Here is a 144,179-nt window from a genome sequence, read left to right on the forward strand (position 1 = left end):
AGTCCTCCTTTCATGCAGAATCCTAAGGTCCTAGCTCATGTCCAAGGCACCAAAGCCAGCAAAAAAGTCAATAATCGATACCTAAAACTTGAATTGTACTACTTCTTACTGGCTATTACAACAACTTCGAAGCTTCATCTGTATTCAACTATGGTGCTATTAGTATCGCCACATACCGCAGCACGGGACATAGCTTTGCAGACGATAAGTACAACCGTTTCAGAGAGAAAAGCGGCCAATGTGACGACCTAGCTTTAAGTCGATTCGATAAAAAATGACGAAGACGGACGGATTTCTCAGGTTTTTACTACATATGAACACATTTCACATTCTCCCATGCAACTCGGCTGCTAGTCCTCCTTTCATGCAAAATCTTAAGTTCCTAGCTCATATGCAAGCCACCAAAGAAGGGTATAAAATCAATAATCTATAACTAAAACTTGAATTGTACTACTTCTTACTGACTATTACATCAACTTAGAAGCTTCATCTGTGTTCTACTATGGTGCTTTTAGTGTCTCCACATACCGCAGCAAGCGACATAGCTTTGCAGACGATAAGAACAACCGGTTCAGAGAGAAGAGCGGCCAATGTGACGATCTGGCTTTAAGTCGATTCGATAACAAATGACGAAAACGGACGGAATTCTCAGGATTTTACTAATTATGAACACTTTTCACATTCTCCCTTGCAACTCGGCTGCAAGTCCTCCTTTCAGGCAGAATCTTAAGGTCCTAGCTCATGTCCAAGGCACCAAAGCCAGCTAAAAAGTCAATAATCGATACCTAAAACTTGAATTGTACTACTTCTTACTGGCTATTACATCAACTTAGAAGCTTCATCTGTGTTCTACTATGGTGCTTTTAGCGTCTCCGCATACCGCAGCACGCGTCATAGCTTTGCAGACGATATGTACAACCGTTTCAGAGAGAAGAGCGGCCAATGTGACGATCTGGCTTTAAGTCGATTCGATAACAAATGACGAATACGGACGGATTTCTCAGGTTTTTACTACATATGAACACTTTTCACTTTTCCCAAGCATCTCGGCTGCTAGTCCTCAATTCATGCAGAATCTTAAGGTCCTAGCTTATGTCCAAAGTACCAAAGGCAGCTAAAAAGTCATAAAACGATACCTAAAACTTGAACTGTACTACTTCTTACTGGCTATTACATCAACTTAGAAGCTTCATCTGTGTTCTACTATGGTGCTTTTAGTGTCTCCGCATACCGCAGCACGCGACATAGCTTTGCAGTCGATAAGTACAACCATTTCAGAGAGAAGTGCGGCCAATGTGACGATCTCGCTTTAAGTCGATTCAATAACAAATGATGAAAACGAACGGATTTCTCAGGTTTTCACGACATATGAACACTTTTCACATTCTCCCGTGCAACTCGGCTGCTACTCCTCTTTCATGCTGAATCTAAATGTCCTAGCTTATGTCAAAGGCACAAAAGCCAGATAAAAAGTCAATAATCGATACCTAAAACTTGAATTGTACTACTTCTTACTGGCTATTACATCAACTTAGAAGCTTCGTCTGTGTTCTACTATGGTGCTTTTAGTGTCTCCGCATACCGCAGCACGCGACATAGCTTTGCAGACGATAAGTACAACCGTTTCAGAGGGAAGAGCGGCCAATGTGGCGATCAGGCTTTAAGTCGATTCGATAACAAATGACGAAAACGGACGGATTTCTCAGGTTTTTACTACATATGAACACTTTTCACATTCTCCCGAGCAACTCGGCTGTTAGTCCTCCTTTCATGCAAAATCTTAAGGTCCTAGCTCATGTCCAAGGCACCAAAGCCAGCTAAAAAGTCAATAATCGATACCTAAAACTTGAATTGTACGACTTCTTACTGGCTATTACATCAACTTAGAAGCATCATCTGTGTTCTACTATGGTGCTTTTAGTGTCTTTGCAAACCGCAGCACGCGACATAGCTTTGCAGACGATAAGTACAACAGTTTCAGAGAGAAGAGCGGCCAATGTGACGATCTGGCTTTAAGTCGATTCGATAACAAATGACGAAAACGGACGGATTTCTCAGGTTTTTACTACATATGAACACTTTTCACATTCTCCCGTGCAACTCGGCTGCTAGTCCTCCCTTCATGCAAAATCTTAAGGCCCTAGCTCATGTCCAAGGCACCAAAGCCAGCAAAAAAGTCAATAATCGATACCTAAAACTTGAATTGTACTACTTCTTACTGGCAATTACATCAACTTAGAAGCTTCATCTGTGTTCTACTATGGTGCTATTAGTGTCGCCACATACCGCAGCACGCGACATAGCTTTGCAGACGATAAGTACAACCGTTTCAGAGAGAAGAGCGGCCAATGTGACGATCTGGCTTTAAGTCGATTCGATAACAAATGACGGAAACGGACGGATTTCTCAGGTTTTTACTACATATGAACACTTTTCACATTCTCCCGAGCAACGCGGCTGTTAGTCCTCCTTTCATGCAGAATCTTAAGTTCCTAGCTCATGTCCAAGGCACCAAAGCCAGCTAAAAAGTCAATAATCGATACCTGCATACCACAGCACGCGACATAGCTTTGCAGACGATAAATACAAACTTTTCAGAGAGAAGAGCGGCCAATGTGACGATCTGGTTTTTAGTCGATTCGATAACACGTGACGAAAACGGACGGATTTCTCAGGTTTTTACTACTTATGAACAATTTTCACATTCTACCATGCAACTCGGCTGCTAGTCCTAGTTTCATGCAAAATCTTAAGTTCCTAGCACATATGCAAGGCACCAAAGAAGGGTATAAAATCAATAATCTATAACTAAAACTTGAATTGTACTACTTCTTACTGGCTATTACATCAACTTAGAAGCTTCATCTGTGTTCTACTATGGTGCTTTTAGTGTCTCCGCACACCGCAGCACGCGACATAGCTTTGCAGACGATAAGTACAACCGTTTCAGAGAGAAGAGCGGCCAATGTGACGATCTGGCTTTAAGTCGATTCGATATCAAATGACGAATACGGACGGATTTCTCAGGTTTTTACTACATATGAACACTTTTCTTATTCTCCCATGCAGCTCGGCTGCTAGTCCTCCTTTCATGCAGAATCCTAAGGTCCTAGCTCATGTCCAAGGCACCAAAGCCAGCAAAAAAGTCAATAATCGATACCTAAAACTTGAATTGTACTACTTCTTAGTGGCTATTACATCAACAGAGAAGCTTCATCTGTGTTCTACTATGGTGCCTTTAGTGTCTCCGCATACCGCAGCACGCGATATAGCTTTGCAGACGATAAGTACAACCGTTTCAGAGAGAAGAGCGGCCAATGTGACGATCTGGGTTTAAGTCGATTCGATAACAAATGACGAAAACGAACGGATTTCTCAGGTTTTTACTACATATGAACACTTTTCACATTCTCCCGTGCAACTCGGCTGCTAGTCCTCCTTTCATGCAGAATCTCAAGGTCCTAGCTCATGTCCAATGCACCAAAGCCAGCAAAAAAGTCAATAATCGATACCTAAAACTTGAATTGTACTACTTCTTACTGGCTATTACATCAACTTCGAAGCTTCATCTGTGTTCTACTATGGTGCTTTTAGTGTCTCCACATACCGCAGTAAGCGACATAGCTTTGCAGACGATAAGTACAACCGTTTCAGAGAGAAGAGCGGCCAATGTGACGACCTAGCTTTAAGTCGATTCGATAACAAATGACGAAAACGAACGGATTTCTCAAGTTTTTACTACATATGAACACTTTTCACATTCTCCCGTGCAACTCGGCTGCTAGTACTCCTTTCATGCAGAATCTTAAGGCCCTAGCTCATGTCCAAGGCACCAAAGCCAGCAGAAAAGTCAGTAATCGATACCTAAAACTTGAATTGTACTACATCTTACTGGCAATTACATCAACTTAGAAGCTTCATCTGTGTTCTACTATGGTGCTTTTAGTGTCTCCACATACCGCAGCACGCGTCATAGCTTTGCAGACGATAAGTGCAACCGTTTCAGAGAGAAGAGCGGCCAATGTGACGATCTGGCTTTAAGTCGATTCGATAACAAATGACGGAAACGGACGGATTTCACAGGTTTTTACTACATATGAACACTTTTCACATTCTACCATGCAACTCGGCTGCTAGTCCTCCTTTCATGCAAAATCTTAAGTTCCTAGCTCATATGCAAGGCACCAAAGAAGGGTATAAAATCAATAATCTATAACAAAAACTTGAATTGTACTACTTCTTACTGGCTATTACATCAACTTAGAAGCTTCGTCTGTGTTCTACTATGGTGCTTTTAGTGTCTCCGCACACCGCAGCACGCGACATAGCTTTGCAGACGATACGTACAACCGTTTCAGAGAGAAGAGCGGCCAATGTGACGATCTGGCTTTAATTCGATTCGATAACAAATGACGAAAACGGACGGATTTCTCAGGTTTTTACTACATATGAACTCTTTTCACATTCTTCCGTGCAACTCGGCTGCTAGTCCTCCTTTCATGCAGAATCTTAAGGTCCCAGCTCATGTCCAAGGCACCAAAGCCAGCTAAAAAGTCAATAATCGATAACTAAAAAATGAATTGTACTACTTCTTACTGGCTATTACATCAACTTAGAAGCTTCATCTGTGTTCTACTATGGTGCTTTTAGCGTCTCCGCATACCGCAGCACGCGTCATAGCTTTGCAGACGATATGTACAACCGTTTCAGAGAGAAGAGCGGCCAATGTGACGATCTGGCTTTAAGTCGATTCGATAACAAATGACGAATACGGACGGATTTCTCAGGTTTTTACTACATATGAACACTTTTCACTTTTTCCAAGCATCTCAGCTGCTAGTCCTCAATTCATGCAGAATCTTAAGGTCCTAGCTTATGTCCAAAGTACCAAAGGCAGCTAAAAAGTCATAAAACGATACCTAACACTTGAACTCTACTACTTCTTACTGGCTATTACATCAACTTAGAAGCTTCATCTGTGTTCTACTATGGTGCTTTTAGTGTCTCCGCATACCGCAGCACGCGACATAGCTTTGCAGTCGATAAGTACAACCATTTCAGAGAGAAGTGCGGCCAATGTGACGATCTCGCTTTAAGTCGATTCAATAACAAATGATGAAAACGAACGGATTTCTCAGGTTTTCACTACATATGAACACTTTTCACATTCTCCCGTGCAACTCGGCTGCTACTCCTCTTTCATGCTGAATCTAAATGTCCTAGCTTATGTCCAAGGCACAAAAGCCAGATAAAAAGTCAATAATCGATACCTAAAACTTGAATTGTACTACTTCTTACTGGCTATTACATCAACTTAGAAGCTTCATCTGTGTTCTACTATGGTGCATTTAGTGTCTCCGCATACCGCAGCACGCGACATAGCTTTGCAGACGATAAGTACAACCGTTTCAGAGAGAAGAGCGGCCAATGTGGCGATCAGGCTTTAAGTCGATTCGATAACAAATGACGAAAACGGACGGATTTCTCAGGTTTTTACTACATATGAACACTTTTCACATTCTCCCGAGCAACTCGGCTGTTAGTCCTCCTTTCATGCAGAATCTTAAGTTCCTAGCTCATGTCCAAGGCACCAAAGCCAGCTAAAAAGTCAATAATCGATACCTGCATACCACAGCACGCGACATAGCTTTGCAGACGATAAATACAAACTTTTCAGGGAGAAGAGCGGCCAATGTGACGAACTGGTTTTTAGTCGATTCGATAACACGTGACGAAAACGGACGGATTTCTCAGGTTTTTACTACATATGAACACTTTTCACATTCTCCTGTGCAACGCGGCAGCTACTCCTCCTTTCATGCAAAATCTTAAGGTCCTAGCTCATGTCCAAGGCACGAAAGCCAGCTAAAAAGTCAATAATCGATACCTAAAACTTGAATTGTACTACTTCTTACTGGCTATTACATCAACTTAGAGGCATCATCTGTGTTCTACTATGGTGCTTTTAGTGTCTTTGCAAACCGCAGCACGCGACATAGCTTTGCAGACGATAAGTACAACAGTTTCAGAGAGAAGAGCGGCCAATGTGACGATCTGGCTTTAAGTCGATCCGATAACAAATGACGAAAACGAACGGATTTCTCAGGTTTTTACTACATATGAACACTTTTCACATTCTCCCGTGCAACTCGGCTGCTAGTCCTCCCTTCATGCAAAATCTTAAGTTCCTAGCTCATATGCAACGCACCAAAGAAGTGTATAAAATCAATAATCTATAACTAATACTTGAATTGTACTACTTCTTACTGGCTATTATATCAACTTAGAAGCTTCATCTGTGTTCTACTATGGTGCTTTTAGTGTCTCCGCATACCGCAGCACGCGACATAGCTTTGCAGACGATAAGTACAACCGTTTCAGAGAGAAGAGCGGCCAATGTGACGATCTGGCTTTAAGTCGATTCGATAACAAATGACGAAAACGGACGGATTTCTCAGGTTTTTACTACATATGAACACTTTTCACATTCTCCCATGCAACTCGGCTGCTAGTCCTCCTTTCATGCAGAATCTCAAGGTCCTAGTTCATGTCCAAGGCACCAAAGCAAGCAAAAAATTCAATAATCGATACCTAAAACTTGAATTGTACTACTTCTTACTGGCTATTACAACAACTTAGAAGCTTCATCTGTATTCTACTATGCTGCTATTAGTGTCGCCACATACCGCAGCACGCGACATAGATTTGCAGACGATAAGTACAACCGTTTCAGAGAGAAGAGCGGCCAATGTGACGACCTAGCTTTAAGTCGATTCGATAACAAATGACGAAAACGGACGGATTTCTCAGGTTTTTACTACATATGAACACTTTTCACATTCTCCCATGCAACTCGGCTGCTAGTCCTCCTTTCGTGCAGAATCTTAAGGTCCTAGCTCATGTCTAAGGCACTAAAGACAACTAAAAAGTCAATAATCGATACCTAAAACTTGAATTGTACTACATCTTACTGGCTATTACATCAACTTCGAAGCTTCATCTGTGTTCTACGATGGTTCTTTTAGTGTCTTCGCAAACCGCAGCACGCGACATAGCTTTGCAGACGATAAGTACAACCGTTTCAGAGAGAAGAGCGGCCAATGTGACGATCTGGCTTTAAGTCGATTCGAAAAACAAATGACGGAAACGGACGGATTTCTCAGGTTTTTACTACATATGAACACTTTTCACATTCTACCATGCAACGCGCCTGCTAGTCCTCCCTTCATGCAAAATCTTAAGTTCCTAGCACATATGCAAGGCACCAAAGAAATGTATAAAATCAATAATCTATATCTAAAACTTGAATTGTACTACTTCTTACTGGCTATTACATCAACTTAGAAGCTTCATCTGTGTTCTACTATGGTGCTTTTAGTGTCTCCGCACACCGCAGCACGCGACATAGCTTTGCAGACGATAAGTACAACCGTTTCAGAGAGAAGAGCGGCCAATGTGACGATCTGGCTTTAAGTCGATTCGATAACAAATGACGAAAACGGACGGATTTCTCAGGTTTTTACTACATATGAACACTTTTCACATTCTCCCATGCAACTCGGCTGCTAGTCCTGCTCTCATGCAGAATCTCAAGGTCCTAGCTCATGTCCAAGGCACCAAAGCCAGCAAAAAAGTCAATAATCGATACCTAAAACTTGAATTGTACTACTTCTTACTGGCTATTACCACAACTTAGAAGCTTCATCAGTATTCTACTATGGTTCTATTAGTGTCGCCACATACTGCAGCACGCGACATAGCTTTGCAGACGATAAGTACAACCGTTTCAGAGAGAAGAGCGGCCAATGTGACGACCTAGCTTTAAGTCGATTCGATAACAAATGACGAAAACGGACGGATTTCTCAGGTTTTTACTACATAAGAACACTTTTCACATTCTCCCATGCAACTCGGCTGCTAGTCCTCCTTTCATGCAGAATCTTAAGGTCCTAGCTCATGTCCAAGGCACCAAAGCCAGCTAAACAGTCAATTATCGATACCTAAAACTTGATTTGTACTACATCTTACTGGCAATTACATCAACTTAGAAGCTTCATCTGTGTTCTACTATGGTGCTTTTAGTGTGGCCACATACCGCAGCACGCGTCATAGCTTTGCGGACGATAAGTACAACCGTTTCAGAGAGAAGAGCGGCCAATGTGACGATCTGGCTTTAAGTCGATTCGATAACAAATGACGGAAACGGACGGATTTCTCAGGTTTTTACTACATATGAACACTATTCACATTCTACCATGCAACTCGGCTGGTAGTCCACCTTTCATGCAGAATCCTAAGGTCCTAGCTCATGTCCAAGGCACCCAAGCCAGCAAAAAAGTCAATAATCGATACCTAAAACTTGAATTGTACTACTTCTTACTGGCTATTACATCAACTCAGAAGCTTCATCTGTGTTCTACTATGGTGCTTTTAGTGTCTCCGCATACCGCAGCACGCGACATAGCTTTGCAGACGATAAGTACCACCGTTTCAGAGAGAAGAGCGGCCAATGTGACGATCTGGGTTTAAGTCGATTCGATAACAAATGACGAAAACGAACGGATTTCTCAGGTTTTTACTACATATGAACACTTTTCACATTCTCCCGTGCAACTCGGCTGCTAGTCCTCCTTTCATGCAGAATCTCAAGGTCCTAGCTCATGTCCAAGGCACCAAAGCCAGCAAATAAGGCAATAATCGATACCTAAAACTTGAATTGTACTACTTCTTACTGGCTATTACAACAACTTAGAAGCTTCATCTGTATTCTACTATGGTGTTATTAGTGTCGCCACATACCGCAGCACGCGACATAGCTTTGCAGACGATAAGTACAACCGTTTCTGAGGTAAATGCGGCCAATGTGACGACCTAACTTTAAGTCGATTCGATAACAAATGACGAAAACGGACGGATTTCTCAGGTTTTTACTACATATGAACACTTTTCACATTCTCCCATGCAACTCGGCTGCTAGTCCTCCCTTCATGCAGAATCTTAAGGTCCTAGCTCATGTCTAAGGCACTAAAGACAACTAAAAAGTCAATAACCGATACCTAAAACTTGAATTGTACTACTTCTTACTGGCTATTACAACAACTTAAAAGCTTCATCTGTGTTCTACTATGGTGCTTTTAGTGTCTCCACATGCTGCAGCATGCGACATAGCTTTGCAGACGATAAGTACAACCGTTTCAGAGAGAAGAGCGGCCAATGTGACGACCTGGCTTTAAGTCGATTCGATAACAAATGACGAAAACGGACGGATTTCACAGGTTTTTACTACATATGAACACTTTTCACATTCTCCCATGCAACTTGGCTGCTAGTCCTCCATTCATGCAAAATCTTAAGTTCCTAGCTCATATACAAGGCACCAAAGAAGGGTATAAAATCAATAATCTATAACTAAAACTTGAATTGTACTACTTCTTACTGGCTATTACATCAACTTAGAAGCTTCATCTGTGTTCTACTATGGTGCTTTTAGTGTCTCCGCATACGGCAGCACGCGACATAGCTTTGCAGACGATAAGTGCAACCGTTTCAGAGAGAAGAGCGGCCAATGTGACGATCTGGGTTTAAGTCGATTCGATAACAAATGACGAGAACGAACGGATTTCTCAGGTTTTTACTACATATGAACACTTTTCACATTCTCCCGTGCAACTCGGCTGCTAGTCCACCTTTCATGCAGAATCTCAAGGTCCTAGCTCATGTCCAAGGCACCAAAGCCAGCAAAAAAGTCAATAATCGATACCTAAAACTTGAATTGTACTACTTCTTACTGGCTATTACAACAACTTAGAAGCTTCATCTGTATTCTACTATGGTGCTATTAGTGTCGCCACATACCGCAGCTCGCGACATAGCTTTGCAGACGATAAGGACAACCGTTTCAGAGAGAAAAGCGGCCAATGTGACGACCTAGCTTTAAGTCGATTCGATAAAAAATGACGAAAACGGACGGATTTCTCAGGTTTTTACTACATATGAACACTTTTCACATTCTCCCATGCAACTCGGCTGCTATTCCTCCTTTCATGCAGAATCTTAAGGTCCTAGCTCATGTCTAAGGCACTAAAGACAACTAAAAAGTCAATAATCGATACCTAAAACTTGAATTGTACTACTTCTTACTGGCAATTACATCAACTTAGAAGCTTCATCTGTGTTCTACTATGGTGCTTTTAGTGTCTTCACATACCGCAGCAGGCGACATCGCTTTGCAGACGATAAGAACAACCGGTTCAGAGAGAAGAGCGGCCAATGTGACGATCTGGCTTTAAGTCGATTCGATAACAAATGACGAAAACGGACGGAATTCTCAGGATTTTATTAATTATGAACACTTTTCACATTCTCCCTTGCAATTCGGCTGCAAGTCCTCCTCTCAGGCGGAATCTTAAGGTCCTAGCTCATGTCCAAGGCACCGACGTCAGCTAAAAAGTCAATAATCGATACCTAAAACTTGAATTGTACTACTTCTTACTGGCTATTACCTCAACTTAGAAGCTTCATCTGTGTTCTACTGTGGTGCTTTTGTGTCTCCGCATAACGCAGCACGCGACATAGCTTTGCAGACGATAAGTACAACCGTTTCATAGAGAAGAGCGGCCAATGTGACGATCAGGCTTTAAGTCGATTCGATAACAAATGACGGAAACGGACGGATTTCTCAGGTTTTTACTACATATGAACACTTTTCACATTCTACCATGCAACTCGGCTGCTAGTCCTCCTTCCATGCAAAATCTTAAGTTCCTAGCTCATATGCAAGGCACCAAAGAAGGGTATAAAATCAATAATCTATAACTAAAACTTGAATTTTACTACTTCTTACTGGCTATTACATAAACTCAGAAGCTTCATCTAAGTTCTACTATGGTGCTTTTAGAGTCTCCGCACACCGCAGCACGCGACATAGCTTTGCAGACGATAAGTACAACCGTTTCAGAGAGAAGGGCGGCCAATGTGACGATCTGGCTTTAAGTCGATTCGATAACAAATGACGAAAACGGACGGATTTCTCAGGTTTTTACTACATATGAACACTTTTCACATTCTCCCATGCAACTCGGCTGCTAGTCCTGCTCTCATGCAGAATCTCAAGGTCCTAGCTCATGTCCAAGGCACCAAAGCCAGCAAAAAAGTCAGTAATCGATACCTAAAACTTGAATTGTACTACTTCTTACTGGCTATTACCACAACTTAGAAGCTTCATCAGTATTCTACTATGGTGCTATTAGTGTCGCCACATACCGCAGCACGTGACATAGCTTTGCAGACGATAAGTACAACCGTTTCAGAGAGAAGAGCGGCCAATGTGACGACCTAGATTTAAGTCGATTCGATAACAAATGACGAAAACGGACGGATTTCTCAGGTTTTTACTACATAAGAACACTTTTCACATCCTCCCATGCAACTCGGCTGCTAGTCCTCCTTTCATGCAGAATCTTAAGGTCCTAGCTCATGTCTAAGGCACTAAAGACAACTAAAAAGTCAATAATCGATACCTAAAACTTGAATTGTACTACTTCTTACTGGCTATTACATCAACTTCGAAGCTTCATCTGTGTTCTACTATGGTGCTTTTAGTGTCTCCACATTCCGCAGCAAGCGACATAGCTTTGCAGACGATAAGTACAACTGTTTCAGAGAGAAGAGCAAACAGTGTGACGATCTGGCTTTAAGTCGATTCGATAACAAATGACGAAAACGAACGGATTTCTCAGGTTTTTACTACATATGAACACTTTTCACATTCTCCCGTGCAACTCGGCTGCTAGTCCTCCTTTCATGCAGAATCTTGAGGCCCTAGCTCATTTCCAAGGCACCAAAGCCAGCAAAAAAGTCAATAATCGATACCTAAAACTTGAATTGTACTACTTCTTACTGGCTATTACAACAACTTAGAAGCTTTATCTGTGTTCTACTATGGTGCTTTTAGTGTCCCCACATACCGCAGCACGCGACATAGCTTTGCAGACGATAAGTAGAACCGTTTCAGAGAGAAGAGCGGCCAATGTGACGATCTGGGTTTAAGTCGATTCGATAACAAATGACGAAAACGAACGGATTTCTCAGGTTTTTACTACATATGAACGCTTTTCACATTCTCCCGTGCAACTCGGCTGCTAGTCTTCCTTTCATGCAGAATCTTAAGGTCCTAGCTCATGTCCAAGGCACCAAAGCCAGCTAAAAAGTAAATAATGGATATACCTAAAACTTGAATAATACTACTTCTTACTGGCTATTACAACAACTTAGAAGCTTCATCTGTGTTCTACTATGGTGCTTTTAGTTTCCCCACATACCGCAGCACGCGACATAGCTTTGCAGACGATAAGTACCACCGTTTCAGAGAGAAGAGCGGCCAATGTGACGATCTGGGTTTAAGTCGATTCGATAACAAATGACGAAAACGAACGGATTTCTCAGGTTTTTACTACATATGAACACTTTTCAGATTCTCCCGTGCAACTCGGCTGCTAGTCCTCATTTCATGCAGAATCTCAAGGTCCTAGCTCATGTCCAAGGCACCAAAGCTAGCAAAAAAGGCAATAATCGATACCTAAAACTTGAATTGTACTACTTCTTACTGGCTATTACAACAACTTAGAAGCTTCATCTGTATTCTACTATGGTGTTATTAGTGTCGCCACATACCGCAGCACGCGACATAGCTTTGCAGACGATAAGTACAACCGTTTCTGAGATAAATGCGGCCAATGTGACGACCTAACTTTAAGTCGATTCGATAACAAATGACGAAAACGGACGGATTTCTCATTTTTTTACTACATATGAACACTTTTCACATTCTCCCATGCAACTCGGCTGCTAGTCCTCCTTTCATGCAGAATCCTAAGGTCCTAGCTCATATGCAAAGCACCAAAGAAGGGTATAAAATCAATAATCTATAACTAAAACTTGAATTGTACTACTTCTTACTGGCTATTACCTCAACTTAGAAGCTTCATCTGTGTTCTACTGTGGTGCTTTTGTGTCTCCGCATAACGCAGCACGCGACATAGCTTTGCAGACGATAAGTACAACCGTTTCATAGAGAAGAGCGGCCAATGTGACGATCAGGCTTTAAGTCGATTCGATAACAAATGACGGAAACGGACGGATTTCTCAGGTTTTTACTACATATGAACACTTTTCACATTCTACCATGCAACTCGGCTGCTAGTCCTCCTTCCATGCAAAATCTTAAGTTCCTAGCTCATATGCAAGGCACCAAAGAAGGGTATAAAATCAATAATCTATAACTAAAACTTGAATTTTACTACTTCTTACTGGCTATTACATAAACTCAGAAGCTTCATCTAAGTTCTACTATGGTGCTTTTAGAGTCTCCGCACACCGCAGCACGCGACATAGCTTTGCAGACGATAAGTACAACCGTTTCAGAGAGAAGGGCGGCCAATGTGACGATCTGGCTTTAAGTCGATTCGATAACAAATGACGAAAACGGACGGATTTCTCAGGTTTTTACTACATATGAACACTTTTCACATTCTCCCATGCAACTCGGCTGCTAGTCCTGCTCTCATGCAGAATCTCAAGGTCCTAGCTCATGTCCAAGGCACCAAAGCCAGCAAAAAAGTCAGTAATCGATACCTAAAACTTGAATTGTACTACTTCTTACTGGCTATTACCACAACTTAGAAGCTTCATCAGTATTCTACTATGGTGCTATTAGTGTCGCCACATACCGCAGCACGTGACATAGCTTTGCAGACGATAAGTACAACCGTTTCAGAGAGAAGAGCGGCCAATGTGACGACCTAGATTTAAGTCGATTCGATAACAAATGACGAAAACGGACGGATTTCTCAGGTTTTTACTACATAAGAACACTTTTCACATCCTCCCATGCAACTCGGCTGCTAGTCCTCCTTTCATGCAGAATCTTAAGGTCCTAGCTCATGTCTAAGGCACTAAAGACAACTAAAAAGTCAATAATCGATACCTAAAACTTGAATTGTACTACTTCTTACTGGCTATTACATCAACTTCGAAGCTTCATCTGTGTTCTACTATGGTGCTTTTAGTGTCTCCACATTCCGCAGCAAGCGACATAGCTTTGCAGACGATAAGTACAACTGTTTCAGAGAGAAGAGCAAACAGTGTGACGATCTGGCTTTAAGTCGATTCGATAACAAATGACGAAAACGAACGGATTTCTCAGGTTTTTACTACATATGAACACTTTTCACATTCTCCCGTGCAACTCGGCTGCTAGTCCTCCTTTCATGCAGAATCTTGAGGCCCTAGCTCATTTCCAAGGCACCAAAGCCAGCAAAAAAGTCAATAATCGATACCTAAAACTTGAATTGTACTACTTCTTACTGGCTATTACAACAACTTAGAAGCTTTATCTGTGTTCTACTATGGTGCTTTTAGTGTCCCCACATACCGCAGCACGCGACATAGCTTTGCAGACGATAAGTAGAACCGTTTCAGAGAGAAGAGCGGCCAATGTGACGATCTGGGTTTAAGTCGATTCGATAACAAATGACGAAAACGAACGGATTTCTCAGGTTTTTACTACATATGAACGCTTTTCACATTCTCCCGTGCAACTCGGCTGCTAGTCTTCCTTTCATGCAGAATCTTAAGGTCCTAGCTCATGTCCAAGGCACCAAAGCCAGCTAAAAAGTAAATAATGGATATACCTAAAACTTGAATAATACTACTTCTTACTGGCTATTACAACAACTTAGAAGCTTCATCTGTGTTCTACTATGGTGCTTTTAGTTTCCCCACATACCGCAGCACGCGACATAGCTTTGCAGACGATAAGTACCACCGTTTCAGAGAGAAGAGCGGCCAATGTGACGATCTGGGTTTAAGTCGATTCGATAACAAATGACGAAAACGAACGGATTTCTCAGGTTTTTACTACATATGAACACTTTTCAGATTCTCCCGTGCAACTCGGCTGCTAGTCCTCATTTCATGCAGAATCTCAAGGTCCTAGCTCATGTCCAAGGCACCAAAGCTAGCAAAAAAGGCAATAATCGATACCTAAAACTTGAATTGTACTACTTCTTACTGGCTATTACAACAACTTAGAAGCTTCATCTGTATTCTACTATGGTGTTATTAGTGTCGCCACATACCGCAGCACGCGACATAGCTTTGCAGACGATAAGTACAACCGTTTCTGAGATAAATGCGGCCAATGTGACGACCTAACTTTAAGTCGATTCGATAACAAATGACGAAAACGGACGGATTTCTCATTTTTTTACTACATATGAACACTTTTCACATTCTCCCATGCAACTCGGCTGCTAGTCCTCCTTTCATGCAGAATCCTAAGGTCCTAGCTCATATGCAAAGCACCAAAGAAGGGTATAAAATCAATAATCTATAACTAAAACTTGAATTGTACTACTTCTTACTGGCTATTACATCAACTTAGAAGCTTCATCTGTGTTCTACTATGGTGCTTTTTGTGTCTCCGCACACCGCAGCACGCGACATAGCTTTGCAGACGATAAGTACAATCGTTTCAGAGAGAAGAGCGGCCAATGTGACGACCTGGCTTTAAGTCGATTCGATAACAAATGACGAAAACGTACGGATTTCTCAGGTTTTTACTACATATGAACACTTTTCACATTCTCCCATGCAACTCGGCTGCTAGTCCTCCTTTCATGCAGAATCCTAAGGTCCTAGCTCATGTCCAAGGCACCAAAGCCAGCAAAAAAGTCAATAATCGATACCTAAAACTTGAATTGTACTACTTCTTACTGGCTATTACATAAACTCAGAAGCTTCATCTGTGTTCTACTATGGTGCTTTTAGTGTCTCCGCATACGGCAGCACGCGACATAGCTTTGCAGACGATAAGTGCAACCGTTTCAGAGAGAAGAGCGGCCAATGTGACGATCTGGGTTTAAGTCGATTCGATAACAAATGACGAGAACGAACGGATTTCTCAGGTTTTTACTACATATGAACACTTTTCACATTCTCCCGTGCAACTCGGCTGCTTGTCCTCCTTTCATGCAGAATCTCAAGGTCCTAGCTCATGTCCAAGGCACCAAAGCCAGCAAAAAAGTCAATAATCGATACCTAAAACTTGAATTGTACTACTTCTTACTGGCTATTACATCAACTTCGAAGCTACATCTGTGTTCTACTATGGTGCTTTTAGTGTCTTCACATACCGCAGCAGGCGACATCGCTTTGCAGACGATAAGAACAACCGGTTCAGAGAGAAGAGCGGCCAATGTGACGATCTGGCTTTAAGTCGAATCGATAACAAATGACGAAAACGGACGGAATTCTCAGGATTTTATTAATTATGAACACTTTTCACATTCTACCTTGCAACTCGGCTGCAAGTCCTCCTCTCAGGCGGAATCTTAAGGTCCTAGCTCATGTCTAAGGCACCGAAGCCAGCTAAAAAGTCAATAATCGATACCTAAAACTTGAATTGTACTACTTCTTACTGGCTATTACCTCAACTTAGAAGCTTCATCTGTGTTCTACTGTGGCGCTTTTGTGTCTCCGCATAACGCAGCACGCGACATAGCTTTGCAGACGATAAGTACAACCGTTTCATAGAGAAGAGCGGCCAATGTGACGATCAGGCTTTAAGTCGATTCGATAACAAATGACGAAAACGGACGGATTTCTCAGGTTTTTACTACATATGAACACTTTTCACATTCTCCCGAGCAACGCGGCTGTTAGTCCTCCTTTCATGCAGAATCTTAAGTTCCTAGCTCATGTCCAAGGCACCAAAGGCAATTAAAAAGTCAATAATCGATACGTGCATACCACAGCACGCGACATAGCTTTGCAGACGATAAATACAAACTTTTTAGAGAGAAGAGCGGCCAATGTGACGAACTGGTTTTTAGTCGATTCGATAACACGTGACGAAAACGGACGGATTTCTCAGGTTTTTACTACATATGAACACTTTTCACATTATCCTGTGCAACTCGGCAGCTACTCCTCCTTTCATGCAAAATCTTAAGGTCCTAGCTCATGTCCAAGGCACAAAAGCCAGCTAAAAAGTCAATAATCGATACCTAAAACTTGAATTGTACTACTTCTTACTGGCTATTACATCACCTTAGAAGCATCATCTGTGTTCTACTATGGTGCTTTTAGTGTCTTTGCAAACCGCAGCACGCGACATTGCTTTACAGACGATAAGTACAACCGTTTCAGAGAGAAGAGCGGCCAATGTGACGATCTGGCTTTAAGTCGATTCGATAACAAATGACGGAAACGGACGGATTTCTCAGGTTTTTACTACATATGAACACTTTTCACATTCTACCATGCAACTCGGCTGCTAGTCCTCCTTCCATGCAAAATCTTAAGTTCCTAGCTCATATGCAAGGCACCAAAGAAGGGTATAAAATCAATAATCTATAACTAAAACTTGAATTTTACTACTTCTTACTGGCTATTACATAAACTCAGAAGCTTCATCTATGTTCTACTATGGTGCTTTTAGAGTCTCCGCACACCGCAGCACGCGACATAGCTTTGCAGACGATAAGTACAACCGTTTCAGAGAGAAGAGCGGCCAATGTGACGATCTGGCTTTAAGTCGATTCGATAACAAATGACGAAAACGGACGGATTTCTTAGGTTTTTACTAAATATGAACACTTTTCACATTCTCCCATGCAACTCGGCTGCTAGTCCTCCTTTCATGCAGAATCTCAAGGTCCTAGCTCATGTCCAAGACACCAAAGCCAGCAAAAAAGTCAATAATCGATACCTAAAACTTGAATTGTACTACTTCTTACTGGCTATTACAACAACTTAGAAGCTTCATCTGTGTTCTACTATGGTGCTATTAGTGTCGCCACATACCGCAGCACGCGACATAGCTTTGCAGACGATAAGTACAACCGGTTCAGAGAGAAGAGCGGCCAATGTGACGACCTAGCTTTAAGTCGATTCGATAACAAATGACGAAAACGGACGGATTTCCCAGGTTTTTACTACATATGAACACTTTTCACATTCTCCCATGCAACTCGGCTGCTAGCCCTCCTTTCATGCAGAATCTTAAGGTCCTAGCTCATGTCCATGGCACCAAAGCCAGCAAAAAAGTCAATAATCGATACCTAAAACTTGAATTGTACTACTTCTTACTGGCTATTACATCAACTTAGAAGCTTCATCTGTGTTCTACTATGGTGCTTTTAGTGTCTCCACATACCGCAGCACGCGTCATAGCTTTGCAGACGATAAGTACAACCGTTTCAGAGAGAAGAGCGGCCAATGTGACGATCTGGCTTTAAGTCGATTCGATAACAAATGACGAAAACGGACGGATTTCTCAGGTTTTTACTACATATGAACTCTTTTCACATTCTTCCGTGCAACTCGGCTGCTAGTCCTCCTTTCATGCAGAATCTTAAGGTCCTAGCTCATGTCTAAGGCACTAAAGACAACTAAAAAGTCAATAATCGATACCTAAAACTTGAATTGTACTACTTCTTACTGGCTATTACATCAACTTAGAAGCTTCATCTGTGTTCTACTATGGTGCTTTTAGTGTCTCCACATACCGCAGCACGCGTCATAGCTTTGCAGACGATAAGTACAACCGTTTCAGAGAGAAGAGCGGCCAATGTGACGATCTGGCTTTAAGTCGATTCGATAACAAATGACGGAAACGGACGGATTTCTCAGGTTTTTACTACATATGAACACTTTTCACATTCTACCATGAAACTCGGCTGCTAGTCCTCCATTCATGCAAAATCTTAAGTTCCTAGCTCATATGCAAGGCACCAAAGAAGGGTATAAAATCAATTATCTATAACTAAAACTTGAATTGTACTACTTCTTACTGGCTATTACATCAACTTAAAAGCTTTATCTGTGTTCTTCTATGGTGCTATTAGTGTCTCCGCACACCGCAGCACGCGACATAGCTTTGCAGACGATAAGTACAACCGTTTCAGAGAGAAGAGCGGCCAATGTGACGATCTGGCTTTAAGTCGATTCGATAACAAATGACGAAAACGTACGGATTTCTCAGGTTTTTACTACATATGAACACTTTTCACATTCTCCCGTGCAACTCGGCTGCTAGTCCTCCTTTCATGCAGAATCCTAAGGTCCTAGCTCATGTCCAAGGCACCAAAGCCAGCAAAAAAGTCAATAATCGATACCTAAAACTTGAATTGTACTACTTCTTACTGGCTATTACAACAACTTCGAAGCATCATCTGTATTCAACTATGGTGCTATTAGTGTCGCCACATACCGCAGCACGGGACATAGCTTTGCAGACGATAAGTACAACCGTTTCAGAGAGAAAAGCGGCCAATGTGACGACCTAGCTTTAAGTCGATTCGATAAAAAATGACGAAGACGGACGGATTTCTCAGGTTTTTACTACATATGAACACTTTTCACATTCTCCCATGCAACTCGGCTGCTAGTCCTCCTTTCATGCAAAATCTTAAGTTCCTAGCTCATATGCAAGCCACCAAAGAAGGGTATAAAATCAATAATCTATAACTAAAACTTGAATTGTACTACTTCTTACTGACTATTACATCAACTTAGAAGCTTCATCTGTGTTCTACTATGGTGCTTTTAGTGTCTCCACATACCGCAGCAAGCGACATAGCTTTGCAGACGATAAGAACAACCGGTTCAGAGAGAAGAGCGGCCAATGTGACGATCTGGCTTTAAGTCGATTCGATAACAAATGACGAAAACGGACGGAATTCTCAGGATTTTACTAATTATGAACACTTTTCACATTCTCCCTTGCAACTCGGCTGCAAGTCCTCCTTTCAGGCAGAATCTTAAGGTCCTAGCTCATGTCCAAGGCACCAAAGCCAGCTAAAAAGTCAATAATCGATACCTAAAACTTGAATTGTACTACTTCTTACTGGCTATTACCTCAGCTTAGAAGCTTCATCTGTGTTCTACTGTGGTGCCTTTGTGTCTCCGCATAACGCAGCACGCGACATAGCTTTGCAGACGATAAGTACAACCGTTTCATAGAGAAGAGCGGCCAATGTGACGATCAGGCTTTAAGTCGATTCGATAACAAATGACGAAAACGGACGGATTTCTCAGGTTTTTACTACATATGAACACTTTTCACAATCTCCCGAGCAACGCGGCTGTTAGTCCTCCTTTCATGCAGAATCTTAATTTCCTAGCTCATGTCCAAGGCACCAAAGCCAGCTAAAAAGTTAATAATCGATACCTGCATACCACAGCACGCGACATAGCTTTGCAGACGATAAATACAAACTTTTCAGAGAGAAGAGCGGCCAATGTGACGAACTGGTTTTTAGTCGATTCGATAACACGTGACGATAACGGACGGATTTCTCAGGTTTTTACTACATATGAACACTTTTCACATTCTCCTGTGCAACTCGGCAGCTACTCCTCCTTTCATGCAAAATCTTAAGGTCCTAGCTCATGTCCAAGGCACCAATGCCAGCTAAAAAGTCAATAATCGATACCTAAAACTTGAATTGTACTACTTCTTACTGGCTATTACATCAACTTAGAAGCATCATCTGTGTTCTACTATGGTGCTTTTAGTGTCTTTGCAAACCGCAGCACGCGACATAGCTTTGCAGACGATAAGTACAACCGTTTCAGAGAGAAGAGCGGCCAATGTGACGATCGGGCTTTAAGTCGATTCGATAACAAATGACGGAAACGGACGGATTTCTCAGGTTTTTACTACATATGAACACTTTTCACATTCTACCATGCAACTCGGCTGCTAGTCCTCCTTTCATGCAAAATCTTAAGTTCCTAGCTCATATGCAAGGCACCAAAGAAGGGTATAAAATCAATAATCTATAACTAAAACTTGAATTGTACTACTTCTTACTGACTATTACATCAACTTAGAAGCTTCATCTGTGTTCTACTATGGTGCTTTTAGTGTCTCCGCACACCGCAGCACGCGACATAGCTTTGCAGACGATAAGTACAACCGTTTCAGAGAGAAGAGCGGCCAATGTGACGACCTGGCTTTAAGTCGATTCGATAACAAATGACGAAAACGGACGGATTTCTTAGGTTTTTACTACATATGAACACTTTTCACATTCTCCCATGCAACTCGGCTGCTAGTCCTCCTTTCATGCAGAATCTCAAGGTCCTAGCTCATGTCTAAGGCACTAAAGACAACTAAAAAGTTAATAATCGATACCTAAAACTTGAATTGTACTACTTCTTACTGGCTATTACATCAACTTCGAAGCTTCATCTGTGTTCTACTATAGTACTTTTAGTGTCTCCACATACTGCAGCAAGCGACATAGCTTTGCAGACGATAAGTACAACCGTTTCAGAGAGAAGAGCGGCCAGTGTGACGATCTGGCTTTAAGTCGATTCGATAACAAATGACGAAAACGAACGGATTACTCAGGTTTTTACTACATATGAACACTTTTCACATTCTCCCGTGCAACTCGGCTGCTAGTACTCCTTTCATGCAGAATCTTAAGGTCCTAGCTCATGTCTAAGGCACTAAAGACAACTAGAAAGTCAATAATCGTACCTAAAACTTGAATTGTACTACTTCTTACTGGCTATTACATCAACTTCGAAGCTTCATCTGTGTTCTACTATGGTGCTTTTAGTGTCTCCACATACCGCAGCAAGCGACATAGCTTTGCAGACGATAAGAACAACCGGTTCAGAGAGAAGAGCGGCCAATGTGACGATCTGGCTTTAAGTCGATTCGATAACAGATGACGAAAACGGACGGAATTCTCAGGATTTTACTAATTATGAACACTTTTCACATTCTCCCTTGCAACTCGGCTGCAAGTGCTCCTTTCAGGCAGAATCTTAAGGTCCTAGCTCATGTCCAAGGCACCAAAGCCAGCTAAAAAGTCAATAATCGATACCTAAATCTTGAATTGTACTACTTCTTACTGGCTATTACCTCAACTTAGAAGCTTCATCTGTGTTCTACTGTGGTGCTTTTGTGTCTCCGCATAACGCAGCACGCGACATAGCTTTGCAGACGATAAGTACAACCGTTTCATAGAGAAGAGCGGCCAATGTGACGATCAGGCTTTAAGTCGATTCGATAACAAATGACGAAAACGGACGGATTTCTCAGGTTTTTACTACATATGAACACTTTTCACATTCTCCCGAGCAACGCGGCTGTTAGTCCTCCTTTCATGCAGAATCTTAAGTTCCTAGCTCATGTCCAAGGCACCAAAGCCAGCTAAAAAGTTAATAATCGATACCTGCATACCACAGCACGCGACATAGCTTTGCAGACGATAAATACAAACTTTTCAGAGAGAAGAGCGGCCAATGTGACGAACTGGGTTTTAGTCGATTCGATAACACGTGACGAAGACGGACGGATTTCTCAGGTTTTTACTACATATGAACACTTTTCACATTCTCCTGTGCAACTCGGCAGCTACTCCTCCTTTCATGCAAAATCTTAAGGTACTAGCTCATGTCCAAGGCAGCAATGCCAGCTAAAAAGTCAATAATCGATACCTAAAACTTGAATTGTACTACTTCTTACTGGCTATTACATCAACTTAGAAGCTTCATCTGTGTTCTACTATAGTACTTTTAGTGTCTCCACATACTGCAGCAAGCGACATAGCTTTGCAGACGATAAGTACAACCATTTCAGAGAGAAGAGCGGCCAGTGTGACGATCTGGCTTTAAGTCGATTCGATAACAAATGACGAAAACGTACGGATTTCTCAGGTTTTTACTACATATGAACACTTTTCACATTCTCCCGTGCAACTCGGCTGCTAGTACTCCTGTCATGCAGAATCTCAAGGTCCTAGCTCATGTCCAAGGCACTAAAGACAACTAAAAAGTTAATAATCGATACCTAAAACTTGAATTGTACTACTTCTTACTGGCTATTACATCAACTTCGAAGCTTCATCTGTGTTCTACTATAGTACTTTTAGTGTCTCCACATACTGCAGCAAGCGACATAGCTTTGCAGACGATAAGTACAACCATTTCAGAGAGAAGAGCGGCCAGTGTGACGATCTGGCTTTAAGTCGATTCGATAACAAATGACGAAAACGTACGGATTTCTCAGGTTTTTACTACATATGAACACTTTTCACATTCTCCCGTGCAACTCGGCTGCTAGTACTCCTTTCATGCAGAATCTTAAGGCCCTAGCTCATGTCCAAGGCACCAAAGCCAGCAAAAAAGTCAATAATCGATACCTAAAACTTGAATTGTACTACTTCTTACTGGCTATTACATCAACTTAGAAGCTTCATCTGTGTTCTACTATGGTGCTTTTAGTGTCTCCACATACCGCAGCACGCGTCATAGCTTTGCAGACGATAAGTACAACCGTTCAGAGAGAAGAGCGGCCAATGTGACGATCTGGCTTTAAGTCGATTCGATAACAAATGACGAAAACGGACGGATTTCTCAGGTTTTTACTACATATGAACACTTTTCACATTCTCCCATGCAACTCGGCTGCTAGCCCTCCTTTCATGCAGAATCTTAAGGTCCTAGCTCATGTCTAAGGCACTAAAGACAACTAAAAAGTCAATAATCGATACCTAAAACTTGAATTGTACTACTTCTTACTGGCTATTACATCAACTTCGAAGCTTCATCTGTGTTCTACTATGGTACTTTTAGTGTCTCCACATACCGCAGCAAGCGACATAGCTTTGCAGACGATAAGTACAACCGTTTCAGAGAGAAGAGCGGCCAGTGTGACGATCTGGCTTTAAGTCGATTCGATAACAAATGACGAAAACGAACGGATTTCTCATGTTTTTACTACATATGAACACTTTTCACATTCTCCCGTGCATCTCGGCTGCTAGTACTCTTTTCATGCAGAATCTTAAGGCCCTAGCTCATGTCCAAGGCACCAAAGCCAGCAAAAAAGTCTATAATCGATACCTAAAACTTGAATTGTACTACTTCTTACTGGCTATTACATCAACTTAGAAGCTTCATCTGTGTTCTACTATGGTGCTTTTAGTGTCTCCACATACCGCAGCACGCGTCATAGCTTTGCAGACGATAAGTACAACCGTTTCAGAGAGAAGAGCGGCCAATGTGACGATCTGGCTTTAAGTCGATTCGATAACAAATGACGGAAACGGACGGATTTCTCAGGTTTTTACTACATATGAACACTTTTCACATTCTCCCATGCAACTCGGCTGCTAGTCCTCCATTCATGCAAAATCTTAAGTTCCTAGCTCATATGCAAGGCACCAAAGAAGGGTATAAAATCAATAATCTATAACTAAAACTTGAATTGTACTACTTCTTACTGGCTATTACATCAACTTAGAAGCTTCATCTGTGTTCTACTATGGTGCTTTTAGTGTCTCCGCGTACCGCAGCGCGCGACATAGCTTTGCGGACGATAAGTACAACCGTTTCAGATAGGAAAAAAGCGGCGAATGTGACGACCTAGCTTTAAGTCGATTCGATAACAAATGACGAAAACGGACGGATTTCTCAGGTTTTTACTACATATGAACACTTTTCACATTCTCCCGAGCAACGCGGCTGTTAGTCCTCCTTTCATGCAGAATCTTAAGATCCTAGCTCATGTCCAAGGCACCAAAGCCAGCTAAAAAGTCAATAATCGATACCTGCATACCACAGCACGCGACATAGCTTTGCAGACGATAAATACAAACTTTTCAGAGAGAAGAGCGGCCAATGTGACGAACTGGTTTTTAGTCGATTCGATAACACGTGACGAAAACGGACGGATTTCTCAGGTTTTTACTACATATGAACACTTTTCACATTCTCCTGCGCAATTCGGCAGCTACTCATCCTTTCATGCAAAATCTTAAGGTCGTAGCTCATGTCCAAGGCACCAAAGCCATCTAAAAAGCCAATAATCGATACCTAATACTTCAATTGTACTACTTCTTACTGGCTATTACATCAACTTAGAAGCATCATCTGTGTTCTACTATGGTGCTTTTAGTGTCTTTGCAAACCGCAGCACGCGACATAGCTTTGCAGACGATAAGTAGAACCGTTTCAGAGAGAAGAGCGGCCAATGTGACGATCTGGCTTTAAGTCGATTCGATAACAAATGACGGAAACGGACGGATTTCTCAGGTTTTTACTACATATGAACACTTTTCACATTCTACCATGCAACTCGGCTGCTAGTCCTCCTTTCATGCAAAATCTTATGTTCCTAGCTCATATGCAAGGCACCAAAGAAGGGTATATAATCAATAATCTATAACTAAAACTTGAATTGTACTACTTCTTACTGGCTATTACATCAACTTAGAAGCTTCATCTGTGTTCTACTATGGTGCTTTTAGTGTCTCCGCACACCGCAGCACGCGACATAGCTTTGCAGACGATAAGTACAACCGTTTCAGAGAGAAGAGCGGCCAATGTGACGATCTGGCTTTAAGTCGATTCGATAACAAATGTCGAAAACGGACGGATTTCTTAGGTTTTTACTACATATGAACACTTTTCACATTTTCCCATGCAACTCGGCTGCTAGTCCTCTTTCATGCAGAATCTTAAGTTCCTAGCTCATATGCAAGGCACCAAAGAAGGGTATAAAATCAATAATGTATAACTAAAAATTGAATTGTACTACTTCTTACTGGCTATTACATCAACTTAGAAGCTTCATCTGTTTTCTGCTATGGTGCTTTTAGTGTCTCCGCACACCGCAGCACGCTACATAGCTTTGCAGACGATACTTACAACCGTTTCAGAGAGAAGAGCGGCTAGTGTGACGATCTGGCTTTAAGTCGATTCGATAACAAATGACGAAAACGAACGGATTTCTCAGGTTTTTACTACATATGAACACTTTTCACATTCTCCCGTGCAACTCGGCTGCTAGTACTCCTTTCATGCAGAATCTTAAGGCCCTAGCTCATGTCCAAGGCACGAAAGCCAGCAAAAAAGTCAATAATCGATACCTAAAACTTGAATTGTACTACTTCTTACTGGCTATTACATCAACTTAGAAGCTTCATCTGTGTTCTACTATGGTGCTTTTAGTGTCTCCACATACCGCAGCACGCGTCATAGCTTTGCAGACGATAAGTACAACCGTTTCAGAGAGAAGAGCGGCCAATGTGACGATCTGGTTTTAAGTCGATTCGATAACAAATGACGGAAACGGACGGATTTCTCAGGTTTTTACTACATATGAACACCTTTCACATTCTACCATGCAACTCGGCTGCTAGTCCTCCATTCATGCAAAATCTTAAGTACCTAGCTCATATGCAGGGCACCAAAGAAGGGTATAAAATCAATAATCTATAACTAAAACTTGAATTGTACTACTTCTTACTGGCTATTACATCAACTTAGAAGCTTCATCTGTGTTCTACTATGGTGCTTTTAGTGTCTCCGCACACCGCAGCACGCGACATAGCTTTGCAGACGAATAGTACAACCGTTTCAGAGAGAAGAGCGGCCAATGTGACGATCTGGCTTTAAGTCGATTCGATAACAAATGACGAAAACGTACGGATTTCTCAGGTTTTTACTACATATGAACACTTTTCACATTCTCCCATGCAACTCGGCTGCTAGTCCTCCTTTCATGCAGAATCCTAAGGTCCTAGCTCATGTCCAAGGCACCAAAGCCAGCAAAAAAGTCAATAATCGATACATAATACTTGAATTGTACTACTTCTTACTGGCTATTACATCAACTCAGAAGCTTCATCTGTGTTCTACTATGGTGCTTATAGTGTCTCCGCATACCGCAGCACGCGACATAGCTTTGCAGACGATAAGTACAACCGTTTCAGAGAGAAGAGCGGCCAATGTGACGATCTGGCTTTAAGTCGATTCGATAACAAATGACGAAAACGGACGGATTTCTCAGGTTTTTACTACATATGAACACTTTTCACATTCTCCCGAGCAACGCGGCTGTTAGTCCTCCTTTCATGCAGAATCTTAAGTTCCTAGCTCATGTCCAAGGCACCAAAGCCAGCTAAAAAGTCAATAATCGATACCTGCATACCACAGCACGCGACATAGCTTTGCAGACGATAAATACAAACTTTTCAGAGAGAAGAGCGGCCAATGTGACGAACTGGTTTTTAGTCGATTCGATAACACGTGACGAAAACGGACGGATTTCTCAGGTTTTTACTACATATGAACACTTTTCACATTCTCCTGCGCAATTCGGCAGCTACTCCTCCTTTCATGCAAAATCTTAAGGTCGTAGCTCATGTCCAAGGCACCAAAGCCATCTAAAAAGCCAATAATCGATACCTAATACTTGAATTGTACTACTTCTTACTGGCTATTACATCAACTTAGAAGCATCATCTGTGTTCTACTATGGTGCTTTTAGTGTCTTTGCAAACCGCAGCACGCGACATAGCTTTGCAGACGATAAGTAGAACCGTTTCAGAGAGAAGAGCGGCCAATGTGACGATCTGGCTTTAAGTCGATTCGATAACAAATGACGGAAACGGACGGATTTCTCAGGTTTTTACTACATATGAACACTTTTCACATTCTACCATGCAACTCGGCTGCTAGTCCTCCTTTCATGCAAAATCTTATGTTCCTAGCTCATATGCAAGGCACCAAAGAAGGGTATATAATCAATAATCTATAACTAAAACTTGAATTGTACTACTTCTTACTGGCTATTACATCAACTTAGAAGCTTCATCTGTGTTCTACTATGGTGCTTTTAGTGTCTCCGCACACCGCAGCACGCGACATAGCTTTGCAGACGATAAGTACAACCGTTTCAGAGAGAAGAGCGGCCAATGTGACGATCTGGCTTTAAGTCGATTCGATAACAAATGTCGAAAACGGACGGATTTCTTAGGTTTTTACTACATATGAACACTTTTCACATTCTCCCATGCAACTCGGCTGCTAGTCCTCTTTCATGCAGAATCTTAAGTTCCTAGCTCATATGCAAGGCACCAAAGAAGGGTATAAAATCAATAATCTATAACTAAAAATTGAATTGTACTACTTCTTACTGGCTATTACATCAACTTAGAAGCTTCATCTGTTTTCTGCTATGGTGCTTTTAGTGTCTCCGCACACCGCAGCACGCTACATAGCTTTGCAGACGATACGTACAACCGTTTCAGAGAGAAGAGCGGCTAGTGTGACGATCTGGCTTTAAGTCGATTCGATAACAAATGACGAAAACGAACGGATTTCTCAGGTTTTTACTACATATGAACACTTTTCACATTCTCCCGTGCAACTCGGCTGCTAGTACTCCTTTCATGCAGAATCTTAAGGCCCTAGCTCATGTCCAAGGCACGAAAGCCAGCAAGAAAGTCAATAATCGATACCTAAAACTTGAAATGTACTACTTCTTACTGGCTATTACATCAACTTAGAAGCTTCATCTGTGTTCTACTATGGTGCTTTTAGTGTCTCCACATACCGCAGCACGCGTCATAGCTTTGCAGACGATAAGTACAACCGTTTCAGAGAGAAGAGCGGCCAATGTGACGATCTGGCTTTAAGTCGATTCGATAACAAATGACGGAAACGGACGGATTTCTCAGGTTTTTACTACATATGAACACTTTTCACATTCTACCATGCAACTCGGCTGCTAGTCCTCCATTCATGCAAAATCTTAAGTACCTAGCTCATATGCAGGGCACCAAAGAAGGGTATAAAATCAATAATCTATAACTAAAACTTGAATTGTACTACTTCTTACTGGCTATTACATCAACTTAGAAGCTTCATCTGTGTTCTACTATGGTGCTTTTAGTGTCTCCGCACACCGCAGCACGCGACATAGCTTTGCAGACGAATAGTACAACCGTTTCAGAGAGAAGAGCGGCCAATGTGACGATCTGCCTTTAAGTCGATTCGATAACAAATGACGAAAACGTACGGATTTCTCAGGTTTTTACTACATATGAACACTTTTAACATTCTCCCATGCAACTCGGCTGCTAGTCCTCCTTTCATGCAGAATCCAAAGGTCCTAGCTCATGTCCAAGGCACCAAAGCCAGCAAAAAAGTCAATAATCGATACATAATACTTGAATTGTACTACTTCTTACTGGCTATTACATCAACTCAGAAGCTTCATCTGTGTTCTACTATGGTGCTTATAGTGTCTCCGCATACCGCAGCACGCGACATAGCTTTGCAGACGATAAGTACAACCGTTTCAGAGAGAAGAGCGGCCAATGTGACGATCTGGGTTTAAGTCGATTCGATAACAAATGACGAAAACGAACGGATTTCTCAGGTTTTTACTACATATGAACACTTTTCACATTCTCCCGTGCAACTCGGCTGCTAGTCCTCCTTTCATGCAGAATCTCAGGGTCCTAGCTCATGTCCAAGGCACCAAAGCCAGCAAAAAAGTCAATAATCGATACCTAAAACTTGAATTGTACTACTTCTTACTGGCTATTACAACAACTTAGAAGCTTCATCTGTATTCTACTATGGTGCTATTAGTGTCGCCACATACCGCAGCACGCGACATAGCTTTGCAGACGATAAGTACAACCGTTTCAGAGAGAAAAGCGGTCAATGTGACGACCTAGCTTTAAGTCGATTCGATAAAAAATGACGAAAACGGACGGATTTCTCAGGTTTTTACTACATATGAACACTTTTCACATTCTCCCATGCAACTCGGCTGCTAGTCCTCCTTTCATGCAGAATCTTAAGGTCCTAGCTCATGTCTAAGGCACTAAAGACAACTAAAAAGTCAATAACCGATACCTAAAACTTGAATTGTACTACTTCTTACTGGCTATTACATCAACTTCGAAACTTCATCTGTGTTCTACTATGGTGCTTTTAGTGTCTCCACATACCGCAGCAAGCGACATAGCTTTGCAGACGATAAGAACAACCGGTTCAGAGAGAAGAGCGGCCAATGTGACGATCTGGCTTTAAGTCGATTCGATAACAAATGACGAAAACTGACGGAATTCTCAGGATTTTACTAATTATGAACACTTTTCACATTCACCCTTGCAACTCGGCTGCAAGTCCTCCTTTCAGGCAGAATCTTAAGGTCCTACCTCATGTCCAAGGCACCAAAGCCAGCTAAAAAGTCAATAATCCATACCTAAAACTTGAATTGTACTACTTCTTACTGGCTATTACCTCAACTTAGAAGCTTCATCTGTGTTCTACTGTGGTGCTTTTGTGTCTCCGCATAACGCAGCACGCGACATAGCTTTGCAGACGATAAGTACAACCGTTTCATAGAGAACAGCGGCCAATGTGAGGATCAGTCTTTAAGTCGATTCGATAACAAATGACGAAAACGGACGGATTTCTCAGGTTTTTACTACATATGAACACTTTTCACATTCTCCCGAGCAACGCGGCTGTTAGTCCTCCTTTCATGCAGAATCTTAAGTTCCTAGCTCACGTCCAAGGCACCAAAGCCAGCTAAAAAGTCAATAATCGATACCTGCATACCACAGCACGCGACATAGCTTTGCAGACGATAAATACAAACTTTTCAGAGAGAAGAGCAGCCAATGTGACGAAGTGGTTTTTAGTCGATTCGATAACACGTGACGAAAACGGACGGATTTCTCAGGTTTTTACTACATATGAACACTTTTCACATTCTCCTGTGCAACTCGGCAGCTACTCCTCCTTTCATGCAAAATCTTAAGGTCCTAGCTCATGTCCAAAGCTCCAAAGCCAGCTAAAAAGTCAATAATCGATACTTAAAACTTGAATTGTACTACTTCTTACTGGCTATTACATCAACTTAGAAGCATCATCTGTGTTCTACTATGGTGCTTTTAGTGTCTTTGCAAACCGCAGCACGCGACATAGCTTTGCAGACGATAAGTACAACCGTTTCAGAGAGAAGAGCGGCCAATGTGACGATCTGGCTTTAAGTCGATTCGATAACAAATGACGGAAACGGACGGATTTCTCAAGTTTTTACTACATATGAACACTTTTCACATTCTACCATGCAACTCGGCTGCTAGTCCTCCTTTCATGCAAAATCTTAAGTTCCTAGCTCATATGCAAGGCACCAAAGAAGGATATAAAATCAATAATCGATACCTAAAACTTGAATTGTAATACTTCTTACTGGCTATTACAACAACTTAGAAGCTTCATCTGTATTCTACTATAGTGCTAATAGTGTCGCCACATACCGCAGCAAGCGACATAGCTTTGCAGACGAAAAGTACAACCGGTTCAGAGAGAAGAGCGGCCAATCTGACGACCTAGCTTTAAGTCGATTCGATAACAAATGACGAAAACGGACGGATTTCTCAGGTTTTTACTACATATGAACACTTTTCACATTCTCCCATGCAACTCGGCTGCTAGCCCTCCTTTCATGCAGAATCTTAAGGTCCTAGCTCATGTCTAAGGCACCAAAGCCAGCTAAAAAGTCAATAATCGATACTTAAAACTTGAATTGTACTACTTCTTACTGGCTATTACATCAACTTAGAAGCATCATCTGTGTTCTACTATGGTGCTTTTAGTGTCTTTGCAAACCGCAGCACGCGACATAGCTTTGCAGACGATAAGTACAACCGTTTCAGAGAGAAGAGCGGCCAATGTGACGATCTGGCTTTAAGTCGATTCGATAACAAATGACGAAAACGAACGGATTTCTCAGGTCTTTACTACATATGAACACTTTTCACATTCTCCCGTGCAACTCGGCTGCTAGTACTCCTTTCATGCAGAATCTTAAGGTCCTAGCTTATGTCCAAGTTACCAAAGGCAGCTAAAAAGTCATAAAACGATACCTAAAACTTGAACTGTACTACTTCTTACTGGCTATTACATCAACTTAGAAGCTTCATCTGTGTTCTACTATGGTGCTTTTAGTGTCTCCGCATACCGCAGCAAGCGACATAGCTTTGCAGTCGATAAGTACAACCATTTCAGAGAGAAGAGCGGCCAATGTGACGATCTGGCTTTAAGTCGATTCAATAACAAATGATGAAAACGAACGGATTTCTCAGGTTTTTACTACATATGAACACTTTTCACATTCTCCCATGCAACTCGGCTGCTACTCCTCCTTTCATGCTGAATCTAAATGTCCTAGCTTATGTCCAAGTCAGAAAAGCCAGATAAAAAGTCAATAATCGATACCTAAAACTTGAATTGTACTACTTCTTACTGGCTATTACATCAACTTAGAAGCCTCATCTGTGTTCTACTGTGGTGCTTTTAGTGTCTCCGCATAACGCAGCACGCGACATAGCTTTGCAGACGATAAGTACAACCGTTTCAGAGAGAAGAGCGTCCAATGTGGCGATCAGGCTTTAAGTCGATTCGATAACAAATGACGAAAACGGACGGATTTCTCAGGTTTTTCCTACATATGAACACTTTTCACATTCTCCCGAGCAACGCGGCTGTTAGTCCTCCTTTCATGCAGAATCTTAAGTTCCTAGCTCATGTCCAAGGCACCAAAGCCAGCTAAAAAGTCAATAATCGATACCTGCATACCACAGCACGCGACATAGCTTTGCAGACGATAAATACAAACTTTTCAGAAAGAAGAGCGGCCAATGTGGCGATCTGGCTCTAAGTCGATTCGATAACACGTGACGAAAACGGACGGATTTCTCATGTTTTTACTACATATGAACACTTTTCACATTCTCCTGTGCAACTCGGCAGCTACTCCTCCTTTCATGCAAAATCTTAGGGTCCTAGCTCATGTCCAAGGCACCAAAGCCAGCTAAAAAGTCAATAATCGATATACCTTAAACTTGAATTGAACTACTTCTTACTGGCTATTACAACAACTTAGAAGCTTCATCTGTGTTCTACTATGGTGCTTTTAGTGTCCCCACATAAAGCAGCACGCGAAATAGCTTTGCAGACGATAAGTACAACCGTTTCAGAGAGAAGGGCGGCCAATGTGACGATCTGGCTTTAAGTCGATTCGATAACAAATGACGAAAACGAACGGATTTCTCAGGTTTTTACTACATATGAACATTTTTCACATTCTCCCGTGCAACTCGGCTGCTAGTCCTCCTTTCATGCAGAATCTGATGGTCCTAGCTCATGTCCAAGGCACCAAAGCAAGCTAAAAAGTCAATAATCGTTATACCTAAAACTTGAATTGTACTACTTCTTACTGGCTATTACAACAACTTAGAAGCTTCATCTGTGTTCTACTATGGTGCTTTTAGTGTCTCCGCACACCGCAGCACGCGACATAGCTTTGCAGACGATAAGTACAACCGTTTCAGAGAGAAGAGCGGCCAATGTGACGATCTGGCTTTAAGTCGATTCGATAACAAATGACGAAAACGGACGGATTTCTCAGGTTTTTACTACATATGAACTCTTTTCACATTCTTCCGAGCAACTCGGCTGCTAGCACTCCTTTCATGCAGAATCTTAAGGTCCTAGCTCATGTCCAAGGCACCAAAGCCAGCTAAAAAGTCAATAATCTATAACTAAACCATGAATTGTACTACTTCTTACTGGCTATTACATCAACTTAGAAGCTTCATCTGTGTTCTACTATGGTGCTTTTAGTGTCTCCGCATACCGCAGCACGCGTCATAGCTTTGCAGACGATATGTACAATCGTTTCAGAGAGAAGAGCGGCCAATGTGACGGTCTGGCTTTAAGTCGATTCGATAACAAATGACGAATACGGACGGATTTCTCAGGTTTTTACTACATATGAACACTTTTCACATTTCCCAAGCATCTCGGCTGCTAGTCCTCAATTCATGCAGAATCTTAAGGTCCTAGCTTATGTCCAAGGTACCAAAGGCAGCTAAAAAGTCATAAAACGATACCTAAAACTTGAACTGTACTACTTCTTACTGGGTATTACATCAACTTAGAAGCTTCATCTGTGTTCTACTATGGTGCTTTTAGTGTCTCCGCATACCGCAGCACGCGACATAGCTTTGCAGACGATAAGTACAACCGTTTCAGAGAGAAGAGCGGCCTATGTGACGATCTAGCTTTAAGTCGATTCGATAACAAATGACGAAAACGGTCGGAATTCTCAGGATTTTACTAATTATGAACACTTTTCACATTCGCCCTTGCAACTCGGTTGCAAGTCCTCCTTTCAGGCAGAATCTTAAGGTCCTAGCTCATGTCCAAGGCACCAAAGCCAGCTAAAAAGTCGATAATCGATACCTAAAACTTGAATTGTACTACTTCTTACTGGCCATTACATCAACTTAGAAGCCTCATCTGTGTTCTACTGTGGTGCTTTTAGTGTCTCCGCATAACGCAGCACGCGACATAGCTTTGCAGACGATAAGTACAACCGTTTCAGAGAGAAGAGCGGCCAATGTGGCGATCAGGCTTTAAGTCGATTCGATAACAAATGACGAAAACGGACGGATTTCTCAGGTTTTTACTACATATGAACACTTTTCACATTCTCCCGAGCAACGCGGCTGTTAGTCCTCCTTTTATGCAGAATCTTAAGTTCCTAGCTCATGTCCAAGGCACCAAAGCCAGCTAAAAAGTCAATAATCGATACCTGCATACCACATTACGCGACATAGCTTTGCAGACGATAAATACAAACTTTTCAGAGAGAAGAGCGGCCAATGTGACGAACTGGTTTTTAGTCGATTCGATAACACGTGACGTAAACGGACGGATTTCTCATGTATTTACTACATATGAACACTTTTCACATTCTCCTGTGCAACTCGGCCGCTACTCCTCCTTTCATGCAAAATCTTAAGGTCCTAGCTCATGTCCAAGGCACCAAAGCCAGCTAAAAAGTCAATAATCGATACCTAAAACTTGAATTGTACTACTTCTTACTGGCTATTACAACAACTTATAAGCTTCATCTGTGTTCTACTATGGTGCTTTTAGTGTCCCCACATACCGCAGCACGCGACATAGCTTTGCAGACGATAAGTACAACCGTTTCACAGAGAAGAGCGGCCAATGTGACGATCTGGCTTTAAGTCGATTCGATAACAAATAACGGAAACGGACGGATTTCTCAGGTTTTTACTACATATGAAAACTTATCACATTCTACCATGCAACTCGGCTGCTAGTCCTCCTTTCATGCAAAATCTTAAGTTCCTAGCTCATATGCAAGGCACCAAAGAAGGGTATAAAATCAATAATCTATAACTAAAACTTGAATTGTACTACTTCTTAATGGCTATTACATCAACTTAGAAGCTTCATCTATGTTCTACTATGGTGCTTTTAGTGTCTCCGCACACCGCAGCACGCGACATAGTTTTGCAGACGATAAGTACAACCGTTTCAGAGAGAAGAGCGGCCAATGTGACGATCTGGCTTTAAGTCGATTCGATAACAAATGACGAAAACGAACGGATTTCTCAGGTTTTTACTACATATGAACTCTTTTCACATTCTTCCGAGCAACTCGGCTGCTAGTCCTCCTTTCATGCAGAATCCTAAGGTCCTAGCTCATGTCCAAGGCACCAAAGCCAGCTAAAAAGTCAATAATCGATAACTAAACCATGAATTGTACTACTTCTTACTGGCTATTACATCAACTTAGAAGCTTCATCTGTGTTCTACTATGGTGCTTTTAGTGTCTCCGCATACCGCAGCGCGCGTCATAGCTTTGCAGACGATAAGTACAACCGTTTCAGAGAGAAGAGCGGCCAATGTGACGGTCTGGCTTTAAGTCGATTCGATAACAAATGACGAATACGGACGGATTTCTCAGGTTTTTACTACATATGAACACTTTTCACATTTCCCAAGCATCTCGGATGCTAGTCCTCAATTCATGCAGAATCTTAAGGTCCTAGCTTATGTCCAAGGTACCAAAGGCAGCTAAAAAGTCATAAAACGATACCTAAAACTTGAACTGTACTACTTCTTACTGGCTATTACATCAACTTAGAAGCTTCATCTGTGTTCTACTATGGTGCTTTTAGTGTCTTTGCAAACCGCAGCACGCGACATAGCTTTGCAGACGATAAGTGCAACCGTTTCAGAGAGAAGAGCGGCCAATGTGACGATCTGGCTTTAAGTCGATTCGATAACAAATGACGAAAACGAACGGATTTCTCAGGTTTTTACTACATATGTACACTTTTCACATTCTCCCGTGCAACTCGGCTGCTAGTCCTCCTTTCATGCAGAATCTGAAGGTCCTAGCTCATGTCCAAGGCACCAAAGCAAGCTAAAAAGTCAATAATTGATACCTAAAACTTGAATTGTACTACTTCTTACTGGCTATTACAACAACTTAGAAGCTTCATCTGTGTTCTACTATGGTGCTTTTAGTGTCCCCACATACCGCAGCACGCGACATAGCTTTGCAGACGATAAGTACAACCGTTTCAGAGAGAAGAGCGGCCAATGTGACGATCTGGCTTTAAGTCGATTCGATAACAAATGACGGAAACGGACGGATTTCTCAGGTTTTTACTGCATATGAACACTTTTCACATTCTACCATGCAACTCGGCTGTTAGTCCTCCTTTCATGCAAAACTTAAGTTCCTAGCTCATATGCAAGGCACCAAAGAAGGTTATAAAATCAATAATCTATAACTAAAACTTGAATTGTACTACTTCTTACTGGCTATTACATCAACTTAGAAGCTTCATCTGTGTTCTACTATGGTGCTTTTAGTGTCTCCGCACACCGCAGCACGCGACATAGCTTTGCAGACGATAAGTACAACCGTTTCAGAGAGAAGAGCGGCCAATGTGACGATCTGGCTTTAAGTCGATTCGATAACAAATGACGAAAACGGACGGATTTCTCAGGTTTTTACTACATATGAACAATTTTCACATTCTCCCATGCAACTCGGCTGCTAGTCCTCCTTTCATGCAGAATCCTCAGGTCCTAGCTCATGTCCAAGGCACCAAAGCCAGCAAAAAATTCAATAATCGATACCTAAAACTTGAATTGTACTACTTCTTACTGGCTATTACATCAACTCAGAAGCTTCATCTGTGTTCTACTATGGTGCTTTTAGTGTCTTTGCAAACCGCAGCACGCGACATAGCTTTGCAGACGATAAGTACAACCGTTTCAGAGAGAAGAGCGGCCAATGTGACGATCTGGCTTTAAGTCGATTCGATAACAAATGACGAATACGGACGGATTTCTCAGGTTTTTACTACATATGAACACTTTTCACATTCTACCATGCAACTCGGCTGTTAGTCCTCCTTTCATGCAAAATCTTAAGTTCCTAGCTCATATGCAAGGCACCAAAGAAGGGTATAAAATCAATAATCTATAACTAAAACTTGAATTGTACTACTTCTTACTGGCTATTACATCAACTTAGAAGCTTCATCTGTGTTCTACTATGGTGCTTTGTCTCCGCACACCGCAGCACGCGACATAGCTTTGCAGACGATAAGTACAACCGTTTCAGAGAGAAGAGCGGCCAATGTGACGATCTGGCTTTAAGTTGATTCGATAACAAATGACGAAAACGGACGGATTTCTCAGGTTTTTACTACATATGAACTCTTTTCACATTCTTCCGAGCAACTCGGCTGCTAGTCCTCCTTTCATGCAGAATCTTAAGGTCCTAGCTCATGTCCAAAGCACCAAAGCCAGCTAAAAAGTCAATAATCGATAACTAAACCATGAATTGTACTACTTCTTACTGGCTATTACATCAACTGTGAAGCTTCATCTGTGTTCTACTATGGTGCTTTTAGTGTCTCCGCATACCGCAGCACGCGTCATAGCTTTGCAGACGATATGTACAACCGTTTCAGAAAGAAGAGCGGCCAATGTGACGGTCTGGCTTTAAGTCGATTCGATAACAAATGACGAATACGGACGGATTTCTCAGGTTTTTACTACATATGAACACTTTTCACATTTCCCAAGCATCTCGGATGCTAGTCCTCAAATCATGCAGAATCTTAAGGTCCTAGCTTATGTCCAAGGTACCAAAGGCAGCTAAAAAGTCATAAAACGATACCTAAAACTTGAACTGTACTACTTCTTACTGGCTATTACATCAACTTAGAAGCTTCATCTGTGTTCTACTATGGTGCTTTTTGTGTCTTTGCAAACCGCAGCACGCGACATATCTTTGCAGACGATAAGTGCAACCGTTTCAGAGAGAAGAGCGGCCAATGTGACGATCTGACTTTAAGTCGATTCGATAACAAATGACGAAAACGAACGGATTTCTCAGGTTTTTACTACATATGAACACTTTTCAAAATTCTCCCGTGCAACTCGGCTGCTAGTCCTCCTTTCATGCAGAATCTGAAGGTCCTAGCTCATGTCCAAGGCACCAAAGCAAGCTAAAAAGTCAATAATCGTTATACCTAATTCTTGAATTGTACTACTTCTTACTGGCTATTACAACAACTTAGAAGCTTCATCTGTGTTCTACTATTGTGCTTTTAGTGTCCCCAAATACCGCAGCACGCGACATAGCTTTGCAGACGATAAGTACAACCGTTTCAGAGAGAAGAGCGGCCAATGTGACGATCTGGCTTTAAGTCGATTCGGTAACAAATGACGGAAACGGACGGATTTCTCAGGTTTTTACTACATATGAACACTTTTCACATTCTACCATGCAACTCGGCTGCTAGTCCTCCTTTCATGCAAAATCTTAAGTTCCTAGCTCATATGCAAGGCACCAAAGAAGGGTATAAAATCAATAATCTATAACTAAAACTTGAATTGTACTACTTCTTACTGGCTATTACATCAACTTAGAAGCTTCATCTGTGTTCTACTATGGTGCTTTTAGTGTCTCCGCACACCGCAGCACGCGACATAGCTTTGCAGACGATAAGTACAACCGTTTCAGAGAGAAGAGCGGCCAATGTGACGATCTGGCTTTAAGTCGATTCGATAACAAATGACGAAAACGGACGGAATTCTCAGGATTTTACTAATTATGAACACTTTTCACATTCGCCCTTGCAACTCGGTTGCAAGTCCTCCTTTCAGGCAGAACCTTAAGGTCCTAGCTCATGTCCAAGGCACCAAAGCCAGCTAAAAAGTCAATAATCGATACCTAAAACTTGAATTGTACTGCTTCTTACTGGCCATTACATCAACTTACAAGCCTCATCTGTGTTCTACTGTGGTGCTTTTAGTGTCTCCGCATAACGCAGCACGCGACATAGCTTTGCAGACGATAAGTACAACCGTTTCAGAGAGAAGAGCGGCCAATGTGGCGATCAGGCTTTAAGTCGATTCGATAACAAATGACGAAAACGGACGGATTTCTCGGGTTTTTACTACATATGAACATATTTCACATTCTCCCGAGCAACGCGGCTGTTAGTCCTCCTTTCATGCAGAATCTTAAGTTCCTAGCTCATGTCCAAGGCACCAAAGCCAGCTAAAAAGTCAATAATCGATACCTGCATACCACAGCACGCGACATAGCTTTGCAGACGATAAATACAAACCTTTCAGAGAGAAGAGCGGCCAATGTGACGAACTGGTTTTTAGTCGATTCGATAACACGTGACGAAAACGGACGGATTTCTCATGTTTTTACTACATATGAACACTTTTCACATTCTCCTGTGCAACTCGGCTGCTACTCCTCCTTTCATGCAAAATCTTAAGGTCCTAGCTCATGTCCAAGGCACCAAAGCCAGCTAAAAAGTCAATAATCGATACCTAAAACTTGAATTGTACTACTTCTGACTGGCTATTACATCAACTTAGAAGCATCATCTGTGTTCTACTATGGTGCTTTTAGTGTCCCCACATACCGCAGCACGCGACATAAGACGATAAGTACAACCGTTTCAGAGAGAAGAGCGGCCAATGTGACGATCTGGCTTTAAGTCGAGTCAAAACAAATGACGGAAACGGCCGGATTTCTCAAGTTTTTACTACATATGAACACTTTTCACATTCTACCATGCAACTCGGCTGCTAGTCCTCCTTTCATGCAAAATCTTAAGTTCCTAGCTCATATGCAAGGCACCAAAGAAGGGTATATAATCAATAATCTATAACTAACACTTGAATTGTACTACTTCTTACTGGCTATTACATCAACTCAGAAGCTTCATCTGTGTTCTACTATGGTGCTTTTAGTGTCTTTGCAAACCGCAGCACGCGACATAGCTTTGCAGACGATAAGTACAACCGTTTCAGAGAGAAGAGCGGCCAATGTGACGATCTGGCTTTAAGTCGATTCGATAACAAATGACGGAAACGGACGGATTTCTCAGGTTTTTACTACATATGAACACTTTTCACATTCTACCATGCAACTCGGCTGCTAGTCCTCCCTTCATGCAAAATCTTAAGTTCCTAGCTCATATGCAAGGCACCAAAGAAGGGTATAAAATCAATAATCTATAACTAAAACTTGAATTGTACTACTTCTTACTGGCAATTACAACAACTTAGAAGCTTTATCTGTGTTCTACTATGGTGCTTTTAGTGTCCCCACATACCGCAGCACGCGACATAGCTTCGCGGACGATAAGTACAACCGTTTCAGAGAGAAGAGCAGCCAATGTGACGACCTGGCTTTAAGTCGATTCGATAACAAATGATGAAAACGGACGGATTTCTCCGGTTTTTACTACATATGAACACTTTTCACATTCTCCTGTGCAACTCGGCTGCTAGTCCTCTTTTCATGCAGAATCTTAAGGTCCTAGCTCATGTCCAAGTCACCAAAGCCAGCTAAAAAGTCAATAATCGATACCTAAAACTTGAATTGTACTACTTCTTACTGGCAATTACATCAAGTTAGAAGCTTCATCTGTGTTCTGCTATGGTGCTTTTAGTGTCTCCACATACCGCAGCACGCGTCATAGCTTTGCAGACGATATGTACAACCGTTTCAGAGAGAAGAGCGGCCAATGTGGCGGTCTGGCTTTAAGTCGATTCGATAACAAATGACGAATACGGACGGATTTCTCAGGTTTTTACTACATATGAACACTTTTCACATTTCCCAAGCATCTCGGCTGCTAGTCCTCAATTCATGCAGAAACTTAAGGTCCTAGCTTATGTCCAAGGTACCAAAGGCAGCTAAAAAGTCATAAAACGATACCTAAAACTTGAACTGTACTACTTCTTACTGGCTATTACATCAACTTAGAAGCTTCATCTGTGTTCTACTATGGTGCTTTTAGTGTCTTTGCAAACCGCAGCACGCGACATAGGTTTGCAGACGATAAGTGCAACCGTTTCAGAGAGAAGAGCGGCCAATGTGACGATCTGGCTTTAAGTCGATTCGATAACAAATGACGAAAACGAACGGATTTCTCAGGTTTTTACTACATATGAACACTTTTCACATTCTCCCGTGCAACTCGGCTGCTAGTCCTCCTTTCATGCAGAATCTGAAGGTCCTAGCTCATGTCCAAGGCACCAAAGCAAGCTAAAAAGTCAATAATCGTTATACCTAAAACTTGAATTGTACTACTTCTTACTGGCTATTACAACAACTTAGAAGCTTCATCTGTGTTCTACTATTGTGCTTTTAGTGTCCCCACATACCGCAGCACGCGACATAGCTTTGCAGACGATAAGTACAACCGTTTCAGAGAGAAGAGCGGCCAATGTGACGATCTGGCTTTAAGTCGATTCGATAACAAATGACGGAAACGGACGGATTTCTCAGGTTTTTACTACATATGAACACTTTTCACATTCTACCATGCAACTCGGCTGCTAGTCCTCCTTTCATGCAAAATCTTAAGTTCCTAGCTCATATGCAAGGCACCAAAGAAGGGTATAAAATCAATAATCTATAACTAAAACTTGAATTGTACTACTTCTTAATGGCTATTACATCAACTTAGAAGCTTCATCTGTGTTCTACTATGGTGCTTTTAGTGTCTCCGCAAACACCAGCACGCGACATAGCTTTGCAGACGATAAGTACAACCGTTTCAGAGAGAAGAGCGGCCAATGTGACGATCTGGCTTTAAGTCGATTCGATAACAAATGACGAAAACGGACGGAATTCTCAGGATTTTACTAATTATGAACACTTTTCACATTCGCCCTTGCAACTCGGTTGCAAGTCTTCCTTTCAGGCAGAACCTTAAGGTCCTAGCTCATGTCCAAGGCACCAAAGCCAGTTAAAAAGTCAATAATCGATACCTAAAACTTGAATTGTACTACTTCTTACTGGCCATTACATCAACTTAGAAGCCTCATCTGTGTTCTACTGTGGTGCTTTTAGTGTCTCCGCATAACGCAGCACGCGACATAGCTTTGCAGACGATAAGTACAACCGTTTCAGAGAGACGAGCGGCCAATGTGGCGATCAGGCTTTAAGTCGATTCGATAAAAAATTACGAAAACGGACGGATTTCTCAGGTTTTTACTACATATGAACACTTTTCACATTCTCCCGAACAACGCGGCTGTTAGTCCTCCTTTCATGCAGAATCTTAAGTTCCTAGCTCATGTCCAAGGCACCAAAGCCAGCTAAAAAGTCAATAATCGATACCTGCATACCACAGCACGCGACATAGCTTTGCAAACGATAAATACAAACTTTTCAGAGAGAAGAGCGGCCAATGTGACGAACTGGTTTTTAGTCGATTCGATAACACGTGACGAAAACGGACGGATTTCTCATGTTTTTACTACATATGAACACTTTTCACATTCTCCTGTGCAACTCGGCCGCTACTCCTCCTTTCATGCAAAATCTTAAGGTCCTAGCTCATGTCCAAGGCACCAAAGCCAGCTAAAAAGGCAATAATCGATACCTAAAACTTGAATTGTACTACTTCTGACTGGCTATTACATCAACTTAGAAGCATCATCTGTGTTCTACTATGGTGCTTTTAGTGTCCCCACATACCTCAGCACGCGACATAGCTTTGCAGACGATAAGTTCAACCGTTTCAGAGAGAAGAGCGGCCAATCTGACGATCTGGCTTTAAGTCGATTCAAAACAAATGACGGAAACGGACGGATTTCTCAAGTTTTTACTACATATGAACACTTTTCACATTCTACCATGCAACTCGGCTGCTAGTCCTCCTTTCATGCAAAATCTTAAGTTCCTAGCTCATATGCAAGGCACCAAAGAAGGGTATAAAATCAATAATCTATAACTAACACTTGAATTGTACTACTTCTTACTGGCTATTACATCAACTTAGAAGCTTCATCTGTGTTCTACTATGGTGCTTTTAGTGTCCCCACATACCGCAGCACGCGACATAAGACGATAAGTACAACCGTTTCAGAGAGAAGAGCGGCCAATGTGACGATCTGGCTTTAAGTCGAGTCAAAACAAATGACGGAAACGGCCGGATTTCTCAAGTTTTTACTACATATGAACACTTTTCACATTCTACCATGCAACTCGGCTGCTAGTCCTCCTTTCATGCAAAATCTTAAGTTCCTAGCTCATATGCAAGGCACCAAAGAAGGGTATATAATCAATAATCTATAACTAACACTTGAATTGTACTACTTCTTACTGGCTATTACATCAACTTAGAAGCTTCATCTGTGTTCTACTATGGTGCTTTTAGTGTCTCCGCACACCGCAGCACGCGACATAGCTTTGCAGACGATAAGTACAACCGTTTCAGAGAGAAGAGCGGCCAATGTGACGATCTGGCTTTAAGTCGATTCGATAACAAATGACGAAAACGGACGGATTTCTCAGGTTTTTACTACATATGAACAATTTTCACATTCTCCCATGCAACTCGGCTGCTAGTCCTCCTTTCATGCAGAATCCTAAGGTCCTAGCTCATGTCCAAGGCACCAAAGCCAGCAAAAAATTCAATAATCGATACCTAAAACTTGAATTGTACTACTTCTTACTGGCTATTACATCAACTCAGAAGCTTCATCTGTGTTCTACTATGGTGCTTTTAGTGTCTTTGCAAACCGCAGCACGCGACATAGCTTTGCAGACGATAAGTACAACCGTTTCAGAGAGAAGAGCGGCCAATGTGACGATCTGGCTTTAAGTCGATTCGATAACAAATGACGGAAACGGACGGATTTCTCAGGTTTTTACTACATATGAACACTTTTCACATTCTACCATGCAACTCGGCTGCTAGTCCTCCCTTCATGAAAAATCTTAAGATCCTAGCTCATATGCAAGGCACCAAAGAAGGGTATAAAATCAATAATCTATAACTAAAACTTGAATTGTACTACTTCTTACTGGCAATTACAACAACTTAGAAGCTTTATCTGTGTTCTACTATGGTGCTTTTAGTGTCCCCACATACCGCAGCACGCGACATAGCTTCGCGGACGATAAGTACAACCGTTTCAGAGAGAAGAGCAGCCAATGTGACGACCTGGCTTTAAGTCGATTCGATAACAAATGATGAAAACGGACGGATTTCTCCGGTTTTTACTACATATGAACACTTTTCACATTCTCCTGTGCAACTCGGCTGCTAGTCCTCTTTTCATGCAGAATCTTAAGGTCCTAGCTCATGTCCAAGTCACCAAAGCCAGCTAAAAAGTCAATAATCGATACCTAAAACTTGAATTGTACTACTTCTTACTGGCAATTACATCAAGTTAGAAGCTTCATCTGTGTTCTACTATGGTGCTTTTAGTGTCTCCACATACCGCAGCACGCGTCTTAGCTTTGCAGACGATATGTACAACCGTTTCAGAGAGAAGAGCGGCCAATGTGGCGGTCTGGCTTTAAGTCGATTCGATAACAAATGACGAATACGGACGGATTTCTCAGGTTTTTACTACATATGAACACTTTTCACATTTCCCAAGCATCTCGGCTGCTAGTCCTCAATTCATGCAGAAACTTAAGGTCCTAGCTTATGTCCAAGGTACCAAAGGCAGCTAAAAAGTCATAAAACGATACCTAAAACTTGAACTGTACTACTTCTTACTGGCTATTACATCAACTTAGAAGCTTCATCTGTGTTCTACTATGGTGCTTTTAGTGTCTTTGCAAACCGCAGCACGCGACATAGGTTTGCAGACGATAAGTGCAACCGTTTCAGAGAGAAGAGCGGCCAATGTGACGATCTGGCTTTAAGTCGATTCGATAAGAAATGACGAAAACGAACGGATTTCTCAGGTTTTTACTACATATGAACACTTTTCACATTCTCCCGTGCAACTCGGCTGCTAGTCCTCCTTTCATGCAGAATCTGAAGGTCCTAGCTCATGTCCAAGGCACCAAAGCAAGCTAAAAAGTCAATAATCGTTATACCTAAAACTTGAATTGTACTACTTCTTACTGGCTATTACAACAACTTAGAAGCTTCATCTGTGTTCTACTATTGTGCTTTTAGTGTCCCCACATACCGCAGCACGCGACATAGCTTTGCAGACGATAAGTACAACCGTTTCAGAGAGAAGAGCGGCCAATGTGACGATCTGGCTTTAAGTCGATTCGATAACAAATGACGGAAACGGACGGATTTCTCAGGTTTTTACTACATATGAACACTTTTCACATTCTACCATGCAACTCGGCTGCTAGTCCTCCTTTCATGCAAAATCTTAAGTTCCTAGCTCATATGCAAGGCACCAAAGAAGGGTATAAAATCAATAATCTATAACTAAAACTTGAATTGTATTACTTCTTAATGGCTATTACATCAACTTAGAAGCTTCATCTGTGTTCTACTATGGTGCTTTTAGTGTCTCCGCAAACACCAGCACGCGACATAGCTTTGCAGACGATAAGTACAACCGTTTCAGAGAGAAGAGCGGCCAATGTGACGATCTGGCTTTAAGTCGATTCGATAACAAATGACGAAAACGGACGGAATTCTCAGGATTTTACTAATTATGAACACTTTTCACATTCGCCCTTGCAACTCGGTTGCAAGTCTTCCTTTCAGGCAGAACCTTAAGGTCCTAGCTCATGTCCAAGGCACCAAAGCCAGTTAAAAAGTCAATAATCGATACCTAAAACTTGAATTGTACTACTTCTTACTGGCCATTACATCAACTTAGAAGCCTCATCTGTGTTCTACTGTGGTGCTTTTAGTGTCTCCGCATAACGCAGCACGCGACATAGCTTTGCAGACGATAAGTACAACCGTTTCAGAGAGACGAGCGGCCAATGTGGCGATCAGGCTTTAAGTCGATTCGATAAAAAATGACGAAAACGGACGGATTTCTCAGGTTTTTACTACATATGAACACTTTTCACATTCTCCCGAACAACGCGGCTGTTAGTCCTCCTTTCATGCAGAATATTAAGTTCCTAGCTCATGTCCAAGGCACTAAAGCTAGCTAAAAAGACGATAATCGATATCTGCATAACACAGCACGCGACATAGCTTTGCAGACGATAAATACAAACTTTTCAGAGAGAAGAGCGGCCAATGTGACGAACTGGTTTTTAGTCGATTCGATAACACGTGACGAAAACGGACGGATTTCTCAGGTTTTTACTACATATGAACACTTTTCACATTCTCCTGTGCAACTCGGCAGCTACTCCTCCTTTCATGCAAAATCTTAAGGTCCTAGCTCATGTCCAAGGCACCAAAGCCAGCTAAAAAGTCAATAATCGATACCTAAAACTTGAATTGTACTACTTCTTACTGGCTATTACATCAACTTAGAAGCATCATCTGTGTTCTACTATGGTGCTTTTAGTGTCTTTGCAAACCGCAGCACGCGACATAGCTTTGCAGACGATAAGTACAACCGTTTCAGAGAGAAGAGCGGCCAATGTGACGACCTGGCTTTAAGTCGATTCGATAACAAATTACGAAAACGGACGGATTTCTCAGGTTTTCACTACATATGAACGCTGTTCACATTCTCCTGTGCAACTCATCTGCTAGTCCTCTTTTCATGCAGATTCTTAAGGTCCTAGCTCATGTCCAAGGCACCAAAGCCAGCTAAAAACTCAATAATCGATACCTAAAACTTAAATTGTACTACTTCTTACTGGCAATTACATCAACTTAGAAGCTTCATCTGTGTTCTACTATGGTGCTTTTAGTGTCTCCACATACCGCAGCACGCGACATAGCTTTGCAGACGATAAGTGCAACCGTTTCAGAGAGAAGAGCGGCCAATGTGACGATCTGGCTTTAAGTCGATTCGATAACAAATGACGGGAACGGACGGATTTCTCAGGTTTTTACTACATATGAACACTTTTCACATTCTACCATGCAACTCGGCTGCTAGTCCTCCTTTCATGCAAAATCTTAAGTTCCTAGCTCATATGCAAGGCACCAAAGATGGGTATAAAATCAATAATCTATAACTAAAACTTGAATTGTACTACTTCTTACTGGCTATTACATCAACTTAGAAGCTTCATCTGTGTTCTACTATGGTGCTTTTAGTGTCTCCGCACACCGCAGCACGCGACATAGCTTTGCAGACGATAAGTACAACCGTTTCAGAGAGAAGAGCGGCCAATGTGACGATCTGGCTTTAAGTCGATTCGATAACAAATGACGAAAACGGACGGATTTCTCAGGTTTTTACTACATATGAACACTTTTTACATTCTCCCATGCAACTTGGCTGCTAGTCCTCCTTTCATGCAGAATCCTAAGGTCGTAGCTCATGTCCAAGGCACCAAAGCCATCAAAAATGTCAATAATCGATACCTAAAACTTGAATTTTACTACTTCTTACTGGCTATTACATCAACTGAGAAGCTTCATCTGTGTTCTACTATGGTGCTTTTAGTGTCTCCGCATAGCGCAGCACGCGACATAGCTTTGCAGACGATAAGTACAACCGTTTCAGAGAGAAGAGCGGCCAATGTGACGATCTGGCTTTAAGTCGATTCGATAACAAATGACGAAAACGGACGGAATTCTCAGGATTTTACTAATTATGAACACCTTTCACATTCTCCCTTGCAACTCGGCTGCAAGTCCTCCTTTCAGGCAGAATCTTAAGGTCCTAGCTCATGTCCAAGGCACCAAAGCCAGCTAAAAAGTCAATAATCGATACCTAAAACTTGAATTGTACTACTTCTTACTGGCTATTACATCAACTTAGAAGCTTCATCTGTGTTCTACTGTGGTGCTTTTGTGTCTCCGCATAACGCAGCACGCGACATAGCTTTGCAGACGATAAGTACAACCGTTTCAGAGAGAAGAGCGGCCAATGTGACGATCTGGCTTTAAGTCGATTCGATAACAAATGACGAAAACGGACGTATTTCTCAGGTTTTTGCTACATATGAAAACCTTTCACATTCTACCATGCAACTCGGCTGCTAGTCCTCCTTTCATGCAAAATCTTAAGATCCTAGCTCATATGTAAGGCACCAAAGAAGGGTATAAAATCAATAGTCTATAACTAAAACTTGAATTGTACTACTTCTTACTGGCTATTACATCAACTTAGAAGTTTCATCTGTGTTCTACTATGGTGCTTTTAGTGTCTCCGCACACCGCAGCACGCGACATAGCTTTGCACACGATAAGTACAACCGTTTCAGAGAGAAGAGCGGCCAATGTGACGATCTGGCTTGAAGTCGATTCGATAACAAATGACGAAAACGGACGGATTTCTCAGGTTTTTACTACATATGAACACTTTTCACATTCTCCCATGCAACTCGGCTGCTAGTCCTCCTTTCATGCAGAATCTCAAGGTCCTAGCTCATGTCCAAGGCACCAAAGGCAGCAAAAAAGTCAATAATCGATACCTAAAACTTCAATTGTACTACTTCTTACTGGCTATTACATCAACTCATAAGCTTCATCTTTGTTCTACTATGGTGCTTATAGTGTCTCCGCATACCGCAGCACGTGACATAGCTTTGCAGACGATAAGTACAACCGTTTCAGAGAGAAGAACGGCCAATGTGACGATCTGGGTTTAAGTCGATTCGATAACAAATGACGAAAACGAACGGATTTCTCAGGTTTTTACTACATATGAACACTTTTCACATTCTCCCGTGCAACTCGGCTGCTACTCCTCCTTTCATGCTGAATCTCAAGGCCTTGCTCATGTCCAAGGCACCAAAGCCACAAAAAAGTCAATAATCGATACCTAAAACTTGAATTGTACTACTTCTTACTGGCTATTACAACAACTTAGAAGCTTCATCTGTATTCTACTATGGTGCTATTAGTGTCGCCAATACCGCAGCACGTGACATAGCTTTGCAGACGATAAGTACAACCGTTTCAGAGAGAAGAGCGGCCAATGTGACGACCTAGCTTTAAGTCGATTCGATAACAAATGACGAAAACGGACGGATTTCTCAGGTTTTTACTACATATGAACACTTTTCACATTCTCCCATGGAACTCGGCTGCTAGTCCTCCTTTCATGCAGAATCTTAAGGTCCTAGCTCATGTCTAAGGCACCAAAGACAACTAAAAAGTCAATAATCGATACCTAAAACTTGAACTGTACTACTTCTTACTGGCTATTACATCAACTTAGAAGCTTCATCTGTGTTCTACTATGGTGCTTTTAGTGTCTCCGCATACCGCAGCATGCGACATAGCTTCGCAGACGGTAAGTACAACCGTTACAGAGAGAAGAGCGGCCAATGTGACGATCTGGCTTTGAGTCGATTCGATAACAAACGACGAAAACGGACGGATTTCTCAGGTTTTTACTACATATGAACACTTTTCACATTCTACCATGCAACTCGGCTGCTAGTCCTCCTTTCATGGAGAATCCTAAGGTATTAGCTATTATCCAAGGCACCAAAGCCAGCTAAAAAGTCAATAATCGATACCTAAAACTTGAATTGTACTACTTCTTACTGGCTATTACATCAACTTAGAAGCTTCATCTGTGTTCTACTATGGTGCTTTTAGTGTCTCCACATACCGCAGCACACGTCATAGCTTTGCAGACGATAAGTACAGCCGTTTCAGAGAGAAGAGCGGCTAAAGTGACGATCTGGCTTTAAGTCGATTCGATTACAAATGACGAAAACGGACGGATTTCTCAGGTTTTTACTACATATGAACACTTTTTACATTCTACCATGCAACTCGGCTGCTAGTCCTCCTTTCATGCAGAATCTTAAGGTCCTAGCTCATGTCCAAGTCACCAAAGCCAGCTAAAAAGTCAATAATCGATACCTAAAACTTGAATTCTACTATTTCTTACTGGCTATTACATCAACTTAGAAGCATCATCTGTGTTCTACTATGGCGCTTTTAGTGTCTTTGCAAACCGCAGCACGCGACATAGCTTTGCAGACGATAAGTACAACCGTTTCAGAGAGAAGAGCGGCCAATGTGACGACCTGGCTTTAAGTCGACTCGATAACAAATTACGAAAACGGACGGATTTCTCAGGTTTTTACTACATATGAACGCTGTTCACATTCTCCTGTGCAACTCATCTGCTAGTCCTCTTTTCATGCAGATTCTTAAGGTCCTAGCGCATGTCCAAGGCACCAAAGCTAGCTAAAAAGTCAATAATCGATACCTAAAACTTGAATTCTACTATTCCTTACTGGCTATTACATCAACTTAGAAGCTTCATCTGTGTTCTACTATGGTGCTTTTAGTGTCTCCACATACCGCAGCACGCGTCATAGCTTTCCAGACGATAAGTGCAACCGTTTCAGAGAGAAGAGCGGCCAATGTGACGATCGGGCTTTAAGTCGATTCGATAACAAATGACGGGAACGGACGGATTTCTCACGTTTTTACTACATATGAACACTTTTCACATTCTACCATGCAACTCGGCTGCTAGTCCTCCTTTCATGCAAAATCTTAAGTTCCTAGCTCATATGCAAGGCACCAAAGATGGGTATAAAATCAATAATCTATAACTAATACTTGAATTGTGCTACTTCTTACTGGCTATTACATCAACTTAGAAGCTTCATCTGTGTTCTACTATGGTGCTTTTAGTGTCTCCGCACACCGCAGCACGCGACATAGCTTTGCAGACGATAAGTACAACCGTTTCAGAGAGAAGAGCGGCCAATGTGACGATCTGGCTTTAAGTCGATTCGATAACAAATGACGAAAACGGACGGATTTCTCAGGTTTTTACTACATATGAACACTTTTTACATTCTCCCATGCAACTTGGCTGCTAGTCCTCCTTTCATGCAGAATTCTAAGGACGTAGCTCATGTCCAAGGCACCAAAGCCATCAAAAATGTCAATAATCGATACCTAAAACTTGAATTTTACTACTTCTTACTGGCTATTACATCAACTGAGAAGCTTCATCTGTGTTCTACTATGGTGCTTTTAGTGTCTCCGCATAGCGCAGCACGCGACATAGCTTTGCAGACGATAAGTACAACCGTTTCAGAGAGAAGAGCGGCCAATGTGACGATCTGGCTTTAAGTCGATTCGATAACAAATGACGAAAACGGACGGAATTCTCAGGATTTTACTAATTATGAACACCTTTCTCATTCTCCCTTGCAACTCGGCTGCAAGTCCTCCTTTCAGGCACAATCTTAAGGTCCTAGCTCATGTCCAAGGCACCAAAGCCAGCTAAAAAGTCAATAATCGATGCCTAAAACTTGAATTGTACTACTTCTTACTGGCTATTACATCAACTTAGAAGCTTCGTCTGTGTTCTACTGTGGTGCTTTTGTGTCTCCGCATAAGGCAGCACGCGACATAGCTTCGCAGACGATAAGTACAACCGTTTCAGAGAGAAGAGCGGCCAATGTGACGATCTGGCTTTAAGTCGATTCGATAACAAATGACGAAAACGGACGGATTTCTCAGGTTTTTACTACATATGAACAATTTTCACATTCTCCCATGCAACTCGGCTGCTAGTGCTCCTTTCATGCAGAATCCTAAGGTCCTAGCTCATGTCCAAGGCACCAAAGCCAGCAAAAAAGTCAATAATCGATACCTAAAACTTGAATTGTACTACTTCTTACTGGCTATTACATAAACTCAGAAGCTTCATCTGTGTTCTACTATGGTGCTTTTAGTGTCCCCACATACCGCAGCACGCGACATAGCTTCGCAGACGATAAGTACAACCGTTTCAGAGAGAAGAGCAGCCAATGTGACGACCTGGCTTTAAGTCGATTCGATAACAAATGATGAAAACGGACGGATTTCTCAGGTTTTTACTACATATGAACACTTTTCACATACTCCTGTGCAACTCGGCTGCTAGTCCTCTTTTCATGCAGAATGTTAAGGTCCTAGCTCATGTCCAAGGCATCAAAGCCAGCTAAGAAGTCAATAATCGATACCTAAAACTTGAATTGTACTACTTCTTACTGGCAATTACATCAAGTTAGAAGCTTCATCTGTGTTCTACTATGGTGCTTTTAGTGTCTCCACATACCGCAGCACGCGTCATAGCTTTGCAGACGATAAGTACAACCGTTTCAGAGAGAAGAGCGACCAATGTGACGATCTGGCTTTAAGTCGATTCGATAACAAATGACGGAAACGGACGGATATCTCAGGTTTTTACTACATATGAACACTTTTCACATTCTACCATGCAAATCGGCTGCTAGTCCTCCTTTCATGCAAAATCTTAAGTTCCTAGCTCATATGCAAGGCACCAAAGAAGGGTATAAAATCAATTATCTATAACTAAAACTTGAATTGTACTACTTCTTACTGGCTATTACATCAACTTAGAAGCTTCATCTGTGTTCTACTATGGTGCTTTTAGTGTCCCCACATACCGCAGCACGCGACATAGCTTCGCAGACGATAAGTACAACCGTTTCAGAGAGAAGAGCGGCCAATGTGACGATCTGGCTTTAAGTCGATTCGATAAGAAATGACGAAGACGGACATAATTCTCAGGATTTTACTAATTATGAACACTTTTCACATTCGCCCTTGCAACTCGGTCCCAAGTCCTCCTTTGAGGCAGAATCTTATGGCCCTAGCTCATGTCCAATGCACCAAAGCCAGCTAAAAAGTCAATAATCGATACCTAAAACTTGAATTGTACTACTTCTTACTGGCTATTACATCAACTTAGAAGCCTCATCTGTGTTCTACTGTGGTGCTTTTAGTGTCTCCGCATAACGCAGCACGCGACATAGCTTTGCAGACGATAAGTACAACCGTTTCAGAGAGAAGAGCGGCCAATGTGGCGATCAGGCTTTAAGTCGATTCGATAACAAATGACGAAAACGGACGGATTTCTCAGGTTTTTACTACATATGAACACTTTTCACATTCCCCCTAGCAACGCGGCTGTTAGTCCTCCTTTCATGCAGAATATTAAGTTCCTAGCTCATGTCCAAGGCACTAAAGCTAGCTAAAAAGACGATAATCGATATCTGCATAACACAGCACGCGACATAGCTTTGCAGACGATAAATACAAACTTTTCAGAGAGAAGAGCGGCCAATGTGACGAACTGGTTTTTAGTCGATTCGATAACACGTGACGAAAACGGACGGATTTCTCAGGTTTTTACTACATATGAACACTTTTCACATTCTCCTGTGCAACTCGGCAGCTACTCCTCCTTTCATGCAAAATCTTAAGGTCCTAGCTCATGTCCAAGGCACCAAAGCCAGCTAAAAAGTCAATAATCGATACCTAAAACTTGAATTGTACTACTTCTTACTGGCTATTACATCAACTTAGAAGCATCATCTGTGTTCTACTATGGTGCTTTTAGTGTCTTTGCAAACCGCAGCACGCGACATAGCTTTGCAGACGATAAGTACAACCGTTTCAGAGAGAAGAGCGGCCAATGTGACGACCTGGCTTTAAGTCGATTCGATAACAAATTACGAAAACGGACGGATTTCTCAGGTTTTCACTACATATGAACGCTGTTCACATTCTCCTGTGCAACTCATCTGCTAGTCCTCTTTTCATGCAGATTCTTAAGGTCCTAGCTCATGTCCAAGGCACCAAAGCCAGCTAAAAAGTCAATAATCGATACCTAAAACTTAAATTGTACTACTTCTTACTGGCAATTACATCAACTTAGAAGCTTCATCTGTGTTCTACAATGGTGCTTTTAGTGTCTCCACATACCGCAGCACGCGACATAGCTTTGCAGACGATAAGTGCAACCGTTTCAGAGAGAAGAGCGGCCAATGTGACGATCTGGCTTTAAGTCGATTCGATAACAAATGACGGGAACGGACGGATTTCTCAGGTTTTTACTACATATGAACACTTTTCACATTCTACCATGCAACTCGGCTGCTAGTCCTCCTTTCATGCAAAATCTTAAGTTCCTAGCTCATATGCAAGGCACCAAAGATGGGTATAAAATCAATAATCTATAACTAAAACTTGAATTGTACTACTTCTTACTGGCTATTACATCAACTTAGAAGCTTCATCTGTGTTCTACTATGGTGCTTTTAGTGTCTCCGCACACCGCAGCACGCGACATAGCTTTGCAGACGATAAGTACAACCGTTTCAGAGAGAAGAGCGGCCAATGTGACGATCTGGCTTTAAGTCGATTCGATAACAAATGACGAAAACGGACGGATTTCTCAGGTTTTTACTACATATGAACACTTTTTACATTCTCCCATGCAACTTGGCTGCTAGTCCTCCTTTCATGCAGAATCCTAAGGTCGTAGCTCATGTCCAAGGCACCAAAGCCATCAAAAATGTCAATAATCGATACCTAAAACTTGAATTTTACTACTTCTTACTGGCTATTACATCAACTGAGAAGCTTCATCTGTGTTCTACTATGGTGCTCTTAGTGTCTCCGCATAGCGCAGCACGCGACATAGCTTTGCAGACGATAAGTACAACCGTTTCAGAGAGAAGAGCGGCCAATGTGACGATCTGGCTTTAAGTCGATTCGATAACAAATGACGAAAACGGACGGAATTCTCAGGTTTTTACTACATATGAACACTTTTCACTTTCTCCCATGCAACTCGGCTGCTAGTCCTCCTTTCATGCAGAATCTCAAGGTCCTAGCTCATGTCCAAGGCAATAAAGGCAGCAAAAAAGTCAATAATCGATACCTAAAACTTCAATTGTACTACTTCTTACTGGCTATTACATCAACTCATAAGCTTCATCTTTGTTCTACTATGGTGCTTATAGTGTCTCCGCATACCGCAGCACGTGACATAGCTTTGCAGACGATAAGTACAACCGTTTCAGAGAGAAGAACGGCCAATGTGACGATCTGGGTTTAAGTCGATTCGATAACAAATGACGAAAACGAACGGATTTCTCAGGTTTTTACTACATATGAACACTTTTCACATTCTCCCGTGCAACTCGGCTGCTACTCCTCCTTTCATGCTGAATCTCAAGGCCTTGCTCATGTCCAAGGCACCAAAGCCACAAAAAAGTCAATAATCGATACCTAAAACTTGAATTGTACTACTTCTTACTGGCTATTACAACAACTTAGAAGCTTCATCTGTATTCTACTATGGTGCTATTAGTGTCGCCACATACCGCAGCACGCGACATAGCTTTGCAGACGATAAGTACAACCGTTTCAGAGAGAAGAGCGGCCAATGTGACGACCTAGCTTTAAGTCGATTCGATAACAAATGACGAAAACGGACGGATTTCTCAGGTTTTTACTACATATGAACACTTTTCACATTCTCCCATGGAACTCGGCTGCTAGTCCTCCTTTCATGCAGAATCTTAAGGTCCTAGCTCATGTCTAAGGCACCAAAGACAACTAAAAAGTCAATAATCGATACCTAAAACTTGAACTGTACTACTTCTTACTGGCTATTACATCAACTTAGAAGCTTCATCTGTGTTCTACTATGGTGCTTTTAGTGTCTCCGCATACCGCAGCACACGTCATAGCTTTGCAGACGATAAGTACAGCCGTTTCAGAGAGAAGAGCGGCTAAAGTGACGATCTGGCTCTAAGTCGATTCGATAACAAATGACGAAAACGGACGGATTTCTCAGGTTTTTACTACATATGAACACTTTTCACATTCTCCCGTGCAACTCGGCTGCTAGTCCTCCTTTGATGCAGAATCTCAAGGTCCTAGCTCATGTCCAAGGCACCAAAGCCAGCTAAAAAGTCAATAATCGATACATAAAACTTGAATTGTACTATTTCTTACTGGCTATTACATCAACTTCGAAGCTTCATCTGTGTTCCACTATGGTGCTTATAGTGTCTCCACATACCGCAGCAAGCGACATAGCTTTGCAGACGATAAGTACAACCGTTTCAGAGAGAAGAGCGGCCAGTGTGACGATCTGGTTTTAAGTCGATTCGATAACAAATGACGAAAACGGACGGAATTCTCAGGTTTTTACTACATATGAACACTTTTTACATTCTCCTGTGCAACTCGGCTGCTAGTCCTCCTTTCATGCAGAATCTTAAGGTCCAAGCTCATGTCCAAGGCACCAAAGCCAGCTAAAAAGTCAATAATCGATACCTAAACCTTGAATTGTACTACTTCTTACTGGCTATTACATCAACTTAGAAGCTTCATCTGTGTTCTACTAAGGTGCTTTTAGTGTCTCCGCATACCGCAGCATGCGACATAGCTTCGCAGACGGTAAGTACAACCGTTACAAAGAGAAGAGCGGCCAATGTGACGATCTGGCTTTGAGTCGATTCGATAACAAACGACGAAAACGGACGGATTTCTCAGGTTTTTACTACATATGAACACTTTTCACATTCTACCATGCAACTCGGCTGCTAGTCCTCCTTTCATGGAGAATCCTAAGGTATTAGCTATTATCCAAGGCACCAAAGCCAGCTAAAAAGTCAATAATCGATACCTAAAACTTGAATTGTACTACTTCTTACTGGCTATTACATCAACTTAGAAGCTTCATCTGTGTTCTACTATGGTGCTTTTAGTGTCTCCACATACCGCAGCACACGTCATAGCTTTGCAGACGATAAGTACAGCCGTTTCAGAGAGAAGAGCGGCTAAAGTGACGATCTGGCTTTAAGTCGATTCGATTACAAATGACGAAAACGGACGGATTTCTCAGGTTTTTACTACATATGAACACTTTTCACATTCTACCATGCAACTCGGCTGCTAGTCCTCCTTTCATGCAGAATCTTAAGGTCCTAGCTCATGTCCAAGGCACCAAAGCCAGCTAAAAAGTCAATAATCGATACCTAAAACTTGAATTCTACTATTTCTTACTGGCTATTACATCAACTTAGAAGCATCATCTGTGTTCTACTATGGCGCTTTTAGTGTCTTTGCAAACCGCAGCACGCGACATAGCTTTGCAGACGATAAGTACAACCGTTTCAGAGAGAAGAGCGGCCAATGTGACGACCTGGCTTTAAGTCGACTCGATAACAAATTACGAAAACGGACGGATTTCTCAGGTTTTTACTACATATGAACGCTGTTCACATTCTCCTGTGCAACTCATCTGCTAGTCCTCTTTTCATGCAGATTCTTAAGGTCCTAGCGCATGTCCAAGGCACCAAAGCTAGCTAAAAAGTCAATAATCGATACCTAAAACTTGAATTCTACTATTCCTTACTGGCTATTACATCAACTTAGAAGCTTCATCTGTGTTCTACTATGGTGCTTTTAGTGTCTCCACATACCGCAGCACGCGTCATAGCTTTCCAGAGGATAAGTGCAACCGTTTCAGAGAGAAGAGCGGCCAATGTGACGATCGGGCTTTAAGTCGATTCGATAACAAATGACGGGAACGGACGGATTTCTCACGTTTTTACTACATATGAACACTTTTCACATTCTACCATGCAACTCGGCTGCTAGTCCTCCTTTCATGCAAAATCTTAAGTTCCTAGCTCATATGCAAGGCACCAAAGATGGGTATAAAATCAATAATCTATAACTAATACTTGAATTGTACTACTTCTTACTGGCTATTACATCAACTTAGAAGCTTCATCTGTGTTCTACTATGGTGCTTTTAGTGTCTCCGCACACCGCAGCACGCGACATAGCTTTGCAGACGATAAGTACAACCGTTTCAGAGAGAAGAGCGGCCAATGTGACGATCTGGCTTTAAGTCGATTCGATAACAAATGACGAAAACGGACGGATTTCTCAGGTTTTTACTACATATGAACACTTTTTACATTCTCCCATGCAACTTGGCTGCTAGTCCTCCTTTCATGCAGAATCCTAAGGACGTAGCTCATGTCCAAGGCACCAAAGCCATCAAAAATGTCAATAATCGATACCTAAAACTTGAATTTTACTACTTCTTACTGGCTATTACATCAACTGAGAAGCTTCATCTGTGTTCTACTATGGTGCTTTTAGTGTCTCCGCATAGCGCAGCACGCGACATAGCTTTGCAGACGATAAGTACAACCGTTTCAGAGAGAAGAGCGGCCAATGTGACGATCTGGCTTTAAGTCGATTCGATAACAAATGACGAAAACGGACGGAATTCTCAGGATTTTACTAATTATGAACACCTTTCTCATTCTCCCTTGCAACTCGGCTGCAAGTCCTCCTTTCAGGCACAATCTTAAGGTCCTAGCTCATGTCCAAGGCACCAAAGCCAGCTAAAAAGTCAATAATCGATGCCTAAAACTTGAATTGTACTACTTCTTACTGGCTATTACATCAACTTAGAAGCTTCGTCTGTGTTCTACTGTGGTGCTTTTGTGTCTCCGCATAAGGCAGCACGCGACATAGCTTCGCAGACGATAAGTACAACCGTTTCAGAGAGAAGTGCGGCCAATGTGACGATCTGGCTTTAAGTCGATTCGATAACAAATGACGAAAACGGACGTATTTCTCAGGTTTTTGCTACATGTGAACACCTTTCACATTCTACCATGCAACTCGGCTGCTAGTCCTCCTTTCATGCAAAATCTTAAGATCCTAGCTCATATGTAAGGCACCAAAGAAGGGTATAAAATCAATAGTCTATAACTAAAACTTGAATTGTACTACTTCTTACTGGCTATTACATCAACTTAGAAGTTTCATCTGTGTTCTACTATGGTGCTTTTAGTGTCTCCGCACACCGCAGCACGCGACATAGCTTTGCAGACGATAAGTACAACCGTTTCAGAGAGAAGAGCGGCCAATGTGACGATCTGGCTTTAAGTCGATTCGATAACAAATGACGAAAACCTACGGATTTTTAAGGTTTTTACTACATATGAACACTTTTCACATTCTCCCATGCAACTAGGCTGCTAGTCCTCCTTTCATGCAGAATCTCAAGGTCCTAGCTCATGTCCAAGGCACCAAAGGCAGCAAAAAAGTCAATAATCGATACCTAAAACTTGAATTCTACTACTTCTTACTGGCTATTACATCAACTCATAAGCTTCATCTTTGTCCTACTATGGTGCTTATAGTGTCTCCGCATACCGCAGCACGTGACATAGCTTTGCAGACGATATGTACAACCGTTTCAGAGAGAAGAACGGCCAATGTGACTATCTGGGTTTAAGTCGATTCGATAACAAATGACGAAAACGAACGGATTTCTCAGGTTTTTACTACATATGAACACTTTTCACATTCTCCCGTGCAACTCGGCTGCTACACCTCCTTTCATGCTGAATCTCAAGGCCTTGCTCATGTCCAAGGCACCAAAGCCACAAAAAAGTCAATAATCGATAGCTAAAACTTGAATTGTACTACTTCTTACTGGCTATTACAACAACTTAGAAGCTTCATCTTTATTCTACTATGGTGCTATTAGTGTCGCCACATACCGCAGCACGCGACATAGCTTTGCAGACGATAAGTACAACCGTTTCAGAGAGAAGAGCGGCCAATGTGACGACCTAGCTTTAAGTCGATTCGATAACAAATGACGAAAACGGACGGATTTCTCAGGTTTTTACTACATATGAACACTTTTCACATTCTCCCATGCAACTCGGCTGCTAGTCCTCCTTTCATGCAGAATCTTAAGGTCCTAGCTCATGTCTAAGGCACCAAAGACAACTAAAAAGTCAATAATCGATACCTAAAACTTGAACTGTACTACTTCTTACTGGCTATTACATCAACTCAGAAGCTTCATGTGTGTTCTACTATGGTGCTTTTAGTGTCTCCGCATACCGCAGCACATGACATAGCTTTGCAGACGATAAGTACAACCGTTTCAGGGAGAAGAGCGGCCAATGTGACGATCTGGGTTTAAGTCGATTCGATAACAAATGACGAAAACGAACGGATTTTTCAGGTTTTTACTACATATGAACACTTTTCACATTCTCCCGTGCAACTCGGCTGCTAGTCCTCCTTTGATGCAGAATCTCAAGGTCCTAGCCCATGTCCAAGGCACCAAAGCCAGCAAAAAAGTCAATAATCGATACATAAAACTTGAATTGTACTACTTCTTACTGGCTATTACATCAACTTCGAAGCTTCATCTGTGTTCCACTATGGTGCTTATAGTGTCTCCACATACCGCAGCAAGCGACATAGCTTTGCAGACGATAAGTACAACCGTTTCAGAGAGAAGAGCGGCCAGTGTGACGATCTGGTTTTAAGTCGATTCGATAACAAATGACGAAAACGGACGGAATTCTCAGGTTTTTACTACATATGAACACTTTTTACATTCTCCTGTGCAACTCGGCTGCTAGTCCTCCTTTCATGCAGAATCTTAAGGTCCTAGCTCATGTCCAAGGCACCAAAGCCAGCTAAAAAGTCAATAATCGATACCTAAACCTTGAATTGTACTACTTCTTACTGGCTATTAAATCAACTTAGAAGCTTCATCTGTGTTCTACTATGGTGCTTTTAGTGTCTCCGCATACCGCAGCATGCGACATAGCTTCGCAGACGGTAAGTACAACCGTTACAGAGATAAGAGCGGCCAATGTGACGATCTGGCTTTGAGTCGATTCGATAACAAACGACGAAAACGGACGGATTTCTCAGGTTTTTACTACATATGAACACTTTTCACATTCTCCCATGGAACTCGGCTGCTAGTCCTCCTTTCATGCAGAATCTTAAGGTCCTAGCTCATGTCTAAGGCACCAAAGACAACTAAAAAGTCAATAATCGATACCTAAAACTTGAACTGTACTACTTCTTACTGGCTATTACATCAACTTAGAAGCTTCATCTGTGTTCTACTATGGTGCTTTTAGTGTCTCCGCATACCGCAGCACACGTCATAGCTTTGCAGACGATAAGTACAGCCGTTTCAGAGAGAAGAGCGGCTAAAGTGACGATCTGGCTTTAAGTCGATTCGATAACAAATGACGAAAACGGACGGATTTCTCAGGTTTTTACTACATATGAACACTTTTCACATTCTCCCGTGCAACTCGGCTGCTAGTCCTCCTTTGATGCAGAATCTCAAGGTCCTAGCTCATGTCCAAGGCACCAAAGCCAGCTAAAAAGTCAATAATCGATACATAAAACTTGAATTGTACTATTTCTTACTGGCTATTACATCAACTTCGAAGCTTCATCTGTGTTCCACTATGGTGCTTATAGTGTCTCCACATACCGCAGCAAGCGACATAGCTTTGCAGACGATAAGTACAACCGTTTCAGAGAGAAGAGCGGCCAGTGTGACGATCTGGTTTTAAGTCGATTCGATAACAAATGACGAAAACGGACGGAATTCTCAGGTTTTTACTACATATGAACACTTTTTACATTCTCCTGTGCAACTCGGCTGCTAGTCCTCCTTTCATGCAGAATCTTAAGGTCCAAGCTCATGTCCAAGGCACCAAAGCCAGCTAAAAAGTCAATAATCGATACCTAAACCTTGAATTGTACTACTTCTTACTGGCTATTACATCAACTTAGAAGCTTCATCTGTGTTCTACTATGGTGCTTTTAGTGTCTCCGCATACCGCAGCATGCGACATAGCTTCGCAGACGGTAAGTACAACCGTTACAAAGAGAAGAGCGGCCAATGTGACGATCTGGCTTTGAGTCGATTCGATAACAAACGACGAAAACGGACGGATTTCTCAGGTTTTTACTACATATGAACACTTTTCACATTCTACCATGCAACTCGGCTGCTAGTCCTCCTTTCATGGAGAATCCTAAGGTATTAGCTATTATCCAAGGCACCAAAGCCAGCTAAAAAGTCAATAATCGATACCTAAAACTTGAATTGTACTACTTCTTACTGGCTATTACATCAACTTAGAAGCTTCATCTGTGTTCTACTATGGTGCTTTTAGTGTCTCCACATACCGCAGCACACGTCATAGCTTTGCAGACGATAAGTACAGCCGTTTCAGAGAGAAGAGCGGCTAAAGTGACGATCTGGCTTTAAGTCGATTCGATTACAAATGACGAAAACGGACGGATTTCTCAGGTTTTTACTACATATGAACACTTTTCACATTCTACCATGCAACTCGGCTGCTAGTCCTCCTTTCATGCAGAATCTTAAGGTCCTAGCTCATGTCCAAGGCACCAAAGCCAGCTAAAAAGTCAATAATCGATACCTAAAACTTGAATTCTACTATTTCTTACTGGCTATTACATCAACTTAGAAGCATCATCTGTGTTCTACTATGGCGCTTTTAGTGTCTTTGCAAACCGCAGCACGCGACATAGCTTTGCAGACGATAAGTACAACCGTTTCAGAGAGAAGAGCGGCCAATGTGACGACCTGGCTTTAAGTCGACTCGATAACAAATTACGAAAACGGACGGATTTCTCAGGTTTTTACTACATATGAACGCTGTTCACATTCTCCTGTGCAACTCATCTGCTAGTCCTCTTTTCATGCAGATTCTTAAGGTCCTAGCGCATGTCCAAGGCACCAAAGCTAGCTAAAAAGTCAATAATCGATACCTAAAACTTGAATTCTACTATTCCTTACTGGCTATTACATCAACTTAGAAGCTTCATCTGTGTTCTACTATGGTGCTTTTAGTGTCTCCACATACCGCAGCACGCGTCATAGCTTTCCAGACGATAAGTGCAACCGTTTCAGAGAGAAGAGCGGCCAATGTGACGATCGGGCTTTAAGTCGATTCGATAACAAATGACGGGAACGGACGGATTTCTCACGTTTTTACTACATATGAACACTTTTCACATTCTACCATGCAACTCGGCTGCTAGTCCTCCTTTCATGCAAAATCTTAAGTTCCTAGCTCATATGCAAGGCACCAAAGATGGGTATAAAATCAATAATCTATAACTAATACTTGAATTGTACTACTTCTTACTGGCTATTACATCAACTTAGAAGCTTCATCTGTGTTCTACTATGGTGCTTTTAGTGTCTCCGCACACCGCAGCACGCGACATAGCTTTGCAGACGATAAGTACAACCGTTTCAGAGAGAAGAGCGGCCAATGTGACGATCTGGCTTTAAGTCGATTCGATAACAAATGACGAAAACGGACGGATTTCTCAGGTTTTTACTACATATGAACACTTTTTACATTCTCCCATGCAACTTGGCTGCTAGTCCTCCTTTCATGCAGAATCCTAAGGACGTAGCTCATGTCCAAGGCACCAAAGCCATCAAAAATGTCAATAATCGATACCTAAAACTTGAATTTTACTACTTCTTACTGGCTATTACATCAACTGAGAAGCTTCATCTGTGTTCTACTATGGTGCTTTTAGTGTCTCCGCATAGCGCAGCACGCGACATAGCTTTGCAGACGATAAGTACAACCGTTTCAGAGAGAAGAGCGGCCAATGTGACGATCTGGCTTTAAGTCGATTCGATAACAAATGACGAAAACGGACGGAATTCTCAGGATTTTACTAATTATGAACACCTTTCTCATTCTCCCTTGCAACTCGGCTGCAAGTCCTCCTTTCAGGCACAATCTTAAGGTCCTAGCTCATGTCCAAGGCACCAAAGCCAGCTAAAAAGTCAATAATCGATGCCTAAAACTTGAATTGTACTACTTCTTACTGGCTATTACATCAACTTAGAAGCTTCGTCTGTGTTCTACTGTGGTGCTTTTGTGTCTCCGCATAAGGCAGCACGCGACATAGCTTCGCAGACGATAAGTACAACCGTTTCAGAGAGAAGAGCGGCCAATGTGACGATCTGGCTTTAAGTCGATTCGATAACAAATGACGAAAACGGACGTATTTCTCAGGTTTTTGCTACATGTGAACACCTTTCACATTCTACCATGCAACTCGGCTGCTAGTCCTCCTTTCATGCAAAATCTTAAGATCCTAGCTCATATGTAAGGCACCAAAGAAGGGTATAAAATCAATAGTCTATAACTAAAACTTGAATTGTACTACTTCTTACTGGCTATTACATCAACTTAGAAGTTTCATCTGTGTTCTACTATGGTGCTTTTAGTGTCTCCGCACACCGCAGCACGCGACATAGCTTTGCAGACGATAAGTACAACCGTTTCAGAGAGAAGAGCGGCCAATGTGACGATCTGGCTTTAAGTCGATTCGATAACAAATGACGAAAACGAACGGATTTCTCAGGTTTTTACTACATATGACCACTTTTCACATTCTCCCGTGCAACTCGGCTGCTACACCTCCTTTCATGCTGAATCTCAAGGCCTTGCTCATGTCCAAGGCACCAAAGCCACAAAAAAGTCAATAATCGATACCTAAAACTTGAATTGTACTACTTCTTACTGGCTATTACAACAACTTAGAAGCTTCATCTTTATTCTACTATGGTGCTATTAGTGTCGCCACATACCGCAGCACGCGACATAGCTTTGCAGACGATAAGTACAACCGTTTCAGAGAGAAGAGCGGCCAATGTGACGACCTAGCTTTAAGTCGATTCGATAACAAATGACGAAAACGGACGGATTTCTCAGGTTTTTACTACATATGAACACTTTTCACATTCTCCCATGCAACTCGGCTGCTAGTCCTCCTTTCATGCAGAATCTTAAGGTCCTAGCTCATGTCTAAGGCACCAAAGACAACTAAAAAGTCAATAATCGATACCTAAAACTTGAACTGTACTACTTCTTACTGGCTATTACATCAACTCAGAAGCTTCATGTGTGTTCTACTATGGTGCTTTTAGTGTCTCCGCATACCGCAGCACATGACATAGCTTTGCAGACGATAAGTACAACCGTTTCAGGGAGAAGAGCGGCCAATGTGACGATCTGGGTTTAAATCGATTCGATAACAAATGACGAAAACGAACGGATTTTTCAGGTTTTTACTACATATGAACACTTTTCACATTCTCCCGTGCAACTCGGCTGCTAGTCCTCCTTTGATGCAGAATCTCAAGGTCCTAGCCCATGTCCAAGGCACCAAAGCCAGCAAAAAAGTCAATAATCGATACATAAAACTTGAATTGTACTACTTCTTACTGGCTATTACATCAACTTCGAAGCTTCATCTGTGTTCCACTATGGTGCTTATAGTGTCTCCACATACCGCAGCAAGCGACATAGCTTTGCAGACGATAAGTACAACCGTTTCAGAGAGAAGAGTGGCCAGTGTGACGATCTGGTTTTAAGTCGATTCGATAACAAATGACGAAAACGGACGGAATTCTCAGGTTTTTACTACATATGAACACTTTTTACATTCTCCTGTGCAACTCGGCTGCTAGTCCTCCTTTCATGCAGAATCTTAAGGTCCTAGCTCATGTCCAAGGCACCAAAGCCAGCTAAAAAGTCAATAATCGATACCTAAACCTTGAATTGTACTACTTCTTACTGGCTATTAAATCAACTTAGAAGCTTCATCTGTGTTCTACTATGGTGCTTTTAGTGTCTCCGCATACCGCAGCATGCGACATAGCTTCGCAGACGGTAAGTAAAACCGTTACAGAGAGAAGAGCGGCCAATGTGACGATCTGGCTCTGAGTCGATTCGATAACAAACGACGAAAACGGACGGATTTCTCAGGTTTTTACTACATATGAACACTTTTCACATTCTACCATGCAACGCGGCTGCTAGTCCTCCTTTCATGCAGAATCTTAAGGTCCTAGCTCATGTCCAAGGCACCAAAGCCAGCTAAAAAGTCAATAATCGATACCTAAAACTTGAATTCTACTATTCCTTACTGGCTATTACATCAACTTAGAAGCTTCATCTGTGTTCTACTATGGTGCTTTTAGTGTCTCCGCATACCGCAGCACGCGACATAGCCTTGCAGACGACAAGTACAACCGTTTCGGAGAGAAGAGCGACCAATGTGACGATCTGGCTTTAAGTCGATTCGATAACAAATGACCAAAACGGACGGATTTCACAGGTTTTTACTACATATGAACACTTTTCACATTCTCCCGTGCAACTCGACTGCTAGTCCTCCTTTCATGCAGAATCTTAAGGTCCTAGTTCATGTCCAAGGCACCAAATCCAACAAAAAGTCAATAATCCATACCTAAAACATGAATTGTAGTACTTCTTACTGGCTATTACATCAACTTCGAAGCTTCATCTGTGTTCTACTATGGTGCTTTTAGTGTCTCCACATACCGCAGCACGCGACATAGCTTTGCAGACGATAAGTACACCCGTTTCAGAGAGAAGAGCGGCTAAAGTGACGATCTGGCTTTAAGTCGATTCGATAACAAATGACGAAAACGGACGGATTTCTCAGGTTTTTACTACATATGAACACTTTCACATTCTCCCGCGTAACGCGGCTGCTAGTCCTAATTTCATGCAAAATCTTAATTCCCTAACTCATGTCCAAGGCACCAAATAAGGGTAAAAAGTCAATAATCGATACCTAAAACTTGAATTGTACTACTTCTTACTGGCTATTACATCAACTTAGAAGCTTCACCTGTGTTCTACTATGGTGCTTTTAGTGTCTCCACATACCGCAGCACGCGACATAGCTTTGCAGACGATAAGTACACCCGTTTCAGAGAGAAGAGCGGCTAAAGTGACGATCTGGCTTTAAGTCGATTCGATAACAAATGACGAAAACGGACTGATTTCTCAGGTTTTTACTACGTATGAACACTTTTCACATTCTCCCGTGCAACGCGGCTGCTAGTCCTCTTTTCATGCAGAATCTTAAGGTCCTACCTCATGTCCAAGGCACCAAAGCCAGCTAAAATATCAATAACCGATACCTAAAACTTGAATTGTACTACTTCATACTGGCTATTACATCAACTTAGAAAATTCATCCGTGTTCTACAAATGACGAAAACGGACGGATTTCTCGGGTTTTTAATACATATGAACACTTTTCACATTGTCCCGTGCAACTCGGTTGCTAGTCCTCCTTCCATGCAGAATCTTGAAGTCCTAGCTCATGTCCAAGGCACCAAAGCCAGCTAAAAAGTCAATAATCGATACCTAAAACTTAAATTGTACTACTTCCTACTGGCTATTACATCAACTTAGAAACTTCATCCGTGTTCTACTATGGTGCTTTTAGTGTCTCCACATACCGCAGCACGAGCCATAGCTTTGCAGACGTTAAGTACAACCGTTTCAGAGGAAGAGCGGCCAATGTGACGATCTGGCTTTAAGTCGATTCGATAACAAATGACGAAAACGGACGGATTTCTAAGGTTTTTACTACGTAGGAACACTTTTCACATTCTTCCATGCAACTCGGCTGCCAGTCCTCCTTTCATGCAGAATCTTAAGGTCCTAGCTCATGTCCAAGGCACCAAAGCCAGCTAAAAAGTCAATAATCGATACCTAAAACTTGAATTGTACTACTTCTTACTGGCTATTACATCAACTTAGAAGCTTCATCTGTGTTGAGCTATTGTGCTTTTAGTGTCTCCACATACCGCACCACGCGTCATAGCTCTGCAGACGATAAGTACAACCGTTTCAGAGAGAAGAGCGGCCAATGTGACGATCTGGCTTTAAGTCGATTCGATAACAAATGACCAAAACGGACGGATTTCACAGGTTTTTACTACATATGAACACTTTTCACATTCTCCCGTGCAACTCGACTGCTAGTCCTCCTTTCATGCAGAATCTTAAGGTCCTAGTTCATGTCCAAGGCACCAAATCCAACAAAAAGTCAATAATCCATACCTAAAACATGAATTGTAGTACTTCTTACTGGCTATTACATCAACTTCGAAGCTTCATCTGTGTTCTACTATGGTGCTTTTAGTGTCTCCACATACCGCAGCAAGCGACATAGCTTTGCAGAAGATAAGTACAACCGTTTCAGAGAGAAGAGCGGACAATGTGACGATCTGGCTTTAAGTCGATTCGATAACAAATGACAAAAACGTACTGATTTCTCAGGTTTTTACAACATATGAACACTTTTCACATACTCCCGTGCAACGCGGCTGCTAGTCCTCCTTTCATGCAGAATCTTAAGGTCCTAGCTCATGTCCAAGGCACCAAAGCCAGCTAAAAAGTCAATAATCGATACCTAAAACTTGAACTGTACTACTTCTTATTGGCTATTGCATCAACTTAGAAGCTTCATCTGTGTTCTACTGTGGTGCTTTTAGTGTCTCCACATACCGCAGCACGCGACATAGCTTTGCAGACGATAAGTACAACCGTCTCAGAGAGAAGAGCGGCAAATGTGACGATCATGCTTTAAGTCGATTCGATAGCAAATGACGAAAACGAACGGATTTCTCAGGTTTTTACTACATATGAACACCTATCACATTCTCCCGTGCAACTCGGCTGCTAGTCCTCCTTTCATGCAGAATCTTAAGGTCCTAGCTCATTTCCAAGGCACCAAAGCCAGCTTAAAAATCAATAATCGATACCTAAAACTTGAATTGTACTACTTCTTACTGGCTATTACATCAACTTAGAAGCTTCACCTGTGTTCTACTATGGTGCTTTTAGTGTCTCCACATACCGCAGCACGCGACATAGCTTTGCAGACGATAAGTACACCCTTTTCAGAGAGAAGAGCGGCTAAAGTGACGATCTGGCTTTAAGTCGATTCGATAACAAATGACGAAAACGGACGGATTTCTCAGGTTTTTACTACATATGAACACTTTCACATTCTCCCGCGTAACGCGGCTGCTAGTCCTAATTTCATGCAAAATCTTAATTCCCTAACTCATGTCCAAGGCACCAAATAAGGGTAAAAAGTCAATAATCGATACCTAAAACTTGAATTGTACTACTTCTTACTGGCTATTACATCAACTTAGAAGCTTCACCTGTGTTCTACTATGGTGCTTTTAGTGTCTCCACATACCGCAGCACGCGACATAGCTTTGCAGACGATAAGTACACCCGTTTCAGAGAGAAGAGCGGCTAAAGTGACGATCTGGCTTTAAGTCGATTCGATAACAAATGACGAAAACGGACTGATTTCTCAGGTTTTTACTACGTATGAACACTTTTCACATTCTCCCGTGCAACGCGGCTGCTAGTCCTCTTTTCATGCAGAATCTTAAGGTCCTACCTCATGTCCAAGGCACCAAAGCCAGCTAAAATGTCAATAACCGATACCTAAAACTTGAATTGTACTACTTCATACTGGCTATTACATCAACTTAGAAAATTCATCCGTGTTCTACAAATGACGAAAACGGACGGATTTCTCGGGTTTTTAATACATATGAACACTTTTCACATTGTCCCGTGCAACTCGGTTGCTAGTCCTCCTTCCATGCAGAATCTTGAAGTCCTAGCTCATGTCCAAGGCACCAAAGCCAGCTAAAAAGTCAATAATCGATACCTAAAACTTAAATTGTACTACTTCCTACTGGCTATTACATCAACTTAGAAACTTCATCCGTGTTCTACTATGGTGCTTTCAGTGTCTCCACATACCGCAGCACGAGCCATAGCTTTGCAGACGTTAAGTACAACCGTTTCAGAGGAAGAGCGGCCAATGTGACGATCTGGCTTTAAGTCGATTCGATAACAAATGACGAAAACGGACGGATTTCTAAGGTTTTTACTACGTAGGAACACTTTTCACATTCTTCCATGCAACTCGGCTGCCAGTCCTCCTTTCATGCAGAATCTTAAGGTCCTACCTCATGTCCAAGGCACCAAAGCCAGCTAAAATGTCAATAACCGATACCTAAAACTTGAATTGTACTACTTCATACTGGCTATTACATCAACTTAGAAAATTCATCCGTGTTCTACAAATGACGAAAACGGACGGATTTCTCGGGTTTTTAATACATATGAACACTTTTCACATTGTCCCGTGCAACTCGGTTGCTAGTCCTCCTTCCATGCAGAATCTTGAAGTCCTAGCTCATGTCCAAGGCACCAAAGCCAGCTAAAAAGTCAATAATCGATACCTAAAACTTAAATTGTACTACTTCCTACTGGCTATTACATCAACTTAGAAACTTCATCCGTGTTCTACTATGGTGCTTTCAGTGTCTCCACATACCGCAGCACGAGCCATAGCTTTGCAGACGTTAAGTACAACCGTTTCAGAGGAAGAGCGGCCAATGTGACGATCTGGCTTTAAGTCGATTCGATAACAAATGACGAAAACGGACGGATTTCTAAGGTTTTTACTACGTAGGAACACTTTTCACATTCTTCCATGCAACTCGGCTGCCAGTCCTCCTTTCATGCAGAATCTTAAGGTCCTAGCTCATGTCCAAGGCACCAAAGCCAGCTAAAAAGTCAATAATCGATACCTAAAACTTGAATTGTACTACTTCTTACTGGCTATTACATCAACTTAGAAGCTTCATCTGTGTTGAGCTATTGTGCTTTTAGTGTCTCCACATACCGCACCACGCGTCATAGCTCTGCAGACGATAAGTACAACCGTTTCAGAGAGAAGAGCGGCCAATGTGACGATCTGGCTTTAAGTCGATTCGATAACAAATGAGGAAAACGGACGGATTTCTCAGGTTTTTACTATATATGAACACTTTTCACATCTCCCATGCAACTCGGCTGCTAGTCCTCCTTTCATGCAGAATCTTAAGGTCCTAGCTCATGTCCAAGGCACCAAAGCCGGCAAAAAAGTCAATAATCGATACCTAATACTTGAATTCTAATACTTCTTACTGGCTATTACATCTACTTAGAAGCTTCATCTGTGTTCTACTATGGTGCTTTTAGTGTCTCCACATACCGCAGCACGCGACATAGCTTTGCAGACGATAAGTACAACCGTCTCAGAGAGAAGAGCGGCAAATGTGACGATCATGCTTTAAGTCGATTCGATAGCAAATGACGAAAACGAACGGATTTCTCAGGTTTTTACTACATATGAACACCTATCACATTCTCCCGTGCAACTCGGCTGCTAGTCCTCCTTTCATGCAGAATCTTAAGGTCCTAGCTCATTTCCAAGGCACCAAAGCCAGCTTAAAAATCAATAATCGATACCTAAAACTTGAATTGTACTACTTCTTACTGGCTATTACATCAACTTAGAAGCTTCACCTGTGTTCTACTATGGTGCTTTTAGTGTCTCCACATACCGCAGCACGCGACATAGCTTTGCAGACGATAAGTACACCCTTTTCAGAGAGAAGAGCGGCTAAAGTGACGATCTGGCTTTAAGTCGATTCGATAACAAATGACGAAAACGGACGGATTTCTCAGGTTTTTACTACATATGAACACTTTCACATTCTCCCGCGTAACGCGGCTGCTAGTCCTAATTTCATGCAAAATCTTAATTCCCTAACTCATGTCCAAGGCACCAAATAATGGAAAAAAGTCAATAATCGATACCTAAAACTTGAATTGTACTACTTCTTACTGGCTATTACATCAACTTAGAAGCTTCACCTGTGTTCTACTATGGTGCTTTTAGTGTCTCCACATACCGCAGCACGCGACATAGCTTTGCAGACGATAAGTACACCCGTTTCAGAGAGAAGAGCGGCTAAAGTGACGATCTGGCTTTAAGTCGATTCGATAACAAATGACGAAAACGGACTGATTTCTCAGGTTTTTACTACGTATGAACACTTTTCACATTCTCCCGTGCAACGCGGCTGCTAGTCCTCTTTTCATGCAGAATCTTAAGGTCCTACCTCATGTCCAAGGCACCAAAGCCAGCTAAAATGTCAATAACCGATACCTAAAACTTGAATTGTACTACTTCATACTGGCTATTACATCAACTTAGAAAATTCATCCGTGTTCTACAAATGACGAAAACGGACGGATTTCTCGGGTTTTTAATACATATGAACACTTTTCACATTGTCCCGTGCAACTCGGTTGCTAGTCCTCCTTCCATGCAGAATCTTGAAGTCCTAGCTCATGTCCAAGGCACCAAAGCCAGCTAAAAAGTCAATAATCGATACCTAAAACTTAAATTGTACTACTTCCTACTGGCTATTACATCAACTTAGAAACTTCATCCGTGTTCTACTATGGTGCTTTCAGTGTCTCCACATACCGCAGCACGAGCCATAGCTTTGCAGACGTTAAGTACAACCGTTTCAGAGGAAGAGCGGCCAATGTGACGATCTGGCTTTAAGTCGATTCGATAACAAATGACGAAAACGGACGGATTTCTAAGGTTTTTACTACGTAGGAACACTTTTCACATTCTTCCATGCAACTCGGCTGCCAGTCCTCCTTTCATGCAGAATCTTAAGGTCCTACCTCATGTCCAAGGCACCAAAGCCAGCTAAAATGTCAATAACCGATACCTAAAACTTGAATTGTACTACTTCATACTGGCTATTACATCAACTTAGAAAATTCATCCGTGTTCTACAAATGACGAAAACGGACGGATTTCTCGGGTTTTTAATACATATGAACACTTTTCACATTGTCCCGTGCAACTCGGTTGCTAGTCCTCCTTCCATGCAGAATCTTGAAGTCCTAGCTCATGTCCAAGGCACCAAAGCCAGCTAAAAAGTCAATAATCGATACCTAAAACTTAAATTGTACTACTTCCTACTGGCTATTACATCAACTTAGAAACTTCATCCGTGTTCTACTATGGTGCTTTCAGTGTCTCCACATACCGCAGCACGAGCCATAGCTTTGCAGACGTTAAGTACAACCGTTTCAGAGGAAGAGCGGCCAATGTGACGATCTGGCTTTAAGTCGATTCGATAACAAATGACGAAAACGGACGGATTTCTAAGGTTTTTACTACGTAGGAACACTTTTCACATTCTTCCATGCAACTCGGCTGCCAGTCCTCCTTTCATGCAGAATCTTAAGGTCCTAGCTCATGTCCAAGGCACCAAAGCCAGCTAAAAAGTCAATAATCGATACCTAAAACTTGAATTGTACTACTTCTTACTGGCTATTACATCAACTTAGAAGCTTCATCTGTGTTGAGCTATTGTGCTTTTAGTGTCTCCACATACCGCACCACGCGTCATAGCTCTGCAGACGATAAGTACAACCGTTTCAGAGAGAAGAGCGGCCAATGTGACGATCTGGCTTTAAGTCGATTCGATAACAAATGAGGAAAACGGACGGATTTCTCAGGTTTTTACTATATATGAACACTTTTCACATCTCCCATGCAACTCGGCTGCTAGTCCTCCTTTCATGCAGAATCTTAAGGTCCTAGCTCATGTCCAAGGCACCAAAGCCGGCAAAAAAGTCAATAATCGATACCTAATACTTGAATTCTAATACTTCTTACTGGCTATTACATCTACTTAGAAGCTTCATCTGTGTTCTACTATGGTGCTTTTAGTGTCTCCACATACCGCAGCACGCGACATAGCTTTGCAGACGATAAATATAACCGTTTCAGACAGAAGAGCGGCCAATGTGTCGATCTGGCTTTAAGTCGATTCGATAACAATTGACGGAAACGGACGGATTTCTCAGGTTTTTACTACAAATGATCACTTTTCACATTCTCCCGTGCAACTCGGCTGCTTGTCCTCCTTTCATGCAGAATCTTAAGGTCCTAGCTCATGTCCAAGGCACCAAAGCCAGCTAAAAAGTCAATAATCGATACCTAAAGCTTGAATTGTACTACTTCTTACTGGCTATTACATCAACTTAGAAGCTTCATCTGTGTTCAACTATGGTGCTTTTAGTGCCTCCACATACCGCAGCACGCGACATAACTTTGCAGCAGATAAATGTAACCGTTTCAGACAGAAGAGCGGCCAATGTGACGATCTTGGTTTAAGTCGATCGATATCAAATGACAAAAAAGGACGGATTTCTCAGGTTTTTAATACATATGAACACTTTTCACATTCTCCCGTGCAACGCGGCTGCTAGTCCTCCTTTCATGCAAAATCTTAATTTCCTAGCTCATGTCCAAGGCAACCAAAGAAGGGTAAAATGTCAATAATCGATACCTAAAACTTGAATTGTACTACTCCTTACTGGCTATTACATCAACTTAGAAGCTTCATCTGTGTTCTACTATGGTGCTTTTAGTGTCTCCGCATAACGCAGCACGCGACATAGCATTGCAGACGATAAGTACAACCGTTTCGGAGAGAAGGGCGGCCAATGTGACGATCTGGCTTTAAGTCGGTTCGATAACAAATGACGAAAACGAATGGATTTCTCAGGTTTTTACTACATATGAACACTTTTCACATTGTCCCGTCCAACTCGTTTGCTAGTCCTCCTTTCATGCAGAATTTTGAAGTCCTAGCTCATGTCCAAGGCACCAAAGCCAGCTAAAAAGTCAATAATCGATACCTAAAACTTAAATTGCACTACTTCTTACTGGCTATTACATCAACTTAGAAGTTTCATCTGTGTTCTACTATGGTGCTTTTAGTGTCTCCGCATACTGCAGCACGCGACATAGCTTCGCAGACGATAAGTACTACAGTTTCAGAGATAAGAGCGGCCAATGTGACGATCTGGCTTTAAGTCGATTCGATTACAAATGACCTAAACGGACGGATTTCTCAGGTTTTTACTACATATGAACACTTTTCACATTCTCCCGTGCAACTCGGGTGCTAGTTCTCCTTTCATGCAGAATCTTAAGGTCCTAGCTCATGTCCAAGGCACCAAAGCCAGCTCAAAAGTCAATAATCGATGCCTAAAACTTGAATTCTACTACTTCTTACTGGCTATTACATCTACTTAGATGCTTCATCTGTGTTCTACTATGGTGCTTTTAGTGTCTCCGCATACCGCAGCACGCGACATAGCTTTGCAGACGATAAATGTAACCGTTTCAGACAGAAGAGCGGCCAATGTGACGATCTGGCTTTAAGTCGATTCGATAACAAATGACGAAAACGGACGGATTTCTAAGGTTTTTACTACGTAGGAACACTTTTCACATTCTTCCATGCAACTCGGCTGCCAGTCCTCCTTTCATGCAGAATCTTAAGGTCCTAGCTCATGTCCAAGGCACCAAAGCCAGCTAAAAAGTCAATAATCGATACCTAAAACTTGAATTGTACTACTTCTTACTGGCTATTACATCAACTTAGAAGCTTCATCTGTGTTGAGCTATTGTGCTTTTAGTGTCTCCACATACCGCACCACGCGTCATAGCTCTGCAGACGATAAGTACAACCGTTTCAGAGAGAAGAGCGGCCAATGTGACGATCTGGCTTTAAGTCGATTCGATAACAAATGAGGAAAACGGACGGATTTCTCAGGTTTTTACTATATATGAACACTTTTCACATCTCCCATGCAACTCGGCTGCTAGTCCTCCTTTCATGCAGAATCTTAAGGTCCTAGCTCATGTCCAAGGCACCAAAGCCGGCAAAAAAGTCAATAATCGATACCTAATACTTGAATTCTAATACTTCTTACTGGCTATTACATCTACTTAGATGCTTCATCTGTGTTCTACTATGGTGCTTTTAGTGTCTCCGCATACCGCAGCACGCGACATAGCTTTGCAGACGATAAATATAACCGTTTCAGACAGAAGAGCGGCCAATGTGTCGATCTGGCTTTAAGTCGATTCGATAACAATTGACGGAAACGGACGGATTTCTCAGGTTTTTACTACAAATGATCACTTTTCACATTCTCCCGTGCAACTCGGCTGCTTGTCCTCCTTTCATGCAGAATCTTAAGGTCCTAGCTCATGTCCAAGGCACCAAAGCCAGCTAAAAAGTCAATAATCGATACCTAAAGCTTGAATTGTACTACTTCTTACTGGCTATTACATCAACTTAGAAGCTTCATCTGTGTTCAACTATGGTGCTTTTAGTGCCTCCACATACCGCAGCACGCGACATAACTTTGCAGCAGATAAATGTAACCGTTTCAGACAGAAGAGCGGCCAATGTGACGATCTTGGTTTAAGTCGATCGATATCAAATGACAAAAAAGGACGGATTTCTCAGGTTTTTAATACATATGAACACTTTTCACATTCTCCCGTGCAACGCGGCTGCTAGTCCTCCTTTCATGCAAAATCTTAATTTCCTAGCTCATGTCCAAGGCAACCAAGGAAGGGTAAAATGTCAATAATCGATACCTAAAACTTGAATTTTACTACTCCTTACTGGCTATTACATCAACTTAGAAACTTCATCTGTGTTCTACTATGGTGCTTTTAGTGTCTCCGCATAACGCAGCACGCGACATAGCATTGCAGACGATAAGTACAACCGTTTCGGAGAGAAGGGCGGCCAATGTGACGATCTGGCTTTAAGTCGGTTCGATAACAAATGACGAAAACGGATGGATTTCTCAGGTTTTTACTACATATGAACACTTTTCACATTGTCCCGTCCAACTCGTTTGCTAGTCCTCCTTTCATGCAGAATTTTGAAGTCCTAGCTCATGTCCAAGGCACCAAAGCCAGCTAAAAAGTCAATAATCGATACCTAAAACTTAAATTGTACTACTTCTTACTGGCTATTACATCAACTTAGAAGCTTCATCTGTGTTCTACTATGGTGCTTTTAGTGTCTCCGCATACTGCAGCACGCGACATAGCTTCGCAGACGATAAGTACTACAGTTTCAGAGATAAGAGCGGCCAATGTGACGATCTGGCTTTAAGTCGATTCGATTACAAATGACCTAAACGGACGGATTTCTCAGGTTTTTACTACATATGAACACTTTTCACATTCTCCCGTGCAACTTGGGTGCTAGTTCTCCTTTCATGCAGAATCTTAAGGTCCTAGCTCATGTCCAAGGCACCAAAGCCAGCTCAAAAGTCAATAATCGATGCCTAAAACTTGAATTCTACTACTTCTTACTGGCTATTACATCTACTTAGATGCTTCATCTGTGTTCTACTATGGTGCTTTTAGTGTCTCCGCATACCGCAGCACGCGACATAGCTTTGCAGACGATAAATGTAACCGTTTCAGACAGAAGAGCGGCCAATGTGACGATCTGGCTTTAAGTCGATTCGATAACAAATGACGAAAACGGACGGATTCTCAGGTTTTTACTACATATGAACACTTTCCACATTCTCCTGTGCAACTCGGCTACTAGTCCTCCTTTCATGGAGAATCTTAAGGTCCTAGCTCATGTCCAAGGCACCAAAGCCAGCTAAAAAGTCAATAATCGATACCTAAAGCTTGAATTGTACTACTTCTTACTGGCTATTACATCAACTTAGAAGCTTCATCTGTGTTCTACTATGGTGCTTTGAGTGTCTCCGCATACCGCAGCACGCGACATAGCTTTGCAGACGATAAGTACAACCGTTTCAGAGAGAAGAGCGTCCAATGTGACGACTTGGCTTTAAGTCGATTCGATAACAAATGACAAAAACGGATGGATTTCTCAGGTTTTTACTACATATGAACCCTTTTCACATTGTCCCGTCCAACTCGTTTGCTAGTCCTCCTTTCATGCAGAATTTTGAAGTCCTAGCTCATGTCCAAGGCACCAAAGCCAGCTAAAAAGTCAATAATCGATACCTAAAACTTAAATTGTACTACTTCTTACTGGCTATTACATCAACTTAGAAGCTTCATCTGTGTTCTACTATGGTGCTTTTAGTGGCCCCGCATACTGCAGCACGCGACATAGCTTTGCAGACGATAAGTACTACAGTTTCAGAGAGAAGAGCGGCCAATATGACGATCTGGCTTTAAGTCGATTCGATAACAAATGACCTAAACGGACGGATTTCTAAGGGTTTTTACTACATATGAACACTTTTCACATTCTCCCATGCAACTCGGGTGCTAGTTCTCCTTTCATACAGAATCTTAAGGTCCTAGCTCATGTCCAAGGCACCAAAGCCAGCTCAAAAGTCAATAATCGATACCTAAAACTTGAATTCTACTACTTCTTACTGGCTATTACATCTACTTAGATGCTTCATCTGTGTTCTACTATGGTGCTTTTAGTGTCTCCGCATACCGCAGCACGCGACATAGCTTTGCTGACGATAAATGTAACCGTTTCAGACAGAAGAGCGGCCAATGTGACGATCTGGCTTTAAGTCGATTCGATAACAAATGACGAAAACGGACGGATTCTCAGGTTTTTACTACATATGAACACTTTTCACATTCTCCCGAGCAACGCGGCTGTTAGTCCTCCTTTCATGCAGAATCTTAAGTTCCTAGCTCATGTCCAAGTCACCAAAGAAGGGTAAAAAGTCAATAATCGATACCTAATACTTGAATTGTACTACTCCTTACTGGCTATTACATCAACTTAGAAGCTTCATCTGTGTTCTACTCTGGTGCTTTTAGCGTCTCCGCATACCGCAGCACGCGACATAGCATTGCAGACGATAAGTACAACCGTTTCGGAGAGAAGAGCGGCCAATGTGACGATCTGGCTTTAAGTCGGTTCGATAACAAATGACGAAAACGGACGGATTTCTCAGGTTTTTAATACATATGAACACTTTTCACATTGTCCTGTGCAACTCGGTTGCTAGTCCTCCTTTCATGCAGAATCTTGAAGTCCTAGCTCATGTCCAAGGCACCAAAGCCAGCTAAAAATTCAATAATCGATACCTAAATCTTAAATTGTACTACTTCTTACTGGCTATTACATCAACTTAGAAGCTTCATCTGTGTTCTACTATGGTGCTTTTAGTGTGTCCGCATACTGCAGCACGCGACATAGCTTTGCAGACGATAAGTACTACAGTTTCAGAGAGAAGAGCGGCCAATGTGACGATCTGGCTTTAAGTCGATTCGATAACAAATGACCTAAACGGATGGATTTCTCATGTTTTTACTGCATATGAACACTTTTCACATTCTCCCATGCAACTCGGCTGTTAGTCCTCCTTTCATGCAGAATCTTAAGGTCCTAGCTCATGTCCAAGGCACCAAAGCCGGCAAAAAAGTCAATAATCGATACCTAATACTTGAATTCTAATACTTCTTACTGGCTATTACATCTACTTAGATGCTTCATCTGTGTTCTACTATGGTGCTTTTAGTGTCTCCGCATACCGCAGCAAGCGACATAGCTTTGCAGACGATAAATATAACCGTTTCAGACAGAAGAGCGGCCAATGTGACGATCTGGCTTTAAGTCGATTCGATAACAAATGACAAAATGGACGGATTCTCAGGTTTTTACTACATATGAACACTTTTCACATTCTCCCGTGCATCTCGGCTTCTATTTCTCCTTTCATGCAGAATATTAAGGTCCTAGCTCATGTCCAAGGCACCAAAGCCAGCTAAAAAGTCAATAATCGATACCTAAAACTTAAATTGTACTACTTCTTAATGGCTATTACATCAACTTAGAAGCTTCATCTGTGTTCTACTATGGTGCTTTTAGTGTCTCCGCATACCGCAGCACGCGACATAGCTTTGCGGACGATAAGTACAACCGTTTCAGAGAGAAGAGCGGCCAATGTGACGATGTGGCTTTAAGTCGATTCGATAACAAATGACGAATACGGACGGATTTCACAGGTTTTTACTACATATGAACACTTTTCACATTCTTCCGTGCAACTCGGCTGCTAGTCCTATTTTCATGCAGAATATTAAGGTCCTAGCTCATGTCCAAGGCTTTAAAGCCAGCTAAAAAGTCAATAATCGATACCTAAAACTAGAATTGTACTACTTCTTACTGGCTATTACATCAAATTAGATGCTTCATCTGTGTTCTACTATGGTGCTTTTAGTGTCTCCGCATACCGCAGCACGCGACATAGCTTTGCAGACGATAAGTAAAACCGTTTCAGAGAGAAGAGCGGCCAATGTGACGATCTGGCTTTAAGTCGATTCGATATCAAATGACGAAAACGGACGGATTTCTCAGGTTTTTACTACATATGAACACTTTTTACATTCTCCCATGCAACGCGGCTGCTAGTCCTCCATTCATGCAAAATCTTAATTTCCTAACTCATGTCCAAGGAACCAAAGAAGGGTAAAAAGTCAATAATCGATACCTAAAACTTCAATTGTACTACTTCTTACTGGCTATTACTTCAACTTAGAAGCTTCATCTGTGTTCTACTATTGTGCTTTTAGTGTCTCCGCATACCGCAGCACGCGACATAGCTTTGCAGACGATAAGTACAACCGTTTCAGAGAGAAGAGCGGCCAATGTGGCGATCTGGCTTTAAGTCGATTTGATAACTAATGACGAAAACGGACGGATTTCTCAGGTTTTTACTACATATGAACACTTTTCACATTCTCCCATGCAATGCGGCTGCTAGTCCTAATTTCATGCAAATTCTTTAGTTCCTAGCTCATGTCCAAGGCACCAAAGAAGGGTAAAAAGTCAATAATCGATAAAGTAACTTGAATTATACTACTTCATACTGACTATTTCATCAACTTAGAAGCTTCATCTGTGTTCTACTATGGTGCGTTTAGTGTCTCCGCATACCGCAGCACGCGACATAGCTTTGCAGACGATAAGTACAACCGTTTCAGAGAGTAGAGCGGCCAATGTGACGATCTCGATTTAAGTCGATTTCATAACGAATGACGAAAACGGACGGATTTCTCAGGTTTTTACTACATATGAACACTTTTCACATTCTCCCGTGCAACTCGGCTGCTAGTCCTCCTTTCATGCAGAATCTTAAGGTCCTAGCTCATATCCAAGGCACCAAAGCCAGCTAAAAAGTAAATATTCGATACCTAAAACTGGAATTGTACTACATCTTACTGGCTATTACATCAACTTAGAAGCTTCATCTGTGTTCCACTATGGTGCTTTTAGTGTCTCCACATACCGCAGCACGCGACATAACTTTGCAGACGATAAGTACAACCGTTTTAGAGAGAAGAGTGGCCAATTTGACGAACTGGCTTTAAGTCGATTCAATAACAAATGACGAAAACGGACGGTTTCTCAGGTTTTTACTACATATGAACACTTTTCACATTCTCCCGTGCCACTCGGCTGCCAGTCCTCCTTTCATCCAGAATCTTAAGGTCCTAGCTCATGTCCAAGGCACCAAAGCCAGCTAAAAAGGCAATAATCGATACCTAAAACTTGAATTGTACTACTTCTTAATGGCTATTACATCAACTTAGAAGCTTCATCTGTGTTCTACTATGGTGCTTTTAGTGTCTCCGCATACCGCAGCACGCGACATAGCTTTGCGGACGATAAGTACAACCGTTTCAGAGAGAAGAGCGGCCAATGTGACGATGTGGCTTTAAGTCGATTCGATAACAAATGACGAAAACGGACGGATTTCACAGGTTTTTACTACATATGAACACTTTTTACATTCTTCCGTGCAACTCGGCTGCTAGTCCTACTTTCATGCAGAATATTAAGGTCCTAGCTCATGTCCAAGGCTTTAAAGCCAGCTAAAATGTCAATAATCGATACCTAAAACTAGAACTGTACTACTTCTTACTGGCTATTACATCAAATTAGATGCTTCATCTGTGTTCTACTATGGTGCTTTTAGTGTCTCCGCATACCGCAGCACGCGACATAGCTTTGCAGACGATAAGTAAAACCGTTTCAGAGAGAAGAGCGGCCAATGTGACGTTCTGGCTTTAAGTCGATTCGATATCAAATGACGAAAACGGACGGATTTCTCAGGTTTTTACTACATATGAACACTTTTTACATTCTCCCATGCAACGCGGCTGCTAGTCCTCTTTTCATGCAAAATCTTAATTTCCTAACTCATGTCCAAGGAACCAAAGAAGGGTAAAAAGTCAATAATCGATACCTAAAACTTCAATTGTTCTATTTCTTACTGGCTATTACATCAACGTAGAAGCTTCATCTGTGTTCTACTATTGTGCTTTTAGTGTCTCCGCATACCGCAGCACGCGAGGTAGCTTTGCAGACGATAAGTACAACCGTTTCAGAGAGAAGAGCGGCCAATGTGACGATCTGGCTTTAAGTCGATTTGATAACTAATGACGAAAACGGACAGATTTCTCAGGTTTTTACTACATATGAACACTTTTCACATTCTCCCGTGCAATTCGGGTGCTAGTCCTCCTTTCATGCAGAATCTTAATGTCCTAGCTCATGTCCAAGGCACCAAAGCCAGCTAAAAGTTCAATAATCGATACCTAAAACTTGAATTGTACTACTTCTTACTGGCTATTACATCAACTTAGATGCTTCATCTGTGTTCTACTATGGTGCTTTTAGTGTCTCCACATATCGCAGCACGCTACTTAACTTTGCAGACGATAAGTACAAACGTTTTAGAGAGAAGAGCGGCCAATGTGACGATCTGGCTTTAAGTCGATTCGATAACAAATAACGAAAACGGACGGATTTCTCAGGTTTTTACTACATATGAACACTTTTCACATTCTCCCGTGCAACTCGGCTGCTTGTCGCCCTTTCATGAAATATCTTAAGTTCCTAGCTCATGTCCAAGGCACCAAAGAAGGGAAAAAGTCAATAATCGATAACTAAAACTTGAATTGTACTACTTCTTAATGGCTATTACATCAACTTAGAAGCTTCATCTGTGTTCTACTATGGTGCTTTTAGTGTCTCCGCATACCGCAACACGCGACATAGCCTTGCGGACGATAAGGACAACCGTTTAAGAGAGTAGAGCGGCCAATGCGACGATCTCGATTTAAGTCGATTTCATAACGAATGACGAAAACGGACGGATTTCTCAGGTTTTTACTACATATGAACACTTTTCACATTCTCCCGTGCATCTCGGCTGCTAGTCCTCCTTTGATGCAGAATCAGAAGGTCATAGCTCATGTCCAAGGCACCAAAGCCAGCTAAAAAGTAAATATTCGATACTTAAAACTTGAATTGTACTACATCTTACTGGCTATTACATCAAATTAGAATCTTCATCCGTGTTCTGCTATGGTGCTTTTAGTGTCTCCACATACCGCAGCACGCGACATAGCTTTGCAGACGTTAAGTAAGTACAACCGTTTCAGAGAGAAGAGCGGCCAATGTGACGATCTGGCTTTAAGTCGATTCGATAACAAATGACGAAAATGGACGGATTTCACAGTTTTTTACTACGTAGGAACACTTTTCACATTCTCCCGTGCAACTCGGCTGCCAGTCCTCCTTTCATGCAGAATCTTAAGGTCCTAGCTCATGTCCAAGGCACCAAAGCCAGCTAAAAAGTCAATAATCGACACCTAAAACTTGAATTGTACTACTTCTTACTGGCTATTACATCAACTTAGAAGCTTCATCTGTGTCTACTATGGTGCTTTTAGTGTCTCCCCATACCGCAGCACGCGACATACCTTTGCAGACGATAAGTACAACCGTTTCAAAGAGAAGAGCGGCCAATGTGACGATCTGGCTTTAAGTCGATCCGATAACAAATGACGAAAACGGACGGATTTCTCAGGTTGTTACTACATATAAACACTTCTCACATTCTCCAGTGCAACGCGGCTGCTAGTCCTCCTTTCATGCAGAATCTTAAGGTCCTAGCTCATGTCCAAGGCACCAAAGCCAGGAAAAAAGTCAATAATCGATATCAAAAACTTGATTGTTATCACCTCTTACTGACTATTACATCAACTTAGAAGCTTCATCTGTGTTCTACTATGGTGCTTTTAGTGGCTCCGCATACTGCAGCACGCGACATAGCTTTGCAGACGATAAGTACTACAGTTTCAGAGAGAAGAGCGGCCAATGTGACGATCTGGCTTTAAGTCGATTCGATAACAAATGACCTAAACGGACGGATTTCTAAGGGTTTTTACTACATATGAACACTTTTCACATTCTCCCGTGCAACTCGGGTGCTAGTTCTCCTTTCATGCAGAATCTTAAGGTCCTAGCTCTTGTCCAAGGCACCAAAGCCAGCTCAAAAGTCAATAATCGATACCTAAAACTTGAATTCTACTACTTCTTACTGGCTATTACATCTACTTAGATGCTTCATCTGTGTTCTACTATGGTGCTTTTAGTGTCTCCGCATACCGCAGCACGCGACATAGCTTTGCTGACGATAAATGTAACCGTTTCAGACAGAAGAGCGGCCAATGTGACGATCTGGCTTTAAGTCGATTCGATAACAAATGACGAAAACGGACGGATTCTCAGGTTTTTACTACATATGAACACTTTTCACATTCTCCCGAGCAACGCGGCTGTTAGTCCTCCTTTCATGCAGAATCTTAAGTTCCTAGCTCATGTCCAAGTCACCAAAGAAGGGTAAAAAGTCAATAATCGATACCTAATACTTGAATTGTACTACTCCTTACTGGCTATTACATCAACTTAGAAGCTTCATCTGTGTTCTACTCTGGTGCTTTTAGCGTCTCCGCATACCGCAGCACGCGACATAGCATTGCAGACGATAAGTACAACCGTTTCAGAGAGAAGAGCGGCCAATGTGGCGATCTGGCTTTAAGTCGATTTGATAACTAATGACGAAAACGGACGGATTTCTCAGGTTTTTACTACATATGAACACTTTTCACATTCTCCCATGCAACGCGGCTGCTAGTCCTAATTTCATGCAAAATCTCTAGTTCCTAGCTCATGTCCAAGGCACCAAAGAAGGGTAAAAAGTCAATAATCGATAACATAACTTGAATTATACTACTTCATACTGACTATTTCCTCAACTTAGAAGCTTCATCAGTGTTCTACTATGGTGCGTTTAGTGTCTCCGCATACCGCAGCACGCGACATAGCTTTGCAGACGATAAGTACAACCGTTTCAGAGAGTAGAGCGGCCAGTGTGACGATCTCGATTTAAGTCGATTTCATAACGAATGACGAAAACGGACGGATTTCTCAGGTTTTTACTACATATGAATACTTTTCACATTCTCCCGTGCAACTCGGCTGCTAGTCCTCCTTTCATGCAGAATCTTAAGGTCCTAGCTCATATCCAAGGCACCACAGCCAGCTAAAAAGTCAATAATCGATACCTAAAACTTGAATTGTACTACATCTTACTGGCTATTACTTCAACTTAGAAGCTTCATCTGTGTTCTACTATGGTGCTTTTAGTGTCTCCACATACCGCAGCACGCGACACAGCTTTGCAGACGATAAGTACAACCATTTCAGAGAGAAGAGCGGCCAATGTGACGATCTGGCTTTAAGTCGATTCGATAACAAATGACCTAAACGGACGGATTTCTCAGGTTTTTACTGCATATGAACACTTTTCACATTCTCCCATGCAACTCGGCTGCTAGTCCTCCTTTCATGCAGAATCTTAAGGTCCTAGCTCATGTCCAAGGCACCAAAGCCGGCAAAAAAGTCAATAATCGATACCTAATACTTGAATTCTAATACTTCTTACTGGCTATTACATCTACTTAGATGCTTCATCTGTGTTCTACTATGGTGCTTTTAGTGTCTCCACATATCGCAGCACGCTACTTAACTTTGCAGACGATAAGTACAAACGTTTTAGAGAGAAGAGCGGCCAATGTGACGATCTGGCTTTAAGTCGATTCGATAACAAATAACGAAAACGGACGGATTTCTCAGGTTTTTACTACATATGAACACTTTTCACATTCTCCCGTGCAACTCGGCTGCTTGTCGCCCTTTCATGAAATATCTTAAGTTCCTAGCTCAAGTCCAAGGCACCAAAGAAGGGAAAAAGTCAATAATCGATAACTAAAACTTGAATTGTACTACTTCTTAATGGCTATTACATCAACTTAGAAGCTTCATCTGTGTTCTACTATGGTGCTTTTAGTGTCTCCGCATACCGCAACACGCGACATAGCCTTGCGGACGATAAGGACAACCGTTTAAGAGAGTAGAGCGGCCAATGCGACGATCTCGATTTAAGTCGATTTCATAACGAATTACGAAAACGGACGGATTTCTCAGGTTTTTACTACATATGAACACTTTTCACATTCTCCCGTGCATCTCGGCTGCTAGTCCTCCTTTGATGCAGAATCAGAAGGTCATAGCTCATGTCCAAGGCACCAAAGCCAGCTAAAAAGTAAATATTCGATACTTAAAACTTGAATTGTACTACATCTTACTGGCTATTACATCAAATTAGAATCTTCATCCGTGTTCTGCTATGGTGCTTTTAGTGTCTCCACATACCGCAGCACGCGACATAGCTTTGCAGACGTTAAGTAAGTACAACCGTTTCGGAGAGAAGAGCGGCCAATGTGACGATCTGGCTTTAAGTCGGTTCGATAACAAATGACGAAAACGGACGGATTTCTCAGGTTTTTACTACATATGAACACTTTTTACATTCTCCCATGCAACGCGGCTGCTAGTCCTCCTTTCATGCAAAATCTTAATTTCCTAACTCATGTCCAAGGAACCATAGAAGGGTAAAAAGTCAATAATCGATACCTAAAACTTCCATTGTAGTACTTCTTACTGGCTATTACATCAACTTAGAAGCTTCATCTGTGTTCTACTATTGTGCTTTTAGTGTCTCCGCATACCGCAGCACGCGACATAGCTTTGCAGACGATAAGTACAACCGTTTCAGAGAGAAGAGCGGCCAATGTGGCGATCTGGCTTTAAGTCGATTTGATAACTAATGACGAAAACGGACGGATTTCTCAGGTTTTTACTACATATGAACACTTTTCACATTCTCCCATGCAACGCGGCTGCTAGTCCTAATTTCATGCAAAATCTTTAGTTCCTAGCTCATGTCCAAGGCACCAAAGAAGGGTAAAAAGTCAATAATCGATAACATAACTTGAATTATACTACTTCATACTGACTATTTCCTCAACTTAGAAGCTTCATCAGTGTTCTACTATGGTGCGTTTAGTGTCTCCGCATACCGCAGCACGCGACATAGCTTTGCAGACGATAAGTACAACCGTTTCAGAGAGTAGAGCGGCCAGTGTGACGATCTCGATTTAAGTCGATTTCATAACGAATGACGAAAACGGACGGATTTCTCAGGTTTTTACTACATATGAATACTTTTCACATTCTCCCGTGCAACTCGGCTGCTAGTCCTCCTTTCATGCAGAATCTTAAGGTCCTAGCTCATATCCAAGGCACCACAGCCAGCTAAAAAGTCAATAATCGATACCTAAAACTTGAATTGTACTACATCTTACTGGCTATTACTTCTACTTAGAAGCTTCATCTGTGTTCTACTATGGTGCTTTTAGTGTCTCCACATACCGCAGCACGCGACGCAGCTTTGCAGACGATAAGTACAACCATTTCAGAGAGAAGAGCGGCCAATGTGACGATCTGGCTTTAAGTCGATTCGATAACAAATGACCTAAACGGACGGATTTCTCAGGTTTTTACTGCATATGAACACTTTTCACATTCTCCCATGCAACTCGGCTGCTAGTCCTCCTTTCATGCAGAATCTTAAGGTCCTAGCTCATGTCCAAGGCACCAAAGCCGGCAAAAAAGTCAATAATCGATACCTAATACTTGAATTCTAATACTTCTTACTGGCTATTACATCTACTTAGATGCTTCATCTGTGTTCTACTATGGTGCTTTTAGTGTCTCCGCATACCGCAGCACGCGACATAGCTTTGCAGACGATAAATATAACCGTTTCAGACAGAAGAGCGGCCAATGTGACGATCTGGCTTTAAGTCGATTCGATAACAAATGACGAAAACGGACGGATTCTCAGGTTTTTACTACATATGAACACTTTTCACATTCTCCGTGCATCTCGGCTTCTATTCCTCCTTTCATGCAGAATCTTAAGGTCCTAGCTCATGTCCAAGGCACCTAAGCCAGCTAAAAAGTCAATAATCGATACCTAAAACTAGAATTGTACTACTTCTTACTGGCTATTACATCAAATTAGATGCTCATCTGTGTTCTACTATGGTGCTTTTAGTGTCTCCGCATACCGCAGCACGCGACATAGCTTTGCAGACGATAAGTAAAACCGTTACAGAGAGAAGAGCGGCCAATGTGACGATCTGGCTTTAAGTCGATTCGATATCAAATGACGAAAACGGACGGATTTCTCAGGTTTTTACCACATATGAACACTTTTTACATTCTCCCATGCAACGCGGCTGCTAGTCCTCCTTTCATGCAAAATCTTAATTTCCTAACTCATGTCCAAGGAACCATAGAAGGGTAAAAAGTCAATAATCGATACCTAAAGCTTCAATTGTACTACTTCTTACTGGCTATTACATCAACTTAGAAGCTTCATCTGTGTTCTACTATTGTGCTTTTAGTGTCTCCGCATACCGCAGCACGCGACATAGCTTTGCAGACGATAAGTACAACCGTTTCAGAGAGAAGAGCGGCCAATGTGGCGATCTGGCTTTAAGTCGATTTGATAACTAATGACGAAAACGGACGGATTTCTCAGGTTTTTACTACATATGAACACTTTTCACATTCTCCCATGCAACGTGGCTGCTAGTCCTCCTTTCATGCAGAATCTTAAGGTCCTAGCTCATATCCAAGGCACCACAGCCAGCTAAAAAGTCAATAATCGATACCTAAAACTTGAATTGTACTACTTCTTACTGGCTATTACTTCAACTTAGAAGCTTCATCTGTGTTCTACTATGGTGCTTTTAGTGTCTCCACATACCGCAGCACGCGACACAGCTTTGCAGACGATAAGTACAACCATTTCAGAGAGAAGAGCGGCCAATGTGACGATCTGGCTTTAAGTCGATTCGATAACAAATGACCTAAACGGACGGATTTCTCAGGTTTTTACTGCATATGAACACTTTTCACATTCTCCCATGCAACTCGGCTGCTAGTCCTCCTTTCATGCAGAATCTTAAGGTCCTAGCTCATGTCCAAGGCACCAAAGCCGGCAAAAAAGTCAATAATCGATACCTAATACTTGAATTCTAATACTTCTTACTGGCTATTACATCTACTTAGATGCTTCATCTGTGTTCTACTATGGTGCTTTTAGTGTCTCCGCATACCGCAGCACGCGACATAGCTTTGCAGACGATAAATATAACCGTTTCAGACAGAAGAGCGGCCAATGTGACGATCTGGCTTTAAGTCGATTCGATATCAAATGACGAAAACGGACGGATTTCTCAGGTTTTTACTACATATGAACACTTTTCACACTCTCCCATGCAATGCGGCTGCTAGTCCTAATTTCATGCAAAATCTTTAGTTCCTAGCTCATGTCCAAGGCACCAAAGAAGGGTAAAAAGTCAATAATCTATAACGTAACTTGAATTATACTACTTCATACTGACTATTTCATCAACTTAGAAGCTTCATCTGTGTTCTACTATGGTGCGTTTAGTGTCTCCGCATACCGCAGCACGCGACATAGCTTTGTAGACGATAAGTACAACCGTTTCAGAGAGTAGAGCGGCCAATGTGACGATCTCGATTTAAGTCGATTTCATAACGACTGACGAAAACGGACGGATTTCTCAGGTTTTTACTACATATGAACACTTTTCACATTCTCCCGTGCAACTCGGCTGCTAGTCCTCCTTTCATGCAGAATCTTAAGGTCCTAGCTCATATCCAAGGCACCACAGCCAGCTAAAAAGTCAATAATCGATACCTAAAACTTGAATTGTACTACATCTTACTGGCTATTGCTTCAACTTAGAAGCTTAATCTGTGTTCTACTATGGTGCTTTTAGTGTCTCCACATACCGCAGCACGCGACACAGCTTTGCAGATGATAAGTACAACCATTTCAGAGAGAAGAGCGGCCAATGTGGCGATCTGGCTTTAAGTCGAATCGATAACAAATGACGAAAACGGACGGATTCTCAGGTTTTTTCTACATATGAACACTTTTCACATTCTCCCGTGCAACTCGGCTAATAGTCCTCCTTTCATGCAGAATCTTAAGGTCCTAGCTCATGTCCAATGCACCAAAGCCAGCTAAAAAGTCAATAATCGATACCTAAAACTTGAATTGTACTTCTTCTTACTGGCTATTACATCAACTTAGAATCTTCATCCGAGTTCTGCTATGGTGCTTTTAGTGTCTCCACATACCGCAGCACGCGACATAGCTTTGCAGACGTTAAGTACAACCGTTTCAGAGAGAAGAGCGGCCAATGTGACGATCTGGCTTTAAGTCGATTCGATAACAAATGACAAAATGGACGGATTTCTCAGGTTTTAACTACGTAGGAACACTTTTCACATTCTCCCGTGCAACTCGGCTGCCAGTCCTCCTTTCATGCAGAATCTTAAGGTCCTAGCTCATGTCCAAGGCACCAAAGCCAGCTAAAAAGTCAATAATCGATACCTAAAACTTGAGTTGTACTACTTCTTAATGGCTATTACATCAACTTAGAAGCTTCATCTGTGTTCTACTATGGTGCTTTTAGTGTCTCCGCATACCGCAGCACGCGACATAGCTTTGCGGACGATAAGTACAACCGTTTCAGAGAGAAGAGCGGCCAATGTGACGATGTGGCTTTAAGTCGATTCGATAACAAATGACGAAAACGGACGGATTTCACAGGTTTTTACTACATATGAACACTTTTCACATTCTTCCGTGCAACTCGGCTGCTAGTCCTACTTTCATGCAGAATATTAAGGTCCTAGCTCATGTCCAAGGCACCAAAGCCAGCTAAAAAGTCAATAATCGATACCTAAAACTAGAACTGTACTACTTCTTACTGGCTATTACATCAAATTAGATGCTTCATCTGTGTTCTACTATGGTGCTTTTAGTGTCTCCGCATACCGCAGCACGCGACATAGCTTTGCAGACGATAAGTAAAACCGTTTCAGAGAGAAGAGCGGCCAATGTGACGATCTGGCTTTAAGTCGATTCGATATCAAATGACGAAAACGGACGGATTTCTCAGGTTTTTACTACATATGAACACTTTTTACATTCTCCCATGCAACGCGGCTGCTAGTCCTCCTTTCATGCAAAATCTTAATTTCCTAACTCATGTCCAAGGAACCAAAGAAGGGTAAAAAGTCAATAATCGATACCTAAAACTTCAATTGTTCTACTTCTTACTGGCTATTACATCAACTTAGAAGCTTCATCTGTGTTCTACTATTGTGCTTTTAGTGTCTCCGCATACCGCAGCACGCGAGATAGCTTTGCAGACGACAAGTACAACCGTTTCAGAGAGAAGAGCGGCCAATGTGACGATCTGGCTTTAAGTCGATTTGATAACTAATGACGAAAACGGACAGATTTCTCAGGTTTTTACTACATATGAACACTTTTCACATTCTCCCGTGCAATTCGGGTGCTAGTCCTCCTTTCATGCAGAATCTTAATGTCCTAGCTCATGTCCAAGGCACCAAAGCCAGCTAAAAGTTCAATAATCGATACCTAAAACTTGAATTGTACTACTTCTTACTGGCTATTACATCAACTTAGAAGCTTCATCTGTGTTCTACTATGGTGCTTTTAGTGTCTCCACATATCGCAGCACGCTACTTAACTTTGCAGACGATAAGGACAAACGTTTTAGAGAGAAGAGCGGCCAATGTGACGATCTGGCTTTAAGTCGATTCGATAACAAATAACGAAAACGGACGGATTTCTCAGGTTTTTACTACATATGAACACTTTTCACATTCTCCCGTGCAACTCGGCTGCTTGTCGCCCTTTCATGAAATATCTTAAGTTCCTAGCTCATGTCCAAGGCACCAAAGAAGGGAAAAAGTCAATAATCGATAACTAAAACTTGAATTGTACTACTTCTTAATGGCTATTACATCAACTTAGAAGCTTCATCTGTGTTCTACTATGGTGCTTTTAGTGTCTCCGCATACCGCAACACGCGACATAGCCTTGCGGACGATAAGGACAACCGTTTAAGAGAGTAGAGCGGCCAATGCGACGATCTCGATTTAAGTCGATTTCATAACGAATGACGAAAACGGACGGATTTCTCAGGTTTTTACTACATATGAACACTTTTCACATTCTCCCGTGCATCTCGGCTGCTAGTCCTCCTTTGATGCAGAATCAGAAGGTCATAGCTCATGTCCAAGGCACCAAAGCCAGCTAAAAAGTAAATATTCGATACTTAAAACTTGAATTGTACTACATCTTACTGGCTATTACATCAAATTAGAATCTTCATCCGTGTTCTGCTATGGTGCTTTTAGTGTCTCCACATACCGCAGCACGCGACATAGCTTTGCAGACGTTAAGTAAGTACAACCGTTTCAGAGAGAAGAGCGGCCAATGTGACGATCTGGCTTTAAGTCGATTCGATAACAAATGACGAAAATGGACGGATTTCACAGTTTTTTACTACGTAGGAACACTTTTCACATTCTCCCGTGCAACTTGGCTGCCAGTCCTCCTTTCATGCAGAATCTTAAGGTCCTAGCTCATGTCCAAGGCACCAAAGCCAGCTAAAAAGTCAATAATCGACACCTAAAACTTGAATTGTACTACTTCTTACTGGCTATTACATCAACTTAGAAGCTTCATCTGTGTCTACTATGGTGCTTTTAGTGTCTCCCCATACCGCAGCACGCGACATACCTTTGCAGACGATAAGTACAACCGTTTCAAAGAGAAGAGCGGCCAATGTGACGATCTGGCTTTAAGTCGATCCGATAACAAATGACGAAAACGGACGGATTTCTCAGGTTGTTACTACATATAAACACTTCTCACATTCTCCAGTGCAACGCGGCTGCTAGTCCTCCTTTCATGCAGAATCTTAAGGTCCTAGCTCATGTCCAAGGCACCAAAGCCAGGAAAAAAGTCAATAATCGATATCAAAAACTTGATTGGTATCACCTCTTACTGACTATTACATCAACTTAGAAGCTTCATCTGTGTTCTACTATGGTGCTTTTAGTGGCTCCGCATACTGGAGCACGCGACATAGCTTTGCAGACGATAAGTACTACAGTTTCAGAGAGAAGTGCGGCCAATGTGACGATCTGGCTTTAAGTCGATTCGATAACAAATGACCTAATCGGACGGATTTCTAAGGGTTTTTACTACATATGAACACTTTTCACATTCTCCCGTGCAACTCGGGTGCTAGTTCTCCTTTCATGCAGAATCTTAAGGTGATAGCTCATGTCCAAGGTACCAAAGCCAGCTCAAAAGTCAATAATCGATACCTAAAACTTGAATTCTACTACTTCTTACTGGCTATTACATCTACTTAGATGCTTCATCTGTGTTCTACTATGGTGCTTTTAGTGTCTCCGCATACCGCAGCACGCGACATAGCTTTGCTGACGATAAATGTAACCGTTTCAGACAGAAGAGCGGCCAATGTGACGATCTGGCTTTAAGTCGATTCGATAACAAATGACGAAAACGGACGGATTCTCAGGTTTTTACTACATATGAACACTTTTCACATTCTCCCGAGCAACGCGGCTGTTAGTCCTCCTTTCATGCAGAATCTTAAGTTCCTAGCTCATGTCCAAGTCACCAAAGAAGGGTAAAAAGTCAATAATCGATACCTAATACTTGAATTGTACTACTCCTTACTGGCTATTACATCAACTTAGAAGCTTCATCTGTGTTCTACTCTGGTGCTTTTAGCGTCTCCGCATACCGCAGCACGCGACATAGCATTGCAGACGATAAGTAAAACCGTTTCAGAGAGAAGAGCGGCCAATGTGACGATCTGGCTTAAAGTCGATTCGATAACAAATGACCTAAACGGACGGATTTCTCATGTTTTTACTGCATATGAACACTTTTCACATTCTCCCATGCAACTCGGCTGCTAGTCCTCCTTTCATGCAGAATCTTAAGGTCCTAGCTCATGTCCAAGGCACCAAAGCCGGCAAAAAAGTCAATAATCGATACCTAATACTTGAATTCTAATACTTCTTACTGGCTATTACATCTACTTAGATGCTTCATCTGTGTTCTACTATGGTGCTTTTAGTGTCTCCGCATACCGCAGCACGCGACATAGCTTTGCAGACGATAAATATAACCGTTTCAGACAGAAGAGCGGCCAATGTGACGATCTGGCTTTAAGTCGATTCGATAACAAATGACGAAAACGGACGGATTCTCAGGTTTTTACTACATATGAACACTTTTCACATTCTCCGTGCATCTCGGCTTCTATTCCTCCTTTCATGCAGAATCTTAAGGTCCTAGCTCATGTCCAAGGCACCTAAGCCAGCTAAAAAGTCAATAATCGATACCTAAAACTAGAACTGTACTACTTCTTACTGGCTATTACATCAAATTAGATGCTTCATCTGTGTTCTACTATGGTGCTTTTAGTGTCTCCGCATACCGCAGCACGCGACATAGCTTTGCAGACGATAAGTAAAACCGTTTCAGAGAGAAGAGCGGCCAATGTGACGTTCTGGCTTTAAGTCGATTCGATATCAAATGACGAAAACGGACGGATTTCTCAGGTTTTTACTACATATGAACACTTTTTACATTCTCCCATGCAACGCGGCTGCTAGTCCTCCTTTCATGCAAAATCTTAATTTCCTAACTCATGTCCAAGGAACCAAAGAAGGGTAAAAAGTCAATAATCGATACCTAAAACTTCAATTGTTCTACTTCTTACTGGCTATTACATCAACTTAGAAGCTTCATCTGTGTTCTACTATTGTGCTTTTAGTGTCTCCGCATACCGCAGCACGCGAGATAGCTTTGCAGACGATAAGTACAACCGTTTCAGAGAGAAGAGCGGCCAATGTGACGATCTGGCTTTAAGTCGATTTGATAACTAATGACGAAAACGGACAGATTTCTCAGGTTTTTACTACATATGAACACTTTTTACATTCTCCCGTGCAATTCGGGTGCTAGTCCTCCTTTCATGCAGAATCTTAATGTCCTAGCTCATGTCCAAGGCACCAAAGCCAGCTAAAAGTTCAATAATCGATACCTAAAACATGAATTGTACTACTTCTTACTGGCTATTACATCAACTTAGAAGCTTCATCTGTGTTCTACTATGGTGCTTTTAGTGTCTCCACATATCGCAGCACGCTACTTAACTTTGCAGACGATAAGTACAAACGTTTTAGAGAGAAGAGCGGCCAATGTGACGATCTGGCTTTAAGTCGATTCGATAACAAATAACGAAAACGGACGGATTTCTCAGGTTTTTACTACATATGAACACTTTTCACATTCTCCCGTGCAACTCGGCTGCTTGTCGCCCTTTCATGAAATATCTTAAGTTAGTAGCTCATGTCCAAGGCACCAAAGAAGGGAAAAAGTCAATAATCGATAACTAAAACTTGAATTGTACTACTTCTTAATGGCTATTACATCAACTTAGAAGCTTCATCTGTGTTCTACTATGGTGCTTTTAGTGTCTCCGCATACCGCAACACGCGACATAGCCTTGCGGACGATAAGGACAACCGTTTAAGAGAGTAGAGCGGCCAATGCGACGATCTCGATTTAAGTCGATTTCGTAACGAATGACGAAAACGGACGGATTTCTCAGGTTTTTACTACATATGAACACTTTTCACATTCTCCCGTGCATCTCGGCTGCTAGTCCTCCTTTGATGCAGAATCTGAAGGTCATAGCTCATGTCCAAGGCACCAAAGCCAGCTAAAAAGTAAATATTCGATACTTAAAACTTGAATTGTACTACATCTTACTGGCTATTACATCAAATTAGAATCTTCATCCGTGTTCTGCTATGGTGCTTTTAGTGTCTCCACATACCGCAGCACGCGACATAGCTTTGCAGACGTTAAGTAAGTACAACCGTTTCAGAGAGAAGAGCGGCCAATGTGACGATCTGGCTTTAAGTCGATTCGATAACAAATGACGAAAATGGACGGATTTCACAGTTTTTTACTACGTAGGAACACTTTTCGAATTCTCCCGTGCAACTCGGCTGCCAGTCCTCCTTTCATGCAGAATCTTAAGGTCCTAGCTCATGTCCAAGGCACCAAAGCCAGCTAAAAAGTCAATAATCGACACCTAAATCTTAAATTGTACTACTTCTTACTGGCTATTACATCAACTTAGAAGCTTCATCTGTGTTCTACTATGGTGCTTTTAGTGTGTCCGCATACTGCAGCACGCGACATAGCTTTGCAGACGATAAGTACTACAGTTTCAGAGAGAAGAGCGGCCAATGTGACGATCTGGCTTTAAGTCGATTCGATAACAAATGACCTAAACGGACGGATTTCTCAGGTTTTTAATACATATGAACACTTTTCACATTGTCCTGTGCAACTCGGTTGCTAGTCCTCCTTTCATGCAGAATCTTGAAGTCCTAGCTCATGTCCAAGGCACCAAAGCCAGCTAAAAAGTCAATAATCGATACCTAAATCTTAAATTGTACTACTTCTTACTGGCTATTACATCAACTTAGAAGCTTCATCTGTGTTCTACTATGGTGCTTTTAGTGTGTCCGCATACTGCAGCACGCGACATAGCTTTGCAGACGATAAGTACTACAGTTTCAGAGAGAAGAGCGGCCAATGTGACGATCTGGCTTTAAGTCGATTCGATAACAAATGACCTAAACGGACGGATTTCTCATGTTTTTACTGCATATGAACACTTTTCACATTCTCCCATGCAACTCGGCTGCTAGTCCTCCTTTCATGCAGAATCTTAAGGTCCTAGCTCATGTCCAAGGCACCAAAGCCGGCAAAAAAGTCAATAATCGATACCTAATACTTGAATTCTAATACTTCTTACTGGCTATTACATCTACTTAGATGCTTCATCTGTGTTCTACTATGGTGCTTTTAGTGTCTCCGCATACCGCAGCACGCGACATAGCTTTGCAGACGATAAATATAACCGTTTCAGACAGAAGAGCGGCCAATGTGGCGATCTGGCTTTAAGTCGATTCGATAACAAATGACGAAAACGGACGGATTCTCAGGTTTTTACTACATATGAACACTTTTCACATTCTCCGTGCATCTCGGCTTCTATTCCTCCTTTCATGCAGAATCTTAAGGTCCTAGCTCATGTCCAAGGCACCTAAGCCAGCTAAAAAGTCAATAATCGATACCTAAAACTAGAATTGTACAACTTCTTACTGGCTATTACATCAAATTAGATGCTCATCTGTGTTCTACTATGGTGCTTTTAGTGTCTCCGCATACCGCAGCACGCGACATAGCTTTGCAGACGATAAGTAAAACCGTTACAGAGAGAAGAGCGGCCAATGTGACGATCTGGCTTTAAGTCGATTCGATATCAAATGACGAAAACGGACGGATTTCTCAGGTTTTTACTACATATGAACACTTTTTACATTCTCCCATGCAACGCGGCTGCTAGTCCTCCTTTCATGCAAAATCTTAATTTCCTAACTCATGTCCAAGGAACCATAGAAGGGTAAAAAGTCAATAATCGATACCTAAAACTTCAATTGTACTACTTCTTACTGGCTATTACATCAACTTAGAAGCTTCATCTGTGTTCTACTATTGTGCTTTTAGTGTCTCCGCATACCGCAGCACGCGACATAGCTTTGCAGACGATAAGTACAACCGTTTCAGAGAGAAGAGCGGCCAATGTGGCGATCTGGCTTTAAGTCGATTTGATAACTAATGACGAAAACGGACGGATTTCTCAGGTTTTTACTACATATGAACACTTTTCACATTCTCCCATGCAACGCGGCTGCTAGTCCTAATTTCATGCAAAATCTTTAGTTCCTAGCTCATGTCCAAGGCACCAAAGAAGGGTAAAAAGTCAATAATCGATAACATAACTTGAATTATACTACTTCATACTGACTATTTCCTCAACTTAGAAGCTTCATCAGTGTTCTACTATGGTGCGTTTAGTGTCTCCGCATACCGCAGCACGCGACATAGCTTTGCAGACGATAAGTACAACCGTTTCAGAGAGTAGAGCGGCCAATGTGACGATCTCGATTTAAGTCGATTTCATAACGAATGACGAAAACGGACGGATTTCTCAGGTTTTTACTACATATGAATACTTTTCACATTCTCCCGTGCAACTCGGCTGCTAGTCCTCCTTTCATGCAGAATCTTAAGGTCCTAGCTCATATCCAAGGCACCACAGCCAGCTAAAAAGTCAATAATCGATACCTAAAACTTGAATTGTACTACATCTTACTGGCTATTACTTCAACTTAGAAGCTTCATCTGTGTTCTACTATGGTGCTTTTAGTGTCTCCACATACCGCAGCACGCGACACAGCTTTGCAGACGATAAGTACAACCATTTCAGAGAGAAGAGCGGCCAATGTGACGATCTGGCTTTAAGTCGATTCGATAACAAATGACCTAAACGTACGGATTTCTCAGGTTTTTACTGCATATGAACACTTTTCACATTCTCCCATGCAACTCGGCTGCTAGTCCTCCTTTCATGCAGAATCTTAAGGTCCTAGCTCATGTCCAAGGCACCAAAGCCGGCAAAAAAGTCAATAATCGATACCTAATACTTGAATTCTAATACTTCTTACTGGCTATTACATCTACTTAGATGCTTCATCTGTGTTCCACTATGGTGCTTTTAGTGTCTCCGCATACCGCAGCACGCGACATAGCTTTGCAGACGATAAATATAACCGTTTCAGACAGAAGAGCGTTCAATGTGACGATCTGGCTTTAAGTCGATTCGATAAGAAATGACGAAAACGGACGGATTCTCAGGTTTTTACTACATATGAACACTTTTCACATTCTCCCGTGCATCTCGGCTTCTATTTCTCCTTTCATGCAGAATCTTAAGGTCCTAGCTCATGTTCAAGGCACCAAAGCCAGCTAAAAAGTCAATAATCGATACCTAAAACTTAAATTGTACTACTTCTTAATGGCTATTACATCAACTTAGAAGCTTCATCTGTGTTCTACTATGGTGCTTTTAGTGTCTCCGCATACCGCAGCACGCGACATAGCTTTGCGGACGATAAGTACAACCGTTTCAGAGAGAAGAGCGGCCAATGTGACGATGTGGCTTTAAGTCGATTCGATAACAAATGACGAAAACGGACGGATTTCACAGGTTTTTACTACATATGAACACTTTTCACATTCTTCCGTGCAACTCGGCTGCTAGTCCTACTTTCATGCAGAATATTAAGGTCCTAGCTCATGTCCAAGGCTTTAAAGCCAGCTAAAAAGTCAATAATCGATACCTAAAACTAGAATTGTACTACTTCTTACTGGCTATTACATCAAATTAGATGCTTCATCTGTGTTCTACTATGGTGCTTTTAGTGTCTCCGCATACCGCAGCACGCGACATAGCTTTGCAGACGATAAGTAAAACCGTTTCAGAGAGAAGAGCGGCCAATGTGACGATCTGGCTTTAAGTCGATTCGATATCAAATGACGAAAACGGACGGATTTCTCAGGTTTTTACTACATATGAACACTTTTTACATTCTCCCATGCAACGCGGCTGCTAGTCCTCCATTCATGCAAAATCTTAATTTCCTAACTCATGTCCAAGGAACCAAAGAAGGGTAAAAAGTCAATAATCGATACCTAAAACTTCAATTGTACTACTTCTTACTGGCTATTACTTCAACTTAGAAGCTTCATCTGTGTTCTACTATTGTGCTTTTAGTGTCTCCGCATACCGCAGCACGCGACATAGCTTTGCAGACGATAAGTACAACCGTTTCAGAGAGAAGAGCGGCCAATGTGGCGATCTGGCTTTAAGTCGATTTGATAACTAATGACGAAAACGGACGGATTTCTCAGGTTTTTACTACATATGAACACTTTTCACATTCTCCCATGCAATGCGGCTGCTAGTCCTAATTTCATGCAAAATCTTTAGTTCCTAGCTCATGTCCAAGGCACCAAAGAAGGGTAAAAAGTCAATAATCTATAACGTAACTTGAATTATACTACTTCATACTGACTATTTCATCAACTTAGAAGCTTCATCTGTGTTCTACTATGGTGCGTTTAGTGTCTCCGCATACCGCAGCACGCGACATAGCTTTGCAGACGATAAGTACAACCGTTTCAGAGAGTAGAGCGGCCAATGTGACGATCTCGATTTAAGTCGATTTCATAACGACTGACGAAAACGGACGGATTTCTCAGGTTTTTACTACATATGAACACTTTTCACATTCTCCCGTGCAACTCGGCTGCTAGTCCTCCTTTCATGCAGAATCTTAAGGTCCTAGCTCATATCCAAGGCACCACAGCCAGCTAAAAAGTCAATAATCGATACCTAAAACTTGAATTGTACTACATCTTACTGGCTATTGCTTCAACTTAGAAGCTTAATCTGTGTTCTACTATGGTGCTTTTAGTGTCTCCACATACCGCAGCACGCGACACAGCCTTGCAGACGATAAGTACAACCATTTCAGAGAGAAGAGCGGCCAATGTGGCGATCTGGCTTTAAGTCGAATCGATAACAAATGACGAAAACGGACGGATTCTCAGGTTTTTACTACATATGTACACTTTTCACATTCTCCCGTGCAACTCGGGTGCTAGTCCTCCTTTCATGCAGAATCTTAAGGTCCTAGCTCATATCCAAGGCACCAAAGCCAGCTAAAAAGTAAATATTCGATACCTAAAACTGGAATTGTACTACATCTTACTGGCTATTACATCAACTTAGAAGCTTCATCTGTGTTCCACTATGGTGCTTTTAGTGTCTCCACATACCGCAGCACGCGACATAACTTTGCAGACGATAAGTACAAACGTTTTAGAGAGAAGAGTGGCCAATTTGACGAACTGGCTTTAAGTCGATTCGATAACAAATGACGAAAACGGACGGTTTCTCAGGTTTTTACTACATATGAACACTTTTCACATTCTCCCGTGCAACTCGGCTAATAGTCCTCCTTTCATGCAGAATCTTAAGGTCCTAGCTCATGTCCAATGCACCAAAGCCAGCTAAAAAGTCAATAATCGATACCTAAAACTTGAATTGTACTTCTTCTTACTGGCTATTACATCAACTTAGAATCTTCATCCGAGTTCTGCTATGGTGCTTTTAGTGTCTCCACATACCGGAGCACGCGACATAGCTTTGCAGACGTTAAGTACAACCGTTTCAGAGAGAAGAGCGGCCAATGTGACGATCTGGCTTTAAGTCGATTCGATAACAAATGACAAAATGGACGGATTTCTCAGGTTTTAACTACGTAGGAACACTTTTCACATTCTCCCGTGCAACTCGGCTGCCAGTCCTCCTTTCATGCAGAATCTTAAGGTCCTAGCTCATGTCCAAGGCACCAAAGCCAGCTAAAAAGTCAATAATCGATACCTAAAACTTGAATTGTACTACTTCTTAATGGCTATTACATCAACTTAGAAGCTTCATCTGTGTTCTACTATGGTGCTTTTAGTGTCTCCGCATACCGCAGCACGCGACATAGCTTTGCGGACGAAAAGTACAACCGTTTCAGAGAGAAGAGCGGCCAATGTTACGATCCGGCTTTCAGTCGAATCGATAACAAATGACGAAAACGGAAGGATTTCTCAGTTTTTTACTACTTGTGAACACTTTTCACATTCTCCCGTGCAACGCAACTGCTATTCCTCCTTTCATGCTAAATCTTAAGGTATCAGCTCATGTCCAAGGCACCAAATACGGCTAAAAATTCAATAATCTATAATTAGAACTTGAATTGTGCTACTTCTTACTGGCTATAACATCAACTTTGATGCTACATTTGTGTTCTGCTATGGTGCTTTTAGTGTCTCCGCATACCGCAGCACGCGACATAGCTTTGCAGACGATAAGTAAAACCGTTTCAGAGAGAAGAGCGGCCAATGTGACGATCTGGCTTTAAGTCGATTCGATAACAAATGACGGAAACGGACTGATTTCTCAGGTTTTTACTACATATGTACACTTTTCACATTCTCCCGTGCAACGCGGTTGCTAGTCCTCCTTTCATGCAAAATCTTAAGGTCATAGCGCAAGGTCCAAGGCACCAACGAAGGGTAAAAGGTCAATAATCGATAACTAAAACTTGAATTGTACTGTTTCTTACTGGCTATTACATCAACTTAGAAGCACCTTCTGTGTTCTACTATGGCGCTTCTAGTGTCGCCGCATACCGCAGAACGCGACATAGCTTTGCAGATGATAAATGTAACCGTTTCAGAGAGAAGTGCAGCCAATGTGACGATCTGGCCTTAAGTCGATTTGATAACAAATGACGAAAATGGGCGAATTTCTCATGTTTTAACTACATATGGACACTTTTCACATTTTCCCGTGCAACGAAGCTGCTAGTCCTCCTTTCATGCAAAATCTTAATGTTCTAGCTCATGTCCAAGGCACCAAAGCTAGCTAAAAAGTCAATAATCGATACCTATAACTTGAATTGTACTACTTCTTACTGGCTATTACATCAACTTAGAAGCTTCGTCTGTGTTTTACTATGGTGCTTTTAGTGTCTCCGCATACTGCAGCACGCGACATAGCTTTGTAGTAGATAAATGTAACCGTTTCAGAGAGAAGAGCGGCCAATGTGACGATCTGGCTTTAAGTCGATTCGATAACAAATGACAAAAACGGACGGATTTCTCAGGTTTCTACTACATATGAACACTTTTTACATTCTCCCGTGCAACGCGGTTGCTAGTCCTCCTTTCATGCAAAATCTTAAGGTCATAGCGCAAGGTCCAAGGCACCAAAGAAAGCTAAAAATTCAATAATCGATAGTTAAAACTTGAATTGTACTACTTCTTACTGGCTATTACACCGACTTAGACGCTTCTTCTGTGTTCTACTATGGTGCCTTTAGTGTCGCCGCATACCACAGCTTACGACATAGCTTTCCAGACGATAAATGTAACCGTTTCAGGTAGAAGAGAGGCTAATGTGACGATCTGGCTTAAAGTTGATTTGCTAACAAATGACGAAAACGTGCTGATTTCTCAGCTTATTGCTACATATGAGCACTTTTCAAAATTTCCCGTGCAACGCAGCTGCTAGTCCTCCTTTCATGCAAAATCTTAAGGTCCTAGCTCACGTCCAAGTTCCCAAAGCCTGCTAAAAAGTCAATAATCGATCACTAAAACGTAAATTGTACTTCTTCTTACTGGCTATTACATAAACTTAGAAGCTTTTTCAGTGTTCTACTATGTTTCTTTTAGTGTCTCCGCATACCGCAGCACGCGACATAACTTTGCAGACGATAAGTACAAACGTTTTAGAGAGAAGAGTGGCCAATTTGACGAACTGGCTTTAAGTCGATTCGATAACAAATGACGAAAACGGACGGTTTCTCAGGTTTTTACTACATATGAACACTTTTCACATTCTCCCGTGCAACTCGGCTAATAGTCCTCCTTTCATGCAAAATCTTAAGGTCCTAGCCCATGTCCAAGTCATCAAAGCCGGCTAAAAGGTGAATAATCGAAAACTAAAACTTGAATTGTAGTACTTCTTACTGGCTATTACATCAACTTAGAAGCGACTTCTGTGTTCTGCTATGGTGCTTTTAGTGTCTCCGCAAACCGCAGCACGCGACATAGCTTTGCAGAGGATAAATGTAACCGTTTCAGAGAGAAGAGCGGTCAATGTGACGATCTGGCTTTAAGTCGATTCTATAACAAATGACGAAAACGAACGGATTTCTCAGGTTGTTATAACATATGAACACTTTTCACATTCCCCCGTGCAACGCGGCTGGTAGACTTCCCTTCATGCAAAATCTTTAGGTCATAGCTCATGTTCAAGGCACCAAAGCCGGCTCAAAAGTCAATAATCGATAACTAAAACTTGAATTGTACTTCTTCTTTCTGACTATTACATCATCTTGGATGCTACTCCTATTTGTACTATGGTGGTTTTAGTGTCTCCTCATACCGCAGCAAGCGACACAGCTTTGCAGACGATAAATGTAACCATTTCAGATAGAAGTGCAGCCAATGTGACGGCCTGGCTTTAAGTCGATTCGATATCAAATGACGAAAACGGACGGATTTCTCAGGTTCTTACTACATATGAACACTTTTTACATTCTTCCGTGCAACGCGGCAGCTAGACCTCCTTTCATGCAAAATCGTAACGTCCTAGCACATGTCCAAGGCACCAGAGCCGGCAAAAAGTCAATAATCGGTAACTAAAACTTGAATTGTACTACTTCTTACTGGCTATAACATCAACTTTGATGCTTCATTTGTGTTCTGCTATGGTGCTTTTAGTGTCTCCGCTTACCTCCCCAAACGACATAGCTTTGCAGGCGATTAATGTAACAGTTTCAGAGAGAAGAGCGGCCAATCTGACGATCTGGATTTAAGTCGATTCGATAACAAATGACGAAAAAGGACGAATTTCTTAGGTTTTTACCTCATTTGAACACTTTCCACATTCTCCCCTGCAACGCGGCTGCTAGTTTCCCTTTCATGCAAAATCTTAAGGTCCTAGCTCATGTCCAAGGCAACAAAGAAGGGTAAAAGGTCAATAATCGATAACTTAAACTTGAATTGTACTGTTTCTTACTGGCTATTACATCAACATAGAAGCTTCATCTGTGTTCTACTATGGTGCTTTTAGTGCCTCCGCATACCGCAGCACGCGACATAGCTTTGCAGATGATAAATGTAAAGAAGGATATAAGATGAACATCAACAAAAACAAAACGAGGATAATGTAATGTAGTCAAATTAAATCGGGTTATACTGAGGAAATTAGATTAGGAAATGAGACACTTAAAGTAGTAAAGGAGTTTTGCTATTTAGGAAGTAAAATAACTGATGACGGTCGAAGTAGAGAGGATATAAAATGTAGACTGGCAATGGGAAGGAAAGCGTTTCTGAAGAAGAGAAATTTGTTAACATCGAATATAGATTTATGTATCAGGAAGTCATTTCTGAAAGTATTTGTTTGGAGTGTAGCCATGTATGGAAGTGAAACATGGACGATAACTAGTTTGGACAAGAAGAGAATAGAAGCTTCCGAAATGTGGTGCTACAGACGAATGCTGAAGATTAGATGGGTAGATCACGTAACTAATGAGGAGGTATTGAATAGGATTGGGGAGAAGAGAAGTTTGTGGCACAACTTGACTAGAAGAAGGGATCGGTTGGTAGGACATGTTTTGAGGCATCAAGGGATCACAAATTTAGCATTGGAGGGCAGCGTGGAGGGTAAAAATCGTAGAGGGAGACCGAGAGATGAGTACACTAAGCAGATTCAGAAGGATGTAGGTTGCGGTACGTACTTGGAGATGAAGCAGCTTGCACAGGATAGAGTAGCATGGAGAGCTGCATCAAACCAGTCTCAGGACTGAAGACAACAACAACAACAACAAATGTAACCGTTTTAGAGAGAAGAGCGGCCAATGTGTCGATCTGGTTTTAAGTCGATTCGATAACAAATGACGAAAACGGACGGATTTCTCAGGTTTTTTCTACATATGAACACTTTTCACATTCTCCCGAACAACGCGGCTGCTATTCCTCCTCTCATGCAAAATCTTAATGTCCTAGCTCATGTCCAAGGCACCAAATCTGGCTAAAAAGTCAATAATTGATAACTAAAACGTGAATTGTACAACTTCTTACTGGCTATTACATAAACTTAGAAGCTTATTCTGTGTTCTAGTATGGTGCTTTTAGTGTCTCTGCATATTGCAGCACGCGACATTGCTTTGCAGACGATAAATGTAACCGTTTCAGAGAGAAGAGCGGAGAACGTGACGATCTGGGTTTAAGTCCATTCGATAACAAATGACGACAACGGGCGGTTTTCTCAAGTTTTTACTACATATGAACACTTTTCACATTCTTCCTTGCAACGCGGCTGCTAGACCTTCTATCATGCAAAATCTTAAGGTCATAGCTCATGTCCAAGGCATCAAAGCCGGCTAAAAAGTCAATAATCGATATCTAAAACTTGAATTGTACCACTTCTTACTAGCTATTACATCAACTTGGAAGCGACTTCTGTGTTCTGCTATGGTGCTTTTAGTGTCTCCGCATACCGCAGCACGCGACATAGCTTTGCAGAGGATAAATGTATCCGTTTCAGAGAGAAGAGCGGCAAATGTGACGATCTGGCTTTGAGTCGATTTGATAACAAATGACGAAAACGGGCGAATATTGTTAGTTTTTACTACATATGAACACTTCTATCACTTTCCCGTGCAACGCAGTTACTAGTCCTCCTTTCATACAATCCCTTAAGGACCTAGCTCATGTCCAAGGCACCAAAGCCGGCTAAAAAGGCAACAATAGATAACGAAAACTTGAATTGTACTACTACTTACTGGCTATTACATCAACTTAGAAGCGACTTCTGTGTTCTGCTATGGTGCTTTTAGTGTCTCCGCATACCGCAGCACGCGACATAGCTTTGCAGAGGATAAATGTAACCGTTTCAGAGAGAAGAGCGGTCAATGTGACGATCTGGCTTTAAGTCGATTCTGTAACAAATGACGAAAACGAACGGATTTCTCAGGTTGTTACAACATATGACCACTTTTCACATTCTCCCGTGCAACGCGGCTTGTAGACTTCCCTTAATGCAAAATCATAAGGTCATAGCTCATGTTCAAGGCACCAAAGCCGGCTAAAAAGTTAGTAATCGATAACTAAAACTTGAATTGTACTACTTCTTACTGGCAATTATCTTAACGTAGAAGCTTCTTCTGTGTTCTACTATGGTGCTTTTAGTATTTCCGCATACCGCAGCACGCGACATAGTTTTGCAGACGATAAATGTAACCGTTTCAGAGAGAAGAGCGGCCAATGTGACGATCTGGCTTTAAGTCTATTTGATAACAAATGACGAAAACAGACGCATTTTTCAGGTTTTACTACATATGAACACTTTTCACATTCTCCCGTGCAACGCGGCTGCTAGTCGTCCTGTCATGGAAAATCTTAAGGTCCTAGGTCATGTCCAAGCCACCAAAGCTGGCTAAAAAGTCAATAATCGATAACTAAAACTTGAATTGTGCTACTTCTTACTGGCTATAACATCAACTTTGATGCTTCATTTGTATTCTGCTATGGTGCTTTTAGTGCCTCCGCATACCGCAGCACGCGACATAGCTTTGCAGATGATAAATGTAACCGGTTCAGAGAGAAAAGCGGCCAATGTAAAAATCTGTTTTTAAGTCGATTCGATAAAAAATGACGAAAACGGACGGATTTCTCAGGTTTTTTCTACATATGAACACTTTTCACATTCTCCCGAACAACGCGGCTGCTAGTCCTCCTTTTATGCAAAATCTTAAGCTCCTAGCTCCTGTCCAAATCACCAAAGCCGGCTAAAAAGTCATTAATCGATAACCAAAACGTGAATTGTACTACTTCTTACTGGCTATTACATAAACTTAGAAAGTTTTTCGGTGTTCTACTATGGTGCTTTTAGTGTCTCCGCATACCGCAGCACGCGACATAGCTTTGCAGACGATAAATGTAACCGTTTCAGAGAGAAGAGAAGACAATGTAACGTTCTGGCTTTGAGTGGATTCGATAAAAAAAGACGAAAACGGACGGATTTCTCTGGTTTTTAATACAAATGAACGCTTTTCACATTCTCCCGTGCAACGCGGCTGCTAGTCCTCCTTTCATGCAAAATCTTAAGGTCCTAGCTCATGTTCAAGGCACCAAAGCCGGCTATAAAGGCAATAATCGATAGTTGAAAATTTGTACTGCTTCTTACTGGCTATTACATCAACTTGGAAGCTTCTTCTGTATTCTACTATGGTGCTTTTAGTGTCTCCGCATACCGCAGCACGCGACATAGCTTTGCAGACATTAAATGTAACCGTTTCAAAGAGAAGAGTGGCCACCGTGACGATCTGGCTTTAAGTCGATTTGATAACAAATGACGAAAACGGGCGAATTTCTCATGTTTTAACTACATATGGACACTTTTCACATTTTCCCGTGCAACGAAGCTGCTAGTCCTCTTTTCATGCAAAATCTTAAGGTCCTCGCTAATGTCCAAGGCACCAAAGCCGGCTAAAAAGTCAATAATCGATAACTAAAACGTGAATTGTACTACTTCTTACTGGCTATTACATCAACTTAGAAGCAACTTCTGTGTTCTGCTATGGTGCTTTTAGTATCTCCGCATACCGCAGCACGCGTCATAGCTTTGCAGAGGATAAATGTAACCGTTTCAGAGAGAAGAGCGGCCAATGTAACGATCTGGTTTTAAGTCGATTCGATAAAAAATGAGGAATACGGAGGGATTTATCAGTTTTTTACTACATATGAACACTTTTCACATTCTCCCGTGCAACGCAGCTGCTAGTCCACCATTCATGCAAAATCGTTAGTTCCTAGCTCATGTCCAAGGCACCAAAGCCGGCTAAAAAATCAATAATCGTTAACTAAAACTTGAATTGTACTACTTCTTACTGGCTATTACATCAACTTAGAAGCTTCTTCTGTGTTCTACTATGGTGCTTTTAGTGTCTCTGCAAATCGCAGCACGCGATATATCTTTGCAGAGGATAAATGTAAAAGTTTCAGAGAGAAGAGCGGCCAATGTGACGATGTGGCTTTAAGTCGATTCGATAACAAATGACGAAATGGGACGGATTTCTCAGGTTTTTACTACATACGAACACTTTTCTCATTCTGCCGAGCAACGCGGCTGCTAGTCCTCCTTTCATGCAAAATCTTAAGGTCCTGGGTCATGTCCAAGACAGCAAAGCCGGCTAAAAAGTGAATAATCGTTAACAAAAACTTGAATTGTACTACTTCTTACTGGCTATTACATCAACTTAGAAGCTTCTTCTGTGTTCTACTATGGTGCTTTCGGTGTTTCCTCATACCGCAGCATGCGACATCTCTTTGCAGACGATAAATGTAACCATTTCAGAGAGAAGAGCGGCCAATGTGACGATCTGATTTCCAGTTGATTCCATAACAAATGACGAAAACGGACGGATTTCTCAGGTTTTTTCTACGTATGAACACTTTTTACATTCTCCCGTGCAACGCGGCTGCTAGTCCTCCTTTCATGCAAAATCTTAAGGTCCTAGCGCAAGGTCCAAGGCACCAAAGAAGGCTAAAAATTCAATAATCGATAATTAAAACTTGAATTGTACTACTTCTTACTGGCTATTACATCGACTTAGACGCTTCTTCTGTGTTCTACTATGGTGCTTTTAGTGTCTCCGCATACCACAGCACGCGACATTGCTTTGCAGACGATAAATGTAACCGTTTCAGAGAGAAGAGCGGCGAATGTGACGATCTGGCTTTGAGTCGATTTGATAACAAATGACGAAAACATGCGAATATTTTTAGTTTTTACTACATATGAACACTTTTATCACTTTCCCGTGCAACGCAGCTACTAGTCCTCCTTTCATGCAAAATCTCATGGTCCTAGCTCACGTTCAAGGCCCCAAAGTCTATTAAAAAGTCAATAATCCATAACTAAAACGTGAATTGTACTACTTCTTACTGGCTATTACATAAACTGAGAAGTTTTTGCAGTGTCCTACTATGGTGCTATTAGTGTCTCAGCATAACGCAGCACGCGACATAGCTTTGCAGACGATTAATGTAACCGTTTCAGAGAGAAGAGCGGCCAATGTAACGATATGGCTTTAAGTCGATTCGATAACAAGGCACCAAAGCCGGCTAAAAAGTGAATAATCGATAACGAAAACTTGAATTGTACTACTTCTTACGGGCTATTACATCAACTTAGAAGCTTCTTCTGTGTTCTACTATGGTGCTTTTAGTGTCTCCGCATACCGCACATATCGACATAGCTTTGCAGACGATAAATGTAACCGTTTCAGAGAGTAGATCGGCCAATGTAACGGTCTGCCTTTAAATCGATTCGATAACAAATGACGAAAACAAGCGGATTTCTCAGGTTTTTACTAATTATGAACATTTTTCACATTCTCCCGTGTAACTCAGCTGCTAGTTATCCTTTCATGCAAAATCGTGAGGACCTAGCTCATGCCATGGCACCAAAGCCGGCTAAAAAGTCAATAATCGATAATTAAAACTGGAATTGCGCTACTTATTACTGGCTATTACATCAACATAGAGCTTCTTCTGTGTTCTACTATAGTGATTTTAGTGTCTCCGCATATCGCAGCACGCGACATAGCTTTGCAGAGGATAAATGTAACCGTTTCAGAGAGAAGGGCGGCCAATGTGACGATCTGGGTTTAAGTCGATTCGATAACTAATGACGAAAACAGACAGATTTCTCAGGTTTTTACTACATATGAACACTTTTCACATTCTCCCGTGTAACTCAGCTGCTAGTTATCCTTTAATGCAAAATCTTAACGACCTAGCTCATGTCCAACGCACCAAAGCCGGGTAAAAAGTCAATAATCTATAACTAAAACTTGAATTGTACTACTTCTTACTGGCTATTATATCAACATAGAAGCTTCCTCTGTGTTCTACTATGGTGATTTTAGTGTCTCCGCATATCGCATCACGCGACATAACTTTGCAGACGATAAATGTAACCGTTTCAGAGAGAAGAGCGGCCAATGTACGTCTTGGCTTTAAGTCGATTCGATAACAAATGACGAAAACGGACATTTCTCAGGTTTTTACTACATATGAACACTTTATACATTCTCCCGTGCAGCGCGGCTGCTCGTACGCCTTTCATGCAAAATCTTAAGGTCCTAGCTCATGTCCAAGGCACCAAAGACGGCTAAAAAGTCAATAATCGAAAACTAAAACTTGAATTGTACTACTTCTTACTGGCTATTACATCAACTTAGAAGCTACTTCTGTGTTCTACTATGGTGCTTTTAGTGTCTCCGCATGCAGCACCCAGTGACATAGCTTTGCAGACGATAAATGTAACCCTTACAGAGGGAAGAGCGGCCAATGTGACGATCTGGCTTTAAGTCGATTCGATAACAAATGACGAAAACGGCCGGATTTCTCAGGTTTTTACTACATATGAACACTTTTCACATTCTCCCGTGTAACTCAGCTGCTAGTTATCCTTTCATGCAAAATCTTAACGACCTAGCTCATGTCCAAGGCACCAAAGCCGGGTAAAAAGTCAATAATCTATAACTAAAACTTGAATTGTACTACTTCTTACTGGCTATTACATTCTGTTAGAAGCTTCTTCTGTATTCTACTATGGTGCTTTTAGTGTCTCCGCATATCGCATCACGCGACATAGCTTTGCAGACGATAAATGTAACCGTTTCAGAGAGAAGAGCGGCCAATGTGACGATCTGGGTTTAAGTCGATTCGATAACAAATGAAGAAATAAGACGAATATCTTAGGTTTTTACTACATATAAACACTTTTGTCACTTTCCCGTGCAACGCAGCTGCTAGTCCTCCTTTCATGCAAAATCTTAAGGTCCTAGCTCACGTCCAAGGCATCAAAGCCGGCTAAAAATTCAATAATCGATAACTAAGACGTGAATTGAACTCCTTCTTACTGCCTATTACATCAACGTAGAAGCTTCTTCTGTGTTCTACTATGGTGCTTTTAGTGTCTCAGCATACCGCAACTAGCGACATAGCTTAGCAGCCGATAAATGTAACCGTTTCAGAGGGACGAGCAGCCAATGTGACGATCTGGCTTTAAGTCGATTCGATAACAATTGACGAAAGGAGCCGGATTTCTCAGGTTTTTACTACATATGAACACTTTTTACATTCTCCCGTGCAACGCGGCTAATAGTCCTCCTTTCATGCAAAATCTTAAGGTCCTAGCTTTTGTACAAGGCACCAAAGCCGGATAAAAAGTAAATAATCGATAACGAAAACTTGAATTGTACTACTTCTTACGGGCTATTGCATCAACTTAGAAGCTTCTTCTGTGATGTACAATGGTGCTTTAAGTGTCTCCGCATACTGCACCCAGCGACATAGCATTGCAGACGATAAATAAAACCGTTTCAGAGGGAAGAGCGCCCAATGTGACGTTCTGGCTAAATGGCGATTCAATAACAAATCACGAAATGGGCCGGATTTCCTAGGTTTTTACTAAATATGAACACTTTTCACATTCTCCCGTGCAACGCGGCTAATAGTCCTCCTTTCATGCTAAATCTTAAGGTCCTAGCTGCTTTTCAAGGCAACAAAGCCGGATGAAAAGTGAACAATTGATAAGGAAAACTTGAATTGTACTACGTCTTACTGGCTATTACATCAACTTAGAAGCTTCTTCTGAGTTCTACTATGGTGCTTTTAGTGTCTCCGCATACCGCACCCAGCGACATAGCTTTGCAGACGACAAATGTAACCGTTTCAGAGAGAAGATCCGCCAATGTGACGATCTGGCTTTAAGCCGATTCGATAACAAATGACGAAAACGGGCAGATTTCTCAGGTTTTTACTACATATGAACACTTTTCTCATTCTCCCGTGCAACGCGGCAGCTAGACTTACCTTCATGGATAATCTTAAGGTCCTAGCTTATGTCCAAGGCACCAAAGCCGGCTAAAAAGTCAATAATCGATTGCTAAAACTTGAATTGTACTGCATGTTACTGACTATTACATCAAATTGTAAACTTCTTCTGTGTTCTACTACGGTGCTTTTAGTGTCTCCGCATACCGCAGCAGGTGACATAGATTTGCAGACGATAAATGAAACAGTTTCAGAGAGAAGAGCGGCCAATGTAACGATCTGGTTTTAAGTCGATTTGATAACAAATGACGGAAACGGGCTGATTTTACAGGTTTTTACTACATATGAACACTTTTCACTTTCTCCCGTGCAACGCAGCTGCTAGCCTTCCATTCATGCAAAATCGTAAGGTCCTAGCTCGTGTCCATGGTACCAAAGCCGGCTATGAAGTCAGTAATCGATAACTGATACTTCCATTGTACTAGTTCTTACTGGCTATAACTTCAACTTAGAAGTTGTTTCTGTGTTCTACTATGGTGCTTTTAAAGTCCCTGCATACCGCGGCAAGCGACATAGCTTTTCAGACGATAAATGTAACCGTTTCAGAGAGAAGATCCGCCAACGCGACGATCTGGCTTTAAGTCTATTCGATAACAAATGACGAGAAACGGGTGGATATCTCAGGTTTTTACTACTTTTCTCATTCTACCGTGCAACGCGGCTGCTAGACTTACCTTCATGGATAATCTTAAGGTCCTACCTTATGTCCAAGGCACAAAAGCCGGCTAAAAAGTCAATAATCGATAACCAAAACTTGCAATGTACTACTTCTTACTGTCTATTACTTCAACTTAGAAGCTTCTTCTGTGTTCTGCTATGTTGCTTTTAGTGTCTCCGCATACCGCAGCACGCGACATAGCTTTCCTGACAATAAATGTAAACGTTTCAGAGAGAAGAGGGACCAATGTGACGATCTGGCTTTAAGTCGACTCCATAACAAATGACGAAAACGATCGTATTTGTAAGGTTTTTACTATATATGAACATTTTTCATAAACTCCAGTGCAAAGCGGCTGCTACACGTCCCTTCATGCAAAATCGTAAAGTCCTAGCTCATTTCCAAGGCACCAAAGAAAAGTAAAAGGTCAATAATCGATAGCTAAAACTTGAATTTTACTGCTTCTTACTGGTTATTACATCGACTTAGAAACTTCTTCTGTGTTCTACTATGGTGATTTTAGTGTCTCCGCATATCGCATCACGCGACATAAATTTGCAGACGATAAATGTAACCGTTTCAGAGGGAAGAGCGGCCAATGTACGTCTTGGCTTTAAGACGATTCGATAACAAATGACGAAAACGGACATTTCTCAGGTTTTTACTACATATGAACACTTTATACATTCTCCCGTGCAGCGCGGCTGCTAGTACTCCTTTCATGCAAAATCTTAAGGTCCTAGCTCATGTCCAAGGCACCAAAGACGGCTAAAAAGTCAATAATCGAAAACTAAAACTTGAATTGTACTACTTCTTACTGGCTATTACATCAACTTAGAAGCTACTTCTGTGTTCTACTATGGTGCTTTTAGTGTCTCCGCATGCCGCACCCAGTGACATAGCTTTGCAGACGATAAATGTATCCCTTACAGAGGGAAGAGCGGCCAATGTGACGATCTGGCTTTAAGTCGATTCGATAACAAATGACGAAAACGGCCGTTCTCAGGTTTTTACTACATATGAACACTTTTCACATTCTCCCGTGTAACTCAGCTGCTAGTTATCCTTTCATGCAAAATCTTAACGACCTAGCTCATGTCCAAGGAACCAAAGCCGGGTAAAAAGTCAATAATCTATAACTAAAACTTGAATTGTACTACTTCTTACTGGCTATTACATTCTGTTAGAAGCTTCTTCTGTATTCTACTATGGTGCTTTTAGTGTCTCCGCATATCGCATCACGCGACATAGCTTTGCAGACGATAAATGTAACCGTTTCAGAGAGAAGAGCGGCCAATGTAACGATATGGCTTTAATTCGATTCGATAACAAGGCACCAAAGCCGGCTAAAAAGTGAATAATCGATAACGAAAACTTGAATTGTACTACTTCTTACGGGCTATTACATCAACTTAGAAGCTTCTTCTGTGTTCTACTATGGTGCTTTTAGTGTCTCCGCATACCGCACATATCGACATAGCTTTGCAGACGATAAATGTAACCGTTTCAGAGAGAAGATCGGCCAATGTAACGGTCTGCCTTTAAATCGATTCGATAACAAATGACGAAAACGGGCGGATTTCTCAGGTTTTTACTAAATATGAACATTTTTCACATTCTCCCGTGTATTTCAGCTGCTAGTTATCCTTTCATGCAAAATCGTAAGGACCTACCTCATGCCATGGCACCAAAGCCGGCTAAGAAGTCAATAATCGATAATTAAAACTTGAATTGCACTACTTATTACTGGCTATTATATCAACATAGAAGCTTCTTCTGTGTTCTACTATAGTGATTTTAGTGTCTCCGCATACCGCAGCACGCGACATAGCTTTGCAGAGGATAAATGTAACCGTTTCAGAGAGAAGGGCGGCCAATGTGACGATCTGGGTTTAAGTCGATTCGATAACAAATGACGAAAACAGACTTTCTCAGGTTTTTACTACATATGAACACATTTCACATTCTCCCGTGTAACTCAGCTGCTAGTTATCCTTTCATGCAAAATCTTAACGACCTAGCTCATGTCCAAGGCACCAAAGCCGGGTAAAAAGTCAATAATCTATAACTAAAACTTGAATTGTACTACTTCTTACTGGCTATTATATCAACATAGAAGCTTCCTCTGGGTTCTACTATGGTGATTTTAGTGTCTCCGCGTATCGCATCACGCGACATAACTTTGCAGACGATAAATGTAACCGTTTCAGAGAGAAGAGCGGCCAATGTACGTCTTGGCTTTAAGTCGATTCGATAACAAATGACGAAAACGGACATTTCTCAGGTTTTTACTACATATGAACACTTTATACATTCTCCCGTGCAGCGCGGCTGCTAGTACTCCTTTCATGCAAAATCTTAAGGTCCTAGCTCATGTCCAAGGCACCAAAGACGGCTAAAAAGTCAATAATCTATTACTAAAACTTGAATTGTACTACTTCTTACTGGCTATTACATTCTGTTAGAAGTTTCTTCTGTAATCTACTATGGTGCTTTTAGTGTCTCCGCATATCGCATCACGCGACATAGCTTTGCAGACGATAAATGTAACCGTTTCAGAGAGAAGAGCGGCCAATGTGACGATCTGGGTTTAAGTCGATTCGATAACAAATGAACAAATAGGGCGAATATCTTAGGTTTTTACTACATATAAACACTTTTATCACTTTCCCGTGAAACGCAGCTGCTAGTCCTCCTTTCATGCAAAATCTTAAGGTCCTAGCTCACGTCCAAGGCATCAAAGCCGGCTAAAAATTCAATAATCGATAACTAAGACGTAAATTGTACTACTTCTTACTGGCTATTACATCAACTTAGAAGCTTCTTCTGTGTTCTACTATGGTGCTTTTAGTGTCTCCGCATACCGCAACTAGCGACATATCTTAGCAGCCGATAAATGTAACCGTTTCAGAGGGAAGAGCCGCCAATGTGACGATCTGGCTAAATGGCGATTCAATAACAAATCACGAAATGGGCCGGATTTCTCAGGTTTTTACTACATATGAACACTTTTCTCATTCTACCGTGCAACGCGGCTGCTAGACTTACCTTCATGGATAATCTTAAGGTCCTAGCTTATGTCCAAGGCACAAAAGCCGGCTAAAAAGTCAATAACCGATAACCAAAACTTGCAATGTACTACTTCTTACTGTCTGTTACTTCAACTTAGAAGCTTCTTCTGTGTTCTGCTATGTTGCTTTTAGTGTCTCCGCATACCGCAGCACGCGACATAGCTTTCCTGACAATAAATGTAACTGTTTCAGAGAGAAGAGCGACCAATGTGACGATCTGGCTTTAAGTCGACTCCATAACAAATGACGAAAACGATCGTATTTGTAAGGTTTTTACTATATATGAACATTTTTCATAAACTCCAGTGCAAAGCGGCTGCTACACGTCCCTTCATGCAAAATCGTAAAGTCCTAGCTCATTTCCAAGGCACCAAAGAAAAGTAAAAGGTCAATAATCGATAGCTAAAACTTGAATTTTACTGCTTCTTACTGGTTATTACATCGACTTAGAAACTTCTTCTGTGTTCTACTATGGTGTTTTTAGTGTCTCCGAATTCCGCAGCACGCGACATAGCTTTGCAGACGATAAATGTAACCATGTCAGAGAGAAGAGCGGCCAGTGTTAGGATCTGGCTTTAAGTCGATTTGATAACAAATGACGAAAACGAACGGATTTTTAAGGTTTTTACTACAAATGAACACTTTTCACATTCTCCCGTGCAACGCGGCTGTTAGACTTGCCTTCATGCAAAATCTTAAGGGCCTAGCTCATGTCCAAGGCGCCAAAGCCTTCTAAAAAGTCAATAATCGATAATTAAAACTTGAATTGTACTACATCTTACTGGCTATTACATAGCCGAGTAAAAAGCCTAAAACCGATAACGAAAACTTGAATTGTACTACTTCTTACTGGCTATTACATCAACGTAGAAGCTTCTTCTGTGTTCTACTATGGTGCTTTTAGTGTCTCCGCATACCGCAGTACGCGACATAGCTTTGGAGACGATAAATGTAACCGTTTCAGAGAGAAGAGCTTCCAATCTAACGATATGGCTTTAAGTCGATTCAATAACAAATGGGGAAAACTTACGGATTTCTCAGGTTTTTACAATATACGAAAACTTTTCACATTCTCCCGTGCAAAGCGGCTGCTAGACTTAGCTTCATGTAAAATTTTAAGGTCCTAGCTCATGTCCAAGGCACAAAAGACGGCTATAAAGTCAATAATCGATAACCAAAACTTGAATTGTACTGCTTCTTATTGGCTATTACATTAACATGGAAGCTTCTTCTGTGTTCTACTATGGTGCTTTTAGTGTCACCGTATACCGCAGCACGCGACATAGCTTTGCAGACGACAAATGTAACCGTTTCAGAGAGAAGATCCGCCAATGTGACGATCTGGCTTTAAGTCGATTCGATATCAAATGACGAAAACGGTCGGATTTCTGAGGTTTTTACTACATATGAACACTTTTCATATACTCCAGTGCACACGGATGCTAGTCGTCCTTTCATGCAAAATCCTAAGGTCCAAGCTCATGTCCTTGGCACCAAAGCTGTCTAAAATTTCAAAAATTGATAACTAAAACTTGAAATGTACTGCATCTTACTGGCTATTACATCAACTTAGAAACTTCTTCTGTGTTCTACAATGGTGCTTTAGGTATCTCCACATACCGCAGCAGGCGACATAAGTTTGCACACGATAAATATAATCATTTCAGAGAGAAAACGGCCAATGTGACGGTCTGGCATTACGTCGATTCGAAAGCAGATGACGAAAACGATCGGATTTCTTAGGTTTTTACTTCACATGGAAACGTTTCACATTCTCCCTTGCAATGTGGCTGCTAGACCTCCCTTCATGCCAAATCTTAAGGTCCTAGCTCATGTCCAAGGCACCAAAGCTGGCTAAAAATACAATAATCGATAACTAAAACTTGAATTGTACTGCTTCTTACTGGCTATTTCACCAAATTAAAAGCTTCTTCTGTGTTCTACTATGGTGCTTTTAGTGTCTCCGCATACCGCAGCACGTTACATATCTTTGCAAACGATAAATGTAACCGTTTCAGAGAGAAAACGGCCAATGTGACGATCTGGCATTACGTGGATTCGAAAGCAGATGTGAAAACGGGTGGATTTCTTAGGTTTTTAGTACATATGAACACTTTTCACATTCTCTCGTGTAACGTGGCTACCAGACCTTGTTTAAAGCCAAATCTTAAGGTAGTCGGTCATTTCACTGGCACCAAAGCCGGCTAATAAATCAATAATCGATAGCTAAAACCTGAATCGTTCTGTTTCCTACGGTCTAATTACATCAACCTAGAAGCTTCTTCTGTGTTCTAGTGTGTTGTTTTTAGTGTCTCTGCATTCCTTAGCACGCGACATAAGTTTGCAGACGATAAATGTAACCGTTTCAGAGAGAAAAGCTGCCAATGTAACGCTCTGGCATTACGTCGAATTGATAGCAAATGACGAAAACGGGCTCATTTCTTAGGTTGTTACTACATATGAACACTTTTCACATTCTCTCGTGTAACGTGGCTTCTAGGCCTCCCTTCATGCAAAATCTTAAGGTCGTCGGTCATGTCCAAAGCACCAAAGCCGGATAATGAGTCAATAATCGATTACTAAAACTTGAATTTTACTGCTTCTTACTAGCTGATTACATTAACTTATAAGCTTCTTCTGTGTTTTACTGTGTTGCTATTAGTGCCTCCGCATACCGCAGCACACAACATAAGTTTGCAGACGATGAAGGTAACCGCTTCACAGAGAAATTTTAAATTGTATGTTTGTGTCTACTGCTTGCTCATATTGTTTAAAGCAGGTTGCTCTAAATGCCCAGTGGATCTGATTCCCTTGATACCCATTCTAAACAATCTCGGATTGGGAATGACCAAGCTCTGCTTATACTTATAGTCTGGAAGGTCGACATATCTTAGACAGTAAAAAATAATGGTTAAATATGTCCACTGAGTATTCCCATATACACTGAAGTTAGCTTTGAACAACAAATTATTAATTGGCCACCTACTCTTGACCCAATAGCTACTAAGATCTTTCACTGGTGAAAGAGGTGACGACGTTGTTACGTCCTTTTGATGCTTCTGTAGTTTGCTGAGAATGATGTGATATAATTGTGCCTTGTGATTTTCTGTGGAGTTCCAGAGTAAGTTCTGCACTGGTGCAGGACATTCATTCTTGCTGTTCTCATTCGAGGCAATCCTCTATTCTGAATCTCAAGCACCAGAGGATTAGAAACAGCAATGGAACCTCTGTCTTCCTGGCTGTCCACTATTTGAAAGTGCTGTGGTTGACAGTCTCTTCTCATTGTGCAGTGCTTTTAGATTATTGTAAATGGATAAACTGCAATGTTTAGAACATCTCATTCTAAACTTTCTAAAGAACGAGACTTTTCTGTCACGACCACTTTTTGTGTGAGGTGATAAATACCAGTAATTTGGTTATATTTTGGGAACCTAATGGTGACATACATTAGTGTCTTTGTAAATTAATGGAACTGGATTTTTCCTGAGGTCGGCAGTTTTCCGAAGATCGGCGTTTTTCCCGAGGTCGACGTTTTTCCCAAGGTCGGCGTTTTTCCCCGAGGTTGGCCTTTTTTCCCAACGGCGGCGTTTCCCCCTGAGGTCGGCGTTTTCCCACGATGTCGTCGTTTTTCCCCGAGGCCGGCGTTTTACCCCGAGTTCGGCGTCTTTCCCCCGAGGTCGGCGTTTTACCCCGACGTCGGCGTTTTACCCAGGGGTCGACGTTTTTCCCTCGAGGTCTGCGTTTTTCCCCGAGGTCGGCGTTTTTTCCGTAGGTCTGCGTTTTTGCACCGAGGTCGGATCGGCGATTTTTTCCTGAAGGTCTAGAAATCTATCGATGTATTGAAAATCCTAAGTATTTTCATGTATATCGAACTATACTGATATGTCATGTCATCTTGAAACATATATCCGACCACTAGATATCGGTATTTATCGATATAGCGATATATTTCGATATATCTATTTATTTCTTGAAAAGTTTTCTTATGGGTACAGATTTATTTCGAGACGTCCATTTTTTCCCATTATCGATTCATTTCAATATATCGACTTATGTCGAGGCACACATTATATCGAGATGTCGATTTATTTCGAGATATCTATCTATATTGAGGAGTCCATTTATTTCGAGGTATCGATTGATTGCGAAGTATCCGTTTATGTCGTGATATCGATTTATTTTGATATACCGACACAAATCTGGTTGCCTATATATTTCGAGGTATCGATATATTTCAATGTATCGGTGTCCATCAGATATCGATTCTTTTCTAGATATCGATATATTTCAAGAATCCTCTATATCTCAAGTAATCAATTAATTTCTAGGTATCGTATTTTTAGAGATATCTTTATATTACGAGGTACCAACATATTTCAAGATATCGATAGATTTCTATACCTCGATTTATCTCGAGAGGTCCTTGAATTTCGAGATATCGATCTATATGGTAAGCTGACATGCATCTGGATGTCGATATATTTCGGGATATCGAATCATTTCGACGTAGCAGTCTTTTGGAGGTGTCGATTTATTTCGAAGTTTCGATTTTTTCATGGTGTCGATTTATTTCGAGGTTGCGATTTATTTCGGGGTGGCGATTTATTTATAGGTGTTGATTTACTTCGAGGTGTCGATATATTTCGAGGTGACGATATATTTCGACGTTACTTGTCGACTGCATCAGCTTAGGACCTATTTCGTACAGAGTGGTGCGACTGCATACCTCAGAAGGCGACATTAATATCCAGACGACAAATGTAAACGTTTCCGAGAGAAAAGCGTCCAATATGACGAATTGGCACTACGTCATTATGAAAACAAATGACGGAAACGTGAGGTTTCTGCCACTCAAAGTGCTGCCAACTTTCACCCCACCTCCTCCTCACTCTCCCCAGTCGTTGCGATCAGCTGGTGTGATAGAAATGGACACAGGAAAGTAATAACGTTCCATGAAATCCCATTCTAGGGACGTTCAAGGGTAAATGTTCCAGACGGTTTATTTGCATTAAGACACGCATACTGGACATCTACAATGTCACATCTGCCAGATTGTTTCTATTGTCAGCAGTGGAAAACAAAACAGCGTACTGAAAAAGCCATAGTGAGACGCGGATTTTGGTAGACGAAATAATAGGAATACTCTAGCCACTGATAATGATGATCTAATGAGAATTCTGGTATTGTTTTGAAAGATGCATTTAAATATGCATTGAACGTAGCTCCAAATTATTTTGAGAATTATAATTGCGGTATGATGAATCTACATTGGAGATTTGGTAATGCAAAACATTTCGATCTGAGAATACTTTACGTGATAGAACGGCATTGACCTTGTGTGTCATTAGGGTAAAGTTAATTTGCCGCCATTACAATAAAATTTATCCGCCATTAACATAAAATCTATTTTTCAGCGCACTTCAATAAGGACTCACTTCAGATGATTGGACAATTAAAGAGAACTCAAACCGTTATTTTAATAGTATTCGTAGGTCCAATGCAGCATTTACCGTGGACAGTCCCTCAGCCAAGACTGGCAGTTTTATGTATGGACCACTACTTTAAAACAGCACTCCATGTTCAGGCCACAAGTGGCCAATCAGGACCATCCGACCGCCAAGTCATTCTCACTGAGGGTGGAGGAGGAGCTGGCTCTCCCACTCGTTGTGGTAGTTTCCTTTGACTGGAGCCGCTACTATTCGGTCGAGTAGTTCCTCAATTGGCATCGCAAGGCTGAGTGCAACCCGAAAAATGCCAACAGCGCATAGCGGCCCGGATGGTCACCTATCCAAGTGCCGACCACGCCCGAAAGTGCTAAACTTCAGTGATCTGACGGGAACCGGTGTATCCACTGCAGCAAGGCCGTTGCCCCTACCGCTTTTACATGATATTTTTGATCGTAGATCAGGTCTGATGGCTGGAAAGAATGGACGTTAACCATGTTATGCACATTTATATTTTCACTACGTCGACACAGCTGGTCCAATTTCGACCACAGGTGATGGTAGCCATAATGATCGAGCCAAGCATCCTGTGTACATTAGTAGCACCCATGTGTGTGGGGATCACAGCATTCGTGACATTTAAATTTGTTACTTCTTTGCTACTATATTCGCAATAAATTTTGCAGACAGTATCCGCATATGACGCTGAATGTACCTACAAAATTATATCATTGTACGACATATGTTTCAGGAGATACGTCATAAAAACTCAGGACAAGGCCAGACGCTGCATAGTACGAACGTGGGCGCACAGCTGTAAATAAATGCCTGGTCAAAACCAAGCTTTTCCGCTTGTCATCTATAAAGATAAAAAATCCCCAATATTGTCCACCAGCGTATTTTTGAAAAACCTTTATTTTGTCATTCATTTTTTTTCCTGTAAAAATCGTAAAAGCCGTGCATCATTGTGTTTTTAAAAATCGTTTCGTATTGTCATCTCTTTTTATGTATTTTAAACCATCTATCGCTTGTGTAACCTGTGGCTACAAGTCCATTCCCTTTATGGGGTAATCGAAATAATGAACAACGGAAAAAAGTGTGGGTCAATTTCTTCCTCATTTTTCGGAACTTCTGATAATAGTAAATCGTTGGCTCTTTGAGGGCGTGGTAGGTACATACAAGAGATTAGTGTAAGATTAGAATTTGGGTTAGATACGGTGCCAGGAGGTTCTGTTTCTATCTGGCTAGCTTCAGAGTACTTCACCATCTACTAAGTGATGCGTTTCATTGTGAATTGTGTGTTCTGTGCTAGGTCTACCCTTTACTCTACAATGCTGTTCCTTCAATGTTATTAAAACCAGGATGTTATCAAAATATATGCACAGTGGCAGACTGGAGACTGCAGAAATATTTCCAGTGGTGGGGAGGGGGGAAGGCGCGTCGGGGCTGGAGTGCATGATTCTGAAACTGGCACTCTGTGTACAAATCAGCTGGTCAGTTACGAGGTGCATCAAGCTACAAGACCCTAACTCTATAAGCGCTACAACTGGTCAAAGCTAAGGTTTAGCAGTATTGTGGAGAATTCTTATCTGGAAGAGTATGAGTACACTGTAACGAATAAAAACTCTTCACTCCAGATTCCAAGGATGGTTGGGGGCGATGGGTGAAAGCGCCCTTTTGCCTATCCTCCCCTACCCACCTCCTCCCCTCCACCTCCCCTTCCACTCCCCTCCCCCTCCCCTCCCCCTCCCCTTCCCCCTCGCGGACGCCAATGGCTGGCCCGTTCATTTTGAGAACATCAGAGCTGCAGTAACCTTTCTGAGAAACTGTTCTAGATGTCCGTGCACAATCTTACCACTCAGAACAGCAGTGGGAATGTCGGTTATCGCAGAAACAACTGGTTTTCGGCTCTTATCAGTTTCCCAGCCTTACTTTAACCTAATTGTTAGAGCCCGTCACAATACCAGTTCTTGTAAAAACCGATTTTCAGTCTTTTATTTACATTATTTCCTCTTGTAAACGTAGAAATCAAACAAAGATTAAAAAATTTTTACTTTCTCAGTTTCTTGATAAATGGAATCAAAACGTCAAATACGTTTGTGATGACCTGCAGCCGTCCAGAACGAAATTAGAATTATATTAATACCGTCAGCTGCTCACGAGTGTCGATATATATCAACGGGGACAGGCGACAATGTGTGCCTGTCTGCGACTCGAACCCGGGATCTCCTGCTTACATGGCAGGCGCTCTGCCCATCTGGGCCACCGAGGGCACAGACGATAGTGTGACTGCAGGTACTATCTCGCGCATGTCTCTCGCGAGACTCACATTCTCACCCTGCATGTCCACACACTACATTTGTAGTGTCCCACACCAACACACTCATTACTCGTGGAACACATTCTTACCAAGTCCCGTAACAGTTTGGGGAATACTTGTGCATCTTCATAGAAGAAGGTCATGGCTGGTATTGCCAGAACCATATATTTATATGGATATGGACATGTCTTCCACGAGGAATGAGTGTGTTGGAGTGGGACTCTACGACTGTAGTGTATGGACATTCAAGGTGAGAATGTGAGTCTCGCAGGAGGCGTGCGCGAGATAGTCCCTGCAGTCGAACCATACACTGTGCCCTCGGTGACCTAGATGGATAGAGCGTCTGTCATTTTAGCAAGAGATCCCGGGTTCGAGTCCCGGTCGCGGCACACATTTTCACTTGTCCACGTTGATATTTATCAATGCCCGCGAGCAACTGACGGTATTAATATAATTCTAATTTCTTTAAATTAAATAGTCCAATAAAACTTTGTCCGATGTTCGCTGCTTCTCTCAAAATATAGCGAGTGCTTCTATACTACAGAAAACTGCCAGTATTATCCTACTGATTTTAGTTTTTAGAACTCTGCTCAAAAATTATATTGAAATCGGTTATCACAGCACTATGCGGGCATTACGAATAGTCCAGCGATAAAGAGTGAAAACTGCGGCAGGAGAACTCTCTTTTTCGTTTTAATTTCTCTGTTAAGGGCTAAAAGCAGATAACGGCATACTACGTAGACACAGGCAGCAGATCAGGCACTTTCTATTTTTATCCTGAACTATGAATGATTTGTAAAATTTTAACTTTTTTCCTTGTATGATGTCGCAAGTCGACCAAATCGACCATTGTGCTTCAGACGTACTGCATATCGTAAAATACTTCCAGGCTTCTAGATGGTGCCATTCTGCGTTACAACTGACGTTCGACAACAGCGAGAAACTGCGTCCATTCTAGCGCTCTGCTTGTATAACAGGCACAGTATTGTCTCGGCAATGTTGGACCAATTCATTTGTTGCTCGTTTCTATCAGCAGTGTTATTAAAATGGCATACATCACTTTTCCCATTTTTTCTGTAATAACGCAGTATTTCAGAGCTATGGAAATCTTACGAATAAAAATTACTCGTCTTTTTTAAAAAAGGTTTATTTGAAAACTAAAAATTTTACTATGACAGCTGTGGCTAATTGGTATATCTGTCTTTACATGGTTATCAGGAAAAAATAAAAAGATACTTGTTATAACCGAGGGCAAACAAATACCGAAAGAAATCGGTTATTCAGAACTAAAATACCCATGTCGTTTTAACTGATCGGTTTTTCTATCTCTAAACTGCAGTGTCGCCACAGAAGAGTGTGTCGTTCCATCAATGTCCATAGCAACTTTGAGATATGTAAGTGTTTATGCGCAATACCGGCAAATGGAAACACGAAGAGGTAATAAGCACCTGAGCGATAGAATTTATTTCACAGTCAGAAAAGTCGAGTGACAGACAAGACTTAATCACTGTAATAGAAATTATATGGAAAGCTGTGTAAAGGAAAATTTCCAGTTCTTTCGTGGATTCCAAAATTGAAGCAAATTCCGGGACATCAAGGTGACATAGTCTTATACGGATAGTATTCCATGACTAACGTAATTGGCCCACATACTGTACTGGTATACTGATAATATTACACTACTAAGGTAATTTACCTGAAATAATTTACAAACATGTTACTATAACATTCGCTACTTCTCATTACGCTAATTGACCTTCAGCCATTAAGCGCAAGCGCAGATCTCAGTTATGATACGTGCGCCATCCAAAAATTTATCAAGGTGGTAACTCAACACAACTACAAACGATCATTGTGTGCAAAATAAATAGAACACCTCGTAAGAAGAACATGACGGGTTTGAATCATTCCCACCGCAAAGGATGAAAAATTCAGGCTTGCACATAAGACTACTTGATAACTAACCAGAAATTCAGATTAGTTGTAGCTTCGGTGACAATCGCTTTTTTACATTTTCCCCGTAAACTAGATAATTATGAAACGTAAGCAACTACTGTAAAATATCTGCGGCAACGGCCTTGCCGCGGAGGTTGCATCGGTTCACGTGGGATCACCGAAGTTAAGTGCGTTGTCGGGCGTTGAAGGCACTTGGATGGGTGATCATCCAGGCCGCCATGCGCTCTTGCCATTTTTCGGGGTGCACTCAGCCTCATGATGCCAATCGAGGAGCTACTCGACCCAATAGTAGCGGCTCCGGTCAAAGAAAACCATCATAACGACCGGGAGAACAGTGTGCTGACCCCCGCCCCTCCTGTTCGCATCCTCCACGGATGATGACACGGCGGTCGGATGGTCCCGTCCCAGTAGGCCACTCGTGGCCTGAAGACGGAGTGCTTACAAAGCAAACTACTCTCCTGTGGATGGTCGTACTACTGAGACCTTGATGCCTGGCATCAATAACAGATGGCAGCACAAGAGGTTGGCTTACGCCTACTGCCGAATTTTGCGATCTGTCGTAAGCCTGCGTAAGTACGTGGGGCCTTCCGTCTTAAGTGCAAGCATATCCATTGCGTTTTCTGCCGCGCGACTTGGGTGGAATGTTTCATTATTTCTGAAATATTATAGAAATGTTTTTCGTTGTATATCCTCACCATCGGTACTGAATTTACTGTAAAATTACTTGCTCACTTTTCGGAACTTCCGTTCATAGTAAATCGATACTATTTGAAGCCGTGGTGGACACGAGTCTAGTGTGCTTCACCTTCAGCACCTTCTGTGTCAGTCTCGGTTCCAATGTCGCTGATTTCACAACGAACAGTTCGTTGTCTACGGAGTATACTGTCTGTTGCACGACACTATCCCTCTCACGCTGCTAAATGTAGGTCGTCGGCAAAATATGACTGCAGTGGAACAAGGGCGTCTGCAGAAATTTCTCCAGCAGGTGGTGGTGGCATTGTTAGTGGTGTGTGTGTGTGTGTGTGTGTGTGTGTGTGTGTGTGTGTGTGTGTGTGTGTGTGTGTGGAGGCCATTACTATGAAATTCACACAGTCCAGACCGCAAAGGAAAATAAACCTTGAGATTTGGAAAGGGTGTTGATCTTATACCGCGTATACTGCATATTTCGAAATTCCACCTCTAGGGGGGGATACACAGGAAATGAAAGGATTTTTGAAACATGTAGCTGTTAAGGTAATTTTGAAGCTAGGCAGACGAAAATTTGTTTCTGGTTTCTAGGTCAGAAATAAAGGAATATGTGTTCCAGTATTATTGGGAATTTAACCTCTATGAGGTGAAATAGTGGATGAACATTTTATTTTGAGATAAATAGTTATGGAAGAACTATGGAAGTATTTTTAGGGCTAAATCTACGAAAATTGGTATTTGACTTCAAGGTTACAAATAAGAAAACACGTATTTTCGTGTTTTTGGAAGTTCAACCCCTAAGGGGATGAAATAGAGTGAGCTGGTGCGTTTCTGGCGCCAGTTTCCGTCGATCGTTGTTTCGATCTTTGAGTCGTGGTCCAGAGGACACTGCTCCCTAAGCGACTGTAGTAGCTCTCTGTGCAGCCCAACATCGGGCTTACCGCGCTTACACTGGACACAGTTGCCAACAAATCGCCTGCCATCGCCATATAGGTTGGGCCAAAACATGTGTTCCCGAACTCTGTTCAAGGTCTTGTAGAACCCCAAATGATCCCCTACCGCCGAATCGTGGAAATATCTGAGTGCCATGCTAACTCGTTCCTGTGGAATACAGACCTTCCCTTCACCACGGTTGTCTTCCCCTTTACACAAGACCCCACCCCCCGAAGACCTCGCCATCCGCCAACTGCTGCCGAATCGGTCCCCACCCGGGGTCCTCGGCCTGTTTGCCGGCTAAGTCGCAGAAGAAGCCGGGAATCTCAGAGAGAAGGAAATTCACCCCAAGATCCGGCTCCACGTGGCCCTTGCCTTCCCCAGACTCTGCCGCGAACATACGGCTGAGAGCGTCGCCAATTCATTGTCTCTGCCACTAATATGCCGAACCTGGAGATAAGTCTTGTCATCTTAACTTCGGTATGATTTTTAGCGATCTTATTAATCAAAGTTTAATGGCTGGCACTGGCCAAGTAACTCACGGAGGCTCATTGGTTTCAGTCCAGTTGTATTGCTCACCTGTTCTCCAGATAAGGTTGTGTAGTTTATGTCTCAGAAAAGTGTCTGCCCATCATGTGTGTTGTGTTAGAGATAATTGGCAGCGGTCGACGCTAGCATACAGGGAGCAGAGCACCACGGCGGCAGAGAGATATTTAAGGCCATGTCCTCTCCTTTACATCTTGGGTTATGTTGTCACTTTTGCGTGATTCCATCTTTCCGGTGGAGAACTATAGCATCCAAAGTTCAATTGCATTGCCAAGTTGAGTATATTTCTATGTCATTCTGTGCCTCGTGGATCTCTTGTATTGATCTGAATCCTTGTTCTGCTCGCGTCTATCGCCAATTCACACGAAATATTGAAGCAACCTTATTTTAAGGGTATTGTCATATAGTCATGTTCTAGTTGTAATCTTTCTAAGAATATTGTTGATTAATCAACTGAGTAAGTAAATTTGAAGGTCCGTTTGGTCGAAATTAAAGGACCCCCTTAAATGTTTTAGTCACTTTTATATAGTTTTGTTTAGGAAAGTTGGCTATCCGAACGTTAAATTTCTGTATTCTTACGCTTAATCTGTTTCTCCCCTGATTGCAAGTAGTGAGAGTTCTGCTATGAATTTTATGGACATTTGTGCTATTTAAGTAAAGTTTTACCTAAGTATTTTTACCTAGTCATATTCAAATTTCAAGTTTTAAGGGTCTCGTTCCACTTAACGAAATTTATTTATTATTTGTCCAACTGATCTGGCCTTGTAAGGCAGTCTCCTCTATTATTGTGATTGTGATTTTGTAATGCTTTTGATTGTAATAAAATATGTAGCAACTACAACGGATTACTATTGTGATTTTGGTGTGTCACTACCATACCCCATTTCATAGAGGATGAAATGTTTCATGAAATATATGAAAACCTGTTTTTGATACATTCAACCATTAAGACGGGTGGAATATAGGATGTAATGTTTTATGAAAGTATTTCAGTGCGAAGGAATTTTTAAAGCAAAATCTATGAAAATTGTGTTATTGAAAAATACGTGTTTCACTGTTTTTGGAACTACAACCTCCAAGAAGGTGCAATAGGGGCACCGGTTTCACTGACCCATAGCCTTCCAGCCCAACCTGCAAAGTATACGGACTTGAAATTTGTGGAAGGTGTAAATCTTACGCTGAAAGCGTCATTTAAGAAGAGATTGTTCGAAATTTCACTCCTAAGGAGGTGAAATATGGGTTGAAAGTTTTTTTTTTTTTAAATATGTCCCTATGTCGCTATTGAAGCTATAACTACAAAACTACGAAAATTGACATTTGGTGTCTCAGACAAAAAACAAAAAAGAAACAGGATTTTAGCATTTTCCGAAATTCTTCCAATGGGGGATAAAATAATTAGTGAAGGTTTTTTGAAAATAAATCATTATTAAAGAACTACTGGAGCCTTTTTATAGCTACATCTATGAAAATAGGTACTTGACATTTCGGTTGGATGTAAAAAAAATGTGTTTCGTGGCTTTTGGAAATTTATCTGACTAATAGAGTGAAATAGGGGATGAAAAGTTTTATGAAATATTTCACTATGAAAGCATTTTTAGAATTAAATGGATGAAGATTTGAATTAGACTCCTCGGTTCTAAATAGAAGAATACGTGTTTAACTGTTTTTGAAAACCCAACCCCTAAAGGGTGTGAGATGTTTCAGAAAAAGGTTCATTATGAAAGCATTACTAAATATATCAGACAATTCATATTCGGCTAATGTGTTACAATTTTTAAAAACTACGTGTTTTTCTGGTTTTGGAACTTCGAGCATAAGGGGATGAAAATTTTAATGAAATATTTATTGCGTTATATTAAAATATTTTAAATCTGCATCTATGAAAACCGGTATTTCACTTCTCAATTAGATATAAAGAAATATGCGTTAGGGAATGAAAGACTCTACGGAGATATCACCACAAGAATACAAAACGGCTTGATTAACAAAAACCTTGGACTCCAGCTGTCAGCATTGCTTTTTGGTCATTCAGTAAAAGACCATGCTTCAACGGCGTTAAGTTTAGAAAGTTTAGAAAGTGTTGCAGTTTATAAAAGACATAAAAAAACGATTAAAGAAAAAATTCTTTGCAGACCATGAACGGTCTACGCAAGTAAAGAAGCGGATGATAAGCTAGCTCTTTATGCAAATGAGTTGGTCAGTTTAAGTTCCGAGACATGTCATGCAGCAGGAACGGAATCCTATAGTTGCTACGATTGGCTAAAGGAAAAGTTTTGCAGAATCACGCAAAATCACTTCTGCAAGTGGCTGAGAATCTCGTAATGAATAAAAATTCTGTACTGAGAATTCCAAGGTGGGAGATGCAAGATTCCTCCCCCCCCCCCTTCCCCCTCCTCACAATGCTATCCTTCTTTACCTACAGAAAAATAAATAAATAAATAAATAAATAAAACTAGAGAAATTTCTACTGTGAAACTATTTGCATACAAGAGAACGGCCCTTGAAATTTAACTCTTCAAAGTTTTAAGCCCTGATCATTCCGGATATTGATCAGAAAGTGTTAATCCACCTGTGAAACCTGAGTATATAATCCCTGTGACATTTGATCAACGGTGTTCCATAAGGACAGGTTCTCATTCAAAACGTTCGAAAATTCAATTTCTTTGTAGTTGCAATTTTTAAAGGTGTACTTGTCTAGACCCTTGGAACGGAAAGGTTTTTATTTTTTTAATCCGTGCTTTACAAAAGTTTCTACAGCCCATTGTTTGAAGCAGTGTCATGGCTGCCATGAGCCGCGCGGGGTACCCGCCATGTCTCCAACGCCTTGTCACGGTTCGCGCGGCTCCCCCCGTTGGAGGTTCGAGTCCTCCTTCGGGCATGGTTGTGTGTGTGTTGTCCTTAGCATAAGTTACTGTAAGTAGTGTGCAAACATACGGACTGATGGTTCAAATGGCTCTGAGCACTTTGGGACTGAAGATCTGAGGTCATCAGTTTCCTAGAACTTAGAACGACTTAAACCTAACTAACCTAAGGACATCACACACATCCATGCTCGAGGCAGGATTTGAACCTGCGACCGTAGCGTTCGCGTGGCTCCCGACTGAAGTGCCTACAACCGCTCGGCCACATCGGCCGGTCTATCATGTGTTCTAGAAGAGCTGTACGGTCGTCAGTGGCGCCTGTTCTTTCGAGAACAGTTACTATCTTCATATCTATGGTTAAACGTTTCCCAGCCATTGACCTTCGTCTGTGCGAATGCGCACAGGTTGCCGGAACTCTTACGGGAATCGTCACCTTAGTGTGAGCCAGTAATGAGTGGATGGACAAATACCGATTAAGTACATTACGTAATCGGATTGTGGACGGTTGGGGATGTGAGTCTCACGGGAAGCGTGCGAGGGATAAATTCCTGCAGTCGTGCTGTTCATTTGTGCCCTCGATAGCTCAGATGGATTGAGCGTCTGCCTTGTAAGCAGGAGATTCTGGGTTCGAGTCCCAGTAGGGGCACACTTTTCAGCTGTCCCCATCGAAGTATATCAACAACACCTGTCGGCAGCTGAGGGTTTCAATTAATTATCAGTTGTGAAGGTGATTCGATGAACCCTTTACCAGGCACTTAAATGTGTTTTGCAGGGTTTCCATACAGATGTAGATGATAACTCGTCCCGTGTCGCACGTGCTCAAAAGGATTCATACTGCAGAATGCATGCAAACATACTCACCGAAAATACGGGCGAATATCAAGTGCAGGCTGCCGAGTGCTGCATATCCACCTTAGACAGATCGGCTTTTCCTGCCAAGAAGAACAGGAAGTTGCTGTCTAGGAACAATCAGAGCTAGAGGAAGGGTTGATAAATACTCTTTGAATTGCAGACTAAACGTAAATAACGAAAATACATTTTTGGTAAAAATTGGTCAAAACATAACCGTTTGCCCTCCGTATTGGATTAGCTGTTTTGAATATTGAAAATCTGACTCCAGATTCGTTTTCAGCGACATTAAAAATATATATGTAACACTCAGTTCATGCAAATCGAAGTAATAATATAACTAAATGTTTTCCCTAAACTTTGAACACTTTTTTTTCGAGTAACGATTTTCTCAGAACGGCATGCAGCATAAATTAAAAGTGGTTCGATCTCTTAACTTCTACCTCTGACCCCTAAATGTAAACACTTTTCTTAGGAACTTATAGCTATAATATGACATTTGTTAATATTAACTAATTTTTGTGTAGGCATAAGGAGTGAAACAAACCCCCAAAAATCAAACTCAAAGTTCGAATTAGCACTGTATCGTTAAATTTAAGGTTGTTTCATTGCGGTTAGGTAAGTGCTCCCATAAATTTTATGTATTATCGACTGATGTTATCCATTTTCAAATTCAGAGAAATAATGTAGTATCAACTGATGTTACCCATTTTTGAATTCAGGTAACATCTGACGTGGCACACTGCACGCACTCTGCGTACTCCAGTCTCGCAGGCCCTTGATCAAATCATAATTACGGGCGCCATTTTTTATTGAAAATCTAAAATTAAGCTCATAGTATTATCACTCGTAATTCCCAAACAGATCCTTCGAATGTATTTTCATTGTCTCAAAAAAAAATTTCAAATGTACCCTTTTTTGCTCATTTGTATGAGAACCTGGCCGTAACGCCGGAATATAGTCACGAGATTTTTTTTCAGAGACGCTGTACGTTCGCGAGAAGACTTTCGTTCTGCGCGTGTCGAAGGACATTCCCCAGATATTACTGTGTGTGTGCTACTCAGTCGTGCCATTTAAGTGTACATCTTTGCATAGTTTTCCTTTCACGATGTAAACAGTGTTCCGCTCAGTTGCTAACTGGCCAGTGAGTGGTTCCGAAGGTGTCGGATTTGCGGTGCGTTCGGTCTGCTAGGACAACAGCAGACACTGAGGAAGCTAGCTGCTGGGACGCAAGCGAACAATTTATGCCAAGTAAGACGAAGAGGACTATTCTAAAATTACGAGCCGTCTCAAAAGTGTTTACCATTGGTAAATCTTGCAGTTGAGTCTGACAAAACTGGCAGTTTTGCCTAGAGATACATTACAGAGAGAGATACAGGAAATCCCCCCACCCCCCTCAATGAATTTTTGGTTGTGATGACAGGCCGATTGGTAGTGTAGCCCGAGATCTAAGTTAGGTTGGAAGGTGGTAATTTGATTGAGAGTTGTTTACGCCAACGATTATGAATGCCGACTAAACGTTGTGCGAGCAGATTGCCCTGTAGCGTAGCCTAGTGTTTCCGTCCGCGCCACATTTAACACACTTTCTCTAACTGTGTACAAAAGTCTCACAACAGCCACGATAACTACGTTTCTGGTGGGGGGAGGGTAGAGTCCACTATGTAACTTTCACTGCAAATTTTAGTAACAGCATAAACTAACCGAAATAGAAGCGTAATTTTAACTATATTTCCTTTTGTGGGAAAATAATGGTTCTCCTCTTTCGGCAGCAACTGTAATATGTAGGCAACTTATTAGTTTTTTTTAACTCTGAATCATGATCTCAATAGACGCAGTGCTGTTTTTACGTTACTTGATTTGTGGTCTATAGTAAACCATGCAACGAATTGGTAAATTCTTTGAAGTTTGACGTGTGTTACATAGACGACGTCTGCAATGTTCGTAAGGCCAAGTTTGCATATATTCGGTGTCTGTTTTTTTTGGCCATGTACTGTATAATTAAGGGGAGGAGGATTATGTTCAAGGAGCAGTGCATTAGCAGTCTATGGAGAAATTGAGAATTTGGATCTAACGAACGGCATGCTCGGGCAGTTTGTGCTATTATGTTGACCACTGCGTAATTCGGACACAGTGATCATTGCCTCTCCCTAATAACCAGGGGACTCGGTTGCTAATCCTGGTCTGGCACGAATTTTCAACAGTGCCCATTGACTAAAGTCTGTGCCCATTGTATGCTAATATCATTGTTTCGGTGTTAAATTGTATTTTGTTCACGATACGTCGTTTAGCTTTTTCATGGATAACAGCTTTGAAAAGCGTACAGGTTGTAATGATATTCGCTCGTCGTTAGTCCAAGGCAACTATAGCGATTTATAAACACACTTGTAGTTCGTATTAAGCCTACATACTTAATAGTGTCCTGTGTTTCTTTACCAAGAACTACTTCGTAAGTAATTCCCCTGTAGTCGTATTTTGTTTTAGTATTTTGTTTAAATATTTATAGACTGCAGGCTTGGATGAAATATGAAATACATGTCCGAAGTTCCTGTTCATACTGCAGATACTGTTTCATCCGTACTAGGGCCCAAAACATTTCATCTAATACAGAAGGACACAATTTGTCTCGAGATTTAGCTATTTCTCGTAATAGAGGCCTTGCTTCGATATATTTTTTTCTAATTCTTGTTTGGATTTAATCTTAAAAGACACTAACTCTTCCACCAGTTATTCGATATGTGGTTTCATCCCTTTCGTAGCCTAGAGTTCCTAAACGGTCGATAATATTAATGATTTCCTTTCTCAATTTTATTTTCTTTAAAATCTCCTGTTTATGGTTATTGCTAACATGTTTCACGTTCTCACTTTTATTATTTTTATTTTTCTAGTTTTGTGACTGGTAGCCAAATTTTTTTTGAATCTAGTTTTTAATTCTGAAATAGTAACAGTTGAAGGTCAAGAGAAGATTGCGATCTATTTGAGGAGAGTGGCTTGGAGATTTTTTATAATAGACATACACAGGTCATGGGGATCCTTACCTATATAAATTTACTTCGAGTGTGATGTAGCCCATTCTCTTGGCATGATCTCGGCTGTATCGTAGCACATTGTCTCGGTTAGGTTGGGGATTTTAGTTGAGAGTTGCCGAAGTCAACGAAAGTGATTACAAAGTAAAGACTGTGCTAACAGAACGATCTGTAGCGTAGGCCAACACGTTCTTTCTGTCCTTTTAAAGCCTCTTTTAATTAAAAATAACTAAAGCTGCAAGATACAATCACAAAAACTGTGTTAGGTAATAGAGTAATCCCAGACTATTGTTGTGTAAGTTGTGTGCGTACACTATTTTTTTTTTTGGTCAGTGAATATACATTTTTTTACTCATTTGCTGGGTTTCAGTTTTCCCGTTTTCCGGCGAAAAACGTTTTCCTGTGAAGGGCCCATTAGCTTGTCGGTTATATTTGTGACTTTCTCGACGGTCAGTAATTTCGTGATAGTCCATCCACCGGCGTCATTGTTAACATCGAATATAGATTTAAGTATTAGGAAGGCTAATATGAAGCTAATGCATGAGTAGGTCTAATAATTAATAAAAATAGGAATGCGAGTAAGCTACTACAAACAGCATAGTGAATGCATTGTTGTGGCCAAGATAGCCACGAATCCCACGCCTACCAAAGTCGTAAAAGTAGTCCTCAGATGATGAAGAAATTGATGGAATGTGTGATGAGATAAAAGAAATCATTCAGATAGTGATGGGAGATGAAAATTTAATATTAATGGGTGACTGGAATTCGACAGTAGGAAATGGAAGAAAAGGAAACGTAGTAGGTGAATATGGAATGGGGGTAAAAAATTAAAGAGGAAGCCGCCTGGTAGGCTTTTGCCCAGAGCATAACTTAATCATAGCTAACACTCGGTTCAAAAATCATGAAAGAAGGTTGTTTACGTGAAAGAGACCTGGAGATACTGCAATATTTCATATAGATTATATAATGGTAAGACAGAGATTTAGGAACCAAATTTTAAATTGCATGACATGTCCAGGGGCAAATGTGGACTCTGATCACAATATATTGATTATGAACTGTAGATTAAAACTGAAGAAACTGGAAAAAGGTGGGAATTTAAGGAGATGGGACCTGAAAGAACTGACAGAATCAGAAGTTTTAGAGAGTTTCAGGAAGAGCATTAGGGAACAATCTACAGGAATGGGGGAAAGTAATACTGTGTGATGGCGGATCTGAGTGGTGTACTGTGAAGGGGAGGGGGTTCCTCCGGGATCAGTGTTGGGGCCGCTCCAGTTCCTTATTTATATAAATGATATGCCCTCAAGTACTACGGGTAACTCTAAAATATATCTGTTTGCTGATGACACTAGCTTGGTAGTAAAGGATGTTCTGTGCATCATTGACTCCGTTTCAAGTAGTGCAGTACATGACCTCAGTCCATGGCTTGTAGAAAATAAACTAACGTTAAATCACAGTAAGATTCAGTTTTTACAGTTTCTAACACACAATTCAACAAAACCTGACGTTTTAATCTCACAGCATGGGCATATGATTAGTGAAACTGAACGGTTCAAATTCCTAGGTGTTCAAATAAATAGTAAGGTGTTGTGGAAAGCCCACGTTCAGGATCTTGTTCAAAGACTTAATACTGCCATTTTCACTATTCAAACGGTACTGACAGTGAGTGATACTTCGACAAGTAAATTAATCTACTTTGCTTATTTCCATTCACTTATGTCGCATGGTATTATGTTTTTGGGTAACTCTTCCCATTCTAGAAGGATATTTTTGGCTCAGAAACTGGAGGTTCGGGCAAAAAGTGGTGTGAGTTCATGAAACTCTTGTCGACCTCTGTTCAGGGAGTCTGGGTATTTTGACGTTGGCCTCTCAATATGTATATTCCTTACTGTCGTTTCTTGTTACCAATATTAGTTTATTTCCAACAATAAGTAGCTTTCACTCGGTTAATACTCGGGAGAAATCAAACCTCCATTTGGATCGGACTTCCTTAACTCTTGTGCAAAAATGTGTGCAGTATACTGCTGCATCCATTTTCAATAAGCTGCCACTCGAATTCAAAAATCTTAGCAGTAATCCACGCGCTTTCAAATCGAAACTGGAGTGTTTCCTCATGGGTCACTCCTTCTATTCTGTCGAGGAGTTAATTGAAAAATTAAGCTGATTCTCATTGTACTGCTGATAGCGTTTGCTTAAACTTATCCACTGATTTTCTCTCAGGTTCATGAATATGTATTTTTATCTCTTATTACTTTTATGTTGTAAGTTCATGTGTCGCCCTAACCGCCGTCTGCTTCACGTCTGCTGTTCAGCGAGCTACCTTAATTTAAGTATTAACTGTATTTTTCTTACTTGTCACTTCATCTTCCGTGTGTTTTTGCTTTTAGGAAGCTTTGATTGTCGAGTGCTAGTAATAGAGTTACATAGATTTCGTGTTTGTTTTGAATACAGTCAGAGAGAGTCCTTGTAGTCAGCCATAGTGCCAGTAGTGCTAGTGTTTGTTTCGAATGCAATCCAGAGACAGGTAGTGCTATTTTCATTGTTTTCTACAAGAAGAGGTTAGCAATCACATTTTAGTCAGTAATCAGCCGCCCTTAATGAATTAGCAGTCTACTTAAAAGTTGATTAAGTCTCTTCAGTAAATTGATTCCTTATGATGGATAGGATGTGTGACTTATGTGTACGGACGCTGGCCACTCTTCGCGAACAGCTGAGCGTGTTGATGGCCGCGGTCAGCCGTCTTCAGGCTGCTGCCCCGGAGTGTAGCGGCAGTGGGGAGTCTGGTGCGTCACATGGTGCACCCCAGGTGTTAGACGCTTCACCCACTGTCCCTGCTGTCGAGACATCTTCGCGGGTACCGGGCGCGGTTGGGCCACCCTCTCCCCAAGAGGAGTGGCGGGTTCAGCGGCGTTCGCGGCGCACGAGGCGGAGGGTCAATGTTGAGGCTGGCCGTGTGGCATCGCCCGCTCTGCCTGTGAATGGACATGTGGCTGCTCCTTCAGCAAGGTCCAAGCAGGCACACGGGGGGAGGGGTTTATTAGTTATTGGGAGCTCCAACGTTAGGCTGGTGATGGAGCCCCTTAGGGAAATAGCGGAAAGGTCGGGGAAGAAGGCCAGTGTTCACTCTGTCTGCTTGCCGGGGGGTCTCATCCGAGATGTGGAGGGGGCCCTACCGGCGGCGATAGAGAGCACTGGGTTCACCCGACTGCAAATTGTTGCTGATGTCTGCACCAATGACTCCTGCTGTCTGGGTTCAGAGGTCATCCTCAGTTCCTACAGGCGGTTGGCGGAGTTGGTGAAGGCAGAAAGCCTCGCTCGCGGGGTGGAATCAGAGCTGACTATTTGTAGTATCGTTCCTAGAACCGATCGCGGTCCTCTGGTTTGGAGCCGAGTGGAAGGCTTAAACGAGGCTCAGACGATTCTGCGGAGAGCTGGGGTGCAAATTTCTCGACCTCCGCAATGGGGTGGAGAAATGTAGGGTCCCCCTGAATAGGTCAGGCGTGCACTACACGCCGGAAGCGGCTACAAGGGTAGCGGAGTACGTGTGGAGTGCACATGTGGTTTTTTTTTTAGGTTAGAGAATTCCCTCCCTAGGCCCGACAAGACGCCTCCTGAGACGCGGCAAGGCAGGAGTAGGCAAAATGCAACAGGGATTAACAATATTAATGTGCTAATAGTAAACTGCAGGAGCGTCTATAGAAAGGTCCCAGAATTGCTCTCATTAATAAACGGTCACAACGCCCATATAGTACTAGGGACAGAAAGTTGGCTGAAACCACATGTAAACAGTAATGAAATCCTAAACTCAGATTAGAATGTATATCGCAGAGAAAGGCTGGACAGTAAAGGGGGAGGTGTGTTTATAGCGATAAGAAGTGCAATAGTATCGAAGGAAATTGACGGAGATTCTAATTGTGAAATGATTTGGGTGAAGGTCACGGTTAAAGCAGGCTCAGACATGGTAATTGGATGTCTCTATAGGCCCCAGGCTCAGCAGCTGTTGTGGCTCAGCACCTGAAGAATAATTTGGAAAATATTTCGAGTAGATTTCCCCACCATGTTATAGTTCTGGGTGGAGATTTTAATTAGCTGGATATAGACTGGGAGACTCAAACGTTCATAACGGGTGGCAGGGACAAAGAATCCAGTGAAATATTTTTAAGTGCTTTATCTGAAAACTACCTTGAGCAGTTAAACAGAGAACCGACTCGTGGCGATAATATATTAGACGTTCTGGTGACAAACAGACCCGAAATATTTGAATCAGTTAATGCAGAACAGGGAATCAGCGATCATAAAGCGGTTACTGCATCGACGATTTCAGCCGTAAATAGAAATATTAAAAGAGGTAATAAGATTTTTCTGTTTAGCAAAAGTGACAAAAAGCAGATTACAGAGTACCTGACGGCTCAACACAAAAGTTTTGTCTCAAGTACAGATAGTGTTGAGGATCAGTGGACAAAGTTCAAAACCATCGTACAATATGCGTTAGATGAGTATGTACCAAGCAAGAACGTAAGAAATGGAAAAGAGCCACCTTGGTACAACAACCAAATTAGAAAACTGCTGCGGAAGCAAAGGGAACTTACCAGCAAACATAAACATAGCCAAAGCCTTGCAGACAAACAAAAATTACGCGAAGCGAAATGTAGTGTGAGGAGGGCTATGAGAGAGGCTTTCAATGAATTCGAAGGTAAAGTTGTATGTACTGACTCTGCAGAAAATCGTAAGAAATTTTGGTCTTATGTCAAAGCGGTAGGTGGATCAAAACAAAATGTCCAGACACTCTGTGACTAAAATGGTACTGAAACAGAGGATGACAGACTAATGGCCGAAATACTAAATGTCTTCTTCCAAAGCTGTTTCACAGAGGAAGACTGCACTGTGCTTCCTTCTCTTGAAGTCGCACAGTTGACAAAATGGTAAATATCGAAATAGACGACAGAGGGATAGAGAAATAATTAAAATCGCTCAAAAGAGGAAAGCCCTCTGGTCCTAATGGGATACCAGTTCGATTTTACACAGAGTACGCGAAGGAACTTGCCCCCCTTCTTGCAGCGGTGTACCGTAGGTCTCTAGAATAGCGAAGCGTTCCAAAGGATTGGAAAAGGGCACAGGTCATCCCCGTTTTCAAGAAGGGACGTCGAACAGATGTGCAGAACTATAGACCTATATCTCTAACGTCGATCAGTTGTAGAATTTTGGAACACGTATTATGTTCGAGTGTAGTGTCTTTTCTGGAGACTAGAAATCTACTCTGTAGGAATCAGCATGGGTTTCGAAAAAGACGGCCGTGTGAAACCCAGCTCGCGCTATTCGTCCACGAGACTCAGAGGGCCTTAGACACGGGTTCACAGGTAGATGCCGTGTTTCTTGACTTCCGCAAGGCGTTTGACACAGTTCCCCACAGTCGTTTAATGAACGAAGTAAGAGCATACGGACTATCAGATCAGTTGTGTGCTTGGATCGAGGAGTTCCTAGATAACAGAACGCAGCATGTCATTCTCAATGGAGAGAAGTCTTCCGAAGTAAGAGTAATTTCAGGTGTGCCGCAGGGGAGTGTCATAGGACCGTTGCTATTCACAATATTCATAAATGACCTGGTGGATGACATCGGAAAGTCTCTGAGGCTTTTTGCAGATGATGCTGTGGTGTATCGAGCGGTTGCAACAATGGAAAATTGTACTGATATGCAGGAGGATCAGCAGCGAATTGACCCATTGTGCACGGAATGGCAATAGAATTTCAATGTAGACAAGTGTAATGTGATGCGAATATATAGAAAGATAGGTCCCTTATCATTTAGCTACAAAATAGCAGGTCAGCAACTGGAAGCAGTTAATTCCATAAATTATCTGGGAGTACGCATTAGGAGTGATTTAAAATGGAATGATCATATAAAGTTGATCGTCGGTAAAGCAGATGCCAGACTGAGATTCATTGGAAGAATCCAAAGGAAATGCAATCCGACAACAAAGGAAGTAGGTTACAGTACGCTTGTTCGCCCACTGCTTGAATACTGCTCTGCAGTGTGGGATCCGCACCAGATAGGTTTGATAGAAGAGATAGAGAAGATCAACGGAGAGCAGCGCGCTTCGTTGCAGGATCATTTAGTAATCGCGAAAGCGTTACGGAGATGATAGATAACCTCCAGTGGAAGACTCTGCAGGAGAGACGCTCCGTAGCTCTGTATGGGCTTTTGTTGAAGTTTCGAGAACATACCTTCACCGAAGAGTCAAACAGTGTATTGCTCCTTCCTACTTATATCTCGCGAAGAGACCACAAGGATAAAATCAGAGAGATTAGAGCCCACACAGAAGCATACCGAGAATCCTTCTTTCCACGTACAATACGAGACTGGAATAGAAGGGAGAACCGATAGAGGTACTCAGGGTACCCTCCGCCACACACCGTCAGGTGGCTTGCGGAGTACGGATGTAGATGTGTATACTGACACGTTCCATGACCTTGAAGATTTGCTCCTCAATTTGGGCCTACTGAACTTGACATGCGCTAAGAAAGAGGGTAACAGAAGATATATTGAATTTAATTTATGAAAGGAGAAAATACAAAAATGCTGTAAATTAAGCCGACAAAAAGAAATTCAAACGTCTCAAAAATGAGATTGACAGGAAGTGCAAAATGGCTAAGCAGGGATATCTAGAGGACAAACGTAAGGATGTAGAGGCGCATATCACTAGGGTTATGATAGATACTGCCTAAAGGAAAATTAAAGAGACCTTTAGAGAAAAGAGTTTCACTTGTATGCATATCAAGAGCTCAGATGGAAACCCTGTTATCAGCAAAGAAGGGATTGCAGAAAGGTGGAAGGTGTATATAGAGGATCTATACAAGGGCAATGTACTTGAGGACAATATAATGGAAATGGAAGAGGATGTAGATGAAATGGGAGATGACATACTGCGTGAAGAGTTTGACAGAGCACTGAAAGACCTTAGTGGAAATAAGGTTCCGGGAGTAGGCAACATTCCATTAGAACTACTGACAGGCTTGGGAGACCCAGCTCTGACAGAACGTTACCTTCTGAAGAGCAATATGTATGAGACAGCCGAAATACCGTCAGACTTCAAGAAGAATGAAATAATTCCAATTTCAAAGAAAGCTGGTGTTGACAGATGTGAAAATTACCGAACTATCAATTTAATAAGTCACAACTGCAAAATACTAACGCAAATTCTTTACAGACGAATGGAAAAAATGGTAGAAGCCGACCCCAGGGAAGACCAGTTTGGATTCCGTAGAAATACTGGATCATGTGAGGCAATACTGACCCTACGACTTATCTTATAAAGTAGATTAAGGAAAGGCAAACCTACGTTTCTAACATTTGTAGACTTAGAGAAATCGTTTGACAATGTTGACTGGAATACTCTTTCAAATTCTGAAGGTGGCAGGGGTAAAATACAGGGAGCGAAAGGCAATTTACAATTTGTACAGAAAGCAGGTGGCAGTTATAAGAGTCGAGGGATATGAAAGAGAAGCAGTGGTTGGGAAGGGAATGAGACATGGTTGTAGACTATCCCCAATGTTATTCAATCTGTTTATTGAGCAAGCAGTAAAGGATACAGGAGAAAAATTCTGAGTAGAAATTAAAATCCATGGATAAGAAACTAAAACCTTGAGGTTTGCCGATGACGTTCTAATTCAGAGACAGCAAAGAACCTAGAAGAGTAGCTGAACAGAATGAAGTGTCCTGAAAGGATGATATAAGATCAGCATCAATAAAAGCAAAACGAGGATAATGGAATGTAGTCGAATTAAGGTGGGTGATGCTGAGGGAATTAGATTAGGAAATGAGACATTTAAAGTAGTAAAGGAGTTTCGCTATTTAGGGAGCAAAATAACTAATGACGGTCAAAGTAGAGAGGATATAAAATGTCGACTGTCAATGGTAAGAAAAGTGTTTCTAAAGAAGAAAAATTTGTTAACATAGAGTATAGCTTTAGGTATCAGGAAGTCTTTTCTCCGAGTATTTGTATGGAGTGTAGCCACGTATGGAAGTGAATAATGGACAATAAATAGTTTGAACAAGAAGAGAATAGAAGCTTTCGAAATGTGGTGATACAGAAGAATGTTGAAGATTAGATGGATAGATCACATAACTAATGTGGAGGTATTGAAAAGGATTCTGGAGAGGAGAACTTTGTGGCACAACTTGACTAGAAGATGGGGTCGGATGGTAGGACACGTTCTGAGGCATTAAGGGATCACCAATTTAATATTGGAGGGCAGCGTGGAGGGTAAAAATCGAGGAGGGAGACCAGGAGATGAATACACTAAGCAGATTCACAAGGATGTAGGTTGCAGTGGGTACTGGGAGATGAAGCTTCCGCAAGATACAGTAGCATGGAGAGCTGCATCAAACCAGTCTGTGGACTGAAAACAACAACAACAACAACAACAACAACAAAAACAACAACAAGGTATTTGTCTGATGTGTAACCTTCAACAGAATTGGGGCTGACAAGAGGGTTAGATTATATGTACTTTCCATTGAAATTGATCCATAATGGGGAGATACTTAATGGGAAAATAATATGCTACTTTATTATCCACAGACCGCAAATGGACTGATCATGAACGAGGATAGAAAATTTAGTCACACTTCTGATTGTGCACGTATTATTTGCCCCCCCCCCCTCTCTCTCTCTCTCTCTCTCTCTCTCTCTCTCTCTCTCTCTCTCTCTCTCTCTCTCTCTCTCTCTCTCTCTCTCTCTCTCTCTCTATCGCGCGCGCACGCGCTAGTTCTACTAAATAATTCAATTCATTAATGGTGTAGGAAGAGATGGTTAGCAAGAAATTCTTTAGGCTCCTCGTAAAGTGAAATCTGTCAGTAGTAAAGCTTTTTATGGCTGCCGGCAAGTTATTGAAAACATCGTTCTCCTTAATGATGGAGACTTTCTTGCACCAAAGTAATTAACTTACCAATTTTTCATGAATAATATATTCATAGTGAAATTTTTAGAAAAATTTTGAAAGACAGGTTTTGCGGGCAAAATTTCAAACATAAAAAGACCATAGTGTTCATTATAATACAACTTCTCCATGGTTTTTAATTCCTACTCCGAAGTTTTCTTTTGTTTCCTTTACTTCTTGCTCAGCAGACAGATTGAATAACATCGGGGATAGGCTACAACCCTGTCTCACTCCCTTCCCAACCACTGCTTCCCTTTCATATCCCTCGACTCTTCATGCCCTCGAGTAAGAAAACTGACCGTTAGAATTCCATGGTTCTGGGATAAATGGTTTGAGAGGAAAGGTACATTTAGTTAGAAAAGTTACGGAAAATTTAAAGTTGTATTGCACTTAACAACGTACATGCACTCATTTAAATTCATAGTTTCTTTCACTTTCCAATAGTACGCATGCTGTACAAAAACATAACATTTGTTTCATGATATTTACTTTTTTTATTTGTTGCAAGTCTTCTAGAACTTCTCTCGAAAACTTTGTGGGTAGATCTTGGCATTTGTTTTGTTCAGAAACGTTATTACTGTAGCAAACAACTGACTACGAGACAAGAAAAAATGTATTCAATAGGTGAAAGCTCAAAGCTACGGGTAAAATGTCCCTAGGCTTATCATCTCAAAGAAGAGCTGGCACAGAGAAACAAGTGGGCATGTCTTACATAGCAAGCTGCCATTTAAACCGACATTTAGGACCTTCAAATAAGGATTTGGACTAAAATACTTCCATATTCGCACTAAGTGTAAATATAACTGGTACAATCACCAATAAACAAAATTATTTGCA

The 144,179-nt window shown here is 41.6% G+C and overlaps 1 non-coding gene across 1 annotated transcript; it reads left to right on the forward strand.

Moving 5' to 3' along the window:
• The first annotated feature begins 131,104 nt into the window (after positions 1-131,104).
• Positions 131,105-131,179, forward strand: Trnat-ugu (transfer RNA threonine (anticodon UGU)). The gene has a single exon. It is a non-coding gene; the product is annotated as a tRNA-Thr (tRNA).
• The last annotated feature ends 13,000 nt before the right edge of the window (positions 131,180-144,179 follow it).

The sequence above is a fragment of the Schistocerca gregaria genome, unplaced genomic scaffold (assembly GCF_023897955.1).
Source record: "Schistocerca gregaria isolate iqSchGreg1 unplaced genomic scaffold, iqSchGreg1.2 ptg000317l, whole genome shotgun sequence".
In the NCBI taxonomy this organism is placed as follows: Eukaryota; Metazoa; Arthropoda; class Insecta; order Orthoptera; family Acrididae; genus Schistocerca; species Schistocerca gregaria.